The sequence below is a fragment of the Phoenix dactylifera genome, chromosome 6 (assembly GCF_051530095.1).
Source record: "Phoenix dactylifera cultivar Ajwa chromosome 6, Ajwa_hap1_PhDact_Kaust_v1.1, whole genome shotgun sequence".
Taxonomy (NCBI): Eukaryota; Viridiplantae; Streptophyta; class Magnoliopsida; order Arecales; family Arecaceae; genus Phoenix; species Phoenix dactylifera.
This window is the reverse complement of record NC_143195.1, coordinates 953,575-1,055,707: the sequence shown is the minus strand read 5'-3', so window position 1 is coordinate 1,055,707 and position 102,133 is coordinate 953,575. Positions and strand designations below refer to the sequence as shown.

The 102,133-nt window shown below is 37.8% G+C and overlaps 3 protein-coding genes across 9 annotated transcripts; 2 read left to right on the top strand and 1 right to left on the bottom strand.

The window, feature by feature from the left end:
- Positions 1–8,004: 8,004 nt before the first annotated feature.
- LOC103713015 (protein RETICULATA-RELATED 1, chloroplastic-like) lies at positions 8,005–24,948 on the top strand. The gene is made up of 8 exons (XM_026806913.4): positions 8,005–8,580; positions 8,658–8,756; positions 8,845–9,065; positions 10,101–10,170; positions 10,362–10,441; positions 18,085–18,149; positions 19,721–19,916; positions 24,425–24,948. The coding sequence occupies exons 1-7, from the start codon at positions 8,065–8,067 to the stop codon at positions 19,912–19,914; spliced, it is 1,245 nt and encodes a 414-aa protein (XP_026662714.3). The 5' UTR covers positions 8,005–8,064; the 3' UTR covers positions 19,915–19,916; positions 24,425–24,948.
- A 6,756-nt stretch (positions 24,949–31,704) lies between these two features.
- LOC103712980 (DNA repair metallo-beta-lactamase family protein) lies at positions 31,705–53,135 on the top strand. 4 transcript variants are annotated; one of them, XR_015988408.1, is made up of 5 exons: positions 31,750–32,175; positions 32,444–32,652; positions 34,671–34,778; positions 52,358–52,552; positions 53,003–53,135. XR_015988408.1 is itself a non-coding variant. In XM_008799705.5 (4 exons), exons 1-4 carry the CDS (start codon positions 31,884–31,886, stop codon positions 35,794–35,796), a joined length of 1,296 nt encoding a protein of 431 aa, XP_008797927.2. In that variant the 5' UTR covers positions 31,705–31,883; the 3' UTR covers positions 35,797–35,953. The 4 variants fall into 4 exon arrangements, 2 of the variants coding, with proteins under 2 accessions (XP_008797927.2, XP_088580423.1); XR_005512040.2 differs by lacking the exon at positions 53,003–53,135 and adding an exon at positions 35,110–35,908 and having other exon boundaries at positions 52,358–52,492; XM_008799705.5 differs by lacking the exons at positions 52,358–52,552; positions 53,003–53,135 and adding an exon at positions 35,110–35,953 and having other exon boundaries at positions 31,705–32,175.
- A 1,326-nt stretch (positions 53,136–54,461) lies between these two features.
- THO1 (nuclear matrix protein-like protein) lies at positions 54,462–84,230 on the bottom strand. 4 transcript variants are annotated; one of them, XM_008799703.6, is made up of 21 exons: positions 84,036–84,230; positions 80,995–81,078; positions 76,939–77,013; positions 76,552–76,645; positions 76,248–76,393; positions 76,040–76,111; positions 69,110–69,182; positions 68,955–69,020; positions 68,783–68,829; positions 67,257–67,328; positions 66,991–67,116; positions 66,827–66,892; positions 64,140–64,181; positions 63,435–63,551; positions 63,250–63,332; positions 60,632–60,698; positions 56,585–56,656; positions 56,334–56,384; positions 56,007–56,066; positions 55,751–55,900; positions 54,462–55,308 (listed from the first exon to the last, which is right to left on the bottom strand). In XM_008799703.6, exons 1-21 carry the CDS (start codon positions 84,135–84,137, stop codon positions 55,015–55,017), a joined length of 1,959 nt encoding a protein of 652 aa, XP_008797925.2. In that variant the 5' UTR covers positions 84,138–84,230; the 3' UTR covers positions 54,462–55,014. The 4 variants fall into 4 exon arrangements, with proteins under 4 accessions (XP_008797925.2, XP_088580420.1, XP_088580422.1 ...); XM_088724294.1 differs by lacking the exon at positions 56,334–56,384; XM_088724296.1 differs by lacking the exon at positions 84,036–84,230 and having other exon boundaries at positions 76,552–76,641; positions 80,995–81,047.
- Between the last annotated feature and the right edge of the window lie 17,903 nt (positions 84,231–102,133).

Sequence of the window (102,133 nt, the reverse complement as noted above, 5' to 3'; positions counted from 1 at the left end):
CCCGTACAGTGAAATTTTACCTTTTAGTCATCTGTAGAGATAATCTATGATGACATCTTGAGAATATCAAATAGTTCATTGAAGATTTAACTTCCATTTTATTGGCAGTTTGAAGAGACATCAGTACATGTGGGATGTCGGTAACTAGTTTTTTAGATCTGCCTATCTACCACTGCTTCCATTTGTTGCTCTTGGAGATGTTGTCAATGGTTAATCATGTGTTGCTCTTGGAGATGTTGTCAATGGTTAATCATTAGTCATCGCACATGTTTGTAGTGCAGCATCGTAAGTTGTTGATTTTGATATTGTAGTTCTTGATCATGTATTACCACACTAGTGTTCCCCGCATTATTTTGGTTTCGGGGCTGTTGACAAAGGAGAGACCAGAGGATGTTTTGGGTGGCAAAAGTTCATGTCACATTAGATCTTCTTTATGCTTGCAAAAGCTACAGGTCTTGTTGAGGTAATGGCTTAAGAAATTCAAGCTCCTCTGATAAACATTCTGATTTTAACTAGATTTTTGAAACAAACTCCAGTTGTAAGACAGTTTGCTGTAAAAAAGAAAGGGTTGGTTAGGAGTGACATGGCCCAACAGAAGGATTCTTTTGACGACTTGCTCAGTTTTCAGGTCAGAACACCTACTTTGACAAACACTTTCGGTTCAAAGCAGGACTGCAGAATAATATCCTAAGTTCTTTATTCATGCATATGGATTACTCTAAGCACTCTCTCTCTAGAACACTAGAAGATCAGAGGAAAAGAAAAGAGAAGGGAATTTTTGACGTGGACTTTGCCTATCAGAAAGCTTGTATCGCCAATAAATTCATGTGAATTTTCAGTCACAAAGAGCCAACACGAAGAGGGTCAGCAGGAAGCCATTATCCCTCTAACCGAGTCCTAGATGGACCTTTTTTGGTTGACATTTGATTTAACTGGTTATATCTTTGTTATATGTTATTTGCTGAAGATAAATGTTAAACCGGATTGACTCAATTATAGTAAGGATACCCCAAATTAGTAGAAGAAATACAGTCGCATGAAACGTTGCTCCAGTGAAATGGAAATATAACAGGGGCATAGATGTTAATCTGTGTATGAATATTTTTTGTCATTTTTTTTTGTAAATTGAATTTCATCTGTTGTCGATTGATGTTTTGGTGCCATATGCTCCAGCTCTGACCAAAACTAGTCTAGCCTTCTGTGTTAATTTTGTTAGGCCACTCTGCGTGATGGAGTTGCAGGTGGTCCATGCGCATCTACTTAGTTCAGGCTTGGTCATGGCCTTGTTGCTAGGTGTAAATGGATGATATAATTAGAATTGCTTTCGTATGTAGGATACATATTGTACTGGCCGGAACTAGTATCTAACTGTACTTGGATATGTTGAACTGATCTTATACTGGATGTATTAATACTGTATCAAGATGGTACTAATATGAGTCTGATACCGAGATGACGAACTTTAGCTATATATGTTGTTAATTTATAGCGTGTGATTGTGTTTGAAGAAAATGTGTTATCAAAGTATGACTATTCACTTATTTTTCATGATAATTTGGTATCTTATTTATATTTTAAAGCAACGAGAATTGGATTTCCTTCATGATTGAACCATGTGTGCAAATATATAGAATGAATCAAAACTTTTCTTTAAAATCCGAAGTTAGTGTATAATTGTTTGAGAAAGAAAGATACATCTTCCCTCATACGAATTCGAACTCCATCTTTCATTCATCTACATAGATCTGAAGGTGACCAACGGACGATCCAAGGAGGCTTCACACATACTATAGCAACCAATATGACCATTCATTTCATGAGAATTTAGAGGAGGAAGAGACTTAAGGAGGAGGAGGAAGTGCTCGCGAACGGGCAAAGAGGAAGTACGATTTGACAAGAAAGAGAAGAGAAGTACAATGATAACACTCCATGTATTTTTTTATTTTTATTTTTGTTGAGTCATAGGACGGTAGTAGAAAGAGTATCGTTCTGCTTTGGCTATTCAATTTCCACTTTTAAGATAGGATGCAACAAAACATTTGCTTAGTGGAAGTAGTTAGTTTGGCACTCCTTCAGTCCTTTCGCTATCTCCACCAAAAGTTTATTTAGGGCTGAGATTTGTGTACTCTTGGTGCACTTACCTTATTATCCTGATTTAGGATGGGTGACATGTCGAGAAAGAATCTGGTAGCTTCGACAGGGGGAAAGCATGGGAGGGTTGGAAATTAAGAGCACCAAATATATTCTCCGTCGCCATCCGGATCCCGATTTTCTCGGCACCAAATAAAAACAACCCCTTCTACTATCTGCTACGTAGATTCTCCCAAAGAATATAAACATGACGCAATGTCGGACGTCCGCTCGCAACGTAGACGTCGTCGACTCTCTCCTTCCCTTCAAACGAGGGAGAGGGAAGGAGAGGAGGGTATATTCGTTAATCGTTACCGGCCGGATCCCGTGGCTCGGGAGATCCGCCGCACTTTTGAGATATCCATGGAGGGAAAACCGTGGGGAGAAATCCGGCGGCGGTACTGATTCGGGCGCGACCCCGAACAATATCGGAAGCGTATCCACCACCGGCACCCGATCGTGATCCGGATCCCAATCGACGACCGGATTTTGTCAGCACTCCCCCTCCAAATCTTCCGAAGACGCGCTAGGATTCGAAGATCCTGTCACCGTGTCTCCCCTCCTTCTGGTGCGGTGGTGGTCGAGACAGCTCAACCCTTAGGCGACTTAGGGGGCGCCTGAGGCCCCTTCTAAATACTCTTAGCTATAAATGTATTGGGACCTCCAAAAATTTTTAGCTAGAAATGCATTGAGGCTCCTAAGCCTAAAAACTCTTAGCTATAAATGCATTAAGGTCCTTACAAAACTCTTAACTATAAATGCATGGGGCCACTAAATAATTTTTAAATATATTTATTATTATTATTATTAGTGAGTTTGTCTTAGGCCTCCAAATTTATTGTGCCACTCCTGGGTAGAGAAGGAGTGCATGTGTTTCTGAGAGAATAAGAGGGGAAGTGGTTTTAATGGCGTTGAAGAGAGGGGGTAAGGGCACCGACAAAGTAGCGCACCCGCGGAGATCAGTCATATCTTACCCGTCGTCCGTCGAAGGGCCCTTGACAGCTCAGGATATCTGGGATTCTCATTCTGCTTCGGCAGCATCTCGTATGATGTTTTTCACTTGTAAGCCCCTACCCCCGAGTTTTCTCAAGATCAACTTCGATGGGTCTATCTTAGTCGGAGGTACGAGGGGCGGTGCGAATTTTATTGTTTGGGAACCGTCTACCAGAGTCATAGTTGCAGGGGGCAGTCAACTCTTCGACATATCGGTTTCGGATGCATTGCTGAGGGCCGCTTGGGCAGGCCTTTGTCACGCCTGGAGTATTTTACGGTCCAGTTCCATCGTCATTGAGGGGGACTCGGCCACGGTTATTAACTAGATTCGAGGGGGTCCAAGGGGCAACGATTGCGTCCACCCTTTGCTCCGAGATATTTGGGCAATAGTGAGGGATGGAGGAGCTTTTCAAGCCAAGCATGTCTTCCGTGAAGCTAATAGGGCCACGGACTGGGTGGCTGTTTATATAGCCAGTCACTCGGATAGTATCATGTGAGCTGGAGATGGGGAGTTACTCCTGGCACTCCAAAGTATTTTGTTTTTTGATTTTATTGGGTGCATCCGTACTCATGTGATATGATCCACCCGTCTTAGCAAAAAAAAAAGAAAAAAAAGGAGCGCAGCGGCTGCCGGAGCAGCACGTGCTCGCCTTCGATGATAGAACCATCGACTGCGCCGTTATCACCAATGTCCTCCGGAGTTCTAAATACAGAGGTTTTTGTTTTTCTTCCTTTCCTCCCTCTTAATTTCTTTTGAACATGAAAAATATGAGCGGGTTTTTATTTATTTATTTTTTTTTAATTGGCAGTGACGACTGTGGATAGCGGGAAGAGAGCTCTGGGCTTGGTATGCCCATTTATATTAAATTTAAATTGGATTAAAGTTTTTATTCTTGTCAGGTAAGCGTGAATAAGACTAGGGTTTTTTTAGGAATAAAAAAGCTTTTTGGGTGGAAATTTTGGCGCAGGAGCCGGACGTGAATATGATAATACACGGATTACTGGATGCCGGAGATCACAGGGTGCGAGCTCCTGAAAAAAGTCAAGGTAAATAAATAATTCAATAATTAATTTTAAAAAATAAACTGTTGGGCTTAGTATTGCCGATAATTACAAGTTTGCCTGACAGAAATCGTCCCAGCTGAAGGAGATCCCTGTCGTTATCGTGTCCTCGGAGAACGTGCCGAACCAGATCCGCAGGTGCTTATCGGGAAGTCTCGAGAAACAACAGGGGCATAGATGTCAATCTGTGTAAGAATTTTTTTTGTCATTTTTTTTTGTAAATTGAATTTTATCTGTTGTCGATTGATGTTTTGGTGCCATATGTTCCAGTTCTGACCAAATCTAGTCTAGCCTTCTGTGTTAATTTTGTTAGGCCACTCTGCCTGATGGAGTTGCCTGTGTTCCATATGCTTCTACTTAGTTCGGGCTTGGTCATGGCCTTGTTGCTAGGTGCAAATGGATGATATAATTAGAATTGGTTTCGTATGTAGGATACATACTATACTGGCCGGAACAGGTATCTAACCATACTTTAATATGTTGAACTGATTTTATACTGGATGTACCAATACTGTATCAAGATGGTATTAATATAAGTCTGATACCAAGATGACGAACCATAGTTATATATATGTTGTTAATTTGTAGCGTGTGATTGTGTTTGAAGAAAATGTGTCATCAAAGTACGATCATTCGCTTATTTTTCATGATAATTTGGCATCTTATTTATATTTTAAGGCAACGAGAATTGGATTTCCTTCATGATTGAACCATATGTGCAAATATCAAAACTTTTCTTTAAAATCCAAAGTTAGTGTATAATCATTTTGAGAAAGAAAGATACACCTTCCTTCATATGAATCGACCATTGAATCGCCTGCTGCACATATCACAAAGCAATCCGAACTCCATCTTTCATCCATCTGCACAAATCTGAAAGTGACCAACAGGCAATCCAAGGAGGATTCACGCATACTATAGGAATCAATATGACCATACATTTCTTTCTTGTAATGTTAAGTTGGAATTATCAAAACTAAATTTATCTTATTCTCTTATCATGAAGCTAGCATTTTAGTGATGCAACTAACTTTCTATTGTCTTCTAAAAGTCAAGCCTATGCTCTAGGAGTGTAGCTACTTTGTCTCATATTTTGTGAATTTTAGGGCGATTAAAATGATCTAGCATGTTGCATATTATCTGCCTTAAGAGTTACATAGGACTAGCAGATTACAACCAATATATTTTTGTCATATAAGAGCTCGTATGGGTTATTGTAATTTTTTTTTTTGACTAATACCAACCTTTAGCTGGAGGACCTTATTTTGGACATTGTATAGACATGTTATTATGGGCTGAGAGAAGTGTCCATACAAGAGTAGAGTGGAGAAGTTGACTCCTTAATTTTTTTTTTGTTTTTGTTTTTCAAAATCAAATTATATACTTAAATGCCTCCAAAAGGGGAGGTACATGAAGTAAATTGCTACAAGTACTATTCATGTTAAATACAGAAGAAAAATAAAAATTGAGGATGGTATCTTGAGTTTTGATTGTAATGTCATTATAAAGTTTTGGTCCTACATTTCTCTTTGGTTAACTCAATATTAAATGTCAATAAGCAGTAACTCATACCAAAAGGATTAGAAAATTTTAAAAAAAAACTCAAACAAGACTCCCCCTGCATTCGAAAATGGATGAATGCAGTTTAATTTAATGCCACCACAATCGATTGTTGTTTGATTTGGCAAAATAACTACACCGGGCCTTGCATTGCCCATCAGGCTGCCCACATCTTTGGAGCTTTTGCTGATTCTTGTAGTGAGAGTTGGCTCAAGACCTATTTATAACCATAAATTACACAAATGAAGGTGACTTTGCCAATGTGAATTTCTCATGCATTATATATTGTGCATGATTTGCATCCGTTGAAATTTAAGAATTATATTTTCATATGATAGCTTTGTGGATTATTGAACTAGCAATAAAAATGATCCTCCCCATAAAATCCTCTGAAATTACATTGCTTCTTATGTCGAATACTCTATGAATTTGTCTTGCCAATGGTAAATATATAGTCACTTCGTCAATTGGTAGCAGCTAGTCTTCAAGGTAGTTGGCACATTTATCTACTATCATAATGTTATGGGTCATATGCATTTAACTTATTTTTATTTTATAAAATTTATTAATGTGTTTTTTGTAAAGGCTTGTGTGAGAGAGAAAAGTGGAAAGTTCAATATACTTAACTAGAAAAAGGGAGGGGATTAAAATTTTTATCCATGCTCTCCAAATATTGAATTGCAGCCAATTATGAGGGATCACAATAATCCTTGTCCTCTCCCACATGCATCATATGTGCCTGATAATAAAGTTTAGTAAACAATTTGCTTTGAAAAATCTAAAAGAAGTGGACTATCAGAAAAATAAAGTAGCATGACTAAAGGTATAATCTTTCAAAAGGAGCCATTATATGTTTACAAGGTAAGTTAAAGGTATGGTCGAATCTCAAACATGACATATGCCCAAATTGATTTTATTTGCAAGGCTTTGAGTATTGGCCTTTTAAGTTTGTTATATTGGACATTATGCTGGATATCTTATGCAAAAAATTATTGTACATTGCACTTGCACAACTTGATTCTATATCAAGGGAAATCTGATATGACAAATACCCAACTTGACTTGGGAGACACATGCTTGTACATGTATATTTTTGAAGTATTGGATGAGGACAAACTTCAAGGAATCAAGTCATGTCCCTTGTCTTTTTGAAACTACTAAAGCCAAAACAATTTTGGCTAACTATTATTTGTTTGGTTGCTTGCTTTTACTGGTTCAGACTTGAAGAGATATAGTCGATCTATATTTTCGTTAAGAGTTAACTTAAGGACTGTTTGGTATTGTTGTTGTTTTTATATTTTTATTTTTTTATAAATTAGTAAAATACTACATGAAGATTGATATCAGAGATAATATTTGCACAAAACTTACTACTATTTTTTTTTTTCATTTCATTCATTTTTAAAAGCAATAAATCTTTGCGACCAAAAGCGATAAATATTTCATAAAGAATTTCTAAACAAAAGTGTATCATCATAAATGTTTTTGTTCTAGTTCATTTTCTTCCTATTTTTTGAAACAAAAACAAAAACAAGAGCAATGCCAAATAGGCCTTTAGGCAATCCTAATTTTATTGTCAATTAATAATAATCATTTATTAAAAGTATAGTTTTTCCCTTTCTCATAGATATTAAGGCAATACTTCTCATTATCCACCTTGGGATTATTTGCAATCATATTATATAGATTGTCTCTTCAAATATATTTAATTTAACGGATAAACACTTCTTGGTTATTAAAAAAAAACACTAATTTGAAAATATTATGAAATATTTTATTACAAATCAAAGAAATAAGAAGTGCTAAGATTATTTTTGCCATCCATACATATCACTAGTGTGGCATTTACCTAACACTTTTATGAAATAAATTATATAATGATTTTATACGAGTGGTTGAGCAAACAAAATGATACACCGTCCAAACTATTAAACATGATTTATATTAAAAAAAAAGCCTAAAAACTAAAATTTATATTTGGTAGTCTGCGGCATCAAATCGTTGTGCAAGTTATACAAGTGAACAATATCTATTAGTCTAGTATAGCAAAATACATGATGGACTTTATAAATTAAGAATCTATTTAATGGTTCATGATTTACGCATCTCAAAATTGAAGTAGATTCTATTATCATAAGTTTTTGATAAGTCCGAGGACTTATCATCTATGAGAGGGCCTGTCAGAAAATTCCTACTTATCATTTTACTTGAATTATCAAAAAAAAAAAAAAACTAGGGTTTTGTTCGGATGCACCAGTGAAACCGCCAACTCATACGGATCGTTTTCTATGGTAAAATAACTTTCGTCTCAGCCCGACAATGGCCTTCTCCTGCGCCACCTTCAGAGCCTGCGATCCGTTCTTCCTCCCCCAAAACCCCGCCGGCCTCTCCTCGATCGACTCCGCCGGTCTCGCCCGAAACGCTCTCTTCTTCGAAATCAGGGGTTTCGGATCGCGTTCCAATCACAAATTCGGATTCGCTTCGTCCTCCAAAGGAACCCTTTTCCCAGTCTCTTGTCTCGTGAACAACAGCAGACTCTTCGCCAGGAATGGCAAATGGAGTTGCCATGCAGAGCTCGATCATGGGAGTGGAGTCGGCGGCGGCGGCGGCGGCGGCGGCTGCGGAGGCGGAGGCGGTAGTGGTGGTAATGGTGACCGCGAAGGAGATGATGGCGAAGATGATAGAGAGGAGGCTGAGTTCGGGCCGTTGTTGAAGTTTGAGGAGGTGATCCAAGAGTTGGAGGCCCGTGGAGCGAACCTGCCTTCTGACATGTTGGAGGCGGCGAAAACCATGGGGATCCGAAGAGATTTTCTCTTCAGATACTTAGACCTACAGGTATCACTTTCGAATTGTGCGCAAAATCTTAAATTTTCCAAAATGTTCACGCCTTTTGTGTTTTTTACTTTAAAAAGGCGGCGCCTTGGCCACTGGGTGCTTTGATGAGGTGTTGCTCGATATTTCGGGATCGAATGCTCGCTGACCCGTCATTTCTTTTTAAAGTTGGAACAGAGGTCTGGTGATTTTGGTTGCTTTGAATATTCTTGGGATCAGATTTTGGATTTTTTTTTTTTGTTTTAATTGACTTATGGTTTAATGCAGATTGTTATCGATTCTTGTTGTGCAACATTTGCTGAAATTAAAAAGAGGGGGAAAGACTTTTGGGCAGAATTTGAGTTATATGCTGCAGACCTTTTGGTTGGGGTAGTTGTGGACATTGCTTTAGTGGGTTTGTCAGCACCATATGCACGTATCAGGCAGCCATCGGCGCCGACTGGTATCTTTGGAAGCTTGACACGTGCTTGTGGAGCTCTGCCTAGCAGGTGAGCAGCTTAAAAGATGTTAAATAGGATCCATATGAAAAAAAATGAGCAGTATCTTCAATTGTTCTCTTTGACAAAATAGAGGTTCGAGGTTTTTTCTGATCTGGTTTAGTGCATTCTTTAGATTTTTAGTAGTGTTAGTTGCATGGTTTAGTGCATTCTGGTTTGTGAAACTTGCAGTATCGATTTTTTTTTTTTTTTTGTAATCTGACATAAATCATTTCTTAATGATTAATTCAATGATCTGAGGACCAGTCATGGTAACGCCCTTAAAAGTTTCGCAAAGAGCATTATGCATAATATTATTAATAGATAATGATTAATGAAAAAAGCACTCTTAGCTATGTATTCCCCAGTTAACATGAGAATTTTCCCACCATTCCTAATGAGAGGTCTTTCTGCATTGATTGACACTTCAACAACTAACATTTAATCATCTATCAGGATTTGTGTTTGCTGAATGCATGTAGTGGACCTATTTTGTAAAAGAAAGATAACATCAGCTTCATCATCGTGAACCATCTTTTAAAAGTAATTTCCATGTGAATTTCGAGCTGTAATGGTGATTATTGTATTAATAATAACTTGCTGTTATGTGAACTGTTGACTTGTGAGTATGTTTAAGTTCCACGAGGACTTGTCTTTGTTATGAATTGTTTTCTTTATTCAGTTCAGTTGATTATCCATTTCTCTTGACCTCACATTTTCAAATATACTTGTCAATCACTTTTGGCATACGATTGCACCCAGGAATTATTGTATTCAGTTCAGTTGGTTATGTTATTCCTTTGTTGGGCAATGATGGGATCATTTCTTGAAAAAATCTTCTCAGTCAATTTTGTGCATAGGATCAAACCCAGGGATTATGATTTGAATCATTGCCCTATATGGCTTATATACATGGACAATTACTTAATTAGTAGGCATACAATCATGCATCTCACACTATGTTGGGGCTGTTCTTTCCTATTTCTTCTTAGCTAATCTTTGAGATGACATTTTTTTTTCTAAAGTTTCTTGGAATTCTTGATGCAGCGTTTTTGAAGCTGAAAGGCCAGGCTGCAAATTTACAATTCAACAAAGGATTGGAGCATACTTCTATAAGGTATCTTAGAGCACATTGTCATCATCCGTGAAATTTTATCTTTTCACACCTGTTGATAATCTGCTGATGTCTTTTACTTATGATTTATCTCATGAACATAATTTAGTTTTTGGCCTTCCAATAATCCTCTAAGAGTTTCTGATGCTATGTTCATATTACACTGACACCATTTATGCATGTTACGGATGCAGGGAGTATTATATGGTTCGGTTGGATTTATATGTGGCATCGTGGGCCAAGGCATTGCTAATTTGATAATGACTGCCAAAAGGTATAATCTTCAATCTTAGTATATATATATATATATATATATATATGTCATGATTTTATGATGCATTTGAACAAGGTACCTTTTAGAGGAGATATGCTAGTGGTGCTTTTCACATCATTCTCAATGTGGGAGCATTGGATGTTCTTGCTTTTCGTATTTGCAATTTTGTGTTGCTTCAGTGAGTTATGATATTGTGATCCAATGGATATTGAGAATTTGTGGTCCATCTCCATTTTGAACAAGTTTATATGCATTCTTGGCCTATGTCCTTGTATGTTGAGTGTCTACTATCATGCTATTGTTGGACTTGCCTTGATCTATTATGGTGATTTCACAAGAAACTTCCATATAAGTGCATGCATGTAAACATGAAATTATATTCTCCTCTCTAGTTCATGCTTCAGTAGCTAAATTGCTGATGGCAAAGGAAAATATAATGCCATGTGATAAATGTCTGAGATGTTATGCAACACTCTGTTGGATGCCAAATATTTCTGCTCATCCAGAATACTTGACATTTGATATTTTATGTAGATATACTTCTGAAAACAAATACATGATCATACAACTATTTCTATATGTGATCATTATTGGGGGTCTTTTGGTGAAATAGATTTTATAGGAATTGGCATCATAGAATTTGAATGAAACCAAATTGTCAATATTTGGAACATTTAATGCTCAACACAATAAAACTTATAATTGGTTTTCATCCTTAATTTCATCTAGCATGAAGCATCTAGGTTGACTTTCTTTAATAAGACTGCCTGCGTTCATGTACATTGCACTGTTTGATTGGCCGCAATCATGGGAATTATGAATTTTCACTTCATCACAATTCTTTCTTGAATCTATGCATTCATAGTCTGATTGGGGAATGCTGCAGATACTTTGGTTTGTATTATTTTAAATTGTTCTTGTTATGTGCTATTGAGCTTCTTATCTAATTCCATCTACTTCTGATTCAACTTTTACATATCATATGAGGTTTTACTTTAAAATTTTCTTAAGATGTTGCTTAAAATGTTACATGCTTACTATAATAACACAAATTGGTTGGAGAGGGGTCTGCTCTCTGCATGTCTTCCCCCTTTTTCTGTCCTATCTCCACCCATTTCATGGATACATATCTGAAAAAAAGAACAGTTATTATAGTGCAAATTCCTTGGCACTCTCTTTCAGGCATCATGTTTTCACCTGCTTCTTCACATTCTGCCTTTCTTTTTAATGGTTCAACTCTCTCTTTCTATAAGAGATATAAAGGAGTGAACTACATGAGATGGAAGAGGAAATATATTTATTTACATAATAATGAAAAAAATCCAGTCATTAGGAGGGTGCCCTTGCTGCCTGATGAGTGTCAAATAAGGACAGCGGATTTGTGATAGTTAGTTGAGCGGGCAGTCTTGAAAATTCTTGGCAAAACTTTCCAATTCAAGATCACGCATGAGTGGCTATATGTGCTTATAGGTGGACTATATAGGTGCATACATCATGTAATATGTGGGAGCTGGTTGCCCATGCACTTTCTTAAAGTGATTATTGTTAGGAAAGCCATTCTTCACCCTCTAATAGCAGGACAGTCCACAAATAATACATGTAAAAGAAGGTGCTCATTATATTTGTTGCTTTTTGCAGCAGAAGTATTTGGGAACTTAGGGCATGCTTGGAGATGATGAAAATAATGTTGCTTAGAGGGCATAATGGGCAAGGGCACCGTAGAGCTAGGAAAGTAGTTGTTTTTTCAAGAGGGTGAATGAAGAAGAAGAAAGGTCTAAGTCTTTGAGGGTAAAAAAGGAAGTTGAGCTCAAGGCTAAAAGGCTAATGAACATATATGAAATAAAAAAATCTCAAGCAATGAAAAAATGAAAATAGTCCTCCTAAGGGAGGGTTAAATCGTTTTCAGATATTGCTAAATTTTATTTTTAGATCAAGGGCTAAAATGAAACTAAACCTTCTGCTGCAATTTATATTTGAAAATACACAGCATATCTGATTGAGAAAAAGTTTAGGTTATTCTCTAGGAAGAAGAATAAAGGATAGGCATGAGAAAGTGCCAAACTATCTAAATGAGAGACTTAGAAAGTAGAGCCTCATATGGGATGTACACCCATGCTAAAACAAGAGAGTGTAGTTGATTACTGCTTGAGATGTGAATCATAGTATTCATTCTTTTGGGAATGGGAATGAAAAACATGAAATACTTTTTCTAGAAATAGGGACGAATGGAAGTTTACTCCTTAGGAAGCGTTTGAGTGAAAAGTTGCTTCAACTTTGAGATAGTGATACATAGAAGCAGAGATTGTGAGTGCATTGGTATTGTAATGTGCGACCTTCTTTTAGCAATAATATTTTAGGCAATCATGTGAGAATGTAGCTAAGATAAAGTTTCCATGAAATGAAAATATCATGTATATCCTATGAAAATATAGTTCCATTTAATCTTCTAAATAGGGAAATGAACCATAATTGTGAAATCCTCTAGGGCATGAAGTTAGTGACACACTTTATAGAATTACTGAAGCTAAGTGAGAGAGTGATTAATACTGCATACTACAGAGATAATAAAATTGTTTTGCGATAGAAGGCAAGGGTGAACACCTCAAATTTCTAAATGAACAAGGTTAAAAGAGGTTGAGGATTATGTGCTACTAAAGGAGAAGGGATGGTTAGGTGCATCACTTATGACTAGGGCTAAGTGGACTTTGGCCTGCCCAAGGCTTATCAGGATAGGCTATGGGCTAGGTTCAAGTCAACTTGGTTCAGTTTGGGCTTCAAATTAAAATCCGTAGATATTTTGGGTCGGGCTCAGGTAGACATTTGGCCCAGCCTGGACCTGGCCCGAGCCCGAGCGCAGACCAGGCCTAAAGCAAATCCTGGTGTCAGTCATGGATTCAGCCCGGTATCTAGCTCAAGGTCAATTTCTCAATTTGGTTCACTGGCTTCAGTCCAAATGAGCAATGGTTTAACTAAGGTCGTGCTTGCTAGGTTTGCTAGGCTCTACTTCTCTCAAAGAGTCCTGATTGCCCGATCTCTAATCCAATTAGCAAGGATTCTCGAAGAGCCTTGATCAACCACCGCCTCCTTTGCTCACTGCTTCTTCCAAGCAGCATAATAGTGGACATCATTGTGGGGCCTCCACGGGGGCCTAGGAGCATGTGGTGTTGGACAATGGAGTTGTATAGGAGCTAGTCGAGGTCCCAGAGGCAATCTGGGAGAGCCCAGATGGCCTTGAGGAGGTTAGCGCGAGACGGACGACCAGATGGATGTGGGGTCGAAGACAAGGGAGTGGTTACAATCGGCGATGGTGTCAGCAAGGCAGCCAATGGTGCGGTAGGCAGTAGCATGGTCGATGAAGCAAGAAGAGAGATGGAGAAGAGAGGACGAGAAAGATGGGAGAGAGAGAAAGAAAGAGAGATGGAGAAGAGAGGATAAAGAAGAAACCTTGGGACTTTCTAGTTGTTGGTAGAGGACTCATCATCGATGGCCTAGAGATGGAAATAAATGGCGACTCCCAAGAAGAGAGCCACAACAAATCCCAGAGGAGGGTTCTCCTCCACATGCCCCTTCGAGCTGAGAATCTGATCCCCTAGAGCCACCTATGATGGTAGCCCTAGTTGGGTTTTGGGCCGGGCTCAGGCCTGGGATCGGGTTAGGCTCGAGCTTGTATTTTGAAAAACAAATTCGGATCTAAGCCCAACTCGAAGCCTCAAAAATATTGGCATCAACAAGGGAGCCAATGGTGCGGTAGGCAGCATCATGGTCGATGAAGCAAGAAGAGAGATGGAGAAGAGAGGATAAGAAAAAGTGAGCGGGAGAGAAAGAGAGATGGAGAACATAGGACAAGAAGAAACCTTAGGACTTTCCAATTGTCGGCAGAAGACTCGTCATTGATGGCCCAGAGATGAAAATAAATGGCGACTCTCAGGAAGAGAGCCACAACAAACCGCAAAGGAGGGTTCTCCTCCGCATGCCCCTTCGAGCTGGGAATCCGATCCCCTAGAGCCACCTATGAGGGTCGCCCTAGTTGGGTTTCGGACTGGGCTCAGACCTAGGCTCGCGTCAGGCTCGGGCTTGTGTTTTGAAAAAAAAAATTCGGATCTAAGCCTAGCTCGAAGCCTCAAAAAAATTAGGGCCAGGCTCGGGTAGGGGCATGGCCCGGTTTGATCCAATTCCAACCCTACTTATGACGCTATAAAGAAACAAAATTATGAGGTTGAAGGGCAAAGACATGGCCAATAAGTTAATGCCTTGTAAATTTCAGAGAGGCCGATGATATAAAGCTGAATAAAGGGAAAAAGAAATTGCTAATGGAGGCATGTAGATTCCCAACTCTATTAGCACTTCTAATCCTTCAAGTTTTGTTACAATCTTCTAGAAATAAGAATAAAGTAAATGAAATGATGAATTTGGCAGTCATGGGTTGACTACTAGAATCTAAATTCGTTTAATGGATAGGGGAGATTAAAAACTTTAGGAAGTTTCAATCAACTAATAATAATAGAGGGTTAAGGTTATGGAGTCACAAATTCAACACATCTATCTTAACATTTTCATTTTTGATACAACTTTTCTCCTTAACCCTTTTTATTGTCCAACATTCTAAGCTTTACAAACATTACAATATTATGGTTCTACAAAGTTTCCTTAAGTTGTCAAGGTTTTCTTCAATCACATAATACCATGGATGGTGGAACCATCCCGATATGGTTCGGGGCATGCTGAGTTATACTAGTGGCGGACCGAGATGGTTCCAACAAGCAAAACAAGTACCGACGATGGAGGGGGTTGAGGGAGAAGGAAAGAGAGGAAAAGAGAGGGAGAGAGAGGGAGGGAGAGGGAGAGGGAGAGAGAGGGGGCTTGGAAGCTCTCCTTTCCTCCTCCGGTCATTCAATGTGCCGACTTCACTTAAAGAAGTGAACAAAAATAAAAAAGGGCCAAGCCCTGCTTTGAACGAAACAAGGCTCAACCGATGTGTGGGCGACTGGAGGAGGAGATGAGGGCTTCCAAGCCCCCTCCCTCCCCCTCTCCCGACATTTCTCTCTCTCCCTCCTCCCTTTCTCTCTCTCCCTTCATCTTTTCCTCTCTATTTTCCTCTCTTCTTCCTCTCCCCCTTTGGTTTTTCTTTGTCGATACGCACTAGGATGGGATGACACGGTACCATACCATACTGCTAGTCTACCAGCATGAGTGCCGGTTCTGGTACTGCTAACCTTGCATAATACCGTAGACCTAGAGCAAAGATGGTCGAATCCTGCCGAACCGATCGGTTTAGGGCGTATCGAACCAAACCGAGCCGATCAACTACCAGCATGATTCATTTCCTAATCTCGTTCAAAGCCATCTGCCAACGACGATGATGACATGTGAGTCTCTCTCCCTCTCCCTCTCTTCTAGCTCTTTCTTTCTCAGTCCATCACTGGATCTGGGGCTCTTGAAGCTCTCTGTGGACGATCGAAGCTTCTTGTCCTCTCTCTTGTTCCCTCTCCCTCTTTCCTCCTCTCTCTCTCTCTCGTGCGCGATCCATCATCAGATTTAGAGTTCTTGAAGCTCCCCATCCACAGTTGAAGCTTCTTGGCTTATCTCTCTCTCTTTCTTTTCCTTCCTCTCTTTTTCTCTCTCCCTCGCCCTCTTCTTATTTCGGTACACTCTGGTATGGTATGTTATGGATCCGTATTGTAACTAGCTGCCGGTGGGTATGAGCCCCGGTACCGGTTCGGCGAACCTTGCCCTAAAGTCACCTCTCTTTTCTATACAATCAACTATATACTAAGAGGTTCTTGAATAAGCATGAAAGTGTATACTTTGATTTTTTATTATTTTTGATATATACTCATTTATTTTGAATTTTCTATGTTTTTATATATTTTTCATGAACCTTACTTTACTTTATACCAACTGCATACATGCTCATGTATTCATATGCATACTACATATGCACTTCGTGGTAGCCTAATCATCAGCATACCGAGCCACTTTTTAAGACCTTAAACCGTATAGTTATTAACCATCCTTGTTTGCACTAGAAGACAAGGATGTATTAAAGGAAAAAGACATTTATGTGCAGTTCTTGATGAATAATCAACAAAACATGTCCCTCCTAGTCATGATAAAACCGTCCTTCCTAATCTTCTCAACTAATCCTTGGTGAATGTGAGTAGTTTGTGCATGCATATCTTAGTAGACAAATAAATATCAAAGAAGAATGTTCCCACTACTACCAACCATGTTAGAGGATCCAGTTGCTAAAGTCACTGATGCACCTGAATGGGAATTACTTAAATGAGGAAGGGAGTGATGTTCACTTCTTATATGATGATGCATTTGAGTGAATAATCTAATGGATTGACCTATGGGAGATGAAGCATCAATTACCTAAATGAGAAGAGCATTTGATGTTGATGGAGAATTGGATGTTTTTCAAATATTGAGTGAAAGGTCACTTCTATGATCTATCTTTTGGGAAAATGAGCATTAGAAGCTTAAACCAGAGCTCATAGTGCTTGTTGTTAACCTTTATAAGATGGAGCCTAAGTTGACCTCCCATAGAGATCTCATCATATTTTAATCTGTGATTAAGTAAATCACTATGAGTTACTTTTTATTTCCATATCCTCTAGGAAAGTCTTGACCAGCATGTCTACTACGACTTGTTACTTGACCTCCACCTTCTCAAGGATTCTGTTTTACTCTTAGCATAAAGACAAATCTTTCATTCACATTTTGGACTTGGTAATTTATCATATTAATTTCTGAGATTTTTGTGTCTCATGATGCTGAATGGAGCATTGAATAATAAATAATTTGCTTTTGCAAGTAAACAACTGCTAGATTTGTTGTATATTTAACGTAGTTTCTATCCTTGATAAATTTTCTTTAGCCTGCATTTATGGAGATTGATTCTTGAAACAAAGTCCTATAGGAGCTTTTTGCTTATTTCTTTTTCCCTAGGTCATTGAATGCTGTGGATGTTATGTACTTATTGTTTTAAAAGGTGGAAGCTGTATGTGGGCAATCAAGGGACCGCATAGCACATTTGTTGTATGTGGGCTGATCCCGTATGTAGGTGCATATGCAGTTGATGTTTTTAAACTATTTAAACATAAAATAATTTATTAAGTACAATATAAGCAAAAGTGCTAGTAATAATTTTTAAATGAATAATGTAATATAAATAACAATAACAGCTAGCATTTAGAGCTTAGCATTTAAGATGTAATAGTGATAGTTATACTGTAGCTAATATATTAATATTACTAATACCCATATCTGTACACCCCAAAACCCACATCCAACCTAACCATGAGCTTGAGCCTGCTCCATCCGCACAGGCCTATGTAAGAGTGAGCAGCATATGTGGCCCATAATGCTAAGCAGGCCACATATGCATTGAACAGTGCTAAGCAGGCTGCATATGTGGCCGTATGATGCTAAGTGGACTGCCTTTTCAACAAATATGCGATATGACTGCATATAATAAGAATGGTACCATTAATTGTAAGACATTTATTTTGTCTATTGTTTGCATTTTATATATACAGTATTTGAATGTTCCGCATTTATCTCATTACTGTCTTTTCAGCCATTTCACCATTCATTTTGATCTATTTATATTCATCACTGAACTTTTGTATTATGTCCAGGAGCGTAAAAAAATCAGAAGAAGATATACCTGTTCCACCACTTGTGAAAAGTGCAGCTCTTTGGGGTATGCCTAGAACTATTCGGAATGTTTACTCAACTTTTTTTTTTCTTTTAAATTTTTGTTATCTTTATTCGACTATAATTTTTGGAGTTGCCTCATATATTTGCCATTTCTGTTTGAATCATCTTGTTTTGGCAGGTTTCTGTTAACCTGTTGTAATTTTTTTTAAAATAAATTATAAGTAGGAATTCAACATGAATATATCATGTTAATATCCGATTAAGTTAATCATAAAACATTCAAAACATTCCCTAACTTCATTAGTTCATACTTTGATCTGTAGTTTAATTTGATATTAGATGGAATAAATCTTGGTAGCCAATGTTAGGATTTTAAAGGAATTTTGTTATTATAGTCACTTTGTGAAAAAACAATGCAGTACCAGTTTCATTTGATCTCTTTCTTTTGTATGGGACCCATCTGTTTGATCCACAGTTTGCCATTGGGTCTTCTCTCTTGCTGTCTCTCTTCCTTCCCATATCAATTTACTGTACCTTGCTCAGGAGGCCCTCCTCCTCTCTTTAGCATTGCCATGATCCTCCAGTCCTCTCTTTCCATAAACCTTGGCTTCTCCACCCATTTGTTCTTTAGGTACCAGCTGGCTCCTAAATCACTTCAATGTAAATCCTGGAGTAGGCTATTGAAAACAGAGCAATAGGAACAGGAAGCAGTATAGGAGATTAAAGGATGGCCAGTCGACACATGCTCAGTTGTTTGCGGCATGATATATCTGTAAAAAGTGGGTAAAAGGGGATAAAAGCAAGGGATTAAAGAAAAAATTAGGAATCCAGCTTGCTTATGATTAATGAACTAGAATTTTGATAGTCTCGGAGGGTAAAAAAGTACTAAATTAGGGTTACTAGTGGTTATGCCATAGTTTTCTCTCAATTCTCAAGGGCTAGAGCTGGCAGTGAAGTCTGGCATCTTGCATAATTTGTTTTACCAGCATTTGCTCCTTATACTTTTATATTGTTATTAAACATGCTCATTGGGGTTAGTTATTTGGCTAATGACCTAGCTAGGAGTGTTTTTGATGGGGTTTAGTTTGTTATTTTATTGTGACAGTATTTCACTGACCTGTCTTTCCAATTGATCTGATCTTATACTTGTCCACTAATCAAGCACTTACAATAAAAAAGAGAGTAAAAAAAGAAAAAAAGTGTGCCACCCAGATAACAGATCATCATGCATGACTTAATAATGCCAAAGCTCGGAGTGATTGTTATTACATCAGAGGAAGTTCATTTAGGTTTAATCAAGTGACAATACACATTTATTGATGGTCTTTTGATTAAATTTTTTCCCCAATGATAATGCCATCAGAAATGATAATCAGTGTTGTTGTTCAACTAAATGTGTTTACTGATATGTCGCATTTGTGGTGACGTATGTTACAGGATCATGCACATGTGCAACTGTTGCTGAATTTTGTTCATTCATGCCATTCTGTTTAAACATATCCAATAGCAGTGCAGTATCTATGATAAATATACTTGTAAACTTTGTACCTACTATGAATTACTGTTTCTCGCAACAAACTTTTTTAGTCTAACTAGTAAACATCTGAAATTCAGGTGTGTTTCTCGCGGTTTCTTCCAACACTCGTTACCAGATCGTTAATGGCTTGGAATGTGTGGTTGAGGCATCACCTGTAGCCAAACGCATTCCACCTGTAGCAATGGCTTTCACAGTTGGTGTGCGTTTTGCCAACAACATTTATGGTGGCATGCAATTTGTGGATTGGGCTCGGTGGAGTGGTGTTCAGTGATGGTACATATTCCGTCCTTTTACTAGGTTTCTTTGCAATTCAATGCTATGATGTGAGTTATATGTTTTAAGTTAGATTTGGTTTTGTATTCATATCAAGTTTGTGTCTATAACTAGTATTCATTTTGTTACAGTAGGAAATGTCAGCTTCAAGGCTGAACCCTTCGCTCATGAGATCAAATTCATGTTCCCCCTCAGATAGAAAATCCAGCAATTTCTTGTGCACTTATATCATCCAAGCAAAATGTGCCTTCTACTTTAATTCTTTTAGCATGTAATATAATCTTGTTCCACTACCTGGCTGCATCTTTTACAGCAAGCACACTAGTTGCCTTACATGACCAATCCATTGATTGGAACATGAGATCATTTTAATGATAATCTCCCATTTAATTTATTTGATTGGACAATGAGCTTCAGAATATTATATATTAAATTGACTGATCATTGGATAATTGCTTTGTTGTAAATTAAGAGATAGTAATCAAATATTTTCAATAGCCTGTTGGAATCTTACTATACTTAACAATGAAATTATTCAAACACATGCTTGTCTAGAATTATAATATCATGGGTTAAGTTTGCTTCTTTTACCTGCAGATTGGTACATGTTTTCATTGACATCTGACCTTCACAACAGTCGGGAAACAATGCTTTTTGTATTTCAGAATATTCAATACCACAACCTGCATATGGTTGTTGGTATCATTTGTATCAACTTGGTGGTAGCTTTATGTGATTGCTTTAATAGCTAAATCAAAGTTGAAAATGATATTCCAAATTGAAGTCAGAAGAGATTCAGCCTAGTATTTTTTCTTTGAAACTATGATTATGCAACATTTTTGGTTTAACTATTTCTTAACATGATTATACTTTTCATCTTCTATTCCGATATTAACTTTAAAAATTGAGTTTTTATTTTGGAGGGATAGGCAAGCATGGCCCTTAAAGTTGGACTTGGATAAATGGTGCAGGCATAGATTTTTAAAGACAAGTATTGAAATGTATTGCAGAAGTCTAGAGGATTAGAGGTAGCTGGGTTAGAGCCTATCAGATCAAAGTATATTTTGTGTAAAATAGCAGGTTTGCAAATAGCAGGTTTGGGAGGCTACAAGTATAGGCGGCGTTGAAGAATATTAAAGGATAGCTAAAACTTTTATAACAGCAGACTAGACAAAAATATAGCATATTTGTTTGTAATGTTGTACATATTCCATTCAAATCCTATATTTTAGGGGTGCTACTGTGCCGCAGCCTCTCCCTAGCTCAGCTAGTGTGGAATGTGCTCAATAAACAAATCGCTGTCCCTATTTTCATTGTCATTTTCCTTAATTTCTCATATCCAAACTTACGATATTGCATCTATAATATTACTATATCACTTTATGATACTGCATGTGTTCTTTATTGACTTTGGGAAAGCTTATGGTAAGGGTACCAATAAAAACAAATTGATAGGCTTTAAGAAGGAAAAGTATTCATAAATGGTACATTGAGTTTATAAGAACATGTATGCTTGAGCAGCTACGAGTGTAGTAGTAGTGTTGTGTTTTCAGTCCTTGGTCTTAGGCTATGGAACAATAAATTTATATTTTTTAATCAATCATACATGTAGTTGCTTCTAATACTCAGGAAGATGCATTATGATTTATTGATGATATAGTCGATTAATGAAAAAGATTAAACATAAATTGGATTCATGGAAGGAAGTCTTTGTAGGTAAGGGCTTAAAAATCAAAAGGACAAATGTTGGTGGAGTGCAGTTTAAGTAAAAATAGGAATTCAATTGAACATTGAGGCTCTATAACAGATTGATGGATAGGAGGTACTTTAGAGTGATCATTTTTGTTATCTAGAATCTATTATACAAATTAGTGGTGAAATAGATGAGGACATATATAATAAAATGAAAGACTGGTTGGATCAAGTGGAGAGTTGCTTTTGTGGTATTATCTGATAGATGCATACCTTGGCAACTTAAGGGAGAAATTTATATAATGGTATTAAGTTATAAAGTTGTAGGGTTCAGAATGTCAGGCCATAAAGAGGATCCAAGAAAACATGTCGAAAATAGTAGAATGAGAATGTTGCAATGGTTGTGTGGTAAAATTAGAAGAGTGAGAAATGATTATAATAGAGGAGCCATAGGAGTTGTATCAATTTAGCAAAAATTGATGGAAAATTGATTAATATGGTATCAACATTTTTATTGAAGATTTGGAGGATCTAGTAATAGAGGATACTTACAGTCTCTGCTGGAGAGTGTAGTAAGAGTAGGGGGAAGATGAAGGTGACACTAATGAAAGTTGTGATAATGGATATGAAAAAGTTTAAAAAGGCTTTTATGCTTGAAGACCTTGTTTGTGTAAGAAGGCTTCGTCAGCGAGTCTCTATTGAAAAGTCATGATAGGAGCAAGGATTTTATTCTTTCTATGATAAGGTAAATCATCTTGGAGCTGGAATTCATGATCTTTGATGACATGGGATATAGATGAAGGAACAAGTCACCTGAATCTCTTCCCACTCCCACATTCTTTTGCCTTTTTAAACTAGAGCTCCAAGCCTCTAACCTCATGGTTCTTTATTAGCTAACTAGTGGCTTCTAAAATCACATGTGGTGCTAAATCGGAATGCTTGGTAAATGAGGATAAAGTAAATCACAAACAGTTAGGACAAGGTTAGGATTATGGTGATCCTAGGGTTTGGATTCTTGGGTTTAGGGCACGAATGATTACACACTAGGGTTACGGATGACGAGAAAAGAGGGATGGATATGGCAATCAAGTGTAGGGAGGGGAGTTGGGGTCAGCCCCTTTTTTTTGTTTTTCTGTGTTTGGAGGGGGGAGGGTGGGGGGAGGTAAGGTTGGACTTGGGTTTCAAGTGGATAAAAGTAGAAAGTAGAAAGAGCTTTTTTGGCCTTGACGTTAGATTTGAACAATTACCTGAGCTCAGACCTATGCTGAAGCAAGGCCCCGAATCTTGGTATCATCCTCTATAGTGGTACCTATAGGGCCATACAGGTACTGTATGGTATGCCCCTAGTTGACATGCGGTATAGTGTTGGAGTTGGCATAACACCTGTACCATGTGCCATCATGGAACTGGATTGAGCCCCTGCATTGTATTGGTACTATTCTAGGTTCATATCATACGCTCAATAGCAGTCTGTACGATTCAATACTTAAAAACCTTGGGTTGAAGTATAGAATCAGTGTTTTGGGACCTTGTTTTGAGTTGGCTTGGCCCAATTTGCTGACACCAAGGCTTCCACAAAAGTGCCTTATTGCTATACCGCATATTTAGTTGCCAAAATCAAGGCCTTCTAAGCAACTTGGTATGATGCAGCAGCGGGTTGGGGGAAGCAGATACTCAAAATGAGGAAGTGCTTAGGAAGCAAGTGTGAGATTAAGTTTCCGCTAGGTTATCAAAGCAGATATGTTATCCTAGGTAGAAGTATTAGGATACAATCTATTGAGGGTGGCTGTTCTTAATGCTATAAAAAACCATATTCTCTTCTGTCTCACAATGTCCAACAAAGATGGATTTCAGAATTATGGGTGAAGTAACATGTCAACAATTAAAATCTGCTAGTGACATGTCACATTAGGCTTAACTTGTTATTGATGACAAGTCTAAAATGATATCATCTTAAGTAACTTAGTTGAAAGTTAAGGTCGGAGAGCTCTAGGATCTGTGGTTACTTTCTTATAAAAAGTTTATTGACATTTTCCATTCATCAACTTTTATCAGGAATTGTCCTTCTCTTTGTGTTATTAATGCTTTTTGCAGGTTGACAGAAACAAGTTATGGTTTCGATACTTTTTTTGTGTAGCAAAAAAAAAAAAAAGAAGCTTAGGATGCAAGTGTTTATTGATTTGGAAATTCGCCGGGATTGGAAGATGAGAAAAAGGAGATAAGAGGAGACTCTCTTAGGCATGACATTACTTTCTTAAATTTTTATGGCTAATAACCAGGAATCACCGTGAAGTGAGGAAGTCTTAGATATTACAAACTTCAGTCAGACAGACCTGGATGGATGAGTCATATAAAAGTTTCCTTGTATTAATGTTCAAACATGTAAAAGTGTTATAAACTGTTAATGCTTCATATGATTGCCTAAATTAAATGGAATGAGTATGAGGTCTAATACAAGTTCCTTAAAGAGAACCATGTTACAATTTTACGTGCATTAGAAGGCTATGCAAAATAAATAATTAAACCAATAGAACCAGCAACTGGATTCCTACGTTTAAGTGACCTATAATATACTTCTTAGCTATCATTAAATTACGCTGCAGTTAGTATGTAGTTGGAAGAATTTCTGATCATTCAGATTAGAGTTAAGAATCATGTACTGCTAAAGTTCAATATAACTTTTTGTATCTTTTATCAGCAAATGCTCATGTCGGCTACGTGTGGCCTTCCTGTTACCCATTGTTTCTCCTCTTCTTTTCTTCTAGCTCCTCAACTTCTAAACTTTTTTTTTTTTCAAATTTGTCTAACTTTTGCAGGGATCATGCATGATACAGTGTCTGCTGACAAAGTGTCTGAAGCATTTTATGGGTCTGGAGGTGTCGATGTTTTGGCATTGCCTTTTCATTTGTTGATTTTGATTGAAGCAAAACACAAGCGCATCACAGATTAATTTAACGGAAAATTCTCTTTCACTAGGAAGGAAATTGATTGAATTCTAATATATGTTAACTTAGGTAATTATTTTTCTGGAAGGTGCTTTTGCTGTATGTAACATTGCATGCAACAAGGAAATTTTGCTATATGTTACCTCTGATCAAGGGACCAAATAATCCCCTTGCTTCTTTTTTGATTCGCCTGATTCAGCTAAAGCTATTGTTATAATCAGGGAGCAACAGGGTATTCCATTGCCTAGCAATTTATTTTTCTGTAAATGATGCATGATTTAAGAGTTCGGTCTCACTTTAGGTGCAGATTTACATGTTAAAAGTACTTGACTTATACAATTCAGTCACTGTATTTGCGAAGTAAGCTTTTATTATCTAATCTTGCTCTTTTGTCATGAGGAGATCAAATATGCTGATCGTGGGGTTTTACTATGTTATGCTCAGTCTTCAGTTCCTGACGAGTCCTAGAATTTTACACTATTTTCAATGTTTCATAACATACTAAATCGTTTTCAGAGTATTAAAGATCATGTTAAGATTGATCGATCAGCTCACTAATGGCATTGCTTCTTTTGTCGCCCGTCATGGGGACAGGTGGTTTCGGAATCATCACTTGTTCACAGAGTTTTCTTTGTGCAGTAAGATAGGTCAGTATGTATTTACTGTAGAATGATATAACTCTCAACACTAACATATATAAAAAAAAAATAAAAAAAGAAAGAAAAGTACTCTAGTTTAGCAAAGGAGGATCGAGTTGTTTGTTGCTCCAAGTTAAGGATCGACCCTTTTAAGAGTAGTTCAGTAAAGGAGAGAGAGGATGGAATCTGAGAAGGCATCCTAATCTCATCGATTGGAAGATAAACTACAGGTTGCATTAAGATGTTCTCCTATAAGTCAGGGATCCAGCACCAAATTTCCAGCTACAATAATTTCATGCTTAAATGCTTTTTTGAGGGCTCTTTAGGTAGGACCCTTCGTAGCAGTAAAAGTGCCATTCCTTTCTAAGTTTCAAATCTTTAAACACGATTAAGTAAAAAAATCTTGACAACGAAACACAATGCGAATCTCTTCTACAACATCGAAACAGCTTTAGGGCCAGAATGGTCAAACACTCATACAGTAAAAAATTGCTTTGCTCTGAAATAGCTTTTGACCTCAAAACATAGCTGGTGAGGCCGAAATCTAGCCCGTCCATCACGGGTCGACTCGTGGTGGGCATTTAAAAAATATTTGAATTTCAAAAATTTGAATTGTTGATGGAGTCCAAATTAGGAAGGAGATTATAAAAGATTTAAATCCAAACAAGGAAAAAAGTTATAACAGATTTTGCCTCCAAATCATAATGGATCCATACTTATTCCTCTTTATAAAGAAGGCCAAAAGATTCCAAATGGAGCAGCCAGAGGCTTCCAAGCACAAACTGCGAGAAGTTTCTAAGGAGATGCTCTTAAGCTCTCACGGCAAGAAGCTCTTGTAATTTTTGTGCCCAACTCCTCTTCCATAACCATTTATCCACACTATCTCCTTTCCAGATGGGATGCGCGTCCCTGTAGACTGAGATGTGCATCCCTAGAGGCCACTTTTTCAAGCCAGTCAAGATCCAAGCAACATGTATACAGGACCCGCATCCTTAGATACTAGAATGCGAGTCCATGGAGGCAACCCTTCCGTGCCAGCTGAGATCTGAGCACCATGCATATAGGATCTACATCTTCAGAGACTGGGATGTGAGTCCATAGAGGCTATCCTTTCGTGCCAGCCGAGATTCGAGCGCCATGCATACAGGACCCACATCTTTGGAGACCAAGATGCGAGAACATGGAGGCCACCATTTTATGCCAGCCGAGATTCGTGTGCTATACATACAGGACCCACATCTTTGGAGACCAAGATGCGAGTCCATGGAGGCCAGTTTTCGTGCTAGCTGAGATTCGAGCATCGTGTATTCAAGACTCGCATCTTTGGAGACCAAGATGTGAGTCCTTGGAGGCTACCCTTCTGTGCCAGCCGAGATTCGAGCATCGGGCGTACAGGGCCCGCATCCTCAGAGATCAAGATGCGAGTTCTTGGAGGCTGCCCTTCCATGCCAACCGAAATTTAAGAGCCATGCGTACAAGACCTGCTTGAAGACTAGGATGCGAGTCCCTGGAGACCGGGATGTGCAACCGCTAACCAGAGCCATGCCGAGCTCCTAGTCTATTTTTTCATTTCGCACAACCTTAGAGATCAGGACGTGAGTCCCTAGAGACCGGAACATGCGACCTCCAACTAGAGCCATGCTGAGCTCCCAGTCAGCGCATCCTCGGATATCAGGATGCGAGTCCCACGAGATCGAGACGTGCAACCACCGACTAGAACCATGCTGAGCTCCTAGTCTGCACTCCCAGTCCGTGCATCCTCGGAGATCAGGACGCAAGTTTCATAAGATTAGGATGTGTGACCGCCGACTAAACCCATGTCGAGCTCCTAGTTTATGCTCTTAGTTCATGCATCCTTGGAGACCAGATGTCAGTTCCTGGAGACTAGGATGCACGACCTCCGACTAGAGCCATGTTGAGCTCCCGGGATGAGCTCCTAGTCTGTGCTTCCAGTCCGTGTATCTTTGGAGACCATGATGTGAGTCCTTGGAGACTGGGACGCGCAATCTCCGAGTAGAGCCATGTTGAGCTCCCGGGCCGAGCTCCTAGTCTGCGCATCCTCGGAGACTGGGATGCGGGTCTTTGGAGATCAGGACGCACGATCTCTGACCAAAGCCATGCTGAGCTCCTAGTCTGAGCTCCTAGGCCACACATCCTTGAAGACAGGACGCAAGTTCCTTGAGATGAGGATGCACGACCTCCGACTAGAACCATGCCAAGCTCCCAGGATGAGCTCTCAGTCCGCGCTCTTGATCTGCGCATCGTTGGAGATCAGGATGCGAGTTGCAGGAGATTGGAAGACACGACTGCAAAATAGAGCAATGTTGAGCTCCTGGGCTGAGCTCCCAGTCTGTGCATCCTTGGACATCAGAATGCGAGTCCTTGAAGATCGGGACGCATGACCTTTGACCAGAGCCATGCTGAGCTCTCAGGACAAGCTCCCAGTCCACGCATCATCGGAGATCAAGAGTCTCGAGCTCTAGACGAAATGAAGTCAAGCTATAGTAAATTGTCAGTAAGTCTCAGATCGGGACATGCGACCGCCGACTAGAGCCATGCCGATCTTCTAGTCTCCACTCCTAGTTCGTGCATCCTTGGAGATCAGAATGCACGACTTCCGACTAGAGCCATGCCGAGCTCCCAGTTCGCGCTTGTAATCCGTGCATCCTTGGAAACTAGGACACATGTTCACTGACTAGGACCATGCCTAGCTCCCAATCCGTGCATCCTCAGAGACCAAGATGTAAATCCTCGAAGACTAGGACACGCGAATGCCGACCAGAGCCATGCCAAGCTCTCAGACTGAGTTCCCAGTCCGTACATCCTTGAGACCAGGAAGTGTATTCGCTGACTGGAGCCATGCCGAGCTCTCGCGCCGCGCTTCAATGCCGAGCACTCCAGGCCAAGCTCCAATGCCGAGAACTCTAGGTCAGACACTCAAGGCCTAACGGTCCAGAAAGATCACTCTGCTCTGATACTTTTTATTCTCTTACTATTTTGTGCTGTTACTCTAAAGCACTGCCTGACTTAAGCATCGGATGAGGCCTAGCCAAACCTACCCCAACGGGTCTTTCTCTTCTCTTTGTGTGCAAATCTGCAACTCTCTATGGCAATTGGTGTTACGTCTTCCACCACCATGGACCGAGCGAGTTGATCTGAGCCCTCCACGCTTCCAAATCATTAGAATATGGTTGGGCAGGATTTCGGCATGATAGCTTTTGATAAAATTATTTTTTAGCCAATAGCTACAACATCTATATAGGAGTTCTGATCAAGGTACGCCATACTGGTCCAAACCAGAAGATATGTAGAGTATCATACCGTACAAGTTCGGTACCGGTATCTGGTACAGATGGCGTACCGACATTCGGTATGCAAAAAAACTCCGAATCGTACTGTACCGACACTGTGCTAACATAGTATCGGTACAGGATCTAGTACCGAGACAATAAACTTTGCTCCTAATTAGCTACAACATCATTTTTAGAAGATTTGATAAGATCCTTCAGAGCCCTTAGCTTGCTAACCAAGTGCTTTGATGTTTTGAGATAGGATTAGCATTTTAAAAGAAACACACGTTCAAACACCTTATGACATGCCACCATCATCTAAGCCAACCAAATGAAGCAAATCAATATATGTCCAAAAACAGTAGTAAAAGAGTATGAGACAACTTAATACGAGCCATTAAAGTTTAGATTCAGACAACAGATACCAGCCAAACACTGAATGATAGCAGAACATTGGCAAGGGAGATTCCAAGTGGCAACCTCCAGATTCACAGCAGCAGGGAAGTTGATGGAGATAGCCTTTGCATCTGGTGTTGGATATGGCTTTACATTTTGAAGAATCTCCTATTTCAGGCCTTCAAGCTCCAGGAGAAAGCCACAAATTTTCCGAACTTTTGGGCCTCTCAATGCTAAATTTACTCACCATTGGGTTGTGGTCCTGAGCTTTTTCCCATCATTCACTCTGACAGACTTAATTCGTTGATGTTTTGGCTTGTAGGTAGCTGGAAACAGAAAAGATCTCCACTGGAACATTAGCAAGGACATCATCAGCTTTCATCTGGTCAGAAAGGAAGGCAAAGTTTGAAGAAGGTAAACCCCTAATCGACATAGGGTAACTAGAGGCAGTTGGAGAAGGAAGAGGGGCTTCGTTTAGGGTGGTAGTAAGATGGCTAGGTGATGGAATATCGTCTAGGCCGACAGCAACAATGTTTGGATTTGACATCAAAGAGGAGATGGAGACGGAGGAGGGGAGGAGTTGTTGGATTTTGACCCACGTGGCCAATCGTGGGTGGTTACTAGATAGTTATAGTAACCACTTTCAGAAAAGTTATAACTCTCTTATTCTCCATGAAAGGAAAAACTTATGGTCTCTCCCTCTGCCTATTTAAAAAAAACACAGAAACCCATCTCCATCATAGGTGTTATTAACGCAGGGGTCAAGAGGGAGAAACAAGTTTGATTGATCAGATTATTCAATGGATCCAAGTACGCTACTCTTTTGTGATTGTTTATGATCCTAATTATAGCTAATAGAGTGTGTAATTCTACCTCAAGATGTAATAGAGGTGATGGAGGCAATCACTTGATGATCAAATGATGCAATATCCTAAACAACCACTCAACAGAGATGGATAGAAGGATCACATTGCAATGGAACATGACATTAACGATTTTTTTTTTTTGGCTAAAAAAGGCATTTTACACTAATCTGATGTGATACATTTAAGAAAATCAAAAAACAACAAACCTCAAAATGTCTATGACTTCTGCGCCTCACCAGTCTAAAGAAATCCATCGAAGTGATCGACCACAAAAGAAGCCATCTAATCTGCTGCTCCATTCATCTTCCGGTAGATATGCTTTGCCCCAAAAGCGACACATCCTCCTGCCAAACTCCAGATATCCCAGGACAAAGCATACTATGATCTTGGGTAACAAGGTTAGTTACTATTATGGGTTGTGGGATGCCTGTAAGAAAAGGACAGGCTAAAGTGCAGATCATTATGATAAAGGCTCTCTTATCCACCCCGAGAATGCAAGGGGAATCCTAATGCACTCACAACTCATCAAGCCAAAAAAAAAAAATGCAAAAGAAAAAGAAGCAAACAAAATCTTGTAACTATTAAGAAATCTAGAGCAGGTTGGATTTCAAAAATAAATAAAATGTTAAAAGAAATTATTTTTTGAAATCAATATGAAATTATGGAGAATCTCTTCCTCTGAAACCAATCAAGAACGGATATTCTAAAATTATTGGGAAACAAACTGTGCAATATTAAGAATCCTAACCTAAGCATGAAGGAAACTTGCTCTAATACCATTAAGCAGGGAGGGAGCGGAAGTAGAAATCAAAAATTAATTTTAAATTAAACTAGATGCTAATTAAAGAAGTACTAGAGGCTTCAAAATTAGGGGATGAAATTAGACAAGTTGGGCTGAGTTGGAGGTCCAACCTGAGACCTTGAGACGGATGCTTGGAACCTAACCTAACCAAAGCTCCTTAAGCCAAACCCAACTCTAGCTCAAGTTTTTGGCCTTGAGTTCAAAATTGAGTTGGTTCGAGTTGGATCAAGTTGAGTTGAGTTGAGCTAGTTGGATTAATTTAATAGAGTCACTTATAAATGCTCGCATGCTATATAAATCATATCTAAAAATAAAACAAAATAAACTAGGAGTGACAACATGTGGATATAATATGAATCCTACTTTTGGATGGTTAAACAAATACTAGTGAGCTTTTATAAAATAAATGTGCATCTAATATATGTATATTATGTTTATATGGCTTCGAGTTCAACTTGGGTTGGGTTGCCCAATATTAGCCCGAATTCAATACAAATTTGAGTTGACTTATGATTTCCATCCCAACATGGGCCGTTTCTAAACCTGCCCAAGCCTCATATTTTTGGGTTGGGCTAGGGTTGGACTCGAGATATACAAGTATGAAGACTAATTAGAAGCTAATAAGTAGAAAGGAATTAACAAATATGTAAGTAGATCTAGTTGCATCTCCGATAACTCCTAAAGATCCCGTGCAAGCCTCTGAAAGATCCACTACGATAACCCACCAAAATTCATCAAATCACAATTAATATTCCTTAACATTCATTAAGGTCCTTTCGAAACCACCTAAGTGTAAGTGACATCCACCACGCAAAAAAAGAACACACAAACAAGTAGTCAAAGATATAATACTTCCATTGATTCAGATTTCAGCATCCAAGTAGGGTATTTATGATGCTGGGTTCATGACTCCCCTAGAATTCCTACACTGCAACTTGATATATTTGATAAAATTTAAGCACTTTCGGATACTTGGGAGTCAAAAGCCACTTAATGATGTTCTTCCTTCAATTAGCCTTAGAAGGGTCCAGAGATTCTCGGGACCCTTTATTGCTGAAGGTTCAGAAAATTGAACCAGATTGGATTAGACTCCAATGGCTTGAATAGGTCCGACCAAGAAGAAAAAACAATAAAAGGCCAAAAAAAATAAAAAAACCCCACTGATTTAGATTCCCGCTGACCCGCCCCCTTCGGCAGTCAACCCTCCAGCGGCTCCAAAGTCGGGGTTAATTCAATTTGAAAATCCCTCTCTTCCCCGCCGTTCCCGCCGACGTCGCAGCTCCAGTCTAGGGCAAGAAGAGAAGATAGAGACAGAGAGAGAGAGAGAGAGAAAGAGAAATGGAGAAGGGTTTGATCTCGATCGATCGGTGGAGCGAGAAGAACCAGGCCTACTTCCTCACCCACCTCCATGCCGACCACACCGTGGGCCTCTCCCCCCGGTGGTCTCGCGGTCCCCTCTTCTGCTCCCCCATATCCGCCCGGCTCTTTCCCTCCAAATTTCCTGGCTTCGATCTCTCCTTGCTGAGGGTTCTGGAGGTGGGACGCACCCATCCCCTCTCTCTCGCCTCCGCGACCCATGGATCTGAGGTCCAGATCCTCGTCACACCAATCGATGCTCACCACTGTCCTGGTACACTGTTCGATGGCTCTCTGTTCCTTATTTTCAGTGTTTCTTTATTGATCTTATAACAATTTGAGATTTTTTGAAGGAATGCTTCATAATCCGTGTTGATTACAATTTACCGCAGAACGGATTTTTTTTTTTTTTTGAGTGTAAAGCAGCTTCTTGGGAGTAAAAATGGTTCCCCCTCATGTCGTATCGATTCATAATCTTCTTGGGAGTAAAAATGGTTCCCCACCTAAAAGTTGATTACCCTGGAATATTGGGTTTTGGGCAGGTGCTGTGATGTATTTGTTCCGTGGGGAGTTTGGATGCGTTTTGTACACGGGAGACTTTCGGTGGGAACTGAAATCAGAAAGGGCTAAGCTGGCGAAGAAAACACTCCTTGATGCTCTCCGAGGAGATAAAGTGGGCAATCTTTACTTGGACAATACCTATTGCCATCCTTCATTCTCATTTCCTCCGCGTGAAGTTGCAACCCAGCAGGTTCGCATTTGCTTTATTTTTTTCTTAATGTTCATCGTGCTGTACTCGGTTCTCAGAGTATGAACTAAGTGATATTGGTAATAAAATCAATTCTCTCTTGATTCAGCATAGTCTATTTTGTTATGAATCAATATTTAGTACGTAAAAAGCTGCTAAGCTGTTTTGCTTCCTTTACTGCTCGAATTATTTGATAATGCGATTTCATTTCATTAATTACAATTTTCTTTTTAGAAGAAGACAAACTGAAAACGAGCCCTGTATCGTAGCAATTAAGTATGAATTTTAAGAATTCTAATTTACCATTTCTTCCTATATCAAGTTTGAGTCCTTAAAAGAAGAAAATCACCTTCGAGTTTCTTTGGCTTTTCTATCATCTTTTTACGCTCTTCAACTAATACTCTGTCCTCAATGTCGTTATCTCTAGCCTATGTTTTACATTGTTATATTATCTCAATTGTGATCTCTCGCATTATCCACTATTATGTCTCCTCATAACCTTGTTGCATGCTATCACTTGTAGCTCCATAATTTTTTTTTGATTGTTCTAGAATATACCAAAGCGAGTATGGAACCCTGGGCAGAAGATTCCAGATACTATGATCCGGCTCAACATTCGATCACTATAGCATTCATCTTATGCTCATGAGTCCTCTTCTCTCCATGAATATTATTATTCATATATAAATTTCTTTCAGACTTTCTATTCTTTCAGTGGTATGCAGCACCTAAAGAGCTACCACAGAGGCACATCTCTTCATCATCTACCTTAACCTACTCCTACATATTTGATAAATGACAACTTATTTATCTCTTCGTCATTTTGCGCACCTGAATCATGCAATCATGATAGTGTAAATGCTATGTTTGGGTAATCTTTTTTCTTTCTTTAGGCTTATTGAAACCTCAATTCCAACTATGTTCGTACTAAAGCTGCGCTCCATGTACTATTAAACCTTCATTTTCTTGAGATTCTCTATTTCCAGTTTAACATATCCTCTTTCATACAGACATCATCTAGTGTTATACTTTTTGCAAGTAACATCCATAAAGGAGGTTCTTCTTATTAACATTTAATGCTTCTGTAACAAGTGCAGAAAGTAGAGACGTAAGGTAAGCCTTATTAATGGTTAATTAAAATGGAGGAGTCCCTATTGTCACCATAAATGGATTGTATTCTAATACTATTTTTATTCATTTCATACGCCTCTCTTATTGCCGACCAAATGAGTTCAATGGGCACTCAATTGCAATCTTCTTCTTTTTTTTTTTTTTTTTTTTTAAGTCAGAAGAAACTCTTTTTTCCCCCTATCCTTCTGCTCTGGCTTTTCTCTTAAATAGGAGATGGTTGACATTCGATCTGTAGTAACCTGGAAATGAAAGAATATGTTTTATGCTGACCTTAGCGATCGATACTAAAAAACAGTATGAATGCACACAATCTGAGTGAGGCTAGGGCTGTTAATGGACTGGGCGAGTGTTAGCAGCTGATGTCCTGATCAGCAAAATCAGGCACAGGCTAACATATCAAGTAAACAATGTATAGAGCCTGACTAGAGCCCATCCCTGCCTAAAGATTTACAGGGACTTGGTTAAGCTTGGGCCTTGCATCCTCAGGGCATGTTGGGGCCAGGCCAGGTTTGGGCCTTACATTTTAACCCTGGGCTGAATCCAGGCCTGGGCCCTACTTGGCCCATTGATGCTTGTAGGAGAAGCTCAATATCACGTACATTTGATTCTTGTGGTGGAAGAGCATCTTGAGGCAAAGAGGGATGTGTTTTTGTACAGATGAAAAGTTGGATGAAAATATCATTGGCACAAGAGGCTTTCCAATCACATCAAGCTCCTTCTTTTTGTTCAGTTCTTCATGTTCTTTCTGTTTTCTTTGTTAATTGTTGCGTGATGCTCACTTGCCCTTCATGCTTAACCTTGTTTTTCATTTCTTGAGTAATCATGGTTTGTTTTATAATAAACTTGAGTTATAAAAAATTTAGAGTTTGTTTGGGATGTCAAATTGGCAGGTAGTCGATATCATTACTCAGCATCCTAACCATGAAATTGTCATTGGCATTGACACACTTGGGAAGGAAGCCCTGTTGCTGCATATATCACAAGCTCTAAGTACAAAGGTTTGCTGCTTCCTTTTATGTTCTTGCGTGTTTCATTTGTTTACATGAAATTTGGTGCTTCCCTTCATTGTAATCAAGAAGGTTTGACAAAGTTCCTCTAGTTAGATATTCTTACTTTACCCGAAATTTCGTCAATCTGTATAACATAAAATTCATAAGACAATGACTGCCTTTTCATTTTCTTCTCGTAACAATAACATGAATATTAGAAATTGAAATACCTGCTTCCAGTCCATGCTTATTAGTTTGCATTCCATATGACTTGCATTACTTTTCATTTATACTTGCGAGCAACTGATACCTTCATTTTATACGATTTCCCCTCCTCAAGATTTGGGTCTGGCCTGAGCGTTTGCAAATCATGCACCTTCTCGGGTTTGATAACATTTTTACAACAAAGACCCGTCTTACAAGGGTGCGTGCTGTTCCTCGATACAGTCTCACCTTTGAGACGCTTGAGGCATTGAACACAATACATCCCACCATTGGAATTATGCCCTCTGGTCTTCCATGGGGGTTGAAACCCCCCAAAGTAGATGATACTTTTGGAACATCACTTGAAAATTGCTATGAAGGCAAAGGGAGTGCTACCAGTAGGATACAGATTGAGACAAATCAGATACAACCTCCAAGAAAGCTTCATCAATATGCCTATTCTGTTCCATATTCTGAACATTCATGCTTCACTGAGATAGAGGAGTTTCTGAAGATCATCCAGCCATCAGTTGTTACTGGGATTGTTTCTTCATCCTTCTATTACATTGATCCTCGTCACTACTTTGGCTATCTCTGTGGAGTTGGTCATCTCTTTCATAAACCTTGCAGAAACTTCAGATGTGAGAAAGCCAAAAATGTTGAAGTCAACCAATGTCAATCTTTTCCAGGGTGCAGAAGTCCTAATCAGCTGAAGAAGAGAAAAGAAGGGAGCATCAAGTTTGCTAGCTTCCGTGTGCGCAGGAGTAGATTATCTGCAATACGAAAGGGAAAACATGGTGTGAAGATCATGGAAATTGATTGAATTTCTGGCTCTTATCTGAATGTATGAAACATGTAGCCTCTAGTGGAGGATGATTGGCTAATAGATATAGCCTCTGTTCTGTACATCCAGCTAACAATAGCAATACATCATGGTATGCACCCATTTAGAAGGCCTAAAATTTCTTGTTTGATTCCAAGCTTCTGTTAAATAGAATAATTCCATTGCCTCTCTTGGAATTTTTCTTTACATGCTCTGACTTTTATTAATGTTTCATGTGTAGTTTTAGCCTATTTAGTCTGCTTATGATGTTAGTTTGTTCTGTTTTTGGCAGAATTGTAGCCTTGTCCACCATCTTTGATATCTAAATTGTACCTAATCTGTTTGGACCACATCTTCTGATCATAAACATGAAATAAAGTCGATTAAGTGACAGCAGATTTTATCTGATATATTGCACATTTCTGAGGCTATATGATTCTTAGAAAAAGGAAAAGCTCTTAGCCAAGTGTTTAGTAAGTTCCTATAGAATTTATGAAGGAATATACTGAAGATAGGAAGGCTCTCCCTCCCTCCCTCCCTCCCTCCCTCTGCCCTCCCTCTCTCTCTCTCTCTCCCTCTCCCCCCCCCCTCCCTGCCTCTCCTCCTCTCCTCTCCGGCCTCTTCCTCCCTCCATCTCGCTCTCTCTTTCCCCATCTCCCCTCTTTGAAATGATGGTATTCTCAAGGAAAGGAAAAGCAGGAAAAAAAAAAAAATCTGTATCACTGCTCAACCATACCAAACAAAAAGAAAATCTCTGTGCGCTACCTCCCCTATTGAAGTTCCTAAATAGGGGTTGGGAGAAGATGTTGGGCATTGGTTCCTTCTCTTCTTACCGAGAAATTTTAAAGGCATCAGAATTTCGAAAAAGAATATAAAGAAAGAAAGTACCCATGTTACATACCATAACCCACACCTAAGCTATTTTTTTCTCTATATTTTAAATGGCTACATGATGGGTAGCCCTCTCTCAATATTATTCCCAGACAATCCTAAAGAAGGTGGGATTAAATCCCAGGTCTTTAGTATAACCGCGAGGCGAACAAAGAACCATCACTAGTAGACTTGCTAACATCTTCTACAAAAAAAGAAGAAAATTATAAGAATTATCTAATTGCATACCTTTTCCCCATAAGTAATAGATATAAAAAACAATTAGATTTACGTAATAATGATAGTAACCAAGAATAAAAGTGTTAGTCAATTAGATGTGAGGAGTGGTGTTCTTGATGTTGATTGTGTTAACTAAAAACTTGATCCCAAAAGCTGAAGCTATCAGGTAATGAGCAACCAGCAGCACCAAGTTCCATTGGTGATGGCATGAAGCAGTGCAAATTCTTTTGGAGATAATCAACTCATTAATATGTGGGATTAAAATGGCAAAGACAATTTTGTAACTTCGAAAAATTCTGGAAACTGACATTTAAATCAAAAAGACACCAAAGTAATATATAACATACACAGTTTGAAGAAAGGGTGGAATAGAATAGAACTTAGAAAAGCTGACACTCCATGATTTTTAAGTTAAGGTAAATCATTCATGAAGTTTATCACTTTGAAACTTCAGCCATTTTTACAAAACTGAAACTTAACTAGGAAAGCAGCGAAAGATTTGAAAATGGTTCAAAAGCTATTGATAATTCAATTATGATATTATTTGAACAATAATAAGAATGAGCTGTCACTGATGGTGTAGCCTGTGGTTTCTATTATGTTCACTTATGTAGATATCTTTGAAATTCAGTGACTAACAGAACATAAAAGGAACTTTCTTTTGTCTTTCTAACATGAGACATGAATATGACTTTTCACTAAGTGAATTATGAATGTTGTGTTAGAGTAACCATAGCTTTTTAGACAACCCTCTTCTTTTCTTCATACAATCTTTATTGTCCTTTGTTCAAATTAACTATGAGCTGTGCATATATATGACTCACCACCAATTGATTGACTTTTGTGCTCAAAATAGGATTTGGAAATAATATATGCTGAGTTGTTAGCTTTCAATTAATATGACCATAACAAACCTTGATGCATTTTTTGTTGTCCTTAATAAACTCTAAGACTGCAAACATTAGTAGAATTCAATGCATTTTATCTGTCATTTTCAGCTTGATGCTTAACTGATACAAATAATTTAAATGGTGAACGCCAATTTACGGCATCATCAGTAGTTTCTGGAATTTGGGTTAGAAACTAGAATAAAGCAAATTTCTGATTGTTATGATGCTTCTGATGGAGTTATGATGCTTCTAATGGAATTACAGTCAAGGTAAATATTTTCTCGTTTTTGTATTTGTTCTATTCTATCATTTGTGAACCTTTGTTCCTTTATGTCTTGATGCTTAACTGATTCAAATAATTTAAATGGTGAACGCCAATTTATGGCATCATCAGTAGTTTCTGGAATTTGGGTTAGAAACTAGAATAAAGCAAATTCTGATTGTTATGATGCTTCTGATGGAGTTATGATGCTTCTAACGGAATTACAGTCATGGTAAATATTTTCTCGTTTTTGTATTTGTTCTATTCTATCATTTGTGAACCTTTGTTCCTTTATGTCTGTCTGAATAAACATGATGTTAAAATTTCATGAAGTGGGCTGTAAGCTTACAATGAGTTGGTATACAGCTAACATGACTCCACATTTCTGTCCAGAAAAGTTGATATCTCTTTGATCATTTAAAAAATTACTCCCAGATTCATCCTACCAATTTTCATGTCATCATACAAGTGAGTTATTGCACATTGGCTCTTTGAGCCTCACTAAATTTGCATGGGAATGTCATAATGCCTGATAAAAAACAAGATGATTTTGTATATATTCTTTCTTGCAAGATGAATGTGGAAAAAATGGAGTTCCTTGTGAACTCTTCTTTTCACTGGCAATTAGCTATCTCACCCATGCTCTTTCATCTTTATAAAACTTACTTATGGCATGGCATGGAATCCTTCGTTTCACTAGATAACTTTCTTTAACCTTATAACTAATTTCTCATGATGTTACTTAAATTTTTACTTTTGGAGATGCAAGCTTCCACCATTAATTGTAAAAGAATACTACAAGGGAGTTTTTGTTCATAAGTCAATCACATCTATCAAGAAGTCAGCTAGCTACTAAACTAGTTTTCAAAGCTTTGTAGGGGCATTTCTTTCAGGTTTTGGAAGGGTGGGGATGGAGGAGGGTTGGGAATAGGGGCTTTCATGAAGTTATAGTAAGCAATCTTACAAAAGAAGGTTACAGTGTGGAAGTAGGGTTTCCTAAAAGACTTAGTTGAATTAATTCAACAAAATTCCTTTACAAGTCTTCATTTCGATGCAGTGAGACTGAGGCTTTGTTTACCAAAAAATAAAAAAAGAGGTATTTTAGAATACCCTTTTAGTTCTATTTCTGCTTCTGTTGGTGCTTCAAATCCTTCACCCATCTGTAGACATTGGTTTATCATGAATACCGACCTGCTAAGACAAAGCCCGAAATCAACATAACTTCCTTAAAACATGCTACTTACACTAATCTCATTGTTGGCACAATAGAACTGAGAAGTAGCAATTTCTTGTCCTTATTAGCTTTACTTTTCAATTTTTGATTCTTCTTTGGTTGAGCTGGGTGTCACTAGTTTCTTTTATCCAAAGATGCTAACTTGATTGTTGGTAAAGTCTGTTGTATTTGTAGTACAAGCATAGGATTGAATCTTGCCTTTATCAGAAAAGGGAACTTACGAACATCCCTACATGGAGGGCTATCCTTAATTCGTTTCCCAAATTTGCCTACAAGCTTCATCAACCAACAAGAAAGCTCCCATCCCTGTATAGGAGAATAGCTTTCCATTGATCCAATTACACCCATTAAACAATTATAAATACAACTGGCCAAAAGATGATATTGTCCATTGAATAACGTGAGTTTGTTGCATCCACTATGGAATAAGTAATTAAAATAAAGAAACAATCTTGTAGTTTTGCAACGCAGCAAAAGAATATTTAGAAAATCAACAAAAGATGACTTGTAATTATGTTTGATTGAATTATACATGCATGAAAACAAGGTGATTTGTATAGGATGGGGGTTTTTCTGAAGTTATTGTATGGAACTAAGGTTTTCTAAATACCTAGTAGGATTAATTCATCAATATTCCTTAATAGGTTTTGATTCCAAGAGGCAATGAGCCCAAAGTTATATCTACCAAAATAAAAATAACAAAACTAAGGATTTCAGAAAACCTCATCCTTTGAGTTTCGATCAACCATACAATTGAACTTTGGTTGGAATTGGCTTTCACTAGTGCAATATCATGAATATCTAGTGCTTTGGTCTTATAATTGGAGATGCAAGCTTCTACCATGAATTCTAAAAGAATATTACAAGAGATTTTTGTTCATAAGTCAGTCATAAGTATCAGGAAGCCAACTAGTCAATAAAATGGCTTTCAAAGCATGGAGGGGCTTTTTTTTCTTGGGTTTTTCGGGGAAGGGGGAGGAAGGTGGAGGAGGGTTCAGGATAGCGCCCCACTTGAAGTTGTGATATGGAAGTTTACCATAAAAAAGTTTGTGGTATGGAATTAAGGTTTCCATAAAACTTGATGTAATTAATTCAAAAAGACTCCTTAATAGGTTTTGATTCCACCGTAATGAGTTCGAGATTATTATTTTTCAAAAATAGAAAATAAAAAGTGAGGTTTTAGAATATCGCTTCAGTTGTTCTACTTCCATTTTTGTTGTTGACTTCGAACCTTTGACCCATTGGTAGATATTGGTTTAGTGTGATGAAAACCAATATTGGTACAACTTTAAATCATATTAGTTGTAATCTCATCATTGGCTCGGTAAAGAACTGAGAAGTAGCAGTTTCTTGTTCTTATTAGCTTTACTTTTTATTTTTTTAATTCTTCTTTGATTGAGCTGGACATTGCTAGTTTGTTCTATCCAAAGATTGTAACTAGATTGTCGGTGAAGTCCACTGATAGTTGTAGTATAGGCCTAGTGTAGGGTTTTAGCATGTTATAATGTGCAGCGGAAGCTAGGGATTTTAAAAATTTCTTAATAAAGTCCCTATGCATGAAACCCTTTTAAGCCTAGATCACCTTAATGATTACAATCAAATGATATAAAATAAATGCAGAATTAGTAAAATACCTCAAACGCTAATCCAAAGTGTACAATCTCCACGAGGCGTCCAAGTGTCCACCCTCCAATGGTGATCCACACGAAAACTTGATCAAGACTTTAGCTCCAAAGACTTTTGATCCTTAATGCAGAATTCTTCTAAAGAACTCTAATGGCTTGCTTTCCTTCCTTTCTATTTTCCTTTAGCCTTCTAAAATCACTTCTAATCCTTTTGTCCTAAAGAAGACCACCTTGTCTTGGCTTAGGACACACTAGAAGCAATGCTAGAAAGAAAGAAACTAATGTAAGAAAGAAAGAAGAGAGGAGTGGGGTGGAATTGGAATGATGAAACCCATGGAGTGCTAACCTATTTATAATAGGTGTAGGGATGCATCTCCAAGGGATGCATCCCATCCACACATCCTCTCATGAAAGGGCATCATCTAAAGGGCCATATCAAATAAGAGGAGGTGCAGATCAAGTGAGGAGGTGTATCAAATGATATGTCCTTTCATGTGGTGCCATATTTTGACCAAGTCAACATCACATGCTAATCACATGTCCATCATGCCTCACCTCTTGATCTTTCATGATGATGATCCAAGGGCTCCAATGCAAGGCGCCATTCACTTGACCCATTATGTCTTCATCCAATGGTGGGATTAAGATCCAATGGTCAATTATGGTAGCCATCCTCTAACCCAATCCAATTGGGTTAAACCAACTCTCCATTATGTCTTCATCCAACGGTAGATCAAGATCTAACGGTCTAGATTGAATGATTTATTAAATGTAATCCAATTAGACTCAAACCAAGCCAATTAGGTGCCAACTCTTGGCTAACCCATATTAGAATATGATCTAATCAAATTAGATCAATTAAGAATCAGATTCGAATCCAATTCGAATCAGATTCGAATCCAATTCGAATCAGGAGCTAAGGTTTGCAACACCTGCTAGGATGTTTATCTTGCAAACATGATCTAATCCAATTAGACCCTTGATAAGTTTCCTTGTGTGTGACCCATTGGGTTCCATACTTAGCCAGCAATAGGTGTGAGTGCGAGTTGACCCAACTTGATTAGAACTCTTCTAATCGATTTAAGTCCAAACTGCGCGAACCCGAACTTAACAATTAGAATCTTTCTAATTGGTGATCGAATTAAACTCTTTAATTCGATCAAACCTATAAGACAAGATTGACGTCTAGCAACGTGTCATGTCTACCCGGAAAATATGGAATTTGGTAGAAATACCAAAAATACCCTTCAGTGGCAAGTTACCATGCAATTCAATCCTTTAATCAAACTGCATCCCAAATATGTATATGAGTATGAATATATGTCAAACTCAATTTCATATTCATATTTTTCTCAATCTTTTAATGATAATTCAAATAATGAAACATTAGAAACTCTTTCTAATTTTCATTCTGCTTTGATCAAAGGCTTCCTGAATTATCATATGATTAGAATAAATAGGATGCTATCTTCTCTTACTAGAAGTGATTAATTCCTTGTTGACCTACTCATAATCTTCGTACACAATCCACCATATCCAGAAGACCTCGTACATAACTTATTGTCATGAATTAGTGTAAACCAAAACATAGGTTCATGTGCACAAGATACCATGGTGATCTCAGGTCAAAGGATCAGTTGCACAACTCCCACTAAGAGAATCATCTTTTGACATGTAAGTAAGACTTCATAAGATTTCTCTTTGTAGGTCAATTCAGTGAACTCATTCTTCTAATGAGCACCCATATCTTTGTATTAGTGTCTCCACACAAATGATTGTGAGACCAATCATCCTCTGCATCGAGCATACATAAGACATGCCAGTCTTTCCGGTAATTATTGATCCCCGACTCAATGTACCAATGACTGGGAATATTTAAGATTAGGATTTTAGGATTTTAAGTCTCACTAGTATGATCTCATCATAGTCTTAAAAACATTGCCCTAATCTAAGGAGTTTATCATAAATATAATCAACAGCATATGATAAAACATAACGCCTTTATTCATATTTAAATGTCATGTACATGATTTGGACAAATCAAAAGAAAAACCCTTCGCAATACATATTGCGATTGGCTTGTAGAGCATCTACTCTTTCAATCTCCCACTTGCACTAAAGCCAATCGCTCTTATATTTTATCCCCATACAATCGAGGTGGCGATCGAACTGCTGTTGTGGTAGAGCTTTAGTGAACGGGTCTGCTAAGTTGTTCTTGGTGTCTACTCGTTCAATGACTATGTCTTGTCTCTCGACAATCTCTCGAACAAGATGGAAGCGTCTTAGAATGTGCTTGGATTTGTGATGAGACCTTGGTTCCTTCGCTTGAGCAACAGCTCCAGTGTTATCACAATAAACTGGGACTGGTCCAGCAATCTCGGGAACTACTCCTAACTCAGAGATGAACTTCTTCATCCAGACAGCTTCCTTAGCGGCTTCACTTACAGCAATGTATTCTGCCTCAGTAGTTGAGTCAGCTACAGTTTGCTGTTTGGAACTCTTCCAGCTCACTGCACCACCATTTAGGGTAAAGACATACCCTGAAGTGGACTTGCTATCATCTGGATCTGATTGAAAACTAGAATCAGAAAATCCTTCTAGTTTCAACTCAGATCCTCCATAAACTAGAAAAATATCTTTAGTCCTTCTCAAGTACTTAAGAATATTTTTCACAGCTATCCAATGATCCTCTCCTGGATCAGCCTGAAATCTACTTGTTATGCCTAAGGCATAAGCAACATCTGGCCTAGTACATAGCATAGCATACATAATCGATCCTACTGCCGAAGCATAGGGAATAGAATTCATTCTATTCCTCTCTTCAGATGTCTTAGGAGACATCTTCTTAGAGAGACGTATGCCATGACTCATAGGCAAATAACCTCTTTTACTTTCTTCCATGCTGAATCTTTTCAGCACATTATCTATGTACCTAGACTGGGACAAGCCTAGCATCCTTTTAGATCTATCCCTATAGATCTTTATACCAAGTATATAGGATGCTTCTCCCAAGTCTTTCATGGAAAAGCTTTTTGACAGCCAAGTCTTGACCGATTGTAACATTGGAATATCATTTCCAATGATCAGTATGTCATCTACATACAATATTAAGAAGACAATGGCACTCCCACTAGTCTTCTTGTACACACATGGTTCATCCACATTTTTGATAAAACCAAACTCTTTGACTGTTGTATCAAAACGGATGTTCCAACTCCTCGATGCTTGCTTTAATCCATAAATGGATCTCTTAAGCTTGCATACTTGATTTGCTCTCTTACTTGAGACAAATCCTTCTGGCTGTGTCATGTAAACTTCTTCCTCAAGATAACCATTAAGGAAGGCGGTTTTGACGTCCATCTGCCAGATTTCATAATCATAGTATGCAGCTATTGCAAGCAAAATCCGAATAGATTTAAGCATGGCAACTGGTGAAAAAGTTTCATCATAGTCAATTCCTTGCTTTTGCCTGAAACCTTTTGCCACCAATCTAGCCTTGTAGGTTTCTACTTGGCCATCTGCTCCAATCTTCTTCTTATAGACCCATTTGCAACCTATAGGGTTTACACCTTCTGGTGCATCAACCAAAGTCCATACTTGGTTGGTATACATAGAGTCTATTTCGGATTTCATAGCTTCTAACCATTTGTTAGAGTCATTACTCATGATAGCTTCCGAATAGGTCAGAGGATCATCATTTTCGACGATGTGGGCTTCATCATTCTCAATAATAAACCCATACCTCTTAGGTGCATTTCGCACTCTATCTGACCTTTGGAGAGGAGATGTGTGTTGTGGTTGTACTTCATCAATGGGTACATCTGGTTGAAGAATTTCTTGTGTTTCTATTTGTAGGTCTTGAACTTCATTAAGTTCAATTCTTCTTTCACTGCCCTTTTCTAAGATAAACTCTTTTTCTAAGAAAGTGGCATGCCTACTAACAAATACCTTTTGTTCAGTAGGGTGATAGAAGAGATATCCAATACTTTCTTTGGAATAACCTATAAATGTACATTTATCTGATCTAGCACTTAGCTTATGTCCAAAATTTCTTTTGACATATGCTTGGCAGCCCCATATTTTAAAATATTTAAGATTGGGCTTTCTACCTCTCCATATCTCATATGGAGTACTAGATACAGATTTTGAAGGTATCCTGTTTAGCACATATGTAGCAGTTTCTAAGGCATAACCCCAGAAGGAAATAGGAAGATCTGTAAAGCACATCATGGACCTTACCATATCTAATAGAGTACGATTCCTCCGTTCAGCTACACCATTTAGTTGTGGCGTATACGGAGGTGTCCATTCAGAGAGAATGCCCTTTTCTTTAAGATGATTTAAAAATTCACTAGAAAGGTATTCACCTCCTCGATCAGATCGAAGGATTTTAATACACTTTCCGGTTTGTTTTTCAACCATACTTTGATACTCTTTAAACTTATCAAAGGCTTCGTATTTATGTTTCATAAGATACACAAATCCGAACCTTGATAAATCATCAGTGAATGTGATGAAGTAAGAGTATCCACCTCTAGCTGGAGTTGTCATAGGACCACATACATCTGTATGTATAAGTCCTAATAACTCACTTGCCCTTTCTCCATGTCCAGTGAATGGAGACTTGGTCATTTTTCCCATAAGACAAGATTCACAAGTTCCTAATGATTCATAATCATAAGGATCAAAGAACTCTTCTTTGTATAACTTGTTGATTCTTGATTCACTTATGTGACCAAGTCGGCAATGCCAAAGGAGGGTATTATTCACTTCCTCTCTCTTTCTTTTATTGCTTTTATTAATATGAAAGACATTGTCATTAAGTAATAAAACTAGAAGACCATTTTCCATAATGCCATTGCAAAGATGCTTATTAGAAAAATAAATAGAGCAACCATTGCCCTTTCCATTAATTTCAAAACCTTTCTTTAACAACAAAGGAATGGAAATTACATTTCTAATAATTTTGGGCATATAATAACAATCTTCTAATTGTAGGAGCTTTCCCGAAGGCAATTCCAAGTTGTAGGTTCCAACAGCTTCAGCCTGGATGGACTCTCCTCCAGCGCCATACAGCTCGAAGTCACCTTTCTTCAAAATTTTAATTTTCTGTAGTCCATGCAAAGATTTGCAAATGTGAAAACCACAGCCGGTATCCAATACCCATGAATTTGAATTTGAAGAACTTAATGACAAGTTGGCATGTAACATAAACATACCTTTTGATGCAACTCTTGCATCGGTCTTCATACTTGCAAGAAAACTCTTGCAATTCCTTTTCCAGTGGCCAGCTTTGCCGCAATGAAAACAGGTACTTGATCCGGAGTTTTTCTTTCCTTTTTTCTTTTTGATGCTACTCTTGGGGTTCAATCGTTTCTTAGAACCCTTATTTTCCGATTTCCTCATAGAGGTGCTATTTATAAGAAGGAGTGGACCTTTATCCTTCTTAATATGCCCTTCAGCTGTTTTGAGCATATTTAACAGCTCGGGCAGGGAGGTGTTCAGCTTGTTCATGTGAAAGTTCACAACAAACTGAGAAAATGAATCAGGCAGTGATTGCAGGATCAAATCCTGACTGAGCTCACTATCCATAGCAAAACCTAATTGACTTAATCTGGTGATCAAGTCTATAACCATAAGAACATGGTTTTGCACTGGAGTTCCTTCATTCATTCTAGCACGGAACAATTGCTTAGATATCTCATACCTAGCAGTCCTGCTTTGTTCTCCATACAACTCTTTTAAATTGAGAAGTATGGATTGAGTGTCCATGCCTTCATGTTGCCTCTGTAATTCATTGCTCATAGAGGCAAGTATGATACATTTGACAGTCACACTGTCATTTTTCCACATCTTATGTGTGGCAACCTCCTCTTCTGTAGCATCATCCCCTAGATCTCCAAGATCAGGGGTTTCAAGTATATAGGAAATTTTCTCCTGAGTGAGTACTATCTTTAAATTCCTCAACCAGTCCACATAGTTTGGTCCGGTCAACTTGTTGGCATCTAAGATGCCTCTTAGTGAAAGTGAAGAAGCCATTTAATAATTCTACATATGCAAGAACAAAACTAATATAAGCAAACCAATCATGATGATATGTTTGCAACTAGATAAGGACTTTAATCTAATTTGTCTCCTACTATTTTTATCGAATATCATAGCCCTCTCCTATGATAAACGTGAAAATATAATTTTTCTTAGTAGGATTGAGATCCTAATTCATCATAAAAAGCCTTGTGTTTACACAACAAACTCTTATGAGTTCAAAGGTAGGAAACTCTTTCCAATTGCATCTCATGCAATTCTCAACTTTATCTTGTCCTCTTAAAATACTTATTGCCTTGTGTTAGCACAACAAACAATAATATTTTAGTTAAGTCAAACCCTTCATTTCCATATAGTCATATTCGAATAATATTGCCCTTGTGGTTGCACAACAAGACAATATATTAAAATATGCCATAAGCATCTTAATGCACCAAGACAGTATAACATCAGTTCCCATTGCAAGTCTTGTGTTAACACAACAAACTAGCATGGATCTTGACATAATAATATCGAGGCATGAAGGAAGGCTATCAATAGTGTTATATCAATATTAAGCTTATCCATAATAGGCAATCAAACAATTGGCCAGGTAAGCAGGTGGGAGGCTCCCCTTACTCAGAGAGTAAGGTCCTAATTAAGTAACCACCTTTAGTGCTTTCCTTAGACACCAATTAGATTAATTGTCCTAGAATGGGTTAGCTCAAAGTTTTTCAACACTATGACTTAATATAATTTTTATTGAGGGCTTACTAGTCTCTAGCACATTCTTTAATTGTAACATATATTTAACATGTCTAAAATAAACTATTATGCATCATGGCTATCTCATAGCATGTATAAATCATAAGCAATTAATTAATATGCTTCAACATATTTTCATATGGAAAATTTCATATCATGATATTTTATTACATAACATATCATATATGAATCATATATTTCAGCATTTCATTAAGCATATGACATTACTATCTCATAGTAAATTAATAATCATACATCATGCATTATTATTTGATTCAACCAATTAAGGATGGCTCTGATACCACTGTAGGGTTTTAGCATGTTATAATGTGCAGCGGAAGCTAGGGATTTTAAAAATTTCTTAATAAAGTCCCTATGCATGAAACCCTTTTAAGCCTAGATCACCTTAATGATTACAATCAAATGATATAAAATAAATGCAGAATTAGTAAAATACCTCAAACGCTAATCCAAAGTGTACAATCTCCACGAGGCGTCCAAGTGTCCACCCTCCAATGGTGATCCACACGAAAACTTGATCAAGACTTTAGCTCCAAAGACTTTTGATCCTTAATGCAGAATTCTTCTAAAGAACTCTAATGGCTTGCTTTCCTTCCTTTCTATTTTTCTTTAGCCTTCTAAAATCACTTCTAATCCTTTTGTCCTAAAGAAGACCACCTTGTCTTGGCTTAGGACACACTAGAAGCAATGCTAGAAAGAAAGAAACTAATGTAAGAAAGAAAGAAGAGAGGAGTGGGGTGGAATTGGAATGATGAAACCCATGGAGTGCTAACCTATTTATAATAGGTGTAGGGATGCATCTCCAAGGGATGCATCCCATCCACACATCCTCTCATGAAAGGGCACCATCTAAAGGGCCATATCAAATAAGAGGAGGTGCAGATCAAGTGAGGAGGTGTATCAAATGATATGTCCTTTCATGTGGTGCCATATTTTGACCAAGTCAACATCACATGCTAATCACATGTCCATCATGCCTCACCTCTTGATCTTTCATGATGATGATCCAAGGGCTCCAATGCAAGGCGCCATTCACTTGACCCATTATGTCTTCATCCAATGGTGGGATTAAGATCCAATGGTCAATTATGGTAGCCATCCTCTAACCCAATCCAATTGGGTTAAACCAACTCTCCATTATGTCTTCATCCAACGGTAGATCAAGATCTAACGGTCTAGATTGAATGATTTATTAAATGTAATCCAATTAGACTCAAACCAAGCCAATTAGGTGCCAACTCTTGGCTAATCCATATTAGAATATGATCTAATCAAATTAGATCAATTAAGAATCAGATTCGAATCCAATTCGAATCAGATTCGAATCCAATTCGAATCAGGAGCTAAGGTTTGCAACACCTGCTAGGATGTTTATCTTGCAAACATGATCTAATCCAATTAGACCCTTGATAAGTTTCCTTGTGTGTGACCCATTGGGTTCCATACTTAGCCAGCAATAGGTGTGAGTGCGAGTTGACCCAACTTGATTAGAACTCTTCTAATCGATTTAAGTCCAAACTGCGCGAACCCGAACTTAACAATTAGAATCTTTCTAATTGGTGATCGAATTAAACTCTTTAATTCGATCAAACCTATAAGACAAGATTGACGTCTAGCAACGTGTCATGTCTACCCGGAAAATATGGAATTTGGTAGAAATACCAAAAATACCCTTCAGTGGCAAGTTACCATGCAATTCAATCCTTTAATCAAACTGCATCCCAAATATGTATATGAGTATGAATATATGTCAAACTCAATTTCATATTCATATTTTTCTCAATCTTTTAATGATAATTCAAATAATGAAACATTAGAAACTCTTTCTAATTTTCATTCTGCTTTGATCAAAGGCTTCCTGAATTATCATATGATTAGAATAAATAGGATGTTATCTTCTCTTACTAGAAGTGATTAATTCCTTGTTGACCTACTCATAATCTTCGTACACAATCCACCATATCCAGAAGACCTCGTACATAACTTATTGTCATGAATGAGTGTAAACCAAAACATAGGTTCATGTGCACAAGATACCATGGTGATCTCAGGTCAAAGGATCAGTTGCACAACTCCCACTAAGAGAATCATCTTTTGACATGTAAGTAAGACTTCATAGGATTTCTCTTTGTAGGTCAATTCAGTGAACTCATTCTTCTAATGAGCACCCATATCTTTGTATTAGTGTCTCCACACAAATGATTGTGAGATCAATCATCCTCTGCATCGAGCATACATAAGACATGCCAGTCTTTCCGGTAATTATTGATCCCCGACTCAATGTACCAATGACTGGGAATATTTAAGATTAGGATTTTAGGATTTTAAGTCTCACTAGTATGATCTCATCATAGTCTTAAAAACATTGCCCTAATCTAAGGAGTTTATCATAAATATAATCAACAGCATATGATAAAACATAACGCCTTTATTCATATTTAAATGTCATGTACATGATTTGGACAAATCAAAAGAAAAATCCTTCGCAATACATATTGCGATTGGCTTGTAGAGCATCTACTCTTTCACCTAGGATTGAATCTTGCCTTCATCAGAGTAAGGAATTTAGGGGCATCCTACAAGGAGGGTTATCCCCAATTTGTATCCCAAATATGCCTACAAGCTTCATCAACCAAAAGAAAACTTCCGAGGTATTTTGTTTTTCGATTTTATTGGGTGTATCCATACTCGTCAGGTATGATCCACCCACCTTAGCAAAAAAAAGAAGAAGAAGAAAACCTCCTTCAATAGGAGAAAAGTTTTCCATTGATCGAACTACTCCTATTATACATTGTTTGATACAATCAGCCCAAAGATGTTGCATCCACCATGGAATAAATAATCTAAATAGAGGAATGATCTTGTCAACACAACAAAGAATATATACAAAATCAACAAAAAACGTTTTTGTAATTATGCCCATTGGATTTATATGTATGAAAACAAGGTGGTTTTGTATGGAGATAGGGGCTTTCTTGAAGTTAGGGTACGAAATCTTAGCATAAAGAAAGGTTATGATGTGGAATTAAGGTTTTCTAAAAGACTTAATGGAATTAATTCAACAAGATTCGTTAATAGGTTTTTGAATCTAATGCATTGAGTTTGAGGTTATTTTTTCTAAAAAAATGAAAAATGAAAAAGCAATGTATTTTAGAATACCTCTTTGGTTGTTCTACTTCCATTTCTATTGGTGACTTTGAACCTTTGGCCCTGGTGAATATTGGTCTATTATGAATATCTATTGCTGAGACAAAGCTCAATATTGGTGTAACCTCTTTAACATGCTACCAGTAGTAACCTCATTGTTGGAAGAATAAAGAGCAGAGGTATTCGCATTTTTTTGTTCTTGTTAGGTTTACTTTTCAATATTTTAATTCTTCTTTTGTTGAGCTGGGTATTGCTAGTTTGTTGTATCCAAATATGCTAACTAGATTGTTGGTAAAGTCTGCTAGTAGTCGTAGTACATGCCTAGGATTGGATCTTGCCTTTATCAGAATAGGGGAGTTGAGCATCCTATGAGTGATATCTGAATTCTTCCTACAAGCTTCATCAACCATAAGAAAGCTTCCTCCCCTCTATGAGAGGATAGGTTTCCATTGGTCAGACTACTCCCATTGGTCATATTTAGATACAATTAGCCAAAAGATGATGTTGTCTCCTGAATAATGCAGGTTTGTTGAATCTACCAAGGAATAAATAAACAAACTAAAGGAACAATCTCATTGTCTTCTAATTCATATCCTGAGTTGTGAGCTTTCAATTGATATGAACAGTGGCTACTCTTGACACACTTTTACCTTTCTTAATAAACTTTAAGAATGCAATTTAACATTAAAAAAATAAAGTCAGGATGCAAGTTTTCTGTCACTTCCAACTTCATGCCTAACTGAGACAAATAATTTGAATGGTGCAGTTTATAACATCCATTAGTAGTTTCTGGAATTTGGATTAGAAAATACAATAAAGCTTACCTCTGATTGTTATGATGCTTCCGATGGAGTTATGATGCTTCTAATGGAGTTGCAGTTAAGGTGACTTCAAAGATTTTCTCTTTTATGTATTTGTTCTGTTCTATCATCAGTAAGCATTTGTACCTTTATTTCTGTCTTAGATAAACATGACTCCACATTTTCTGTCTAGAAACAAACTCTACATCTCTTTGATCATTTGAAAATCGACTCTCAGATGCATGCTACCAATTTTTTGTCATCATCAGATGAGATATATTGCCAATTGGCTCCTAGAACCTGTCTATATCTGCATGAGAAGGTCGCAATGCTTGATTGAATTTTACATGTATGAAAAGAAGGTGATTTTGTATACATTCTTTCTTGTAAGATGATTTAGAAAAAGTTGATTATCATGTGCTTATGGAGTTCCTTATGAACTTCTCTTTTTCACTGGCACTTAGCTGTCGCACCTATGCTTTTTTATCTTTATAAAACTTAATTTTGTGATTTAGTATTCAGAAAGTAACTTATGCAATCCTTTTTCTATTATGTAATTATCTTTACCATTATAACTAATTTCTCATAATGATATTTAATTTTTACTTTTCATTCATTAGTTATCAGGCCACTAAACCATAATGTGTTATGATTCCCTTTTCTGTATGACTTTTTGTGTGAAGTGGGATCTACAAATCCAAGGTGAATTAGTTGCTATGAGGGTTGCCCATGCTCATGTCACATTCCTGGGACTTGAGAGAAGGAAATGTTTTTACAGGAGGAAATGTGGGATGGTGGTCTCGTAGGGTTATTAGGCACGGACATAACAGCTCTAAAGTTTTGCTGATTGATGATCCTCGTCATATTCAAAAAATTAGGTAATGAGACAGAACTCTCACATGCTTAAGATTCTTATCCAACAATATGCTTTTCTTTCAGTAGACTGTGTTTCTTGCCCATTTTGCCTCAACAGTTTATGTTGTGTCTTGAAAAATCATAATGGTTACATCTTCTCTTCTGCAATGGAGGAGGACATGCCAAACAGCAATCGAGTTGCAAAAACTCTTATAAATCCAGGCAGCATTGTTTTGCAGTTGTCATTAATGTTACTATAAAGGCTCGCTCACTCGATGATATAATTTTTCCAACAAGCATAGCACATCAGTTTTTTTTAGCAATGACAATTGATATATCTGACTGCCATATATTATCATCAAGGAGTTTAATTCTAGTTATTATATTTAAGCTTCTGTCTAACATAGTTGAATGACTGCTTGCACTGAAACACATGCCAATCCTTCTAATAACAAAAGTGTAACTCTGTACAGGCACATCTGAGTTCGTAGCTCAGATCACGATGCAGCTGTTACTGCATGAGCAATGGAGCCTCCTTCAGGTATGTAATGAACCGAGGAACCTCATGGCTCGGTTTATTTTCTTCATCTCTCCTGCAGCTTAACGTTCAGGCCTGGAACTTCCATAGTGCTATTTTTTTTTTTTTGAAATAACAGGAATGTGATCATGCACGTGAAACTTATGATTGTGTCACACTGCAAAAAACCAATTAAAAGATTTTACTTTTTGTTCATTTGGACTTGGTGTTAAAACTAACTACAGTTACTGTTTGGATGGACTTGTCCTGGTCTTCTAATGGTTCATATGGACTGATTAGGTAAGCACAATCTTACTCCCAGCTATTGGTAGTTACGAATTTGCGATCAATCTGAAGTGATCCAAGTCGTTGCTATTAGAAGTCATTGAATGTTGCTTGGTGTCACCTAACAGATCATGGAGGTACATTCATCGAATTCATAGTTTTCACTCTCATCCATCAGAATCACTGAAATTTATTCACTGCATTTTCGTGCAACAAACTTCCAAGTAAGCTGAAGCAGTCTCCAACTTGAACCATCTAGTACCGTCAAGCAAGCTGTTCATGAGCTAGCTCATTCAACTTGAAATTTAGCTCAAAGTTCTGCTTGGCCGATTAGCAAACAGTCCAAGATACATAATTTATATATATTAATATATTACTTTAATTATTTTAAATGTAAAATATTTTTATCTTTAGTTATTATAACTTAAAGTGATTTATATATAATAAAATATATTTTAACTATTCAATTAAGAAACAGCTGAAATAATTATCTTAGTGAATAAATGAAACCCTTGAAAGAGAGTTCTTGCTAGATCAATTGAACAAGCTGTTTCTGAGCAGCTCAACTATGGGTAAAAAATTAAACAAACTGGCTAAGTTCAGTTCGACTACAAAAACTCAAGCTTCGGTTGCTTGATCCCCCAATAACAAGAATTTTTGCTTCCCAGTTCCCATTGATGCTTCGTGCCTGCTCTCTCTCTCTCTCTCTCTCTCTCTCTCTCTCTCTCGTAGCAACTATAATTTCTGTGCATCTTAAGAAAGTTTACGCATGCTCTTTCTTCTTATCAGCTATGAGAATTTTTCTTTTTTTTTCCCCAACCATGTTTATTATTTCTTGCAACTACTCTCTGTTGTAGCAACTATAGTTTGTAAAGAGGGTCGAACAGCCAGTTCGTAATAATCCTTCAACAATATCTAAAACCATGTAATCTTCACCAACAAATATAGGTGTCTTCTAGTTACTTGCTGTCTGCGTAGTTACCTCGCACAGACATCTAGACCATGAAAGATAATCTACAGTATCATAGCCAATACAGCTTCCACAAAGCTGGCGCAGGCCTTTTAGCCAAAATAAGTTGGTACATCAAGCACTTGTGCCCTGATCGATAAACTGTGTTGCTTAGCAACCATCGAAAAATACTTCAGTTTCTTCGCATTCATCTAAAGCATTAATGTCAAACAAAGGTCTACACGACACATAGGCTGAGGGGGAAGATTATTCAAGCAACTTGCATCCAAAATACAGAAGAAAAAGGTGAAAAGGAAATTATACAAGTAGGATTTGACATCAAATGGCTTATCAGTATAGTCCTCAGTTCTGAGAATCCGGACATTGTTGTTAGTCTTCAGAGTGGTGGTATTGTTGCAGTTTTAAGTGTGGTGGTCTACAGGCGAGTTTTGATAATGAGCAATGGAGAAGAAGAACACGCCTACTAACCTCTGCTTTCTTTAGCTTTCAACTTACTAGTAAAAAACATAACCTTATGTTCTTCCCATTTGTGCTTTGAGTGAGTGCACTGGCTATGAGATATTAGTGCTTTTTGCACCAAAATCACAACATAATATATCTCGGACAGAGACTCCCAGCAGAATGGAGCTACATAGCAGCCTTGTTTTCAACTTCACCGCCCATTTTCCTAAAGATGCCAATGATGATTTTGGTTTTGCATTGAAAGCAGTGAGTTACGGGTTTTCTCTATCCCCACCATGTGAATCTTTGCTCAGTGGATTGGGATCTGTATCTGGATCTACTTCTCTCACCGCCCCAGTTACAGCCTCCACTTTGATATCACTTCTGTTTTCAGCTTCAGCTTCTGTTTCAGCTTCAGACTGCCCAGCCTCATGGCCAGAGTCCATCTCAGGACTCTGCTTCTGACTTTCTTCTACAGCTGCAGCGTCAGAATCCATAGGAGCCACCCCATCTTCTAGCTCAGTCCCATTACCGCCACCATCAGTCTCCGCTACTGGCATTGCAACCTTGCCAGACACAACAAGAAAACAAGAAACGTAAATAATACTACAATTTCCTCCAACAAAACAATATCACTGAAGTGATAAAACAATATACATTTCCTTCAGCATCTCCAAGTATAAAGTGGATAAATGAGTAGCATGCTCAAAATACAAGAACAAATCAGAGGCTGAATTTATTTATTCCAGAAGCTTTGGCATTTCAGGTATGAAAATAGACACAAGTGTACAATTCTCAGGAAGCTAGGAAATTTAAACAAAATCAGAGGCTGAGTTGAGTCATTCCAAATTTACATAAAGATGAAAGGAAACCACTTCAGTACCTTAATCATGCAAACTGCTGAAGTACAGAATCAATTTTAGCACATATTGTTCTATATAGGAAGAAAAATATTTAAGATATCAGCATCAAGAGAATAATCAGAGGATGATATTTGCCCTGAACTACCTGGTTGTCTTCAGACTGTGCTGCAGCAACTTTTACTTCCTCCTTTTTAGCTCGTTTTGTCTTCTCACTAGGTTTAGCATGAAACTTGGAACGAACATCTGGAGGTAGAAGTTCTGGAGGCACAACTCCTTCAATTCCATGATCAGTGAACTGCATTAATGACATGCATTTGCAATTTGAGTTGATAGCAACAAATAAACTAATGTTGCCCCCTACTAGGAATCTGGAGCCCACCACAAAAAAGAGAGAGACATACTCTAGAAAATCCTTCCAGATCTTGTCTAGCTGAAAAACGAAGGCCTTTCCAGCAGTAAACCTGCACATTAAAAGCAACAAAAAAAAATGATGATTTATTGAAGGTCTTCCTTTGCAAGTCATGGATACCACATCCAAAAGCATACTAAGATTTTCCTTTGAGGAATTAAAATAAATACTGTTCAATCTAACTAATGAATTGATTCATTAGAATTAATCCATTATTAATCCACCATTAAAATGTAGAAGGATAAATAAGCATCACATAGTAATATCCCCGTGTCAATTCTGCTAGTGGTCCCTAAGCAAGCTCCCAAGCAAAACTTACACGATTATTTTTATGATGAAATTCGGCTTCAATTCCAGCAGAATCATCCATCTGCAGTATTGAAGCAGGGTAAAACTTGATTAAATTATGCAAAGACAACTAAAGAAAGAACAACTCAAAACAAGAGACATTTATGTGCCTCTTAATTTAGTTCATGAATAATTGTTTACAAGGAAGCGAAAGTAAATGAACTAATCCATAAACACTAATCATATCAGTATCTTCCAAAAAGACGTTGCTGAGGTACTTACGTCATCTGCAAGGGGTTTCCAGTACTTGGCGACTGAAGGCATATGAACACGCTGAGGATCTGTCAGAGCATTCTGCGTTTGCCATGAAAATTAGATAAGAGTACTGTAAAAGGATCACATACTTGTAAGGTCACACCTTAGTGATTAGCAAGCCCTATCAAGAGAAGCAATGTACTACATGAACAACAGACAAAAATAGATGAAAGTACAACAACTAAATTACAGAAAATCAGTGGCTGAGCCAGGATCTTACTCAAGCCAAGGTGAGACTAGCATCCAATGGTCCATAAATATAATTATTTCTTATTTACAAAATGCAATATTTCATGCAAGTTTACTGGAAAATGAAAGAGAAGTTTGCCTTATTAAAATCAAAATGAACATCAATGGATAACCTTTTTCAGTAAACAATTCTTTCACCAGGAGACAATTCACTTTATCCCCTCCTCTTTACTTATTGCTCTACCAATCAGCCGTTTTCTATTCTGCCTCTTCTACTTTATTCTCTTATTTCCTTTATTCCAGTCCTGCAACCAAACAACATTTTGGACTATTCTGGCTATCATTACACAAGGAACAGCACCTGCAGTAACCAAACATAATCTTGAGTTACTCAGTGAATAAAGGAATCTTGGAGGGGTACCCAAGAATAGGACCCCTCATTTTTTTCCCCACAACCAAACAGGGCCTCCCTATTTTCACCTATCGAGTGACTTTCCCTGATGTCAATTTAATGACAAATGATCAATACCTTCAAGGCTTCAACCTTCCAAGAAGTCAGGCACTGCTTCAGGTGATCCTCACTGCTTCATTGAATGCCTTTCCCTCTTAAGCCAACAGAAGTCATCCGGCAAATGACCTCTCATTAACTGGTTCTCAATTCGTTAAGCAGAACTTTCAAATAAACTAGGGAACAGTTGTTTTTTCTTCAGTCAAAATATCTGTCCAAATTACATGGAAAGTGACATCCTGCAATTAGTATGAATGTTCCCCTACCGTGAAAGTTTCCCTCATTAGTCTCTTTCATTAGTCAATAACCTCTTCTACAAGGTCCAAACCCTTTCATAAGATCTCTCTCTCTTACATGAGACTAACAAAAGACATGAAGAATGTCCTGCTCTATCTTTTCGACATGAATGGCTGGCATACCCTTTCATAAGCAGCAATTACTCTACATCTGTTTGAATATTTGTTGAAAAGACAATAAGTCCCACTGGAACGGTACGCCAGCCAATGCATATGACAACATGTGTTGTTCCTTGTGCTGAATCACGTGTGATGATGCAATATCAGTTGGGGATGGCTTGCTCGTGCGCTGATGGACCTAACAAATTAGGAAGTGAAAGAGTTTTTCTCCCTTTTCGTGCTTGCTGTCCTATCGGAGAACACAGGTCATAAATGAACAATTTTGTGTATTGATGGAAAGAGGGAAGATGTTTAGGTTCCCCAGCTTTATAAGGGTTTTAGGATTAGAGTATAAGGGTTGTTATTGACCTACAATATAATTTCAGGATATAGTTCAGATTTCAGCGGACCAAAAGAGAGGATTAGATGAAGAAAGGGAAGAAGAGACACAAAAAATAGAGATGGGAGAGAGCAAATGAAGGCAGGAGAGGAGATGAGGAAGATAACCAACTTTTACTCAATAGTCAATACTAAGTTCAAATCACAATACAACTCAAGTCTATCTTTCCCAATGTAAATATAGCCAACCCCAACTTAAGGAGCAGGTAACTAAATACATTAGAAAATCAAGTAACATGGGACCCAACTAACTTGAGGCTTTACAGCCAAATAATCCAAGTTACTCAAGGGCAAAGTAACCTAAGGACCATGAGTAATCGAATATTAAACAAATACAAACACAATAAACAAACAAAGTTGGATCATCTGATAGTTGGTATTCCACTATGCTCCATTGGAGCACCAAGTAATTGGATAAGAGCTTGAATTGTCATGATATAAATTATGCTACAAGAACCAGAACCCTAACTTCATCATGTTGTCCATGCCAAAACCAAAAATATATTGAAAAGGATCGAAAAGCAGACATGGACCAACATGTGTCAGCACTTGAAATCATAATTCATTCTTTCCCTAGGTTGCCTTATAGATTCAGTTATCATAAGTGTCAAGTTGGTTTAGAAGTACTTTTTCCAATTTCTTCATAATCCCACATCTAATACTATAACTTAGAAATCAACTTTCCTTGTATACATTCAAATGTCCATATATCTACTCTCACGGTAAGGATTCACGTCCCAGTGCGTCTTGACATAAGCATACTATTTCAACAAGAGAACAGTACTCAGGACATCTCGACCTCCTGGTCGGTATCAACCAGGATGGTCGTGTCCCAAATCTTGGGACAGCCTTGTTTTGAGACATTCTTTCATTTTCTCGGTTCAGGTTCTTCTCATTGTTAATGCTCTTTCAGTTCATCCCTACCCATCCTGATGCCATATTAACCTAGGACCAAAATGGGACCAGGACTTTAATACTTACTCCACATCATATTCAACAATCCCCATACATATCCTAATCTTTCCCTACTGAACGTATCTACCAAGATGGTTTACGTGCATTGACTAGCTAGCAACCTATCATATATGCTTTCAAATATAAGATGAACTACTTTCTAATGGAAGCACCACATATTTATTGCCGAGTAATATATTTTATTCACTAGAGAAATCTAAGTTGAAGACTAGGAGGGAAAACTGGAAAACAAAAATTCTCTGCCATAGAGTAGTTCTAACCATGCCTGAGTTTTCTTCTTTAGGATCACACAATTTAATACTTCAAGATAATTAGATTTGAAGCTCATTGTACTCTAATATTTTGAATATCCGACCCCTTAACAAATATCCCAACATATAGATTCTTTCTTAACTATCAGAGCATTATAGGACATAAACAAGAAGCTTCTAAATTGTGAAATAAATAACTCCGTCACCTTTAAAGGCCTTCTAAGCTTCAGTAGCGCTTCTCATCCAGCATTTTCTTTGAAATGAATCAGCACCATTTAAAAGGGTTGATATTAGATCAAAGAGTCATAGAATGTTCTCCATTGGTCCTTAAACGCCAATCTTGTATACATGGGACAAGGCTTAATGGTCATAGCAACGACATTTAATATTGAATGATTTAACTAGCTTTGGTAGTTTCCCATCCCTAATTGACAGTCGTAACCTTGTTGTGTAACGATCCAAAACCTCGCCAAAAAAAGATAACCAAAAGTTATTATTTGGGTTCCTTGGTGTTGTTTAGGTACCTAAAACCTCCCCAACACACAATGATGTGAGATTAAACACGCCCACATGAGTCCTCACACTTGCCCTCTATTTAATAAGCCCAAGCATTCCCACTAGGGAAGGGTCCAATCAAAAATAGAAACACCATGATAGATCATGGTCATCCCTAACAAGGCCCGCACTGTAGTGTCTCCTAGTCTACATAGGCCGTGGGCAGAGCCCACTCCAATACTATATGTAGTGACACAAATACTTTCCTGAAAATGCTAGCTAGAAGTTATTATTTTGGTTCCGTGGGCCTGTTTAAATACCTGAGACCTCCCTAACACACAACTAATAGGACTAAACATATGCGCAGGTCCCCACATGTTGCCTTTATGAACCTCCTAGTCATCATCATAGCAGTAGCAAAAATTAAATAAACACAGCTTACATTAACCTAACTTCCAACCTGTTCTCAACATGACATCAATCCTTTTAGGCTCATGCATGGCAATATTACATTTTGCAGAACTAGAAACAAAAGTAAAATAATTCTACTTAAAGAAAATTAATCGAATCCATATAGATTTTTCCAGTGATGATTATCTATGTAAAATGAACAAGTCCACTTCACATGCAAATATACAGAAATTGCTAATTGTGCATTCCAGCAACCGGGTTCCGTTATCTATCATAAGAATTAGAAAAGAGTTAGAAAAACAACATATTGCTCAAATATCTTTTATAAACTAAACTGCTGTTGGTAAGGTGATATTGCTAAATCAAATATCACATGAAAAGTATTACATACAGGATTTTGATCTGCCCATTTCCATAATTGAGATAATTCCTTGTTTCCTAGTCTCCACCTTGGCTTACTACATATGAAAATAGATGATATGAATCAGTCTGAGATGTAACAACTTCTGTATTCGAAAGACATATAGCAGCAGAACAACTTTAAATAACCTTACGAGTAGTTATTCTGACTTTTGACCTGCATTTTGGGTTCATTAACATTTCATACTACTAGCAATACTGCAATTTATAATAGTTTATCAATGAAAAAGAGTTGTAAGGTGTCTTTGCCCCTGTGTGAACTTCTCTTAAGTATTTTTTGGTGCTTATTTTGCTACAAAAATGCAAATATGATGTGTCAGGAGAAATTAGCAAACCCATATGGATGTATTTACTAAAACCAAAATTTTCAAGGATGAGAGTCATTATTTCAGATCACATATATATATAAAGAATTTTGTCCAAAGGTCAATCAAATACCATCTATGCATCAATCAGATGTTTGATGGAAATACGCTGCTTCATGGAAGATCAAATGTGGTACAACAAAGAGGTACATGAGAGTCCTCCTACCAAAGCAAGGATGCTTGAGGATACCAATGGTGCACAAGAGATTAAAAAATATTAATATTGGGTCAAAAGACATCATGGATGGCTGAGATATAAGCATGTACAATACCATGTAGGTAAGCGAGGAGGGTCCAGTCCAGGGTGAGAGTATGTCAGGGATGACCATATGTATGCTATTAAATAATTGATCTTTTGCGAATATTTAGTTTTCACAGAGACCTTCAATCATAAAAAATGGAGCAAATAAAATCACTTGTATAATAGCAAGCCTGAAAATTAAAATACACATCCATATGAATAACATCAGATAGTGATAGAATTCAACTCAAACATTTGTAGAGCATAGTGACAGCAGTAGACTAGCAGTTTTAAGCACCATTGATCAAGTTATAAGGATCCTACACAACCTTGGGTTACGATCCTTTCCTACCGTAGATGAATGAAATAATTGCACTTCTCCGTTCTCTATGAAGCTGTTCTCCAGTTTGGGGATCCATCTAACATTTAAAGTATCAATAAAATGGATTGAAAGAAAAGCCGACATCTTGTGTTTGTCAAACATAGATGATATATTTTGGACTCTTGGACATCCTGTGTTTGTCCAACAAAGATGATATAAACGGACACACCTGCATTGCTTTGTTGGGGAGAAGTATCATTAACACTCAAGTGTTAAGCAAAGAGGGCTTTCTACATATACATCCCTGCAATCTTCCACATTTGCATATTAATCCCAATGAACTCTGCATTTACAAATTAATCCCTATAAACTGCTCCATTTATGCATACCAATCCTTCTACTTGTGTTAACGAAATGTTGGTTAAGGGTCACTAGGGTTGGGAAAATGGTGAAAAAGCCCTTGGAGAGGGCTGAAGTGAAGAGGGTAGAGGCACCTGACTGTTCCTAAGTGCCAAGGGTTTTTAAAGTGTGTTGTTCTCCACTCTCTCCCACACTAAACTCTAACCCTAGGTCTTCACCACCCCTGCCATTTACTCCACCACTGTCTCTACTCATTCTCTGCTGAGGGTAGAGGAGAGGGTTTCTTGTTGCTCCTTGCGACTACCCCACAAGGTCTTTGCCGCCGCCTTTGCCACGATTTTCCTCGTCTCCTAGTTGTCTTCGCCGGCGCCACCATCTTTGCTGATGGTAGAGGAGAAGGCTTTAGGCTTGATGGGAACAGGCTCCAGCGATGGGAAAGGAGGGAATGAGAGGTTTGGAGAAGGGAAGGAGAGGGAAAGAGGAGAAAAGGGAAGGTGGAGACAGGGGGGAAGGGCTGTCAGAGTACTACCTTGAGAGAAGGAGGGCCATTGCTTGGACAGGTCACCAGCAGGATTAGAGGGAGGCAGCTAGGGTGGAGGGGTGAAGGCATTAATTGGTTAAGGGCTAAGGGCAAACTCATCCAAAAACCAGGTGTAGTTAGAAAAACAACACCAGCAGAGGAATAAGCATGGAATATACCGTTCGATCTAGTTAAGTAAACCCAGGAGACCTCTCTATGATTGCTTTCACAGGAATTAATACACAAATATGGAAGATAATAAGGATTACGCAAAAAAAACCCTTCATAGAAGAAGGCAGACTATATGACTAACTGGCTTGATGGAAGCAATGTGGGATCTCATGGGAAATTTTTTGAAGATCATGCTGACAGGATTTTGCATATTTAAATTCAAATAATAATCATGTACCAATAATGATATAATAATATGATGATGACAATGATCAATAGATAGATAAAATTCGAAAAAAAATAAATAAGGAAAAAATTGCAAATGATATTTAACTGGGGGAAAAATTAGATCTTTCAAGGAAAATCTTTGAGATAGTATCTAATACTCCTTTGGAATCCACTATGTAGCTCTAGAATTCTATTGTAGTTAAGCTGAGCAATATTATCCCAAAGATAATTACAAGAAAAAGAAATACAGAAAATTAGATGAGATGATCTTTAAAGTGACAAACAAAACAACCAAATATAAAGCATCATTTACATTCATGGATAAACCTAGAAACTTTTCTTGTGCATGATAGAAAATCATAATAACTAAAAACATATGTACCGTTTTTTCGTTCCATCTTGACCTATCTTTTTCTCAATTGCTTGTTTTTCAAATGCTGGACAACCATCTCGTTTCCACCAAACCTTCAATAAAAAGATCCAAGTCAAGAACAACTCACCTCTCAAAAGAAAGCAATCATTTTATAACAGATGGAAAATAAAATAAGTTAAAGACATAATGCTCACCCAATTCTTCTCCCGCTCCAATATATGTTCTATGCTTTCAAGAAACTCCTTCCCTTTTGGTGGAATAATCTCTAGAAGTTTCTTGACACGCTCTTCACAAGTTTTAATTTCTTCTTTCTGGATCAGTAAGAAATAAGCTAACATTTGTAATAAAATACAGTTAAAGGATAACACAAGAAGAGGCGGATCAAGTTTTATCTGAAATATGATCTTGAAGCATATATTTTGCTTTATATGTACTTAGATACGCAGGTAAATGTGTAAAAGTCAAATTACAAGGAACTCCATGATGCAAAGTCCAGTACAAGGATTACTATAAAATTTACTAAGCCACAAAGTATAGTGTAAAATGTGTATGATCACAAAAAGTACATTACACATTGTCTGTAGTACATGGGTTGAACAATCAAACATGTTAATCTTATGAGTGAAACAACAATGCATACAATATCACATTCAAGCACCCATTTGGAATGCGCATCCATGTTTCAGTAAGATACTCTAAACGGGACGCATAGGTATATACATTTTAGAAATGGAACAGACAAGACGACACAAATGGACAAATACAAAAGAAGGGAGATACGTTGATAGGAAAGATGTGAAGCCTTCTGAAGGTAAGAAAACATGGAGATTCAAATTTATGATATCTTATTTACAAAATAAAATGAAAATCCAAACACTTCAAGTTATGCAGGTACTTACCATGCTTTCTAGGGGCCCATCTTTGTCATTCTTCCCAGGTGCCTACAGGAAACAAAAACTGTCAACACATCATTGCACTGATTAAGACAATAATATCTGAACTCAAACATAAACTAAAAGAATATTTAACAAAACTTATACCATCTCATTAATGCTGGTTATATCCTAAAGAGCAATCAAGTTAAAGATAGATAAAATTACAGCATCATGATGTGACAACCATGCTTTATATAAATATATAATTCCTTTAGGATATTGGATAGTTGACTCTTGCATATCAACTTCAGATAAAACAGTATATTGTTGGTTAAAAACAGCTCAAAGGTGTATAGCATCTAGAAAGAAGAATATAAGATCTCTGAGCATTACTTTGTAGCCTAAGGAGCAAGTACCCTTTGAATTAATAGCTCAAAGTAAAGAAGGAACTTCAAGAAAATTGTGGCCTAATACATACACACATGCAAATAAAAGAGGCAGTGACCAGATTTTATAAGAAAAAGATATGCCTAGCTAAGATTGTTACATCAACGAGGATGTGTCATAAAATGAGGAACATTAGATACAATATGACAACAGTAGAGCTGGTTACTGGAGATAATTAAGATACCAAAAAGTGATTTTCAGATGAATTTGCAATACATAGACACAGTTTAAATGGCTGGGCTTTAGGTCCATGTAATACTAACATTTGAACCAAACAAGAAACAATAAAACAAATTCAACAAGGAGACAAGATCCAACCATAACTCTAACCTCACTACCAATCAGCTGGAGTACAAGTTTAGGCTATTCATCAGACACTACCTCATTATACTATATGCATGTTTATCCAATAAATTTGTTTTCAATGAACTGACTATATTTTATAGAAGAAAAAGAGACAGTCAAAGGTGGCATTTCTAGGACATAGTGTTAAAATGTTATTCTGTTAATTTGTAGACCCATAGAGAAGCTCACTATTGTATCCTAATTCTGGTTATTCTTACCCTTCGGACCCTAATCGTGGCCAAGGAATGCCAAATAGACTTGAACCAAGTGGTTAATCCATATCAAACCGAACCAACGCTGACTCAGGCCAGTTCGGCTGTGCGGGTATGTTTGGGCTATAAAAGACTCAATCGATCCCAGAAGGTTCGAGACGCCTCTTCTCTCACCCACTCTCTTCGGTTGCGAGGGTCACAGTAAGACTTCCTTCCCCTCTCCCTCTCTTTCTATCTCCCTCTTCGACACTCATCTCTCATCTCTCTACCACCATTGAGATCTTGGTTCCCTTGCTGGACCCTACTGCTCTCTTTGCTTGTAGAGGTTAAGCAGTGGCCGAACCTTTCCGACTTACTGGTTGTCGACTTACCTTCCACCTCTCTTCCTCCTCCCTCTCTCTCTCGCCCCCTCCCCCACTCCTATACCAAGCCATAGGGTCGATGGCTGGGATGGGCCCCTCTCGCTCCCTCTCTTCCTCTTCCTCTTTCCCTCCCTCTCTCATTGACCCCCATGTGCCTCCGCTGACGGCGACTGTGCCATGGTGGCTTTGCCTCCCCCTTTCCACTCTCTCCCTTCCTCTCCCTTTCCTCCCTTCATCTTCTTCTTCCTCTCCCACCTCTCCTCTCGTTCTCCCCCTCCAACTCCCTCTCCCTGTTTCAATACGTTCTGGCACGGCATGATACAAACTCATACCGTATCATACCGGTAGCCATCTAGTGTGGGTCACCGTACCAGTTCGGCAAATCTTGATCCTAGTTATTTTAGGCAAAGAGGATGAGTTTAAGAGTAGGAAAGGAGTACTTTAAGAATGTAAAGGTTTCTCATGGATGAAATTTTAGGCATGCTTTATCTGTGAACTTTGTATTCAGTTCATTAAAAACCATGCTTCGTGATGTACCCAAAAAAAACCATGCTTCATGTAATAATCTAGAACCTCACCCAAAAAGGGCTAGCCAGAACGTCAAGACTAAGGTCCTTTACCCTGCTGAAGTATCCAAGACCTTTCCAATACACACCAAATATGGAACTAAATACACATTGTGTAGTCCTCAAACACACTTCTTTTTAAGCCCTAGCATCCTTGTCAGGGAAAGAGTCCAATTACAAACACCACGATCAGCTCATGGTCAACCCCAAGAGAACCCGTGGCCATGAGCTAGGTCAGCTCTAATGCTATTTGTAAGAATCTAGAATCTCACTTAAAAAGGGCTTGCCAAAAGATTATCAATTGAGGTTCTTGGCCTTGCTTAAATACCTAAGACATCCCCAAAGCACACCTGATGTGGAACTAAGACACCCATGCACGACCTCACACTATAAGAATCATGTGAGACTAATGGTGGGCTTGTTCTTTAATGACAGAACTATTTAGGATAAATTAGGTTTGAAACAAAATATAAAGTTGGATGCGAAACCCAATTGTTCTAACCCAATTACACATTTCAACTATGTTGAGACTTCAATACGAGCGTCACATAAGGGTGTACATCGAAGCACTGAATCCTTCTAATCTTTAAAAATTTCTTATTGCAAATTCATAGACAAGTACCATATTTATACCCATTTCTAAGCAACAAATGCTGGTACTTTAGCTAAGGGTCTGGGTAACATAGATTTTAAATAGTTTCCAAATGAATGTAATGCCCATATGAAAAAATGCTCACATATATAAATATTTGTAAGATATACGCAAACAAGTAGCATACCTTTAGATAGTCAAACAATATAAGGCATTGAAGAAGGATATGGCGGCGAAAGCTAGGATCTTTCAACTGTACAAGTAAATATATCAAATGGAATTATCTTAAGACATCTAAATAACAAATGTAATTCATAAGATCAATAAACATACTCTTTTAACCATATTTACCTCTAACCCCATTAATTTACTGCTTGTCAAGTACTTAATGCTGAATGTAGCTTCCTCTTGTTCAAGATTATTCACATTTCCATTGTCATCACCCAAAGGCTGAGCTTCAAATGTATCTAATACAACCTAAACAAATATGAACTCAGTAAACAATGAATTGTAAGAAGTTTAAAGTGATTCAGAAAAAGAAGCTCCATTGCAGAATGGCATGAGATAACTCAAAGGACATCTAATATAATTTAGTAAAACACAAAAAAAATATATACCCTTAAGTTAGATGCAAACTTTTGCCATTTGGATGGGGCAAGTGTTGTGGAAGCTGGATTACTAAAATGCTCCTGACCAAAAGAAAAAATAAATAAATTCACAAAAATCACAAAAGTTCTTATAAGCACAGACCTGAGATGAGTTTAATACTTGAATTTAATGTAACTTGCCATATGTTCAACTAGTATGTGTAAACAGAGTGAACAAAAAAATAACATTAAAGTTATTTGCTATAGTTTCTGAATGTATGAGATTTTCCACAGGATTTTGAAAGGATTTCCCACATTTTTGAATAGGTTAACCTTTCGAATTGCAGCTGAATCCATGAGCAGACAAGACACATTATGGTGAACTGAAACATCTTAGTAGCCAGAGGAAAAGAAAGCGAAAGCAATTTCCATAGCAGTGGAGAGCGAAATGGGAGCAGCCTAAACTTGACAACAAGGTAGCGGGAGAACAAGTGAAGTAGTCCAGATGGCAAAAGTCCAAAAGCCGAAACCAACTTGGCTTAGGGGGATATGGCTCTGTTGGTAGAGCTCCGCTCTTGCAATTGGATCGTCACGATTATGGGTTGGATGTCTAATTGTCCCGGCAATAATGATAGTATCTAGCGCGCCCCTCCACTAAAATGGGTAGTAGAGTAGGGACATGAAGTGCATAAATTGATAAATGAGTGACACATTAATTATTGTATATACTGTTATCCACTTTTTAGTTAAATATATTAGGTGGTTCCTCTGATATAAAATATATGTTCTGGTCTATACCATGTTTCCTTCTTTGCCAATCTCTGCCAGATTCATTATCTATGAAGCACACTGCAGAGAACCTGTCCACCCTCTGCAGAAATTATAAGCTGTCTACCATCGGGGCATGTCATCAGAGGTAGTCCAAGCTGCACTACGCAATTGTATGGTGACAAATTTCAGTATTCCATGCAGTTGTAACTTGTCATTATATCTTTGAATTTGTAAGGATCATAAAAATATTGGTTATTCCATAGTAAAAATTCAAGGATTTGACACCATTTATCCAGTTCAACAGTCTAAAAACTTTATTTACATGATTATATCCTATAATTTTCATACGAGGTTTCATCAATTTTAATAGGCACAACAGGCAGGATGGCACAAGGTCCTTCTAGCAAGTCGATCATATCATGTAAGGACCAAAATCCACCCTAGAAGAGTCATCATTATCTCTGACAGCAGATCAGATCTGAGATCCAAAATATGTATAACTTTCTCAATCTTTCATAACAAAAATTATGTAGCATTTACAATGATACAACATCTTTTCCCAAAATGATTTTCTCTATAATATCCAGAAAATTTATTTTGATCAGGTAATGTTGTGATCATTCATATGTGATCTTATGTTTGCATTCTCCAATTATCTAGTTCAGAGAACTGGTACTAACTCTGAATGTCCAGCAAGAAAATCATTACGAAAGGCAACATGCTAATAACTCCTGGAAAGTAGCAGAAGCTATGATCCTTGACAGACTAATGTAGGATAATCTAACCTGTAAACTCCAAAAGGTCTTGTAGAAGTTAAAATCAACTGCAACCCCTGGGGCATTTAAAACAACATCATATTGAAATAGAAATTCCAAAAAGAAAATAATTACTTTAAGTAAGAAAACAAGATGCAGCAAAACAAACTCCAAAAACCACAAATTGCTTGATTTTACATACCGACAGGAGCATCTTTTTCATACTTCGTTTCATTTGATGTGTTGAAGACTCCCTTAATATTAACAGCTGTAAAAGAAGATTATAAAAGAAATGGTGTGACTGACAAAAGATAATCATCAACAGGAGAGACAAAGGAAGAGGAGATACATAGATACCTGAGCGCTCTGATAATGGGAAAAAATGGGCAAGAAACATAAGAATACGTCCACAAAATACCACATCATTTGCCTGGAAAGTTGACAATGTTACAATGGAGCAGTAGTGATGAGTCCTATATAGAGTATGATTATCATAAAATTGGAAGTTTTAATTAAACAAAAAGAGTGTGTGTGTGTGTGTGTCATTTGTAACTATTTCATTAAGAATAGAAGATAAATTGGCCTCATAGGAAGCCTATCTGAATATAACAATCTAAAGCATTCAATGACAAATCACAGCTACAAAAAGTAAAGATGGAGCAGAGTTGCTCAGAAAGAAGACAACATTATATCCAATAGAAAAATATCACATATCCTATTCATCAATGTATACTACATCTTTATCATATATCTTTTGATAATGTAGTTTGAAGACACTTGCAAATATATGTAATTCAAAACATATTCTTGCAATAATAGCAATCAATTACTGACCTCAAACATTCATTTACAAATGAGATACAGGTAATCCTAACAAGCCAATTGTGTTACCATCAGGTTATTTAGATGCTTTTATTTATAACTATCAAAAAGGTAGTGCAGTAGACAGCTAAGGGTCACCTGCTGTAATGACCAGTTAACAATTATAAACATAGCCTGTGCTCAATTTTAAGCTTTTGAAATTCTAAGAATGCCACATCCAAATTATCTACTGATCCTTTAGTACAAAGAGTGAAAGAAGTTTGGTCGCTTTCCCCCTCTTCCTCTTTGTCCCCCCTAGTCTTGTATATCTTTTGACCTAATAGCAAAAGAATAACAAAAACCCAACTTCAGATTTCCTTAAGCTCAACCAACACAGTCATGAGAAAACAAGAGACAGCATTAGGAGGTGGGAAATATCTTCCTCCATGCCTCTGAACTACTTATCTTACTTCTTACTATATATAGTGGGAAAACCTACAGGCTGGATTCAAGGGACCAGCCAAGGCAAGAAGATGCACAGCTTCAGGGTCCCAGAACAATAATTTTCCCACCATACCTCCTGCCTGTAAGTATCCTGGCCCCACCAAATCACTGAAAAATATATATAAGGAAAAAAACAATCCAAGTGCTTCTAAAAGACTCCATGCAACAGCAAATTTCTTTAAAAAGATTTTCTGAAGCCTCATTCTGTTCTCTCTCATGCATTGCATATAAGATACCTCTCTACTTTCTTGCTTATATTTTTTATTTTGTTATATTTGCTATCACTACTATGTATAGCACAAGCTCTCTAGCAGCCAAACTTTTATCAGCAAGTGGTCTCCCTCCTGGAGCCAGACTAGATTTTTTTTTTTTAATATGGTATGATAGGACTCCATCAGTTCTCATGTATCTATTTTCTCATATTTCACTTGGGCCGCACAGCTTTTTCCCCTAAATTCTGTCTTAAATTTCTCTACCATTACGGTTAGACTTTCCCCCAAAATCATTCCACACTCTCCTGTTTTGATCAACTACTGCTACCCATCCACGAATACCACAGCCATTAGAAGTCCTGTTATCATGGTAACTATAATTAGGAACAATGGTAATATCCAAAGTAAAGAAAAAAAGGAAGGAAGGGGGGGGGGGGGGGTGTTAAACCACAGATCTGATTAAACTTATTTCTATACAAGATCATAACTGTGAACTATGGAATTTTTGAGAATTTCATTTTTAACTTTCTAACCAAATTTGTTTAGTCATCACAATCTATAATATGCACTCTGTCCCAGATTAAGCGATGCCATTTATGCTCTCTATCATGTGCATCACATGTATCCAATTCTAGGACAGCAATAGTTGGAGATAGGTGCCGTACTATCATAGTAGGTCTTCCATCAGGAATCATTCTTATCAAGAGACTGCAAGATCCAAAACAATTACTCTAAACTAAAATTTGTGCTTGTCAACTGTGCACAAGCTTTATAAGGAACTTAAAAAGGATCCAATCTTAGCTTGTAACGCCAGTTAGCTTTACCCTAACCCAAGGAAAACTTAGACTTGAAAGCTTAGGACCGAACCTACACAACCTGAACTAAGCCAAAATTTCCCAGGCCTAAGCCTGGTCCATCTTTGGTTATTATTTCAGGCTAGGCTATGCCCACACCAGGCCCCTACAACATTGTCAAAAATGCTGCCTAGGTGCCTAGGCATACTGCCTGGCATTTAGGCCTAGACTGCCTGACTAGGCACTCTTATACTAAAAGACATATATAGTTCTTTTCTTATTGAGTATTTCTCACTTTATTTTACTTCTACTACTATGACTGAAGTAAACTCATTGTACTTTTTAAGTAAGAAGCGAAAATACTCAAATAGCATAACTTAAAAAGATGTTTTCACTTATCTCATTCCTTACACCATCTCTCCCGACCCGGAGCCTCCCTCATCACTCGAAGCTAGGGCAAGTGATTTGCCCTCCACCATCAGCCCATCCACCTATGCACCACCAGCTAGATGCCCTCATGGAGGTCTCCAACAGTCACTCTACTGCCAACAGCCCTCCAGAAGGTTGCCAACTGCCAAAGGGCCCCAAATTTCTGCTTTTGTTTTTCATACTCTTTTTTCTTTTTTTCTTCCTTTTCTCTTCTGATGTTATTCATCTTCTTCTTCCCCTTCTCATTTGAAAGATCCTTCCTTTTGCTTCTCTTCTTCCTCTTCTCTTCTCCTCCTCCTCCTCCAAATGTTTTGTCTACCATCAGTTCTTTTCCTCTGTTTTTTCTTTTCATTCACTATTCTCCCCCCTCCCCCTCTTGCAATCTCTATTTTTTAGAATCCAAATATGGGATTTCAATTATGAGTTATGAACTTTTGGTTTTTGTGCTTTTCAAAGTTAACTTTAACAATTTGCTTTTCTTGTAACTTATGACTCTTATATTTGACTTGGCTGGATCAAATCTGATGAAATCATGCCACGGTTTGGATTTATCTTAAGTCCCCTCATGCTATAATGGTGTATTTGGTTATTTATATGTATCATTTGGGGAAAACAAGAGATTAGTTATCTTATCTTTAGAATTGTTATGCTATCTCTTTGCCCATTTAAAGGATTGCTTAAATCCCTAGGCAGTCTGCCTAGGCAATTAAGATCCCTATCAACGAAAAACTACTTAACTGCCTTCACAACCTTGGCTACCATTTGTTTCAATGCAATACCTCAGGCTAGGCCTGGCCTGGAATAATTTAAGCTCTTCCAAAATTAGGCTGGGATCAAGCATCAAGGTTGAAATTCTCAGCCCAAAACCAGTTCTTCTTAGGCCAAGTCATTGGGCCGACTGGGCCAGTCCAACATATTGGTTTGCCTACGATCTTAGAGACTTTGAAACAATCAAATATCCACAAATCCTTTCACCATTGTTATTCAAGATATGCTTTGTAAAAAGTCAAAAATGTTAGGTACATAAACTTGATAGGTAAATAACATCACTGAAGCATCTCCATCATAAATCCTAACCCCTTTACATATAGCATGACCGAATACAAGGCCTATTCCATGACCCCCTCCCTCTTTTAAGATCACTTTTTAAAGGAAGACGGATTTAGGCCCTGCTTGGCATTGTTGTAGGTGGTAGAGCTTTCGATGATAGAGCTTTTGCTAATAGAGCTTTCAATAAAAAGCTCTTTGTTGTTTGATAACTAGATTTCTCAAGTGCTGTGGAACTTTAACATCTATTTTGAAAGTACCTTTAGTATCAAGAAATAACAATAAAGGACATTGCAGTGCTTTTAATTGTCTAACTATTTACTCTTAATATATAAACTATTTATATTGATATTTTAATCTAAATAATATAATAAATATAAATTTTATATTTACTATAGCATATAATAATATTTTATATTACTATTATAGTATAACATTAATATCATTATAATGTAATAATGTATTTATATTATGTCAATATAATATTACAATAGCATTTTAGTATAATATTACTATAATATAGTAGTATTATATTATACTATCAAAAATTATTGTTATAAAGTATTGTTAATTTATAAATTAGTTCTAAATTTTAATCTAAATAATATAATAACTAATATAATTATTTGTTATAGGCAAGGATTGCCGAACCGATACCGGGCCCGTACCGAGAGAAACCAGCCGGAGCCGAAGAAGACGAAGAGAAACCCTCAGGCGTCCGCAGCCGCTTCTTCCCCCTCCCTCCCCCGCTCGCTCTCTCTTTCTCTTCGTCTTCTCCGGCTCCGGTAGCAAACCGGTTTCAAAGCCGGAACCATACCAGTAGGCCACCGGTACGGTTCGGAATGGGCCGAACCATCCGGTTCGGGACGGTTCCACATTCCTTGGTCATAGGTGATTACCAAGTAACAAAGAATATCAGAGCAGCAATAAAAAGAAACCAATGTAAGGCTAAACCCAAAACAAAGAAGATCCTTTTCATCATTATAACATTAAACTCAAAATCCTTAATTGCATGATTATGGCAATAAAAAATATTTTAAATCATTTTTTAAAAAAAATTATTATCGAGACCCAAATTGAGGTCTATCAGGTGAGTAAAAAAATAACTCCTCAACATGTCTCAAGCAAAACTTTTGTCCAAAAGTTCTAAATTGGAGCTTTTCCTTAGTATACCTTTTTTTAGCTTTTAGAGGAGCTAGAAAACTGTTTCAAAAATTTTACCAAACATCTTAAAATCATCCAAAAGAGCTTTTGGCCCTCCAAAAAAGCTGAAGTGGACAAAGAAAGAGAACAAGAGGATGTTGGTTTAAAGGGATCCCTACCCTATATGGTCATCTTCTGTTCATTGTTCACGAAGGGGTATTGGAGGAAGACAAAGTGTGGCCACCTTTAGTCTGATGTCTTGACAGTTTTTCTCTTTTACTTTTGAACTTCTATATCCCACAAGTATACGCCTGTAGTTTCTCATGATGGATGGGTTCTCCCTTTCTCACAATCTCTTTTTCTAAATTGTCCTATATCATTACTTAAATTGTGCCTTTATAAAATTTTCGTTTCCCTAATTTTGAAATTAAGCAGTGTAAAAGTGTGAACTATCATGCATATGTAGAAGCCTGCTGTTTAACATATATAAGAGAACCTATCTATTATATTTGCCGCTAACAATTAGTTAAATCTTTTATGCAAGTCTATTTATGTATTGACTTATTTACTTACATAGGCACACACATAGACCCACTGGAGTTCCTAATAATATCGAGAGTTCCTTCAAATGAGATTAGCACCCTAGTTCGGACTCTTAACTTCCAGATTCATAATTTGTCAAACAATTACAACTTTATTTTGTTTTTAAGTTATTACATGATAGATGACCGTAACTGGTTACATGCTGTCCATGGCCAGTTCAAGCGAAGACCTTAGTTAGCTAAATGACACAAGATAATAGATCAAGGAAGCAAATCTCTGAAAAGAATTGGGGTTAAGAAGTTCCTAGGAAGTGAATGAAAGAATGGGATTCTAAAGAGCTCCTAAACTTTCCATCAGCCTGGGTAGAAGATTTTGGCTACCAAGCCCAAATGACAAACTTAAGAGTTAATAATGAGTAGAAATTTTGACAGTAAAGAATAAGTCCAAACCATGAAATAAATCCTAATTTGATATTCATCAAAGTTTGAGCATTTTCTATAAGTGACTAAGCCACTGCTTAACCCAATTGCAGTGGTAACAAGAAAGGTTGGTAAAGGCATAACCTATTACACACGCTATGATCTTTTGGTGCTGAAAAATGGTCCATGATGAATTATACTACCTTAACAACCCACATAGAATCTTAAAAGAATGTTGACTAGAAATACTTTATTTTTCCCACAAAAGGAAGGATTTGCTCTCACTTCCCTGGTATTAGGTTGATAAAGATTTCTTGATGGCAAAGTTTATGTAGAGCTAGCTGCAACTTGTTTAATAGCTTTTTTCCTCAATATCCAAGCATCAAAAGATAGGACTTTCTGTTAATTTGTAGTCTAGATTTATGGCATTTAGCAGGCCATGCCTCCCTAGCTTGAGGATATCCTCACATGTCAAGGTAAACTAGGGGCTTGTTAGGCACCTAAATCTAGTTTCTAGACCAAGTGACTCCTTGTCAGAGTCTTGTTCTCCAAGCTTACAAAGATATGGAGCACCTCATATGGAGATTGTTGAAGTGGGATAAGTTTTTAAAGGAGTGAAGGGGAAAACGAAATGCAAGCACACTGTGATTTTACGGTGGCAATGTTGTAATGGACAAGGTAGGAGATGATAGTATGGGAGATGCCATAATGAAGTCCAAAGTTGGATGGAGGTCTTAAAATAACCAAATTTACCAGAGATAAAGTTTTTATAACAAAGATTGGAGGGATGGCAACTTGGGTCCTATCTTCAGGGACAATTGCCTTAGTAAAAACAACGGTGCAATAAATAAATATATATGAGCGTGTGTCGTTTTATATTCATCCATGAAATCAAGGACGAACCGACATTTTTTTAATGCTAAATTAACTTCTGTGGCATTAACATGTAAACTCAATGCAATTAGCATTTAGTAAGCATGCTCCTCTGTTTAACCTCGCCTCATTGCAACACACCTCTCCACATAATCTCTCTTGGCCCAAAAACATATTGTTTATTTCCAACACATACAAAAAAACTTTAAATGAAACCATTGGTAAAAGGAAATTATAAAGGACACACAACTTTACGTTTTATTCTCTATTTATTCAATTAATAGTAAATACTCTTCAAACATTTAGGGCTCAACGAGCTGGGAAAAAAACTTAGATATAGAAGATATCATTTTTTTTCATTGCATACAAAGAATGCAACAAATAATTCAGGTTAGACTAGGATTATCTGAATAATTTTCAACCCTTTCATCTACTACAGTTGCTGATTAGATACTAACTACATGAAATCCTAAATTATATATTTAGCTCTATAAAAACGAAATCAGTTACTGTGTACTAAACCTTTGAAAGTCTTCGAAGAAGCTGATTGCATGTCCTCAGCATGACAAGCTTTCCTCGCCCAAAGAGCTCTTGCTGCAAGCAATCCAACCAGAATATTCAATAGTACAATAGCCATGAACCGAAAGAACTGTACAAAATTATTTATCACAAAAGGATAACCAAGCCACAAAAAACTACAGTAGCTCTCCAACATTCAACTTCTACACACCTTCCCCAAGATATCTTGCTTGCTCTCAATATATGCAAAAACTTCTTTGCAGTCTTTCATGGTTGACATTTCTGTTAAATCTTCTAATAGTTGGAATATCATACCACCTTCAACATGCCCTCTTTCACAAAGATACAGCACAATGTCTAACCAACCAACAAAAAGGAAAGATCACATGGAAATGTTCATGTGCATGTTTAAAGCATCCAATGTGTGTGTGCATATTTAAAGCCCCGTAACATGGACCAAGAAGAGTTTTCCAAGAAGAAACAAAATTTTAGCAACTGAATTGACATCTACACACCAAGAAGGCGTGGTATTTGCCCACGAATATTTTCTCCGTCATCAATTGATTGTCCATATTGCATCGTCCTCTCACCTGATTGAACTGCAGCTGACTAAGCATACAAAATGTAATGCAATATTAGCATCTAAAATTGAGTCGCCAAGAGCATATTATCTACCATTAACTGCAAAATGTAAATTAAGAATACAGTGAAAAAATTTTCTGATCATAGTGAACAACTTGCTAGGAGCAAAGACAGGTACTTTTTCTAAGAAAAGTCCCATATTTTACAAAGAAACATGAACAGTAACAAAAACATAATTGCATCCTCTTCCAATATAATGAAGCAGTGACTGATGGATAAAGCATAAAAATAATAACCGAGCACATTATATAGCAGCTCACCACTAGTTCTTGAAGTAATGCTCGAAGAGCATTTTCCAGAGATTGATTCTCATCTTGGACCAATACAGTTTGTCTCTGTTGAGGATGTTAAATAGAAAAAGTTAGTTAATAAATTACCAAATGATCAGTCAATAAAGGATTCAAATGTTGTAACATGGGAACTGCAACCAGAGAAAAATTATATGGCACAAGAACATTGAATAAATTATGCAACATAATGGATGGACACATACAAATATATAAACAAAGATACATATGTCCATGTATATAATTGGTCTGTAACCTGTACATGCTATGTACTCACGTATTTACAGGTTGCAATACATATATAGATGCACATTTATAACATAAAGCTTGGATATTAAAAAATTTCCTTCTATCTTTTGTCATTATTTTTCAATTAGAGTTTATAAATGAGAAAACAGCATTAGAGTTTATCCTCCCATATATTGTGAAACAAAAGGACACATTATTGTTTCTCTTTCCCCTATAATCTCTCAATTTTGCAAGATGGGATTTTATTTTCTAAATAGTGTCTGACATCCCCCCCTCCTCCTCTATGGCCTTGCAGTTGAAGGCTGACAATTTGCTGCAATCATGATCGCATATGTTCCTATGCCCAAGATTTTTCATTGTGAATGGAAGAAAACAGAAAGAGCCATTACAAAGTGAAGGCAAATTTCTATGCTGCAACAACAAATTGAGAAATTTAAAAGGAAATCAATTTCAAAAAAATAAAGAAAAAGAAAGAAGCATTTTGAGGAGGCCGGGTCTAAACCCATCGGACAGCATCCTAGGAGAACTTGTCCCCTTAGGAGCATAGCATTGCAAAATATCTTCAAAGATACACCAATCCCTCCTTGCAAACAATGTTGTAAAATCTGGATTATCGATCGAACTGGAAAAATAATCAGCTTATGCACCAGCAATTCAACCATTGGGTCAATGGGAATCAAACCATGACATCATCATGATGCTATAAATATCTATAAATTAAATTAGAATTATAAATTTAATATATAATATCTAATATTTAGAACTTTGAAAACTTCACCAACTTCTTCAAGCACTTTCAAAGAATAGTTAAAAAACAAAAAACAAAATAATTAGAATCATTAACTTCGGATGAAGCGTATATAGTAAGCAAATAGTATTCAAAAAAAAAAAAGCTAATTTTAATAGTGGGGATAGAATGTTGATGCATAGCATATGGATTGCTCTGCTCTAATGTCCTAGGATCCACTATCAATAGAAGGATCAAAGGAACCAAGTGAGCCTAGTGCTAACTTCTCTATCAGACTACTCTAAAGTCTGTCAAACACTGTCATGGAAAAATAGGAGGTGATTCCAATTGACCAGTAAGTAAAAAATGCTAATTCTTCGTTGAAAGCGGATTGCGATGGAAGTGGAGGTAGAAAGGGGAAGAGAGAAGTGATCTCACCTTTCTCTACCAGAGCTCTAGGTCAATGATGGAACTTGGAGTAAGAATGGTGAAGGAGGGAAGCGAGAGAGAGAGAGAGAGAGAGAGAGAGAGAGAGAGAGAGAGAGAGAGAGAGAGAGAGAGAGAGAGAGAGAGATTTGGTTTAGGAGGCATCTTTTGACGTTTGTTGTTCACAGTCAGAATCACTGACAGATACCACGGAGTTGGAGAGGAATAGTGGAATTGCGGAGGAAGACCGAGAAACGGTGGGATCATTCAAACTTGAAACAATACAGACAAATTGCCAACTTAAATGGCAATTCAAATTGTTAAAAAAAAATCATCCAAATTTTCAAACAATCATCTAAGCAGTCTATTCAAACCAAAAGCCTAGCCAATTGACAATCCAATTGGTTTAACCAATAGGTCCAGTCAAATTTTAAAAACCATGTTTGCTCATGCTGCTAGTATTGCATGGCAAGCAAATGAATCAATCTCTTCTAATTACCAAGTGGAACATAATGGAAAAAATAAGATTGACCTACTTCAACAACACTCGAAACCAAGGTCTATTGTACCAATTATCCCCGATAATGTATCGGTATGTTACCAAGATTCGGCTCGATATAACTTGAACCAGTCCATACCGGTCTGAACTAAGTAGAACCACCCCAAACTGCCCAGTAACAAAGCGTAACACCCGATTTTGGGCAGCATGATGACAAGGAGTGAGAAAAAAGTATCGAAAGCTTGTCTCAGTATAGAATACATTCAATACTGTATCAAACAAGTAATATACTGATACACTTCCCGGTATCGGTGTTGTGGACCTTGCTCGAAACTGGACAAGGTGTCAAATACCGAAAGTAGGAAAGGACAAGTTGAAAATGATGAAGTCTTAGAAATGAAATAGACAAAGTGATTATTTATCTACATGCCATCCTTGATGTAACTAAGTTTTATGGGAACCTATAACAAAATAAATGGAATTTTCCCAATAATGAGAGCCACTATTTTCACTTACAGGAGAGAAAAGGTCCACAAAGTTGTCTTCCTGGACTAGTTCAACAGTTCAAAATAAAGTAGATTCGAAATAATAAAAATAAAAAGAAAAATAACAATAAAATAATAAGCATTTTTTCTAACAAGTTCATGAGTCTTTCTCCCCCTCCCACCCTCTTCCCCTTTTCCCTCATCAAATTACTTACGCATTGCAGACAAATCCATTTGCAAAGCAAATGTAACAACAAAAGGGAGCTAAGAGGTTATCATGTGGCCGGACCTTTTTATGTTTTTCCCTCTATTCTCCTTGAACAACTTGCTCATGTCACCTAGGTGCGTCAACAGAAAAATAGGTTCTAAGGGCTTTTTCTTAAAAAACCAAAAGAAAACTTTGACCACAACTATGTAACCATCTGTAAATCTACATTAAATGTGTTGTGTTATTTTGACCACAACCTGCGTATTTTAGAACAATATTAAAAAGAAAACATGGAGAATAGAAAAATATATAAGAAAGAAACAAGTTCATTAACAAAAAATCAACAGAAACTTATTATACTTTGTATTATATGCTTCTTTGTGTAGATTATCTAATTTTTCTCCAAAACTCAAATGCAATTTTTCACAACTTATTACAATACTACTTAATATTTCTTCTAAAGAACATTGAATTATTAATGGCTTTTATTATCATTTTTCACATATTATGATATGGAAAATAATAATAAGCAATACAATATAATATTTATATTGCAGCCATACATAATAATTTTTTTAGGAAAACCACAACTTTACTTATGATTAAAGGTTAATAGACAAATCCAGGTTTTAAATATCGAGGAATGGAATCGTCTTGATTTTTTCATGAAACAGGATGCCCAGCATTCCAATGCTTAGGACGGTGGATGCCTCATCCCGTATTGGTCTATTTCTTGACTCGTCCCATCCCGACATTTAGGATGGCGAGACACTCCACCATCCCACTTGTATTTAAAACCATGAAACAAATAGTCTCAAGTTGTATGAATCCAAGTTGAATTGGTTGCAAATGGAATAAGAAATAAAACAAAACCAATGTAGACATATCTATAAGAACTTAGCAGATTACATCATTTAATAAGTACATTTCAATATATTTGAATTCAATTTTTATTTAAGATTTCGATAATATCTGATAAATTCTTATTAAAAACATTTGCATATTGGATTTTATTATATTATCAAAAAGGGGTACCAATCATCACAAGATATGCTGCAGAATATAGCTAAGCAATATGAATTCTAATGATGATATCTTTTAGGAACCTTCTTATCTAAATTTTTACTTCTAAGCCTCATTTTTAGTTTAATTCAGTGATAATAAGATTTTCCTGTCCTGGTGTTTACAGCTGATGGTGCAGCTTAGAAGTAAATATATATATAAAGCATTTTAGCAAAGCAAATACCAAATGGGTTACCTATGGGTGTCAACAAAAAAAAAAAAAAATTACATCTGAGATTTAAAGATAATCTAGAAGTGTATGCATACATGCATGCATGAGTTCATGCTTACAAGCATACAAAAATATGAAAGATATTTTAAAGTACTCAGCCTGATTTTGTAAGTAAAAATCTTGTTATCAAGTAATAGCTACCTGAGGTTTTATAGCTTCTTGCACAGCCTGGAGAGCAAAATTTTCTGGGGGCTCGGTCTTCAATATAACATTTCTAAATACTTCCTGGAATAAAAAAAATTAGGTTAAGTTTAAGAAATTTTTTTCTGGATTAGTAAATAAAGATCAAGGTTCCAATGGCATCAGGTTCAATAATTCAAACTTCATAGAAGATCTACATAAGCATCAATTGAATTAAATGATGAAGCGCATCATTTTGCATAAGATGCATAACTTCAAAGTTAGTATCTTGCCCTAGATCATAATATACAAGTAACCATATGCATCATCATGGAAGTGGAAGCAACTTATTTCCATTTGCTGACTAACTTTAAATAGTTACTTATGCATAGACTTGTGTGTGCTGCTGCTTGCACACTGCATGCCATTCATAAACTCAAATTCTGGCCCAATCGAATCACCTTTCTCAAATTCAGATTCTTCAAATTAAATATCATTAAATATTTGTGTTGACATTGTTGTAGCATTTTTGAAATTAATTTTGCATACCAAGTCATCTTTCTGTAGCCATTGTGCATGGCTGTATGCATTACAAGCCATTAGAACTATTGTAAGTTCATCTTCTTCTCTATGCAGACATTTTGATTCCATAACAGAAGAACACCTATCCTAACTTCATCCTTTCAACCAATAATCCACTTGACATCATTGACAATCCTCCATTTCTACACTTACTCTTTCTTCAACATGGAATGACAATGACGCATCATCCAAGCTAGTCACTACCAAAAAAGGATCAATCACTAGAAATCCTCATCACATAAGTCTCTTTTACTCAAAAAGCTAAAATATCACATCATAATTACCTTATCTTAAAAATTAAAAGTAATAAATAAATTTCCATTGTGTTAGTTAAATGATAATTTGTTAGAAATCCTAGCAAGTGAAAAACGAAAACCATTCAGACCAATGCCCTCAATTTTACCAGCAGTCTCACTTCTTAATCAGCCACTAGCAAAAAGGGATCAATCACTACAAACCTTCATTATGTAAGTTTATTTTACTCAAAAAGCTAAAATATGGCATAATAATTACGTTATCTTAAAAATTAAAAGTACTAAATAAATTTTCATTGTGTTTGTTAATTAAAATTTGTCAAAATCCTAACAGGTGAAAAATGAAAACTATTCAGATCAATGCCCTCAATTTTTTGATTTGTACTACCAGCAGTCTCACTTCTTAATCAGTGAACATTTTTTCAATCTCATCTCTACGTCCTCAACAATCCAAGACTTTCTAAACTTAGGCTTCCCATGATTCACAGCATATCGATCCTTAGAAGTCAATTTTCTTTCTTGTAACATCCTAGTCCAAAACTCCCTTCTATCCACCTTAAATTTTTTTCAAATAATTTTTTCTCTTCCATTCACTACTACAAGATAAAACTTGGAATCACTAACCTCTCCCTGACCCTATAGTTGTAGAATCTTACCTCCATATAAACTCCACCTTATTTATGTTCAAGATAATGCTCTCTCTTGTCTCTAGCTCGTTATAGTGATGACACACTGTTCTCCAAAATATGATCACTCATTAGATATACTTCTCTGAGCTATTGGCCCCCCTTTAAACTTTTCACCCATTTAAGCTTTTTGCAAGTTTTTTGGAATGGTGGGACAAGCTAGGTTTTTTTTCTCACATTTAAATTTAAAGCACTCCCTTGACCATTCCATATAGAGTTCATGTAGGTGCTAGGAATTTAGGATGCCATGCCCTCCAAACACCTAGCCAATCAACGATAATAATCTTAGACTCTTCATAAGTTCCCTGGAGTGAGCCTTAAGCCTCCGCTACAAGTTCAACTCCAAATTTCCATTACATTGAGGAAAAATTTTATCTTAAAGATGCCCTTGGGAGACCAAATGGTGATGCAAATTGGGCAAACAAGTGATGTGGTGGAAATCCCAGTTTGCTTGATTGAGAAAATAGAATTTTTTGTTGTATAGGAAGGGTAAGTATGAGGTCTTTCTTTTTTCCTTTTTTTTTAAAAAAAAAGAGAGTATTCTGTTTGTGGCCTTACTTCATAATTGAACCACTATCTAATTTGTTCCTCCAATTCCTTCTCACATTGATAAGTCTGCTGGTCAGCTTCATGTTCTCATTTCATACCCTTCCCACTAAATTCTTACTCTTTCAAAAAATTATCATTGTTTCAAGATAATTTAGTCTTTCTCATTATAGTTATCGGAAAATCCCCCACAAAACGTTATGTTTCCACCATTACCTGGTCCTGCTTCCAGATCAGGTTGCTCATACCACATGGTTCAACCAAAATGTTTTGGGTCAATTCTCCCCCGGCGCATAAAAGAAGAACACCATGAAATTCTTGCTGATGGCCCTAAGGAAGTGAGCATCACACTTAATCTACAAAAAGATCATCACAGTCTTCGTCATTGGGATGTGGTCTTAAAGTAAAACAACATGTATTTTGTTAATGGATAGAACAATGAAACTAACTTTCCCTAATAAAGTCAAGAAAATCCAATGTACTTCGAGTTCACCTTGCCTTCCAAATCACCTAAACAAGAAATTAGGTCCCCAGAAGCGCATCATAGGCTACTTTAAGTTAATTTTACCACCTGTAAGTCCAAATCTTCCCACGGTGGTACTTAAGGTAGCCAGGGCCTAATTTTATCAACTTTTCTCCTCAGAAATCGTTCGCCTATCGGTACCTCATGCAAGAAATCTCCTTTCCATCTTACAAACCCCTGAAATTACAAACGATTGGGGCTCCAACTTTTTTTAAGAGCACTCCTTTTTTTACCACTTTGTCTCTGTTTTACTCATTATCCTATCATCAAAACCTCTCCTTTTTCTTCACGAGCCCACAGGGACCCCTACTCTTATCTCGAAACCTAGGATCCGGCCAAGACTATTGCTAGGGCTGGAAGAACCAAAAGCTACGATTTACCTTCTCCTGTGATAGCACCGAAAGGGAGAACCGTTCAAACGGAACGAGAGAGGAAGAACGAAGAGGGAGAAAGGGAGACTGAAATACTTACCAGAACTCGGTCTCGGTCGGCGTGGCTGGAGACGTGAACAGGGGCGCGCTCTTTGACGTGCTGGTGGAGAAGGATCCGGAGGCCGGACGGAGCTTCCGCCATTGGAACAATCCACCCACTACTCCCTCTCCCTCTCTCTCTCCCTCTCCCCCCGGCGGTGGATGGAAGCAAACGATCAGAAAACCACGGTACTTGTCCTGCGAGCTATTTCATGGACAGCAGTGATTGCTTGGTCATCTATCGAGCCATCCTGGCCTTCCATTTTACAATGGATGGTCAGTATAGTTCTTAGAAAAATTCCTGGACGGAGAAAAATCACTGATACAGAGGACTTGTCTGGTTCGTTAATGATTTTTTTCATGAAATATTTTTTTAACAAAACTGCTTACATGAAGTCTGAAAAATAGTTTTTACATATTTAATTGAGAAAAAAAAGACATATTTTAAAATAACTTATATTTGGTTGATTATTTATTTTATTAAAAAGATATGTAAAATATATATTAATATTTTATTTAAAAATCTTAAGGGTATATTTAAAAATTATCCCAAGATGAAAATCAGACTTTTCTATGTTGTATATAGATTTTTCTTTTTTATGAACTATAAAAATCTGAGTTCCAAAAACAAACTACTTTCTATCTCTATTTTTTATTTTTTGATACAATGGTGGTTCACAACCATCTTTATTCTTTAAAAATCTCTTACTAAATATAATTTTTTTTTTATTGCTCATATTTTTTTTTCGAATCAAACTAGTCTTAAAGTATATTGGATCTCATTCTATGTACCCATCTGTCGTCTATGGACAAAAATTTATAATTAGAGTTAAGACGTGATACAAACCATTTTGCCCTGCCCCATATTGGATTTGGTTGGGTTAGATCATGCCATGTAGAGTCTTGGATCTATCCGTTGGACATGAGACAAACACAAAGAGGGTAGTAAGAGTTCTTGATATTTCATGGCTTGAACACTTGGTATTAATTATCAAATTCTACTAGCAAACAAGATGATCAATTCATTCTAAGAGCCTCAAGGTCCTTCCATACGGATCTAATTGTACATAATTCCCAGAAAAGCGCTCTAGCTCCTAGGCTGAGTGAGAACTATTGTGTCATCACCTTGAACAAGCCAAGTACTTCGTGTATGCCGATTTTGAACAACCAATATAATCCATGGATTCCATGTCTCGCAATTGCATTGTCCCTACCAATCATCCTTGTTGTAACGTGAGCAGGATTTGCTTTCAAGTTGTTGAAACGAACCTTAGCCAAAGATAGAGATTAAGCGAGTTCATCACAATATAGTTATACATTGAAAATTTGAGAAGGAAAGCTTTATGAGTATACTAATACTTCAGAAAGTGTAGCGGATGCAAGTGCTACTCCATTGCATCTCTTGATTGATGTGGAGCCTTATTATTTTGCTCAAGAAAGACCAGCTAGGTTTTGGAACTAGCCTGCTATCAACTAATCAAATTCTAGGCTCCATTCCGGGACTGGCAATTAAATCAAGTCATTCTCGAGTGGCTTCTGTTGTCTTGATTCTAAGCTCGATCGAGCTTAAATCAAGTGTAAACGCGCTAGGCTTGATCCTTGGGCTGTACGAACTCTCTGTATGCAACTAATCTGTAGGTTTGGAGTACTGAATCAGGCAATCACACAGCAAGCAATGTTGATGGCTGTGGTTAAGTACCAGATTTTTTCCTGCCATTCCTTGAACTACTGACAACTTTTGGCATGCAAAGGTCATACTAGTCTTATTCAGTATGATATAAACTCTCGAATTTTGCCTGGCAAAAGATGCAGCACAAGGCATGTAGCTTATGAAGTGCTTGAAGTTCTGACAGGCATTAGCTAAATGCATGATCTTGTAGTGAACATCACCCATCTGATTTATTTCTATCTACAACATTCATCACCACAGAAAATCTGTTTCTCAGGAATCAATTGCAGTCGAACACCAGGTCCATTTTCACTTACATTAGAATTTCTCCTGATTAAGTATATCATTTCTATTGCTCTTCGATGCTCTTTCCCAAAAACCTGCTACTACGAAAGGCATCCCGGTTTAACTAAAATGGAGACTAAATTAAAAGGAAAATATGGCCTTGTTTGAAGTCAACTGAAGTTGCAGAAAGTTTACTGCTAATATTCAATCATTATTGCAACAATAGAGCTTGAGATACGAAGCAACTGTGGAAACTTGTAACACTTGTAAAACACTGCCTCAGAATGGCAATTCAGGGTAGTCTTATTGGTCAGGTTCCACAAAAGGGCATGATGATAGTTGACAACTGAATTTATGCAATGCAAGAACCAAAGTTTTAGCAAATCCAAAGCTAATGCTGTCTCCTATAACTAAGCCCCCTAGATATATTAAATCACTGAAAAAGATTGATAATTCTATGCTGTCAACCTGGATGAGTCTTGCCAGCTCCATCTCAAAGTCTTGCCCTATCTCTTCTTCCTTGCAAACACCATCAGCAACACCAAGATACCCACCACCATTGTTGTCGCCACCACCTACACTGCAGCCAGTATTGCCAGTTTATACTATATTTTTAAGACAATTAACTAGACCAAATATTTTAAAAATTTAAAAGAAAGAAATATAATTTTAAACTTTTTAAATATTAAAAACTGGCCATAATGGCAAATACAACTAAATTTTTACTTACAACTGATTTTTTTTCTTATTTTGTTTAAAGAACAGGCGCAAGAAAAATTCTAACCGACATCCAGGTAAAAACCGGACCCTAACCTAGGTCAAAAAACCCCAACGACCTTATTGGCACCCCCTGCTAGCAATGACAGTTAACATCCTGTTTTAAATTCTCACCACTTCCCAAGATCTGTAGCCAAAACTCTGCAGCCACTAAGACCAGAAGATCATCAGCTAGGTTTGACAGTTGCAATGCATAAAGCAGCATTTCAATCAGAAGGATCAGGAAGCAAGGGCCACCATGAGTTCAGATCACAGCTATAACTAAAATTAATGACAGAAGACAGCTCGCAGTAAATTGAAGGCTCATATTCAAAACCAACTTATTCGCGAATGATACTTTGCGCAATGAGCAATATGACTGATGTTGCAAAGACATTACAAAGATTATGTCAGAACTAATTTGCAAGGGGGAATGTTGCAAAAAAGCTAATGTAAGGTCTTAAAAAGTTTTAAAAAAAGAAAAATGGAAAAGAGTTTAACATAATTTGTGCAAAAAGCTAACTCCATCCATGAGACCTCCTCAGTGACCTCCTCGAAAATTCAGAGGAGTTTCTGTATCCATCATCTGCATCTGGCTTCTCCTTTGGATCAGATGCTGGTTTCTGCTTTCGAATCATGTCTTCCACATATCGGCGCCAGAGAGACTCTCGGTCTTTACTTGGCATTTTGGAGTACCTTGGATCAGGCTTTAGAAGACGTTTTGCTTCTGACCACAAGTTCAGAATCGTTTTTCCATCATCTTTTGTTTGGGCAGCTGCTTCCACAGTTATAACTTCAGATAGCAGCGACCTGAAGTCGTGCGCAACGCTGGACATGATACAGGGCAGTGTGAGAGCTGTTTCTCCATACTACTACAAACAAGAAATTCAAAAGAACCTATGTCGTCCGAGAAGTAGACCATTTAAAAATTCACACACAAATGATCCATGGATAAGTACTTCAGATTTTAAACATAATAAGCAAGAATACCAATGGCTTTCTGTATTAACTGACAAATTAAAACTTGAAATATGAATTTCTTTTAAGAATAGTTCAGCAAATAAGATGCAACCTTTTATTTACAAGCCACTATGCTTCATCTGATGATCTCAAGCTTGCAAAGCAATATTAACAATTGGAATTATAACCAGAAAATTAGTTTATTGCACATCTTGAACTGACATTCTCCTAAATAGCTAATCCAACAACACTATGACAGAGTACAACTTGCTCAAACTAAGAAGTTTCCATTGGCAAAAAATGAAAATACTAATTACAGTACCTTTCACAAATGTAAGCACCTTATAGTCATAAGACCTTAAAAATACACTATGAACATGATAAAGAACTATGATGACCCCTGGCAAGTAGAATAGGCCATCAAACAATAACTTTTCTTTTGAGAACTAGGACTGGTGAGCGACCGGCAAAATATTGGAGCCGGGGAGAGATCAAACTGTCTCTACTATCAATAAAAGAGAATTTACCAACTCAGCCGGCCGGCACACTTGTCAGACCATTAAAAAAAAAGAAAATTTCAATGATTGAAAATTCATATGTATGGATTAGGCAAAAACACGTGATATAACCATATACAAAGAAAAGTCCATCAACAATGATCAATTCAAAACATGAAAATAGAAAAACTAGTCAAATACAAAAACAAAATTTGAACAAATTATATTATAAATTATTGACAAATCTCAAAACGTATACCAAGAAATAGTAGTAGAATGTTAGCAATATCATATTAAATGCCGTTTTTACCGGATGGAGGATCTCAAATCCATATGTAGTAATATTTGCTAAGATAGACCTTAGTCTATAGCAAGGTCAGCCGTACCGGCCGGTACGTACTAGTATTGCTCTGAACCGGTACCGGATCAGCATGAAATCCGGTACCGAGAGCTTATTGTTGGAGAACCGGTAAGGGACCAGTACGAAACCGGTATGAGACAGTACGTGGTCAGTACGGGTCGGTATGTGGAATCCCAAAACTCGGCTATTCAACAGGACCGGTATGAGATCGGTACAGGCCGACCAATACCTGTACGACGGACCTTGGCCTATAGTATAATAGACTTTTGCTTGCATATATTCTTTTTTCCCTAAGCCGTCCATATTTTTGAAATGAATGGTTTATATTTCTCCTTCCATCTGGTTGATAACTTGTTATGCCTCATGGTTATGGTTTAATGGTAGTGAAGTATGTGTTAGTTCTCGACAATTTGAGACTTTTTTAGCGAACTAGATTCCGGATTAAGGACTTATCAAACAACATGAGATCATGGATGAAAATCCTCTACCACACCCCTCTTTCTTGCACTCTCTCTCTCTATTGGACGATATCCCTGATTGGGCGGACGCGTGACGCATGGATCTATTTTTGGTGATTTACCTATTTGGTGTCTAGTGATTTTGGTGATTGTAAGCAATGAGATTGTTTTTCCTTTTACTTTGACAATAGAATAGGAACTGTTTTCTTGATTTATGGGAACCGTTCCTTCTCCCTCTTCTCCTACTTTTGCCTATAAGAGGGAGGAGAGCTATAGCCCTGATAAGAATAAAATAAATGGTGTGAGGGATTTCTACTGTGGATGTAGGCTTACTACAGCCGAACCACATTATATCTTGGTCTCTACTCTTTCTCTCTTCCTCCTCTTTTCCATTACAATCTTCTTTAGATTTTAACATGATATCAGAGCATTGATATCACACCCATCTAGTATCATGGCGGATTTCAACAGCAACATCAACTCGGTTTCTAGCGGTGTCACCACAAATTCTGATTCGGCTTATGTTCTGTGGAGTGATTGATTATAACCCTATTTGATTTTGATGAGCTCAAAGCATTTGAGTATATCTTATGTTATACTAATGAATTCAATCTAGTGTTTCAGTCAAATATTTGTGAATTTATGTTTAAGTGTCTCTAGCTTTGGTTCAATACACTTTGGCTAAGTATAGAAATCAATTTGAACCAAAGTCTGAATCTCGAGTCGACTACGGAAGATTACGAGTCGACTCCAAGCGTATCAGAAGCACTGGCACAAGCTCCAGTCGACTCCTGCACATTACGAGTCGACTCCGACTGAGAACAGACAGCCGGACAGAAAGATTCATCTCAGAACCTGTCAACGAGTCGACTCCTGAAGAATTCGAGTCGACTCCGATGCTTGCCGAGTCGACTACAGCATAGAGCGAGTCGACTCCATAGAGTAACAGACAGAAAGACAGAGAAGCCATTTTGGACTCTGAGAGCCGAGTCGACTCCCGAAGAACTCGAGTCGACTCCGACGGTTGGCAGGTCGACTCCTAGGGAAGCAAGAGTCGACTCCCAGAGAAATGCAAGGCTAAAAGTCAGAGAGCCAACTTCGATGTCTGAGAGCCGAGTCGACTTCCGCAAAGTCCGAGTCGACTCCAAGGCAGTTCAACTCCAAAGATAGAAGACCGATACTTCGGTGTCTGAGAGCCGAGTCGACTCCCGCAAAGTCCGAGTCGACTCCGAGGCAGTTTAACTCCAAAGACAGAAGATCGATATTTCGTGTCTGAGAGCCGAGTCGACTCCCGCAAAGTCCGAGTCGACTCCGAGACAGTTCAAGTTCAAAGACAGAAGACCTGTCTTTCCGGCTTTGAGAGCCGAGTCGACTCCAAGGAAAGCCGAGTCGACTCGAGGAAGTAAAATCGAGAGGATGAGTTTTGAAGCCCTGAAGATCGAGTCGTCTCCAGAAGGAAAAGTCATCTCCGGACAATTGGCGAGTCGACTCCAGGTTCAGCCGAGTCGACTCCAGAACGGGACGACACTCGATTTCAAATTTTGAACAGTGGCCGAGTCGTCTCCAGTAAAGCATGAGTCGACTCCAGCAACACTCGAGTCGACTCCTGATCGAACGAGTCGACTCCGATCCCAACGGGCATTTTGTCAGGAGTTGCAGAATGTGCAGAATGGCCTTGAATCTGTGTCTAACGGCAATTTTTCTTTGGGAATGGCTTAAATAGCCTGAGTGAACAGTAATAGAGTAAGAAAGAGAGACTCCATTCAAAGCTAAAGGGATTTCCACCAACCAAAAGCTCTCTAGAGTGATTACACGAAAAAGAAGGAAGAAGTGCATTGAAGTCGACTCTCCAACTGTCTTCCCAACATTCAAGGCTCTCCTCCTGACAGCAAGTCTACATCAAATTTAAGAGGAGTCAAAGAGTTTGAAAAGCCCCTTCCTCCATCTCCAAAATCAGTTTGAGGGCTTCTTACTCTTCCTTGCTTAAATTGTTTAAATACGCTTTTGAGAAGCTTCCTTTTTGTTTGTGCCAAACTATTTGTTACTTACTTGATTCAATCAGGGGATTGAATCAAGAGTGTTAAGGTTTGTTGGTGAGCCAAGGTTAAAACCAACGGTGTAAGGGTTTGATTGTGATCCCGGAAAAACAATCGGGTGGTTCTAGTCGGTGAGCCTGTGAAAACCGACCGAGTTCGTTGTGATCTCGTAAAACAACAAGTTGGGTTGTGAACTTGTAAAACAACCGGCTGTAATCCGAGGGATTATAGTGAACTCCCAAGTGAGGCTTGGGGAGTGGACGTAGGAGCAAGGGTTAGCTCCGAACCACTATAAAATTGCTTGTGTTTGTGATTGTTTCATTGTCTCTTCCTTTCCCTTCATCCACTGCATATAGCAACTAATTAATCTACTCGCAAAAGTTTTAATTAGTTACTCACAAAGTCTTTTAATTGCAATAATTATTTTAAAACCCAATTCACCCCCCCTCTTGGGTTGTCTATCTGGGCAACAAGTGGTATCAGAGCCGGAACTCTTTTACCAAAGGGGTAAAAGATCAAAATGACAACCCCATTTGGATCTTCTCATATTGAGGGCCAGTCCACTCATAGACCTCCATTCTTCAATGGATCCGATTACTCATATTGGAAGGCTAGGATGAGAATATTTATCCAAGCACAAGACTATGAGATGTGGACCACCATACTTAATGGACCATACATCCCATCAATTTTTGTAGAGGGTGTTACTATACCCAAACTTGAAAAGGATTGGGATGACAATGATATAAGGAAGGCATAACTAAATGCCAAAGCAATGAATGTGCTTTATTGTGCTTTAGACCGAAATGAATTCAATAGAGTCTCTACTTGCAATTCTGCAAAAGAGATTTGGGATAGACTTGAAGTGACCCACGAGGGCACAAATCAAGTAAAAGAATCTAAAATAAATATATTAGTTCATAAGTATGAATTATTTAAGATGGATTCCAATGAAACTATCACTTGCATGTTTACTAGATTTACTGACATTGTCAATGGCCTAAAAAGCCTTGGCAAAAATTATACTAACAGTGACCTTGTCAGGAAGATTCTTCGTTGTTTGCCAAGGTCATGGGAGGCCAAGGTGATGGCAATCCAAGAAGCCAAGGACTTGAACAAGCTTCCACTTGAGGAGCTTCTTGGATTCCTAATGACGCACGAGCTCACAATGAAACAACACAGCGAAGAAGAATCCTCTCATAAGAAAAAGGTAATAGCTCTCAAATCTACTTCTTCTAACAAGGATTTATCTTGCAGTAGCAGCAGTGAAGAAAAAGATCATGAGGGAGATGATGATGAGGCTCTTCTCGTGCGTAAGTTCAGAAAATTCATCAACCGAAAGATGTCCTTTCATCAAAGGAGAGGTCCCTCAAGTTCCTATTACAAGGATAAAGGTAAGAAAAGGGAAAATGAGGGAATCAGATGCTACGAATGTAAGAAGCCGGGACACTTCAGAGCGGACTGTCCTTTGCTCAAGAAGGCCAGCAAGTACAAGAAAAAGAAAGTCCTCGTCTCCACCCTATCGGACTTCGATTCATCATCATCATCATCGGATGAGGAACAAGAAGAAAAGGCCAACCTATGTTTTATGGCAAACGAGAATGAGGTAACATCTCAAACGCATTTAGATTTTGCCTTTGATGAATTGTATGATGCGTTTAATGAATTAATGGATGAATATAAGACAATAAATCTTAAGAATAAAGAGCTAAAACTAACCAATCAATCTCACCTCCATAAATACGATAAATTATTTAAGGATAAGGATTTTATCATTAAAGAAAATTTAGAACTTAAAACAAGCAAGCAAATGTTAATTCAAAAAACTAATACCTTAATTAAAGATAACGAAAAACTAACTAAGGAAATTTCTGAACTTAAAAAGGATAAACAAACTATTAGAGATAATTTCACAAAAGACTTAAATGCACTAAAAACAGAAAAACAAAAGTTGGCACTAGAACTTGAAAAGTACAAACCTTTTGTAGAAAAGTTTACATATAGTTCTGAAAAATTGGAAATGATACTTAATAGTCAACGAGCTGTGTTCAATAGAGCTGGTTTAGGGTATAAACCTAAAAATAAGCAAAAGCTCCTTAGTAATTTCTTTGTAAAAGCAGGGGAAAGCAAAACTAAAAAAATAACCTATTTTTGCTGTGGAACAATAGGACATAAAGCTAATGTATGTGATCATAGAAAAGGAAAAGCTAAAGAAAAAATTAAAAGGGTTTGGGTTCCACAAGGAACTAACATTACTAACCACGAAGGACCCAAGAAAACTTGGGTACCTAAAATTATATGATTTCCTTGTGTAGGAGTGTCTTGCAGCCAAGGTCGACAAAAACTATTGGTACTTGGATAGTGGCTGCTCAAAACACATGACGGGTGACAAAGACCAATTCTTCACCCTTGAGCCTAAGAAGGGAGGTGCAGTGACATTTGGAGACAATAACCAAGGTCACATCGTTGGTATAGGTAAAGTACAAATCACCTCCTCAACCTTTGTTGATAATGTACGATTAGTAGATGGTCTTAAACATAACTTACTTAGCATAAGTCAATTATATGATAAGGGTTTTGATGTTTTGTTTAAACAATCCTTATGCATCATAACCAACTCAATTGATAATAGCTTAGTATTCAAAGGAATAAGACGTGGAAATGTCTATGTAGTAGATCTAGATGATCTTGCTAAAAACAGTCCTTGCTTAGTTGCTAGTGATACTAAGGAGAATGATGCAAGTTGGTTATGGCACCATAAATTAGGACATGCAAGTATGGATACAATATCTAAGTTAGTTAAAAGAGATTCTGTAATAGGTTTGCCAAAACTAAAATTTGAGAAAAATAAAATCTGTGAAGCTTGTCAATATGGCAAACAATCAAGGAACTCCTTTAAATCCATAAATTGTGTCTCTACCTCTAGACCTCTTGAACTACTACACATGGATCTATTTGGACCAACTAGAACCACAAGTCTAGGTGGAAACAAATATGGTTTTGTTATTGTAGATGATTTTTCTAAATATACTTGGGTCATGTTTTTAGCTCATAAAGATCAAGCATTTTCAGTATTTAAGAAATTTCATAAGGAAGTAACTAATGCTATAGATGCTTCAGTCATAGCTATTAGAAGTGACCATGGAACGGAATTTGAAAATCATCTATTTGATGAATTTTGTAGTAAAAAGGGGATAACTCATAATTTTTCTGCACCTAGGACACCACAACAAAATGGAGTTGTAGAAAGGAAGAATAGAACCCTAGAGGAAATGGCTAGAACCATGCTATATGAAAGTAACCTCCCTAAGTATTTTTGGGGAGAAGCTATTAATACATCATGTCATATATTAAATAGAGTTTTATTGAGACCCATTATAAAGAAAACACCTTATGAACTTTGGAAAAATAGAAAGCCCAAAGTAAACTATTTTCATGTTTTTGGATGTAGGTGTTTCATTCATAATAATGGGAAGGATAACTTAGGTAAATTTGATTCTAAATCTGATGAAGGTATCTTTTTGGGATATTCTACATCAAGTAAAGCATATAGAGTATTTAAGAAAAGAAATCTTGTTATTGAAGAGTCTATACATGTTGTTTTTGATGATACTAGTGATATCTCTTCTAGCAAGAGAGTTGTTCCTGATGATGATGCAGAAATTCTTGAAGAAAAGATTGATGAGATGACATTACAAGAAGATGAACAAAAACTAATTGGAAATGCATCAACAAGCTAAGAGGCAATTGTGGATCATGGGCTGACTAAGGCTTGGAGGTATGCTCATGGACATCCTAAGGAATTAATTTTAGATGATCCATCTCAACCTGTTAGGACTAGAGCATCTCTTAGGAACTTAAATAATCATCTAGCATTTGTCTCACACTTTGAACCTAAACACATAGAAGAAGCTGAAAAGGATGTAAATTGGATAAATGCAATGCAAGAAGAACTAAACCAATTTACTAGAAACAAGGTATGGAACCTAGTTGAACGACCCTCTGAATATTCAATAATAGGTACCAAATGGATATATAAAAATAAACTTGATGAAAATGGAATTGTGATTAGGAACAAGGCTAGACTAGTAGCAAAGGGCTATAATCAAGAAGAAGGTATAGACTTTGATAAAACCTTTGCTCCTGTAGCTAGATTTGAGGCAATTAGATTGTGACTAGCATTTGCATGCTCTAAAGACTTCAAATTATTTCAAATGGATGTAAAAAGTGCATTTTTGAATGGGTATATTAATGAGGAGGTTTATGTAGAACAACCTCCTGGTTTTGAAAATCATCAATACCCCAATCATGTTTATAAACTAAATAAAGCACTTTATGGTCTAAAGCAAGCTCCTAGAGCTTGGTATGAAAGACTTAGCAAATTTCTACTAGACCATGAGTTCTCTAGAGGAAATGTAGATACAACATTGTTTTTAAAGAAGAAAAATAAAGAAATGTTAGTAGTGCAGATTTATGTTGATGATATTATTTTTGGTGCTACTAACAATCGCCTCTGCGAAGAATTTGCTGACTTGATGCAGAGTGAATTTGAAAGGAGCATGATGGAAGAGCTGAACTATTTCCTCGGGCTACAAATCAAACAATCTAAGGAGGGCATCTTCATCTGTCAAGCGAAATACATCAAAGAGATGCTCAAGAAGTTTGATATGGAAGGAAACAAGCCAATCAGCACATCCATGGGTACGTCATGCAAACTTGATAAAGATGAATCAGGTAAGTCAGTAGATCAAAAGATGTATAGAGGTATGATAGGATCTTTATTATATCTTACTGCAAGTAGACCTGATATCATGTTTAGTGTATGCATGTGTGCTAGATATCAATCTAATCCTAAGAAATCACATTTAATAGCTGTTAAGAGAATCTTTAAATACCTAATAGGAACAAAAACCATAGGTCTATGGTACTCTAAAGATTCAAGCATAAATTTAATTGGGTACACTGATTCAGATTTCGCTGGTTGTAAACTTGATAGAAAAAGCACCAGCGGATCATATCAATTCTTAGGAGAAAATTTAATCTCTTGGTTTAGCAAGAAACAAAACTTGGTTGCATTATCTACAGCTGAAGCCGAATATGTTGCTGCCGGGAGTTGTTGTGCTCAAATCTTGTGGATTAAACAACAACTTGAAGATTATGGCATTAAACAAGATAAAATTCCCATTAACTGTGATAATACAAGTGCCATTAATCTAACTAAGAATCCAATTCAGCACTCAAAAACTAAACATATTGAGATAAGACATCACTTCATAAGAGATCATGTACTGAATGGTGATGTGACACTTCAATTTGTGTGTACTGATGATCAACTTGCTGATATCTTCACAAAACCCCTATGTGAGAATCGATTTTGCATACTTAGAAGAGGGTTAGGAGTGATTGATCCATTCTCGTGACACTCTCCTCTAATTCATAGATTTTGAGGATTAGTCTAAGGTAAACATAGGACTTCTTATCTATGATCATCAATTCAGCTCCTAAATCATGGATAAGTCTATAACTATCTCTAGTGGCACGAAAATAACATGATTTTTGGGTGCGTGCCAGAGTTCGAGTCGACTCGGATACATTTTAGAGTCGGCTCATGGGGGAGTCGACTCGCGCATATTTCGGAGTCGACTCGAGGTCGATGGCATCATGGGGGGAGTCGACTTGCGCATACTTTGGAGTCGACTCGAGGTCGAGTCGACTCGCGACTTACTGGAGTCGACTCGAGGTCGGGAATCCGATGTTTTAACCCTAATCGAAACGTTCAATCGACACTTCTATTCACCGGCGTCACTGTTCAAAAACCCTAGAGTCGTCTCCGACCCTTGTTAGGCCATTTCCGTCGAGTTTCCCTCCGTCCCTCGTGTCCTTTCCCCCTCCTTAGGTCTAGGATGCCTCGAAAAGCTGTTGTCCCAAGCCGAAAGAGACCCATCTCCTCAAGCGGGGCCGAGCGACGGTCCAAGGCACGGAACGAACCCGTGAGGCCACAACCTCCGGTTCCTTCCCCGCCGAGGCCGGTTCCCTCGCGTCCGTGCACCGGGAAGGCTTTACCCTAGGGCATCGGTTAAGGGCTCAAGGGTTAGAAAGGTTTTGTTCCCTATATCTCCCTACTCACCCAGGGTTAGTTAGGGAATTTTACGGTACTGTAGCTAGGGGTAATGATGGTATTCAGGGAACTGTAGCGGGTGTCCCTATATTTATTTCGGAGGACTTCATTGCTCAAGTCCTCCATCTTCCCCAAGTAGGGGTGTCTCCCTCTCACCCTGCGGATAGGACTGAGGCCCTTACGGCCATACTAGAGAGTCCACCTCAGTCCCCCCTAGAAGAGGTGTCTGCAAATCAGCTATCAGCTGAAATGCGGCTCCTCTTAAGTATCATATCTAGGACCCTCTTCCCCAAGACAGGCCGTTTTGATTTTGTGTCTGAGAGGGACCTAGCCCTGATGTTCTACATACTTCAAGATACTCCAATCAACTTCCCAAAACTCATCTATAGATACATCTGTGAACCATTAGATAAGCCTAGATTGAGTCTCCCGTATGGTATGCTATTCACCCTCATCTTTAGGGAGTTAGGGGTTCCTATTCCTGAGGGAGAACCCTCTCGCTCACTGCGTCACACTGACCGAATGGGTGAGGGGACTCTCCATAGGATGGGGTTCTATAGAGTCGAGGGAGTCTGGGTACGGAGACCATCCACTTCCACACCTTCTGACCCTACTACTCGACACTTCCCCAGCCCTGATCATGACTCAGATTTTTCCACCTATCCCTCCACTTCAGCCGGACCCTCCACTGCACCACCTTCTCAGCTACTGGAGGTCCGGATATCTTCTGAGCAACTCCGGGAGTTGCGGCAGGAGATCGTGAGGGAGCTACGGGACGACCTACTGAGGGAGCTCCGAGGTCCTCAGAGTGCTCCCTCCACCCAGCTAGTACCCTCCTTAGCAGCTGTGACAGAGATGGTTGCAAATCTGAGGGAGGAAATATTCAACATCCGAAGCCTAGTTCAAGGTCAATACTGGAACATAAGTGACGTCAAGGACGACACAAGGGAGATGCGAGATAGCATCAAAAAGGAACTAGGCAACCAGAGTCAGGGTGCTGAGAGACTAGCCAATGCACTGATCTTCAAACTCGACACCCTCCAAGAAAGTGTGAACAACATATCGAGGATTCAGTCTAGAACCACCTCAGAGATACTCGAACAACTGGAGAACATCAATGAGGGGTTAAGCATGGTCATCCAACACACTAGACTGAGCAAGGGAGCCACATCCTCCACCACAAAGAAACCCTAGTATCTTTTTTTTTACTTGGTGATGTACAGTCCCTTGAGGACTCACTTGATATGTAATCACACTTGTACTCAATTTTGGATAAATACAATGAGTAGAAATTCTCTTCAAAAATTGTGCATTCTTGAGTTTTTGCATCTTACTGTGCTTTATGCCTTTTTGCTATGATGACAAAAAGGGGGAGAAAATATATTGAATTGAAATGTAAAGGAAATCAATAAAAAGAAAATTTTTAAAGCACAAGGTAATTTGTTCTAAGTGAATTCGATACCTCGAGGCTCATTATCTCTCTGTTGGGGCTCCTAAAGGAGTAATCTCCAGAATCTATTCAAGGGATATTCGGAGATTAGTTGAATCATACTTAAGAACAAATTAGCAGATTTTCTCTCTAAAACCAAATATATAAGCTCAAAAGCTTTAATACACTAAAAGAAAATTCAGAGAATCTAAACAAAATTGAATGCATGTGTTGAGGGGGAGAATCTGAAATATTAAGAAAGCAGATTCATTAAATATATATAAGCCAAACAATTGATTGCATGACATGAAGGCTTATATAATTCCAAATGAAAGGGAGAGCTTTAACTTCAGAATTTACTGTTTCACACCTTTCAGTTTTGGATAAATTAAATGACTAGACACTTGAATTCATTTTAAAACTTTACGATAAATCTCCTTTTTGGTTGAGCAATTCACTTTACAAATACTCAATGTTTTGTCATCATCAAAAAGGGGGAGATTGTGGAGTGATTGATTATAACCCTATTTGATTTTGATGAGCTCAAAGCATTTGAGTATATCTTATGTTATACTAATGAATTCAATCTAGTGTTTCAGTCAAATATTTGTGAATTTATGTTTAAGTGTCTCTAGCTTTGGTTCAATACACTTTGGCTAAGTATAAAAATCAATTTGAACCAAAGTCTGAATCTCGAGTCGACTCCGGAAGATTACGAGTCGACTCCAAGTGTATCAGAAGCACTGGCACAAGCTCTAGTCGACTCCTGCACATTACGAGTCGACTCCGACTGAGAACAGACAGCCGGACAGAAAGATTCATCTCAGAACCTGTCAACGAGTCGACTCCTGAAGAATTCGAGTCGACTCCGATGCTTGCCGAGTCGACTCCAGCATAGTACGAGTCGACTCCATGGAGTAACAGACAGAAAGACAGAGAAGCCATTTTGGACTCTGAGAGCCGAGTCGACTCCCGAAGAACTCGAGTCGACTCCGACGGTTGGCAGGTCGACTCCTAGGGAAGCAAGAGTCGACTCTCAGAGAAATGCAAGGCTAAAAGTCAGAGAGCCAACTTCGATGTCTGAGAGCCGAGTCGACTCCCGCAAAGTCCGAGTCGACTCCAAGACAGTTCAACTCCAAAGACAGAAGACCGATACTTCGGTGTCTGAGAGCCGAGTCGACTCCCGCAAAGTCCGAGTCGACTCCGAGGCAGTTCAACTCCAAAGACAGAAGATCGGTATTTCGTGTCTGAGAGCCGAGTCGACTCCCGCAAAGTCCGAGTCGACTCCGAGACAGTTCAAGTTCAAAGACAGAAGACCTGTCTTTCCGGCTCTGAGAGCCGAGTCGACTCCAAGGAAAGCCAAGTCGACTCGAGGAAGTAAAATTGAGAGGATGAGTTTTGAAGCCCTGAAGATCGAGTCGTCTCCAGAAGGGAAAGTCATCTCCGGACAATTGGCGAGTCGACTCCAGGTTCAGCCGAGTTGACTCCAGAACGGGACGGCACTCGATTTCAAATTTTGAACAGTGGCCGAGTCGTCTCCAGTAAAGCATGAGTCGACTCCAGCAACACTCGAGTCGACTCCTGATCGAGCGAGTCGACTCCGATCCCAACGGGCATTTTGTCAGGAGTTGCAGAATGTGCAGAATGGCCTTGAATCTGTGTCTAACGGCTATTTTTCTTTGGGAATGGCTTAAATAGCCTGAGTGAACAGTAATAGAGTAAGAAAGAGAGACTTTATTCAAAGCTAAAGGGATTTCCACCAACCAAAAGCTCTCTAGAGTGATTACACGAAAAAGAAGGAAGAAGTGCATTGAAGTCGACTCTCCAACTGTCTTCCTCACATTCAAGGCTCTCCTCCTGACAGCAAGTCTACATCAAATTTAAGAGGAGTCAAAGAGTTTGAAAAGCCCCTTCCTCCATCTCCAAAATCAGTTTGAGGGCTTCTTACTCTTCCTTGCTTAAATTGTTTAAATACGCTTTTGAGAAGCTTCCTTTTTGTTTGTGCCAAACTATTTGTTACTTACTTGATTCAATCAGGAGATTGAATCAAGAGTGTTAAGGTTTGTTGGTGAGCCAAGGTTAAAACCAACGGTGTAAGGGTTTGATTGTGATCCCGGAAAAACAATCGGGTGGTTCTAGTCGGTGAGCCTGTGAAAACCGACCGAGTTCGTTGTGATCTCGTAAAACAACAAGTTGGGTTGTGAACTTGTAAAACAACCGGCTGTAATCCGAGGGATTATAGTGAACTCCCAAGTGAGGCTTGGGGAGTGGACGTAGGAGCAAGGGTTAGCTCCGAACCACTATAAAATTGCTTGTGTTTGTGATTGTTTCATTGTCTCTTCCTTTCCCTTCATCCACTGCATATAGCAACTAATTAATCCACTCGCAAAAGTTTTAATTAGTTACTCACAAAGTCTTTTAATTGCAATAATTATTTTAAAACCCAATTCACCCCCCCTCTTGGGTTGTCTATCTGGGCAACATGTTCTCTATCCTTCTGACAATCCTGGTATATCTCTCGTCACTCAGAGTCTCACCGGAGACAACTATGCTACCTGGTGCCGGGCCATGCGCATGGCCCTCATGGCCAAAAACAAATTTGGTTTCGTCGATGGAACCATCAGGAAGCCTGATTCATCCGATGCTAAAGCCTCACAGTGGGAGCAATGTAACCGAATGGTATACTCCTGGATCTTGAATTCGGTGCATCATGACATCGCCAATAGCGTGATGTATGCTGAGAAAGCCGGCGAGGTATGGAGTGAACTCAAGGACCGTTTCTCCTAACAAAATGCTCCTCGTATATTCCAACTCTCTCGGGCTATCACTGCTCATCAACAAGGTACTTCTCCCATCGCTACTTATTTTACTGGCCTAAATGCATTATGGGATGAACTATATTCCTATAGCACTATTCCATCTTGCACCTGCGGTTCCTCAAAGGAACTCACAGCTATTCAACAACAAGAAATGGTGATGCAATTTCTTATGGGCTTAAATGAAAGCTACAATGCCATATGTAGTCAGATCCTCTTGATGGATCCTCTTTCCACTGTTAGCCGTGCATATTCCCTGTTACTTCAGGAGGAACGGCACCGCAATTTGCATTTGGTTACTTCTTCTACTGATGCTGCTGCACTTTCTGTTAGTCGTCCTCCTATTTCATAAAAACGTACCTTGTATTGTGATCATTGCAAGAGGACCAATCATACGATTGATCGATGTTTTCTTCTCCATGGATTTTCCAATAAAAATAATAAGCATCGACAGCAAGGGAGGAACAAATCGTCTCCTTCCAATCAGCGCAGCCAGCAAGCTTCTACTTCTTTGGACACTACCACTAAAGGCCACGCTTATGGGGAGCCCTTCACTCTAGATCAATATCAGCAGTTGATGGCCCTTCTCTCTACCATGGCTCCTACTACTTCATCTAACCCATCAGCCAATGTTTCTGATAATATCTCTTGTCTTTTCTCTCTGCTTCGATTTCTTCATATTGGATTATTGATACAGAGGCTACACACCACATG

What these genes read in the sequence shown, in the direction of transcription:
- LOC103713015 (XM_026806913.4), top strand. Translation starts at nt 8,065, where the DNA reads ATGGCCTTCTCCTGCGCCACCTTCAGAGCCTGCGATCCGTTCTTCCTC. An exon ending in TGTGGAGCTCTGCCTAGCAG is followed by an intron (nt 9,066 to 10,100) that starts GTGAGCAGCTTA and finishes TTCTTGATGCAG; the next exon opens with CGTTTTTGAAGCTGAAAGGC. An exon ending in GAAAAGTGCAGCTCTTTGGG is followed by an intron (nt 18,150 to 19,720) that starts GTATGCCTAGAA and finishes TCTGAAATTCAG; the next exon opens with GTGTGTTTCTCGCGGTTTCT.
- LOC103712980 (XM_008799705.5), top strand. Translation starts at nt 31,884, where the DNA reads ATGGAGAAGGGTTTGATCTCGATCGATCGGTGGAGCGAGAAGAACCAG. An exon ending in CGATGCTCACCACTGTCCTG is followed by an intron (nt 32,176 to 32,443) that starts GTACACTGTTCG and finishes GGTTTTGGGCAG; the next exon opens with GTGCTGTGATGTATTTGTTC. An exon ending in CACAAGCTCTAAGTACAAAG is followed by an intron (nt 34,779 to 35,109) that starts GTTTGCTGCTTC and finishes CCCCTCCTCAAG; the next exon opens with ATTTGGGTCTGGCCTGAGCG.
- THO1 (XM_008799703.6), bottom strand. Translation starts at nt 84,137, where the DNA reads ATGGCGGAAGCTCCGTCCGGCCTCCGGATCCTTCTCCACCAGCACGTC. An exon ending in AGACCTTTTGGAGTTTACAG is followed by an intron (nt 67,329 to 68,782) that starts GTTAGATTATCC and finishes TCTTTTGGTCAG; the next exon opens with GAGCATTTTAGTAATCCAGC. An exon ending in CACAGTCTGAAGACAACCAG is followed by an intron (nt 55,309 to 55,750) that starts GTAGTTCAGGGC and finishes GTGTCTGGCAAG; the next exon opens with GTTGCAATGCCAGTAGCGGA.